General features: G+C 43.4%; 3 protein-coding genes and 1 long non-coding RNA gene across 9 annotated transcripts; 2 read left to right on the top strand and 2 right to left on the bottom strand.

Annotated features, from left to right (window-relative positions):
- Positions 1–4,913: 4,913 nt before the first annotated feature.
- CEP63 (centrosomal protein 63) lies at positions 4,914–31,985 on the bottom strand. 5 transcript variants are annotated; one of them, XM_083443267.1, is made up of 15 exons: positions 31,667–31,985; positions 29,178–29,234; positions 26,970–27,147; positions 25,205–25,300; positions 21,916–22,041; positions 18,638–18,751; positions 16,242–16,475; positions 15,838–15,983; positions 13,201–13,320; positions 12,621–12,735; positions 11,570–11,767; positions 9,940–10,005; positions 7,749–7,954; positions 7,208–7,490; positions 4,914–5,412 (listed from the first exon to the last, which is right to left on the bottom strand). In XM_083443267.1, the coding sequence occupies exons 2-15, from the start codon at positions 29,207–29,209 to the stop codon at positions 5,254–5,256; spliced, it is 2,073 nt and encodes a 690-aa protein (XP_083299393.1). In that variant the 5' UTR covers positions 29,210–29,234; positions 31,667–31,985; the 3' UTR covers positions 4,914–5,253. The 5 variants fall into 5 exon arrangements, with proteins under 5 accessions (XP_083299393.1, XP_083299394.1, XP_083299391.1 ...); XM_083443268.1 differs by having other exon boundaries at positions 26,978–27,147; positions 31,667–31,876; XM_083443265.1 differs by lacking the exon at positions 31,667–31,985 and adding an exon at positions 31,525–31,619.
- A 239-nt stretch (positions 31,986–32,224) lies between these two features.
- Positions 32,225–34,950, top strand: ANAPC13 (anaphase promoting complex subunit 13). Its single transcript, XM_083443434.1, has 2 exons — positions 32,225–32,359; positions 34,204–34,950. Exons 1-2 carry the CDS (start codon positions 32,261–32,263, stop codon positions 34,327–34,329), a joined length of 225 nt encoding a protein of 74 aa, XP_083299560.1. The 5' UTR covers positions 32,225–32,260; the 3' UTR covers positions 34,330–34,950.
- A 20,161-nt stretch (positions 34,951–55,111) lies between these two features.
- LOC310678911 lies at positions 55,112–83,068 on the bottom strand. Its single transcript, XR_014512026.1, has 3 exons — positions 81,961–83,068; positions 57,381–57,461; positions 55,112–56,762 (listed from the first exon to the last, which is right to left on the bottom strand). It is a non-coding gene; the product is annotated as an uncharacterized lncRNA (long non-coding RNA).
- On the top strand, positions 79,628–100,124 carry AMOTL2 (angiomotin like 2). 2 transcript variants are annotated; one of them, XM_083443239.1, is made up of 10 exons: positions 79,628–80,196; positions 83,078–83,917; positions 87,157–87,424; positions 90,893–91,037; positions 92,540–92,632; positions 94,359–94,654; positions 95,169–95,461; positions 96,117–96,316; positions 96,689–96,865; positions 97,894–100,124. In XM_083443239.1, exons 2-10 carry the CDS (start codon positions 83,169–83,171, stop codon positions 97,950–97,952), a joined length of 2,280 nt encoding a protein of 759 aa, XP_083299365.1. In that variant the 5' UTR covers positions 79,628–80,196; positions 83,078–83,168; the 3' UTR covers positions 97,953–100,124. The 2 variants fall into 2 exon arrangements, with proteins under 2 accessions (XP_083299365.1, XP_083299366.1); XM_083443240.1 differs by lacking the exon at positions 79,628–80,196 and adding an exon at positions 80,946–81,279.
- The last annotated feature ends 15,256 nt before the right edge of the window (positions 100,125–115,380 follow it).

The following is a 115,380-nucleotide window of genomic DNA, read 5'->3' as shown; positions in this document are numbered from 1 at the left end:
AAATCCTTGTATCTAATCAAAATTCAGGGAGCTGACTGGATAGCCCTGGAGGTTTTTCAGTGCTGTGACATTAATTTTTTATTACAAATTTCATATATTCATTGAACCATATGGATTCCTTGCCTAGACCAAAAAATAGCAATTCGTTTTTTTCCATGTGCCTTTAAAAGTTTTGTTTTACCAGTTTTTGTAGGAATATATACTTGAAGCAAGCCCCTGTGTCAAATGAGTAATTCTTCCTGCTGTGACTTGGTTCGCACCAATAGACAACAGTTTAAGGACTAATATAGATGGTCAAGTGGCATGTGTCCCAATTGCATCTTCCCCAACAGCAGCTTGAATAAAGGTGCTAATACTACCCAATCCGTTATTCAGCTTTGGGGAAGCAGAAGGGAAGATAGCTACACTCCTGTTCAAACAACCTCCGACCCACCACACTTTAAATTGTAGTACCCACTGGAAGAAGCCAAGGAAAGACTGTGGATGCAATAGTCAATGACACTGTGAAGAGTGATGAAGAACAAGGTGGTGCAAGCATGACAGACCACATATATAATTAAAAGAACATTGCAAGATGAGCTTTGTAGGGTCTCTAAAGGAGGGGAGCACTCATTTAGTAAAAAAAATTATAAAGTAAAAGGGAAAGTTAAAAACATGAGAGGAACATTTTGGCACTCTCATGACTCATAACTTTCCAATAGGCTCCTGTGTCATTTTTGTAATATTGTACAATCACATTACATGCAGCCATTGTGTTAGCTATATTATTTTAGAGGATCCAAAGAATTAAAGTTCCTTTAGAGGTGAGTTGGAGCGTGATTGTGCCAGCCATACAGACAACATCTGCCAACTGATGAGTGACAATTGCTGCTACCCCTGTCTGTTGCTACCCCAAAATTATAATATGGCCTGGGTAAGTAAGTTTGAGAAGGGTTCCTTTTGTCACTCTTGAACCTACTGCCGTATTCAGCTTCATCTACAGATCCTAAAAACGGAGGAAGAAAAGTCTCTTAACCCAGATGTCTGGAAGGCACCATGTTGGCTACCCCCAAAATGCATATAGTAACTGGGATTGTGTGCTGTAAATCAGGAAGCAGTTGATCGAAATCTTGCATCTGCCATAGACTGATTAGGTGACTTTAACAAACCCTTCTCTTTTTCTATATTTGGAAACAATACCAGCCTACCCAACATAACTAGGAGGATTACAAAGACTTTGAACACTCTTATCATTGTTTTATTCTACACTTTCACATCACTAATGGATCATTAGAAATTTCTCGGAAAAGAGAAAGCCTTGCATTGCTTTCTGAAGGCTTACGCTGAAGGGCTCTGTTAAGCCTCCTAGGGAAAACAATTTCACAGGACTCTGATACTAAAAGGCCCTGCTCTGGGCTATAAACTAGATCTTACAGAGCACAAAAAAATGGTATTTGGTGCAGGGCTGCCTCTAAGGAAGTTAAAGGACAAGCAAGCTCAGCTGCTGGATGCAATCTTCTATATCTGATGTGAAGGCAGATAATACTGAACACCAGCCAAAGCATAATCCTTAAACTTTCTCTGAACTCTTTTACTGAGGATTACCAATTAAACCTACTAATATAATACACATTGATTCTCAGTTTTTTAAAAAAAAAATATGTAAAGTAGAAGGCGAACATCTGGCTCAGCCCTGCAAGCAAAAAGGAAACTCTTTGGTGTTATTAAAAGGCTCAGTTCAAAGAAAAAACTCCCCTCCAGCTTCATTAATTATAAAACTGTTAAGGCCAACTGATTATTCCAAAGGGATGTTCAACATTCTCAAGGCATAGATGAATGCATGGAAACCCTGCAGCCACAGATAAAAGTGCCTCAGAAGTCTGCACTAGCTTTGTCATCACCCTCCAGGATAAACAACCTTCCTCCACCTCCAAAACATGCATATTTACAGTCTCAACACATATTAAGCCCACTCAAGAGTTTTTGATGATGTAGCCCACAAACTACGCGTAACTCCTAATATTTTTTTTTCTTTGCCCTTAACTCATCAGTCCTTTCTAGCATTTTCTGTACTCTATATGCACGGGGAAGCAACAAGCAGGAATACCAACCTCCTTGTGCAATTTGCTCGTCTCAGATTGCTGTCCATTTTGGGACTAACAGTTTGCCCTGCCAAAGTACAGCACTGTCTCAGGTTCTTGGCACCTCTGTTATTACAACTCTCTTTCCAAGAATGAACCAGTGTTTCCCCTGAATTAAAAAAACACAGTAACCAACTCTGTTACATGAAGCAACACGAGTGAAGTGGCACAGAACATTTTTGTACCTCTTTCGGATCAGATAGGCCTCCAGGGAAAAAAAGTTTGATACACCCAAATTAGTTTTTGATTTAAAGCAATTTGTGTTGAATCAGAATGGAGGGGTGAGCCACCAAAGATACTCCTCACCAAATACACTACTTTTGCTCTATACAACATAGAGATGCCCCACAGTTTTTTAGAATGGACTGAGCAATGTTAAGATGTTAGATACATTTACAAGAGAATGTAAAGGTCTCTCGTCTTTGCCCAATTATGAATGTCACAAAGGGAATTATATTGAACTCAATGGCGGCATGCACAACATCCTTGAAGATTTAGCAAGGTAGGAAAAAATATGGCTGCAACAAGGCATATTTTATATCCCAAGGTACACCATGCATTTCAAATTTTTAAGAAGCATCTTCTTTTCTTTCCACTGACAATGTTCTCTAAGGAATGTTTGCCTCCACAGTACTGCACAATCTGGAGCACCCATTGCTACACTTTATTTTCTACCCTCTGCATTACTGGAGGTCAACTTAAAGATCATCATACAGTAGGAAATGAATGGCCTTTGGGGAAACATCAACACTGGTTTGACGCCAACTCTGTCAAACATGATACAATAGCCTTATGCACTGCAGAACCTGCAAGCCACTCAGAGTTCTCCCTGGTTCAAAGAGAAAACTGTCAAACAGGAGATCATAGAAAGCCACAGTTGCAGAAGTCTCCTGACCAACACTCACAGTGGGAAAATTTTCATCTTCAAGTCACAGAATTTGAAGAATTTTTGTTCTTCTCATTCAGTAGCAGTCCATTTTAAAGGCTGTCATATTTGTGACTAAGTGATTATTTTTGTACTCTTAAGTTTCACAAAAACAAATCACAACATCTCTGAAAATGCATCTAGAATGGATTCATAACTATTCACGTTTTCAGGGATCCAAAACTTAGTTTGCTGGCCACTCCCACAGAGGTCACCTCTATGTGCAGGGAAAGTCAATCCCAATGTACATGTCAGGTTCCTCATGTATGACAGACGTTCCTTGCTCAGTATGAAGGGCAAAATTACAAGGTCTCCCTGTCTGACTTCTGTCTTCCAAGGAGTAAATCTGTAGCATGTGTTTCTTGACTCGAGCAGCTGTTTCCTGCACTTTCAGTCCCTCTACTCAAAATGTTAACACCAGGGCTCTTACACAAGAAATGACAGAGTATACTCACTTTGCTGGGGCAACCACCCAACCACTTTTTCACACACAAAAAATTGCTCTGTGTGCTTTGACAAGAACTGTTCACCATTCCTACAAAACAACATAAATTTTAAAAAAATGTCTGTCTTCATGCCACATTTGATTTCATATTGTCTATCAGTGTCAAGCTGCTGTGAGAGGTGTTGACGAAGAATGACATGAAGCCATAAAAATCAAACACAGCAAGCAAAACACACGAGTTAGCACACTGGAAAGAGGTTGGTGATGTACAGAGACTATTACATTTATGATGGAGGCAAACATCAAAAAGCTGCTCTTGCAGAGCAGGAATTCTCCTGAATCAAGATCTAGAAGGTTGTTAATTATGGCCAGCCTTCTAGCAGCAGTAACATCCTCAGCTTGGCAACAAACCTTTCTGCATCTGGAAATACAGATGTTCTCCGCTTTCTCAAGATAACATATTCTCAAGATCATCCATTCAGCAAAGGATAATTAGCATTAATACCATCATGTATATGGGAGCAAATTCAAGTTAAAACCTCTAAAAATATATGTTATTGAAAAGGGGAGGTATTGGTCACATACAGGAGCTTCTCTGACATATAGAAGAAACAATAAATGAAAGATATAGCCTACATGCAGATGAACAGAAGCCTTTGAAAAGGAAAAGCAAGAGATTTAGAATTTAAATGAACACATGGATTATTCTAAGGATTCAGGGGGAAGGCTGAATATCTCCACCATTTTCATATTTCACTGAAAATATTTTAAATCTATTAATTCATTTTAGTAATTGGATTATCAAGGGCCAATAAGCAAAAAGGATTAATTGGGGTGGGAATGGAAGCCTAATGCTTGGGATCTTGGTTCCTGCTCAAGGACACATTTTTAAAGATACACATTTCTTGTTTAAGCTAAAACAACTTTTTAATAGCTGTCTGGCAGATTGACCAGCCTTCTAAATTTGCTCTTATGGCTATGAGCAGCTGCTTAGTACTTCATAAGGCAGCTGTTGTTTAAGTAAAATGGATTTCATGTATAGGTGTTTATTACTTACATTGAACTTCACCTTCTGTACCAACTTATCTTCCGCCAAAACACCCTCTCTTTTCATGGAGTATCTATTTCACTGCATTTTGTCCTCTTCAACTATGAAAGAAAAATAGTAATAAAACTGACCCCCAATGGAACCACTACCACATCATTATGTAGTGTTTGGTATGCAAGTGATAGCAACACAAGTTACAGGAAACTCCAACTCTACAGGAAAACTAAACAGGAAGCAAAATCGCAACTCCTTTTCTTGGTTTCTCAAACTGTTTGAATAACATATTTCATGGAATAAACATCAAGCAAAATTGGAAGCAAAAAGTAACCTAATTCCCAAAATGGTCAGCAACGTGGGTTGTAACGATATAAGAAGAAGAAGATGGGTTAGTTGTTATTTTATTTATTCACATGGATATATACATATAAAATAATTTATTTTCTTTTACAAAAAAAAAGCACTACACCATTCCCTCCTGAAAGTCACTGCACACTCTTGCGCTGCAGGACTTAATAAGGCATCTAGAAAGTAGTGCAATTACTGCCCCCAGTCAAAATGCTTTGCTCCAGACAAACTTCATTTCCTTGGTTTCACCACCACAAAAACCAGGAAAAAGAAGAGAAGCCCCTTTCTAACTGCTGAAGGCTCCCTTGGTCCTCTTCTTAATGCATCTTATATTAAGCCAGCTTTCCAATCCTTGGGTCTTGAAGCAATGTCACTTTTGGTGTTTGAACTGCTGTATTGTCATTTCACTCTCCTTTTTCAACTCCTCAATATGTGCATCAAAGCGTTCTAAAATATGTTGAGATCTTTCTTCTTCCTCCTCCAAGAACTTGACAGCAATCGCACCGATGTTTGTCGTAGGCAACGGGCTCTAAAAATAAAACAATATATGCTGAACAGGACTCAACCAGAAGATTATTTCTGGCCTATTGCTACATTTTACTATTTAACTGCATCAATGGATAGAAATCCCCTAAGCAAAGCATCATCTCAGCACTGTTGGTATATATTTAACCCTGAAAAATGTGAAAATGTTGTATTATATAGTATTTGGCTAGTATTTGGCTTACACCATCATCCAAACATGTTAACTTGGAGATTAAATCTCAATTATTTCAATATAGTTTGCTTTTAAGAACACACACACACCTAAGCTTTCATCTATTGAGCTTAGATTGGGTGTGACGAAGTTGTACATTAGAAATCATGACTGAAAACTCTAGTAATCATTATTTGCCTTTAAAACACTAAGTTAATTGAAATATTTTTAGGATTTCAAGTCACAAAAATGTGGCTGACCTCTGATTAAACAAGGTTAGGATTGAACTGTAAGCCTTTCATGCTCCCCTCAAGAGTCTCAATATACCTCAGCAAGCTATGGTCAAGGAGTCACATCTTTCAAAAATAAAATTATAGGATGGAATTCAATGTCACACACTTCTAATCATTCTGTCTACACAAGTATTTCAGCTTGTCAGACAGAATGAACCCCACCTCTCCTCCCTCCGCATGTTCTGGGGTTTCTCATTGGGGCCTCAAGGCAATTTTGGGGTCATTGCCTTGTCCTTAGTTGAGTTAAACCCTAAATGCACAACCAATAGAAACTGTGTAAGTGTAAGAGGACATATGCTGCCTTTTCTGGAGCTACTATACTAAAGACCTACATTGAACATGAGTGTATCAGTAGCTCATATTATAGGAACAACTTAATATCAATGTTTCAGTTTTCTTAATACTAGACATTGCAGGCACCAAATCCTATTCCACCCACTTCAGTGTGTCCACTTCCACATGGTTCTCCATTGCAAGAGCTACCATTATAATGTCTAAGGCCACAATCACACCACACATTCAAAACATTATAAACAGACATGACATCCCCCATAATTCTGGAAGGTGTAGTTTGTTAAGGGTAGTGAGATTTGTTAGGAAACCTCTAGTCCCTTCACAGACCTACAATTTCCAGAGTTCCCTGTGAAAGGGGGTTGACTGTTAAACCACTCTGAAAACCTGTAAAGGAACCATAGCTCCCAGAATTCTTTAGGGGAAGCTGTGCCTGTGGATTTGCAGTACTTTGAATGTATTGGTGTGAATGTTGTTTACAGCTTTCCTAGGAGAGAGGTAGGCATGATAAAGAGCTGCTTATCCGTAGAAGGAATTGCAGCATGCCAGCAACGAACTCACTGCTAGCGCAGCGTTGGCCAATCTCACCATGCCATGTGTGTGCATGCAAACCACTAGCAAAGAAAGCGCAGGGAATTGGGAAGAAATGATGGAGAAGCAGGACCTATGAGCAAGCCCTCCCTGTTCGCCCATGTTTTCATCCAATCTTAAGCCCAGGCTTTCATAAGCAGCAAGTCAACTGAAGAGGGGCAGTGGAATCCGCTTTGGTCTGCATGGAGACAAGGAACAATTCAGTTGTACTTGGGACACCCCTTTCTGTGCCTCTTGTCAACAAGATGCTGCCACCTGCTGTCCTACTACAGAATCCTTGCAGTCTTCATTTGAACAGAGGTTTCATGGCATTTGGAAGACTTTTTCAAATAAGATTTGTCTAGTCTAACACACACATCAAACATTTGTGGTAGTGGTTTTACATTAGGCACCACACTCAACCCTCGCGGATTCTGCATATAACTTGGTGTGACACTTCGTTTCATGCTTACCAAAGACAGGAGTTCTTTCTCATTCTTGCCAAACATATAAGTAAATTCACTGTTTCCATGTGGCAAGGAATCTGATCTCAGAAGGGGATCACAGGACAAGGATTCAACAGAGTTGCTCCTGCTGATCTGGGGTGACTTTCCATCAGCTGTACTAAAAACTCTTCTGGTTGACAAATGCTGCACCTTTTGAATTTCTTCTTCATAGTGCTGAACAGTCTTGTCAAATTTATCCTGAAGTACTCTCATTTCTTCTTCATGCTTACACTGCAGCTCTTGCAGTCTCCTGAACATGGATTATTAAAAAAAAAATTCACTCAATACAGACCAGCTCTTCTCAGCTGCAAATATTATGCAAGAACGTTTAGGAACAAACTGTTTTCAGTTCCAGGGGGGAAACACATGCAGTGCACAGAGACTTCAAGGTGTAACAGCAGAATGACTTTCTGCAGAACTCCATAGTCGTTAAGCTATACTAGGATTTCAGCCATTGTAAACAATTCATCAGAACAAGCGAAAAACTTGTTGAACACATAGATCTTACCTGCTTTCCACATTCTTTATCTCAGTCATCTGCTGCTGCATCTGCTGCATGATATTCTCATATCTGCCCTGAGACTTGCGGGATGAGGCTTCCAGGCTGGCTTTAGTTTCTGCTAGTTCTTTCAATAATCGCTGGTTTTCAGACTCCACCTTATTTAGGGCTTTGGTATAACTTTCCTGGAATTCTGCCAGGGGGGCACTTGTTCCCTTAAGGTGACAGAAGTGCTTTAGTCAGCGCTGCTGTGTTTGTTCACCAGCCCAGCTTTCCCTAGAAAGTTTGATTTTGTATTGCAAATTTAAGAAGTAAATTTTCCAAGTCTTCTACTAGGAAAAAAATCCCTTCAGAGTGTAAATCAATCACCAGCTGTCTGAATGAGTCTACATCTAGAAAGACCGAACTAATCAAACCTACATAGGTACAAGCTTCCCTCATTCATCTCAATTGGGTGTGAACTTCAAGACCAATTTGTGATCACTTAAATGTCAGTCACATTAAATGTGTTCCAGCTGCACAGCTCACCACTAACACCAAAGCCAATGGGGCTGCTTGCTTGTACCTGGATATACAAAAAATCTCCTGACACTCCATTCATTTGAAACCGCTGTGTGATTAGTGTATTTGCCAACTGCAGAGAAAAGCTTAAATAACCAGCTGGGACTGACCCCTCTAGAGTCACGAGTCCAAGATCCTATTACCAAGAAATCCAACCACACATGCACACACAGATCAGAGCATAACTGATGTCAGCTGAGCAACACTGAGCAAACATATACACTTTTGAAATATCAAGTTTTTAGCTCAGTAATTTCCCTTAGTAAGATTATTTAACTCAGCCAGCCTCTACCCCATCTCCTTCACTTCCCTATTCTAATCAGCTTGCAAGAGCTGCAACATATCTGCAAATGCTGAGATGTCATTCAAGATTTTCAAGTGAAATTTCCTTCTGTATTTTCAAGTGGAGATGTAGAACGTTATCAAACCTGCTCCCTACCATTTGTTTCTTGTCACATCAAAACGTTGAAATGCATTTTGTAACATGTGATCTAGATTAATTTCATTTCAAAATATGAATACATTTGTAAACTGAAGAACAAAATCAAACTCAGAAACCGCCACACACACACCCCATGGAGGCTGTAGGGACGATTCCCACCCCTCTATGCAGAGGGCTATTGGACTCATGAGCTGCTGCCCTGCTCACCCTATCTGTTGTAAAAATGAGCACCTGGACAAGGAGATTTTCCAAAGTCTAGGGAGATCCCATGTTCAAACTAACACAGGATCAATTTGGTTCACTTCTCCCCATAATGACAGAAGTGGGGAAAGAGATGGAAGGAAAACCAAGGCTCACACGTTGTCTCACAAGGTACAGAAGAGACTCTGTGTGTGTGTGAGTGTGTGTGTGTGTTCGTTCGTGCAATGTCTGAACAGCCAAATTATCTCACTTGATTATAAACACAAACCAAATTGTATTCTTCTTAATACCTACTAAAATTAAATGCCCTAGACAAATCTTCACTAGTATTCCATTTTCAATGTTTTGTTATAAAATGCTTGTTCTCTCCAGAGAGCTTAAATTATGGGGCGGAGTGGGGAGGGGCACAAGAAGACACCACCCTCTGATATGCCCACTTTAATTACCAATATGAGACAATTCTGTCTGCTGCAGCCATGTGCAGAAAACAAGTTCCACCAGTTCAGCAACATTCATCAGGGGAAATCATGTGCAACAGTGTTCTTATTACTGAGAAGAGACAGCACAATTTTTCTGTGACAATGTGGATGGGCTTTAAATTACTATAACTATGTGTAGGGGTTCAATCAAAACATTGTGTGAGCAGGCTTTGAATGCCAACTTTTATTGCAATGTTTCATTTTATACTCTCCTTCACTAACATTGTACTGACACCTAGTGGACCCAGAAAATAAAATATACATAGTTCAATCTGTCCATCTTTCTATCCTAACGCTTAGGATGTTTAGTCAGAAGTCTCACCAATTTCACTTAAGCCCCACTGTGACTTAACCTGCAAGCTTCAGTATAAAAATATCAAATCACCTTTCAAAGCTTTGTATAAATATATGGAAGATGCACTTGCCTGCGCAACACACACAAAAGCCAAGTGTTTTCTAGAGAGACTACAAGTGCACAACACTTCAAATAGCACATCCCATCACACCAGACACTTACCTTCTGAAGAATTTCTGAGAGCTGGTGATTGTCTTGCTTAAGAGATTCCAACTGCGACAAAACAGCCTGAAGTGACAGGGTGGGGGATGGGGAGAAGTTACCATTTTTTCCTGTTAGTAGATTTCACATGGAGGAACCATATAGCCCATAAACTTGTGCAAATCTGAGAACTGCAACCTTAATCTTAGCAAGTTTCTAGCCCTCATAGCTAACTCTGAAAATGTGGTGCCAATACAGCTAAAGGGTCTGGAACATACATTCAACCAAAGGAGTGTCATCCCACAACATATGGTTTCCTCTAATGCAGGGCTCACCAATCAGGCACCCATGAGTGCCATCATTCCTGCAAAAGCCGCCTTCATCATTAACCCACAGGCAGGGCCCCAAGACTGTGATATTTTGCTTTTTAAAAATAAGTTTCTAGCCATCCTCGAAAGTTATAAATCAAAATGTACAGGCAGCTTTCTATGAAATTTCTGTGAAATTAGCCAGCCTGGCTACTCCCAGCTGGTAGTGGTTTTTGCCAATGAATACATGAGAGCTGTAGTTCATAAATGAGTTGTTTGGACACCAGGCGACAAATATCCCTGGGGTCCCAAAGAGCAGCTGTTTCCTCCTCTCCTTTAGTGGCCTCTCTGCTTCTGTGTTATTTTTGAGACCTCAGACTTTCCATAGTTTGCCTTTTCTTTTTCCCTAGTAACCAAGTGTGGCGTTTGCCCATTCTTTGGGGATACGTTTGTATTGGGGGGGAGAAAGGGTTAATAAGAAAGCCTGGCGGAGCCTACCTGATTTTGAGGCTCAGCCCAGAGGTTTTGACAGTTAGTTCGGCTGGTTCTTTTGGGGGGGGGGGGAGATAGAGGAGTCAGAGTGAGTTAGAAACAGGGACATGACTGTGAGGGAATAGACTGGCAGCTTTTCGAATATATTTTAAAACTTGTTTGTGTTTGAAATAAACTTTAATCTTCATTGTTAACTCTACCTGAGACTCAATACTTCACCGGGGAACCCTGGGTTTTTTCCACAAAATTGGTGGCAGCGGAAGAATAAAGTAGTTTTGCACAGGTCAATAGTCTGTGAAACAACCGGGGGCTCTGTATGAACACCACCAAGCTACATCTTTCCTGCTGTGGGTTCTTCTGGGATTGGGTATGCCCTAGAAATTATTTTTTCTAATATTAAAAAATCTCTACTCCTCTACCAAATGCAAAAGTGAAAACTTTATGAAAGAGGCTTAGGCATATCTCCTACCTGCAGAGAAGCTAAAAACCAGGGACTCATTAAGAATTCACTGCAGAGTTAACTTATAGTAAAATGGTATACATGTGTTTAATGGGGCACTTTAGGCTATGGGTTGGGGTTGGCATTGGGGGAAACCAGACTTTTTGTGCCTTTAACAGCTGTGCGGAAAAGGCTTAGCCTTTTCCAGTATGGAAATACAATTATAGAAACAGCTTCACCATGACTGCACAAATTTTTTGTTATGCCACCCCTCCCACGACAGGCATGTTGTGACTGGTGCCCACAACACTCTTTCACAATGGAAGATGGGCCTACTGCTCCATAAAGGTTTGCAACCCCCTGCTCTAACTGCTATACATCAAAATATTTTGAGGGATAACAGCCTATTTACCCTGTGCTCCACTGCCTTCCGTTCTGCTTTTTCAATCTCCATTTTTAGTTGCTGCTCCAAGTTTAAAGTACAACTGTTTGATGAGGCAATTGTGATGTCGCGCTGGTGAAGCTCCCGTGTTAGCTGAGCAACCTCCTGCTTCATTCCTTCTAACTCACTGTTGTGACTATGTTCTTTGTGCAATAGCTGCTCCTTCAGCTAGACAGAAACATATAGGAAATTTGCAGTTAACATTTCACTGATTATCAGAAATCTCAGCATACGAAGCTCTCTGGAAGCACAACGTCCTCCAGTTGCTTACTACTTAATCCTAGTGAGCAGCACTGTTTCATAATTCATTCAGTACTAATGCACAGTGTAATAGTTCTGCCTGTATACATTGATCTTCTGCATTCTTAGGGCAGTTGTATTTCATTGAATCAGGGGATTAATGATAAACTAGCAAATTACCCACAAGTGGACAGGCAAACTGAATTATTCACATTATAACAATGCCCCCTGACTGCTCCTGAGCTTCTACTGCACACAAAAGGGCAAAAAAGACAAATATTTTTTAAAATATTACCAAAATGCAGAGGTCAGAAGAGTAAAGGACCCACTTTTTGTCATCAAAAAAGCTGATAGGTGCCAATAGTCAAATTGTAAGCACCATTTCAAAAACTAATGCTGAACACAACTGAACACTAAAAAAAATTGCTTTCCATTCTATATGAAATACTCACTGACCTAGCCATTGGACCAGGCTGAGCTATTAAACAAAATTGTGGGAAGGACTTAAGACACAGAAACTGAAGAAGCTGATTGTTGCATAGTTTGTTCCAAGCTATGGACTAAAAAATCCCTAAAATGAACATCAAGCCACATCAGAGAAAATTCTTAACTTAATACACAGATGGCATCTAATACATAGACAAAACTCAGAAGCAACCATTGAAAATAAGGGTGCTTACTAGGTATAATGGGGCTTTCAGTAACAGCATCGATTCCTACAGTGCCCAAACCTAAAATGATATATCACTGCACATCTTTTATTTGCACAAAAGGCCCTCACCTTTTTTATCTCAGCCTTGGCCTGGCAGAGGTGCTCTTCTGTCAGCTGCAGCTCCTGGCATTTCTCAGTTAGCAATTCACTCGGCGGGGCCTGGTTTGCATTTGCAGAACCCAGGCTACATTCCAAAATGGTACAAGCACAACAAAACACAAAAGACTTTGTAAACTATTGCAGCAAGTCGCTACAGAGAGGAGAGTGGCAGCCATTTTGCAATTATCTGAGCCCCCACAAAAAAATCTGATGCACAAATCCCACTGAGCAACATCCAAGCTACAGAAACTTTTCCTTGGTAGCTTGTGGCTCACTCAACAATTCAACAGCTGATGAGAAGTTGTAATTTTAGTCACCTAGCAAGCATATATGATTCTTAGACCTTTGTATGACATAAAAATGTCTTAAATTACAGTCAGGCATCTCCAAGGAATAATGTCCTATTTGTATAACCCTAAATAAATTACTAAAAAGTTTAGACGTTCCTAAGCCACCATTAGAGCCCTCTGCTACAGTAAAGATGCAGAACATATCTTCTAAATTCAAACTCATTTGTAAAGGTGGAGAAATTTCTGCGATGATCATCTACCTGCCCTCAAGATGAATCATTTCAGGATGATCTAGCTGCAAGTGTATGTTGTCCAACTCTGTTCTGCTACAATAGATTCTATTGGCTCCTTCACTGCTCTGCAGGCACTCTTCCAGTGACCTGTACAGGAAGACATGTGAGTTCCTGAAGATTGTAGCCTTCTGACATCCAAATTAAATCAGACACACCAGTTCTAGTAGATGTGCAAACAGACCCACAACACAGATGAATATTGCAATGCTTGTTTCTGAAGTGCTAAATATATGATTAAAATAGAAAGTAGTACCTCAACTCTGCATTAACAGCACTTAACAGTCAATGAAATAATCGTGGAAGAAATAATCATGTTCGCCATCAGCGTTGCAAATGAAAAAGGGAACAGCGCAGCCCTTGCATGTTACTCACCTTAAGCTCTGGCCAGGCAGAGCTATGGCCCAGTTCACACGTAATGCCAAGCCAAACCAAACTAGAAGGGAGATTGTGGCAATTTTGCTTCCCCACTGGTATTGCTACTGCTGTGATATAGGCCATGGTTTGGCTTAGTGTGTCATCCGAATCAAGGTTCATGGTTTGTCTCCTCAAAACAAACCACAAGTTGTAACTCAAGAACAAACCTTGGTTAAAGCTTGTGGTTTACCTGGGTTGGACAGTACACTAACCCAAATCATGGTTCACCTTGCATGAGGACTCAAGAACAAATGAAGCAGCCACACTCTTTTCTGGGAGACCACACATTTGTTTTCAGCAATGGTTTGGCTTAGTGTTACAAGAAAAGCAGGTCAGTTAGTTACTACTGCCTTTTTAAAGCTTGGAGCAGTAATTTAGGGACTCTCAGTAGGTCGTAACTATCAGTCACAAGGATCTTACAGTTTAAAATGCTATTCCAGGTATTAACCGGTAAGGAAAGATGATGGGAAGTATGACTCAATTCTAGTATTATCATTCACCTTACAATTTCTGCCCCAAAAAAGCGCTCAACGTATGAAAGCCAACATCCAACAAGAGGGTTTTTTGGGGGGAAATTGAAACACTTTAAAGTCATACAATAAAGCAAAGGTCCATATATCTGCTTGCCAGAGATGATCTGACAAATATCTGGTGACTGACTCCATCCTAGTGAGTAGGATACGCAACAGGGATAAGCCTTTGCCTCCTTCCATACTATCTGAGAAGGGGAGAAGGCTAATTCTCACATTTGTGCTAGGCTTTGAATGTTCTCCAATTACCTCAAGTTCAGTATGTTGCCAAGAGACAAGACCCCATCCCCCACGTGAGATGGGGTCTATGTCAAACACAAGTGTCCTTGCTTATCAAGGCCAGTCAAAATTTGTGGATCCTTGAAATAAAAGGAACAAATAATAAGACATCCAATAAATGCATTTGGTCTGGCTGAAGTTTCACATATTTCACTGGACGGTAGTACAAAATCCTAAAAGCAGCCAGTGTGTACCCTCACAAAATGTAATTCAAAATGCATGAATCTACTACAGTGGCAATTTTTAATTCAGAGAAGTAGGATTGGTGGTGTAGAGAATAAATAACCAGAAGCATTATTCTACTATTACAAGAACAAACAATTAAATTTAGCAAGTGTATTTGTTAACCTACTGAAGTAGTTCTCAAAAGGGAGAGGTAGATTATGGTAACTTCCACTGGATGTTTTGACCCCTCATTGAAAACCTCTCAAACTGGGAACAGTTACCGTATTTTTCGCCCCATAGGGCACACCTAGTTTTTTTTTGGGGGGGGAGATAAAGGGAAAAAAAATATTTCCCCCCCAGGCGCGGGGCTGGGGCGGGGGAAGCCCGAGCTTCCCCCAACCCCAGAACAGGCTGCTCTGCGCAAGCTGTGGGAGGGCTCCCGCGGCTTGCGCAGAGCTACCCAAAGCCCGGGCGCGACTGCTCAGCGCACCAGGGCTTTGGGATAAGAGGCACCTCTGCGCAAGCTGTGGGAGGGCTCCCGGAGCTTGCACAGAGCTACCCGAAGCCCGGGCGCGACTGCTCAGCGCACCGGGGCTTCGGAATAAGAGGCAGCTCTGTGAAAGCTATGGGAGGGCTCCCGCGGCTTGCGCAGAGCTACCCGAAGCCCGGGCGTGACTGCTCAGCGCACCGGGGCTTTGGGATAAGAGGCAGCTCTGCGCAAGCCGTGGGAGGGCTCCCGCGGCTTGCGCAGAGCTACCCAAAGCCCCGGCGCGACTGCTGAGCGCGTCGGGGCTTCGGGGTGCAGGCAGCTGTCTGCAAGCCGTGGAAGCTTGGCGAGAACTCCCACGGGCTCCCAAGGCTTGCGGATAGCTTCCTGAAGCCTGGAGAGCGAGAGGGGCCGGTGCGCACCGACCCCTCTCGCTCTCCAGGCTTCAGCGAAAGCCTGCATTCGCCCCATAGGTTGCACACACATTTCCCCTTCATTTTTGGAGGGGGGGAAGTGCGTCCTATAGGGCGAAAAATATGGTAATTGACAGTCAGTTAAAAATATAAAATGTATTTTCTCTTTCTCTTTCCAAGAAACATTTAGAAAATCCACCTTAAACCATGTTGTGGACTGATATAATCCTGTCTCTTCTTCCTTTTTTTAAATAACGTTTTTAGCAAATGCTGAATACTAATCACTATCTATCTTCAGTTGGGTTGGAAACCATACCTGACAAAAACTTCTTTGTTTTGCAAGGTTTCAGTTAGTTTGGACACTTCCTTCTGTAATTGTTCTTTATGCATCTGTAAGTTGTTAATGAAGTCCTCCTGAGAGAGCAGAGTGGCCCTAAGTTCCATCTTTTCTTCATGTAGAACCTTCAGAGGAGAAGATGGAAATTAGTGATGCAAAGATACAACAAATGGGATTAAGATTTTAGAATAAGCAAGCTATTGTGCTTGTGCATAGATACCCAAAGAGGAGGACAACTTGGAACAATCCCTTCCCTGTCAGACATTGCTTCTCAATTAGGCTCAGGATAAAGCTGGGAGGAAGCCTATTTAATTAGTGACTTGCCAGCCCACTACCATTACAAGCTGTATATTAACCTGCTTCCAAGCAATTCACTCACAGACCTCCAGTGAGTTCCGGGAAACTTTCAGCTCATCTAGTACTCTTTGATGTTCCTCCAAAATTTTCTGATTGCTAGAAGTTAAATCATCCACTTTCATATTCAGCCTTTCCACTTCCAGTTCATTGGCACAGATAGTGTCATTGGCCCTTTCCAACTTGCTAGTTAAGTGATGGATTTCAGATTGGCTCGCCAGCTCCACAGACTCAAACATTTGCTTCCGGCTGGACAGTTGAGCCTGTAACACAGAGAGCGCTGTTCTGTTAAGTTCCCCATTCCTGGCATAAATGAAATGGGTTAGGTTCTATTTCTGTCCACTTGTAGCAGTGATCACGACACCACTTCTGGAAGAAAAGAGCCGCAAGAGGTTTACATGTCCAACTTCTCCAACTGCAACAAAAGTTTCCCAAGAAATATAGCACTTTTTCACTTATTAGATGGTCACTATAACTGATAAAGGGAATAAAGACAAACATATATGTTTGGAATCTGCAGACATAATGTGTCCCGTAAGACATACATACAAGTTAAGGGATATACATACACAAAACCTTTTGTGCAGGATGGCTTCCCTACTGAATAGGAAAGCTTTCAAACTGAGAGTTTTAAAGCAACCTAGGCATGCACTGTTTTTAAACTGAAGGTATCCAACCAACTTATGTAGGGTGTGAAAGTTTCCAGTATTGTATTTTTGTGCTTTTAGAAATGCATTGTTTCACAATACAAATCAAACTGGTCAACTGGAATGGATATAAAGCTAGTGAAATATAAGATGGAAGTTGTAATTATATTTTAGTCAACAATCCCTTAAAAATATTTATGCACACAGCTTTTCAAGCATGTTAAAACTAACAAAATGCTTTTCAGTGCCTTCATTTTTCCACTTTAAAATCTAAATAATGTAAGGGAAGTGTATGTAATTGAGTTTCACTTCTTAAAATATTTACAAGTATTCTTATCAAAATAATTTCCAAGTAAAGCTCTGAATCTCTATGAATGTAATAAACCACTCTAAGTGAACTTTAATTATTTTCTCTCATCAAGTATTTCAGTTCTCAACTATGCTTGGCTTTCAGAAAAACTTTTCTGATATTCACATAACATGTACAATTAACATGTTATTGAGCTCCTTGGAAGATAAAGGTGGCCTATGAATAAATGAAATTTTTCCCCCCTGGAAAACCCAAATCATCAGCATCCAAGGAGGCAATCCTATTCCCCCTCAAGTGTATGTCACATGGATTTTAATACAACTTATTCCCAAATCAATGTCAACAGGACAACTGCATACCTGCCGTTAAGAATTATTTGGGTTACATTAAATATAGACTAGGGTTCTGTCAGTGCAAGGATTTCCCCTATGCCAATGGAATGGTCTCCCCTTTCCTCCCTCCTGCATCCCCTAGATCTGTTCTAGAAGTTCCCTCAACCCTCAAGAACAGATGTGGGAATGGCACAGGTGGCAAGAGAGAGTGGGAAGTCCCGTTGCACTGGTGGTAATCCTTGCGTGCATCTGCATTTCACCAAATACTGCCCTTTGACTGCTTTGAGAATCAAAATCCTACTACCTGGGTTTTTTTGCTTCTCTGTCACTGATGTGACCTTCTAGCTAAGGCTCCAAACAAATCTGCTTTCAATAGACTAAGCCATCAAAAACACAGGCACAGCTACAGCAAGGTATTTGTCTTCAAAAGGCTTACACTTTGTCCAAGCACATCTGTGAGCATCTTTCACAAAGCCACTATCAGTGTCAGCCTTAATCCTGTCACTGCCAACTTCTGCCATGCAGAACTTCCACTCAGTGGCAACTGTGGAGTCCATTAAGTGCAAAGCTCCCAGCAAGAGCTTCTTATCAGCAACTCCAGTGTTTTGTGTCAGACCAAGTTTATTCACAGCTGGTACCTGGTCAGTTAAACTAAGCCACAGCGGCACTAACTCAATGAACAGATTAATTTTTCAGAAACAGCAGAGGCTCTGCACGCTTGCTTCAAGAGACACAAACAGCACAGCTATGCATTAACAATACCCTGCCACATAGGAAATGCACCATTTTAAAAAATCATTATTTAAACAGGTTGCATACACCTGGTGGCATGTTGTCTGGCATCTATAAAGTTTTGAACAACACCGTATTTTAATTCTTTCACACTGTGCAATTACCCAACCAGAATAATTTTATGGCCTTTTTCCAGCTGGCACTTGACAGCAAAGATAGGCAATTGCCTTCCAGCCACTGTACAGTTTTCAGATTATTTCCTGGCTTTGTCTACATATTGAACAGGACAAGGTTATTCCATCAGGAGTTTCGTTGTCATTTCACTGGTAACCTAAATTGTGCTAAGGCTCTGAAGTCTGCCAGAAAGTCCTTTCCAAGGCAAACTCCTCATCCGTTAACTCTACCTGAATGAGATCAGACTGCTCAGAAAAAGCCTTCCGCTGTGCTTCCAGTGATGCCACTTGCTGCTGGTAGTGCAAGCGCTGCTTCTCCCAATCTAGAGATTTCTGGCGGAACTCCTGTAAAGACAATTGGTAATCGCTATCGATGTGGTTGAAAAATACCCACTATCCCAAATCCAGTATCTTCTATCTTGCCCCTATCCTTATCCAAGTCAAGAACCTTATTAAGTACTGTAAGCCTGCAACGTACATGCATTTAACTTATGCACATTCAGCTTTATGTGCTTGGCAATAAACAAACAAATAAAAAGGGGTTGGGCAACTGGTGGGGGGGAGACTTTAGCAAATCCCACCCGCCACTGAACCCAATGTGTTTTGAGTGCAGTGGCACCTCTGGTTACGAACTCCGCTAATTCGGAAGTAGCAGCTCCTGGTTGCAAACTTTGCCCCAGGATGCAAACTGAAATCGTGTGCCAGATGCACACGCACAGCGGGACACCCCATTAGTGAAAGCACGCCTCAGGATAAGAACGGTTTCAGCTTAAGAACGGACCTGCTTAACGAATTAAGTTCGTAACCAGAGGTACCACTGTATATACAATTTTGGCTTTAGGCACGATCCCCAGAATGTAACCCCCGTGTACGTTGGGGTCTTACTGTAATCTAACACAACCATTCATAAGAAGAATGTTTTATTTTGGTTTCCAGTCCATTATATTTTTATGCCAGTTATTGCTTGTATAGATGTTGGACAAATGCCTTTATAAATCTGAGAGTTCTTAAGAATTTTGTTTTTCAAAGTGTCTGCCATAGAGACCATGCTACAGAGACCATATTGGTTGTAAGCATGGAGTATTCTGTGGCAATAATGATAGGTCCAGAAAAAGATACAGCATCTCTAAAACAATTGTGACAGGAAGATTAAAGTGATCTTGGAAGACCCTACAAAATGCTTCCAGCCAACAGAAGGAAGAAGGCATCCCCAGGTCTTTGAATGATCTGTCATTACACATTCAACTAAGTTTATCAGAACACATCATTATCTCTCATGGGGTTTCTAAATAATGAACATTAAAAAATATATACTGATTTTATCATTTCCTGTTATTATTATGCTACTGCAAATATATAACATTTTCCAAATGTTCCAGGTAAAATATATTTTATCTGGAAAAATGCTACAGAACCCCTGAATGATTTATTTGTTCTTGTGTAAGCACTCTGTGGGATGTGGCTGTGTAGCATGAGTACATTAAATACTGCTTTTGACATAATTAGTAGGGATGGACAAACTTACTCTGCAAGAAATTGCAATTCTCTCATTAAGCAATAAATCCCATGGTACAAGCTCAGATGAAATCTCAATTTTTCTGTGATTTCATAAGTATATTTAATTCCTGCATGTTCAAAACCACAACAGGAAAAGCACTTTCCTTGTCCATTACCAGAGATTACCTAATTGCCCTCAGGGTTCATCCTCACACACTCTTTTCATACAGAACACCAGAGATTTCATATGTATAAAGGCAATGGCATACATCTGTAACTGTGCAAATTTAATATTTTTTAATTAAAATAATTAACTTCCTAAGCAGCATTTATGTTTTCAAGGCTGTATCTAGTGAGAGACATAGGAAGCATTTTGACTCCATCACTGCTCAACTCACAGTGGCATGGGTTTAATTTTGGAATGTGGCTATCTGAAAAAAGCACGTGCATACAGAGAAAGAAAGAGGGAGGTAGACACTCAGAGATTGAATGCATAAGCATTATGTACCAGTATGTGTCATGAATGCAAATTACAAAGACCCCCTGCAAAGTTTCTTGGACCCCAACAATAGAAATATATTGATACATTCCTGTAAATACTGGAAATACGCAAAGTTCAGTTCCAAGACAGAGGATAAAATGCAACCTAAGGTGCCTGTTTCTCTCATATACTCACACGAACACACCTCTGCTAAATATTACAGTAATAAGCTAGCAAATAAAAAAATGTTTCTAAATATTTTTGCAACTTATTACATATTCATTGATCAAAGAACCTGCTGGCTTAAGATCAGAATTAAGACTCTCTCATATTGGCTCAAGATCCACAAAACTGAGAAATCTGAAGCCGCCTTAAAAGCAGACATTGCCCCATGCATTGACCTGTGATCAGCAATGATGCTGTGCAATTTTACAAACTGTGCTTCCTTACACCTTGCCCTCCATGCACTCACACTTTTCCTTGGCCTTTCAGGTCCAAATCTAGAAAGGGAGGTTAGAGTGCCTGAGACCAGCCAAGATGCTCCACACTGTCCTGGTCTGCACAGCTAATCAGGGGGTACAACATCCGCTACCCAAAGTGTGACTGCTAACTGATTGAACAATTAGGCCATATTTCTTTTCGAACAATTAAATATACCTTAAATCAGTGGTTTGCAATTGGGGGTTCACAGACCCACCCAGGGGGTCCATGGACCATTCACATAACAAAAACTACCACAGAGATATTGAAATTTTCAAAAGTAGGGGGCCCATGACTTGGCTTTTGAAAAACAGGTCTGCAGTACTTAGCTAATTGGGACCCACTTCCTTAAATAATTAAGTATCTAATTTAATACCTTAAATATTTAATTTGCAATTAAATATACCTGTGTATAATCAAATGCATTTAGTTATGCAGTCCAGATGCATTTTTTTTTTATTTCTATAGGGGCAAGAGAATAATTGAAAAATTAACATACTTTTGAAGATCCCTGTACATATACAAAGACGCTAAGCAAATAGCTTGCTTCAAGTCTAAAGCTAGAATCCAAAGAATCATGGAACAAATTCCTTGAGTCCAAGGGTCTTCAGCTTTGCTTTAAATCAGATTTTTACTTTAAAATAAATCCAATTTCAATGTTTAAATTATCAGTTTAAAAATAATATGTTCAAAGGAAACCACTGATTTTTATCAAACCTGTCATGGTCTATGCTGGTTTCTTGCTTCTGTATAATGTACAGTTGTGCTCTTTAACCACAGATGGGGAAAGCATACTGAACAAAAATAAAGTACTTATTCTTCCACACATTCTCAGAAATCTGATGAATATTGTGCTCGCCAGTGCTTGTACATCAGATTCCAAAGAGACAATGCAAATGTATATAAAAAACAGCTGAAAGCATATTTGCTCAGAAAGCACTAGAGAAAAGAAACTACAGGCCAATTCATATCTACTCAGAAGTAAGCCCCATTGAGTTCCATAGTTCTGAATTTATGAAACCCGGACCAGGACTGAATTTTATCCACTTACCTCTAACTTCTTAGTCAGGATGCTTACTTCAGATTGGTCCTCCTCTTGGCTCCTGGAGGGTAATTTCCTTGCTTCTTTCAGTTGTTTCTTCAGCAGTTTCTCATAGCTTCTCTTCAGCCTAGCTAGCTGTATGAAAAGCAAGGCAATTCACAGCATTGTGATTGGTGCTGAAGTAGAGGAACACAGGCTTTCTGAAGCAATATTGAAACTTTGTAGTATAGGATACATTTTTATTATGGATTTTCTATTTTTTATTTGGACACTTCATTATTACGACAAATGGAGGAGGGATAAAAATAATACAACCCACAAAAGTAAATATTCCCAATAAATCCCTATTCTAACTCCCTCCAAACCAACAGCTCACAAAATAATAAAAGACCGCAAAGCAGAAAATAAAGAAGGGGGAAAGAGAGAACAGAAAGTAGGCTGAAGTTATGATAGATCAGAAAATATGATGAAACAAGTGTAAAGAAGCGGGGAGGGAACTGGCAGGGAACTATGAGCTATCAGTGTTTTAACTGTTATAGCATCCATGGCATGCATACTTATTCAGAAAAAGTATACATTTCAAAATCTTGATTTAAGGCAATCTAGAACAACTCTGGAAATGCTGTAAAGAGAACAGACAGTTCTCAGTAAAGATTAAACTACTACTACTATTATTATCATTTCCACACCTATTTATATTTTTTAGAAAAAAATCTCAAAGCAGTTTACAACCGACATTAAAACACCAAATCAAACAATCCAGAATAAAACATTACTGAAGAAAGTCAAGTATAATGTATAAACTCAAAACAACATAAGTAACAGGAAACTAAAATATCGTCTTAAAGATTTCAAAATAAAGCATTATGAAGGAGGTAAACTACAGAATGTACATTTAACGCCGCAAGGTTAACAACATTATCTTAAACATTAAAAGAAAACATTACTAAATGAAGTCAAATACAAGGTGCACATTTAAAACAGCATAATTAGCAAGATAATAAATTACTATTATAAGCACAGCGCATATCTGCTGCTGGTGCTGCCAATAATGTCAACAATGGTTCATGGCAGGTGGCAGATGTGGATGCTCAGGTCTGATGACTGCATCAAGAGTCAGTCAAGTTGGTCTCTTAGTAATGCTGCATGTATTGAGAGGGGTATTTTTAGTTGTGGACCAAGTGCTTAAAATTACAGTAATTTTATAATTCAAATGTGGATATTCCAGATAGCAGTACCACTACTCTTAGAAGGGGGCACCACTTAAGAGTAAGAATTGTGACACTACACACTCTAGTGCTAGTATACACATAGACTGCCTTCTGCTATACTTACTCTTCAGCCTTCCTGACTGCCCCATACTGCTGCCAGTCCAGCTTTGCAAATATCTGCCACTGCACCTCAATCTTGCTTGGCAGAATCCTTACTATCCCCATGGGGGAATCTCCTAAACAAGCACCATTACTCATGCTGGAATGAAAAGACTTCTAAAAATGTAGACAGATGTCTTCAGATTGCTAAAGCAACAGCACAAAATTAATTTTATTTATGGCCTACAGTAGGCCGCACTTGAACCAACTCCCCAGAGAAAAAGGTTAATGCATTACAAGTCTCATATGGCATTTAACTTCAAGCAGCTGACAAGCAAGAAGAAAGGAGGACAAAAGCGAAGGCCAAACATGAAAAGCTGTCACAGCACCCAACTCCTTATAGTGAAATAGCTGCAGTACAGCAAGTCCTTTGTTCCTTATTTTCTTACAGAATATTTTTTTTTAAATCAGATTTCGGCTGCAACCATATACACACTTACTTGAAGTAAGCTTCACTGAACACAGCAAAGAAACACATAGGACATGGCCCCAGGAAGAAAACAGACACAAATTCCCCATGAGAATAATACACAGAGAAGCTGCTGTAATATAAGCAGTCCACCCCACACAACTGTGGTTTGAAGGAACCATCAGCACAGGGAAAGCAAGATTTGAACTTAATACTCTGAGCTGAGCTGCCCCCAACCCACCCAAACAAATTGAAGCTACCGACTTTGCAAAGGCAGCTCAACAGCCATTAGAATGATATACAGTCATACCTCGGGGGTTACAGACGCTTCATGTTGCGTGTTTTTGAGTTGCGCACCGTGCCAAACCCGGAAGTACAGGACGGGTTAGTTCTGAGTTTCGGCACTCACACATGTGCTAAATCACGCTTCGCGCATGTGCAGAAATGCTGAATCGCAACCTGCACGTGCACAAACTCAGCGCTGCGGGTTGCAAGCGTGCCTCCCGCATGGATCACGTTCACAACCCGAGCACCCACTGTACTACCACCAGCAAAAAGAAGTGGAGCTTAGGAGGCAAAATGTTTTTATCTATTAGCAAGAAAAGATGCCAAAATGAACCTAGGCTTTGGAGTTAATTAACACAGCTTATTAAACTCAGCTCTTAAAGATATTTAATAAGGTAGTTTTTCTTAAGGGTCAGCTAACCAAAGGGCTAACACAGATTATGAAAAGGAATGGAAGGGTATGAGATTTTTTATATATTTAAGTGAAAAGTCTACATGATATAAATGAACTGGATATTTGAAAATGCTGGGCTTAACGAGTGTTCTATAGATAATAGAGCAGAAGTAAAGCTATTTGAGATCTCCCAATGGAGTAAAACAAGGAACAAATCAAGGTACACCTATGCTGTGGATAGGGAAACAGTGGCCCTCCAGATGTTATTCCAATTCCCATCAGTATTGCCAATGGTCTAGGATGATGGGATTTGGACTCCAGCAACAGCTAGAGAGCTCCAAGTTCCCCAACTCTTGATATACGCCATCGACATTTTCCCAATAATGAGTAGACATACTCAGCTGTATGTGAACTGTTCTCTTATTAATACCGCTTGACTTCGTTGAACTAAAAACAATCAAGTACTTACTTTAATTTAAACTTTCTCTAAATTCCTGGAAATAAAAGTACACCATAGAGGGAAAGATTGCAAACATTTCGTGAAGCAAAATCTTTTTATGTTTACATCCATGTTAAAACCCACAGTGATTATGTAGAAAATAAACTGCACTTTTTATGTCCATTGCAATAACATAACTGCTGAATGTTTGCATCCATTAAATAGGCAAAACAGCAATCACTGCAAATTCCACAAGTTAAAAAGGGGATGTTAAAAGGTTTTAGGAAGAATTGATCTATCTATCTATCTATATATATATATATGATGACAAGATTATAGACATGGCAATATCATACAGTAACCTAAAATATAAAATAAAAGCTGGACTTGAGGAGGCTCACCTCTTCCTGGACTTTTCGTAACTGCTGTTCATATTCCATAGTCATATCACGATTCAGTTGTTCCATCCCTTCTAGTCGCTGACACAGCCTTTCAATCTGAAAGACACCAAATGTCATTTGACCAATAGCAGAAACCCTCTCCTTTTATTTTCCAACTTTTATGGGACAATGGAAAAAGTCACTAAAGTGAAGAAACTGTGAAAATCATCCTGTAAAGCACAATTAAGGAAGGGTTCTCTACATGTTATTTTCCTCAAACTTTGCTACAACGATCTCTCCACCACAAATAAGTGGTTGAGTCTACCCAAGTGTAACAAAGAAAACAGAAGACCACTGATTTGGCTGATCAGTGAAATGGGATAGAGCAAGTGTCTCTTTTGCCCCTGGCATGTTCTAAATTCCCGAGGTGGAGAGAGGAGCAAGAACACCTGCAAAGCAGGAAAAAAACAACTCCATTTCCCTCCCAAAGCAGCAACAATCTACAAAACTGAGGAGGTAGCACATCTGCCCACATTAACATTGATTGGAAAATGGAACACAGGTTATACTTTCTCTCTTGAGCCAAGGTAGACACAGTGTGAGGTTTGGAAATAGTGTCAGAACAAGCTTGTGCTGCTCCTAGAAATTGTTTGTGCTCCCAAAGGGAGGCCTTCATTACATTTTAATAAGCCTATAATTAGCCTATTCAAAAGTGAGATTAATAGCCTGCCACAATAAGGAACTGGAAAAAGAATGCACACTGTCTGTGCCAGCTATACACAGTAACAATGAAATGACTGCGGAATAAACCCAAGATGCCGTGTCACATTCTAAAGAGGAAAGTAAAATTTAAACCAATACCTGGAATATAATATATTATGTTAAACAAAATAAGAAGGCTTGGTTCCTATCCTGGGAGAAGGACAAGGCAAACCTTCCAACTCTCCTGGAATATTCAGCAGCTTTAGATACATCAAGCGTAGTATCCTTCAGGTTCAGGTATCCCAAGCAGGAATTTGGGTTACTGTTCTTCAGTAGTTTCATTCAAGAAAGTGATGCAGTGAAATATTGCTCTGCCCCACAACTGTGTTATTACACTGTGCTACGGGGCTTCATGTGCATCTAATGCATGTAATGTGGCTATAGTTATTCACACTCTGGTAGCCTCTTTTAGACTTGTGTAATGAGTTGTACTTAAGATTGTCATTGAAGGCTGAAGAAATATTAGTTCATACAAAAGTATGTGGAAAAGATATTGACTGAGGCTAATCACTAGTTCAGGAAAAACACTGGCTATCAGTCTGTTTCTGAGCACAATATAAAGTTTTTTAAAGCCCAAAACACCTTGGGACCAGAATGCCTGAAGGATTATCTGCCTCAGCATTAAGCACAAAGATCTTGCTGTGAGGTCTCCCCACGCCTGCCCCAGCCCACAAGTGAGACAGGTAGTGGCCATGGATATAGCCTTTCCTGGGCTGATGATGCCACTATGGAATTCTCTCCCTCAATGAGGCTCTACTGATCCCAAGCCCAACGTCACCTTTGGAGCCAGATGAATACATTTTATTTACTCCAGATATTTTAAGAATTGGAATACTTTACTCCTTTTTTATGCTGAAGTTGTAATGCTAGTCTTTCAGGATTTTTGATTCAGCATTCATAAACTGATAAAAGGATATAGGAAAGATGAGAGGGGGTACAACTTTATGCAGTGCAACAGCCTACAGTGAAATCTCAGAAAGGAAAGCATAGACAAGCAAACATAGCACCAAAGCTAGAAAAGTACCTCTTTACATTTCTCATCCAATGCATTCCGGAGAGAGGACAGTTCCTGCTCTCGGACATCCAAGCAGGATTCTAGTGCCCGGGTTTGAGTTTCCCATTCAGCTTTCTTATGAGCCACCATGATGTCTATCTGCTTCATCAGCTCCTGTAGTTCTGCTTCACATGAAGTCTGGAAACTTCTATTAAAAATAAATAAATTATCCTCATCCCTTATTTGTACGCTGTTTTTCCATGGTAAACCATGCACGGTTGCTTTAATCATGGAGCAAATACCGGAGAAAGATACCAGGTAAGCAAAGCTTTCTTTGCTTCTCTCACTCCCTCATACACACCATAATAACCAGGCAATGGTAATACTTCCAAAGACATCTCTTCTCCTGGATCCTTTTATTGCCATGCTAAGGGATGGGTTCCTTCAGCCAAAAGCACTAACAGAGAGCATGTAAAGGGGCAATGCAATGTAACTTGAATGCAATGATTCCCCACAATACACTCACAGAGATAAAAGCTGGGAAGCCTCCATAACACAAGGGGTCATATTATTTTTAAAAAATGAAAGTGACCAGAAGGGCTTCAGCTAATTTGAATTTATCAGACTTGGACCATGTAACTTTGTGGTCCACCCCAAATCCTAAGCACAACAAGGAAGTGTTAAGTGGAGTTTTAAATGCCTGATTTTCCTAAGGATGTCCAAATATTTTTGCAACTTGGCAGCTTTTCTATAGAGGCAAAAATTCTAAAGACACCAACTTTGTAGTTTTAAAACTTCACTTTGTTGTGCCAGGAGACCAGAGAATAAGCCACAGTGATGCTCAGAATTGGAGATTTTACTTTAGGGTGTAAGAAGTTGCTTTTTCCTTAATGAGACCAATAACAGCTTGGCCAAGAAAGGAAGCTCCACGGTGCTGTAGCATTGGACGGACACACACACACACACACACACACACACACACAAATATGCAAGCCCCTCCTAGCTATCCCCCAAACCCCAAAATATCAAATGTTAAAAACAGGAGCGGCACCAACATTTAGAAATTGGGAACTGTTTTTCACACATTGTTGATACATTATGAAACTGCTGAGTATTTTAAATCATGTTTCACTGTAGGTCTGCTTTTTTTGTTTCAAATATGTCTATGTTTACATCTTTCATTTTACAAACTACATCCTAACTACGAGTAGATTTCCCAGTATATGCTAATTAATTTCAAGGTTTATGTTAAAGGTCTGTAAACTACTCTACAGTATAAATATTAAATGTATTTGTTATGTAATGCAAATCATGGAAATCTGCACATCCATTTGCACAATTTCATCTGTTTTTAAGAACTGGGCTATCAAAGACTTGGGTTACTTTAGTGACAACTGAGGTGGCTGTGGGTAAATGGGAATGATAATTAAGCAAGGTAAAAATAGGACCGATGCTTTATGAGGGATTGCTGGACAACAGCCTGATCTCCTGAAAACATGGGTTACATCTTTGCAGTTTCTGACCCTTCCAAAGACATAACTGACACATAAGGAAAATATGCTTGTTCAATAATAAAAAGCCAAGATTCTTAGGGTGTCAAGTTCTGTGTCAGAAAGCTGAAGAAACACAGATACACTGTCCCTTTAATGAAAACAACAAAATCAGAGAGGAAAATATGTTCTAGAGCAGGGATGTCCAACTCCCAGGAGATGCAATCTACTCCCAGGGGGGAAAACTGGCAGTGATCTAACAGTTTGGGGGGGGGGGGGCAGACCAAAGTTGTTAATAAACGCGACGCAGCGAAAGACCAAGGGGGGCGGAGACATGATTCTAAACAACGCGAGCGGTAAGGATCCTGCGATCAACCACGATCACCCAGGGGTCAACCTGTCGATCGCGGTTGACTGGTTGGGCACCCCTGTTCTACGAGGATTTCAGGAAGAGCAGCTTCATAAGCACATTCTGGAAGCTGTAGCTGCTATTTTTCTGTCAAAATGGTAATACCCACCAGAGATAGTGCACATCTGAGGAACAGCATAATTCTTTTACATAATGCTAGCAAAACATGAGCTGTGAGCGCAATTACTGTGGAAGTAACTATCATATCTGGGACTGAGAAGAAACTGACATGTGAAGCACATGTGCAAACCCATCTTCCAGGTTCAGTGTAATCTATGCATTTGTGTAATGTATGCATCTGAATAAAGCCATTAAGAACTATTACTAGTACACACATACCTGCCCTGTATTCTTTCTAGTAATGCCTCCATCCTGAAATCACATCCTTTAGGGCAGCTAAAAAAGTAAGCAAAATAAAGGTTTGCTACAGTAATTAATCACCATGTCCAATCCGTCTCTAGGTGACTGCAAAATGTGAGATGTGTCTGACAATTGAGAAAAGGAAAGGTGAAGATTTACACAGTTTACTTTAAGTATGCAGGGAATAGTTGTCACTTCAATAAATTTGTAGGCCACATATCAAGCACCTTAAGCACCTTATAAATGAAAGATAAATTGCAAGATAACAAACCACAGTTATTACTCGCTTGCTATCTGGATTTTGCAAGTGCTTTAGTAACATATGTGGATTGTTTCCGATAACAAAGGGATTACATTGTTGCAGATTCCATTGATATAATGCCAAAAGTACCAATTATATGGGCCTTTCTACAGAAAAAGCTTGTTTGCAATTCTTTTGCTATATTTGTGCCCTGCTCTCTTTTAAAGCATCAAACATAGAGCTACGAAATATTAGCCATCCAGGCACTAATGGGTTTATCTTCTGGTGGAACTATTGCAAGTGATGAAAGCCATTTTAGAGGAAAAAAGATCCAGGGTGAAAGATTCTGATGTGTGTATCCTCTGTATGCCTGCCTCAATGGGCTCATTTAATAATGTGGGCTAAAACCCAATTAAAAATATACCAAAAACATACTTATATTATTTTTTTTAAAATAAAACTCACCCATTTAATATTTCCCCCTAGAAAGCTTAAGTTGGAAAGGTCAACTTGTGATTACACATGAGGGTAATGCAAAGATCTCAGAGAAGAAAGTCGAGCCACTTCTAGAGACTGGTAAACACTGGCAAAGGTTCAACACCTGTACTGGAGAGGCAAGGCATACTTCTCCACATCAAATTGTTTGAATTTAATGTGTGGAGAAGGGTGGGAAATAGGATCAGGCTGACAGGCAATGATTATGCCAGGTGACTGACAGATGGGCAGTCCCCCCACCCATCTGGGCCACCAGACAGACTTTATTCTCCACCCCTGCTATAAACATAAAAGGTTTTGTAAAGTTTCTCACAAAGATGTGTATTGTTCCAAGGTTTTCTGAGTGACAGCTACATGTTTAAAAGCAAATTTATAAATGTAAGCAACATATTACTGCTTGGGAAACTCAGCATCTTTTTAAAACAAATGCAAGATAGCTATTGAGCTACATACAGTAGATTTGTGCTACTCAACTTGAGTATCTTGCTGTTCCTTACAAAGTCAACCCCCTCCCTATTCTTTTTTATTCAGTCTGACTTTGTTCATTTGGGCATAATTCTAGGTATGTACACATATGGCTGTTGCTGAAGTCTATATTTTTGAAGCTCTTAAGTAGTACTTTATATTGCAATAATAATTAAGCCTGATAGTAACACAAAAAAGGAAAAATGTCGCCTCAGATGTTATGTTATCCAGGTTTGTTTCAATGAGATGCTTAACACACCCGTGCAATGTGTAAATATTGAAGAATGGGCTGTTGAGTATCCTTTTCCCATGTAGGCCATGTATGCTATATGGCTAATATGCATGCTTTAAATAAAAGTACTGTACTTTTCAGCAAACCTAGCTTTCCTGCAGCTTTTAACTGCTGGTTTCATGGTGGTGGTTGTATTGCAAGACTATCCCAAAAACGTCTGCGAAAGGTGGTATAAAAAGCCTTAGACTAGCATTTCCCCAAACTTGGGTTTGCCAGCTGTTTTTGGACTATAACCCCCCATCACCGCTGACCACTGGTCCCGTTAGCTAGGGATCACGGGAGTTGTAACGCAACACCAGCTGGAGACCCAAGTTTGGGATACACTGCCTTCGACAAGTAACTGGTGTGGGTGCAATACGATAAAAACTTTTAAACTGCAAGGTTTACAGCCGCAAGCAGTTAAAAGGGCTCAGGTGAAAGGGGCGGTGCTAACAAAAGAGTGTTAATTCAAAAACACATCCAGAGTTAAGCACAACAAAGAAATGCTTTGCTAAAGCAAGTATCTGTAAAATTAGAAGCACAAGCTGCTTGGGAGTGAACTGAACGGTGGGGCTTTGCTTCCAAACAAGTATGTGCAACACAGAGCTGGGCTGCAAAAGCTGTAAAACACGGGCTGAACTGCTGCAGGCAGGGCAGGCAAAAAGTCGCCAACGTTTCCCCCTGTTAAAAAAGGGTAGCTTGCAAGAAATGGCCTCTGGCCACCACTGAGCCGGAATTTGCCGCCTCCGACTGACAGTGGCTCCTGTCCCTCGAGGAGGAGAGGGAGCTTTTCACAGCATGGAAGTAAAAAGCCCCTGGCCGCTTTTATAAGGCGCTGCTTTCTAAGGGCCGACCTTGGAGACGAATCTCCACGCCCAAGTCGCCACCGAGGGCCAGAGCTCCGGGCTCCCAGCCGGCGGAGGGCAGAAGCCATGAGGCAGTATCGCGCGTGGGTCGCGTGCACACGTTACGAAGTTACCTCACGCGCGTAATAACCGAGGATAGCGCCGCGAGGGAGAGGCGGTTCTGCTGCCCGCGAAGCGCCAAAGGCCAAGGAGACGTCGCGCGCCCGGGTGAGGAGAGGAGAAAGAAGGGACGCCTCGCCAATCTCCCGTCACCCGGCGAAAGAGAAATGAGCCCGCCCGACCAACGCCGCGCCAGGGATAATGGCCGGCGAAACAGAGTGTCGAGCTTCTCTTCTCCCGCGCTAGCCACTCAGCCACGCCCCCACGCCCCGGTTACCTCAGAACTTGGGAGTCGCTCTCTGGTTCGCGACTCCCGCCCGCGTTGTTTGGGTAAGACTAGCGACGCTCTCTTCGTTTTCTCCCTCATCTCTATGGGTTTCCGGCTTCTGGAGCCGCTTCCTGTGATGTCACTTCCTCTGCCTCCGAGGTTCGGAAAACAGTGGCGCGTCTTAGGTGAGAAGCTGGTGGGTGACAGGATCGGGGCGACGGCGGTTGTCCCAAGCCGCCTGCCTTTTTCCGAATGAAAGCAAAGCGCAGGTACGCTTAGGATCAGGGTCCGAAGCCCGTGTGTGACGTGGACGCCTCCTTTATAACGCAGCCCTGGTTCTCCCCGATCTGCACGAAGATGGACAGCGAAGTGCAGAGAGACGGGCGGATCCTCGATTTGATCGACGACGCGTGGAGGGAAGATAAGTTGCCCTACGAAGATGTGGCAATACCGCTGGTGAGTTGAGTGGGCGCTCAAGAGCCTGGCCCTGAATTGGTTTCCCTGGGTCGGACCTCTAACCACATGGGCAGGGGCAGTATTTGCCTTATGGTGCTAGTCTGGTTCGGGAAAGGGGCCGATCTCTGTGCCCCCTTTCTCCTCAGGTGGGTGACGCCCAGATGCACACAGTCCTACTTTAAATAATAATAATAATAATAATAATAATTAATAATAATAAAATGAACCTTTTGCAACCAGGGGCAAGACTGCACGGTATGAGGCAAGCGCAGTTCCCAAGTCAATATTTGACTCATATTGCTAATGTGGGTAACTTCCCACTGCAGGCATAGTTAAATGTAATTTGTAGCTGGGTTTGCACGCTTTGTGGAGGATCCTGGCTTCCTTCACATCTTTTGTAGCAATATTGAAACAGGTCAGAATTGCCTCATTAAAAGTACTTGGTTCTTTATTTATTTTAAAGTCCCACAGTGGGCTTCAGCATTAAAATGCAATGTATTAAAAACAGTTTAAAACTGTACTTTCCAGAGCCACATTTTGTGCCATCTGTATCTATGCACATTTCTTGGATTAGTATACCACACAGTACAAGAAACTGGCTCTAGTGAGCATGTTTAGCTGAAGTGGAAAATGATACTACAATGTATGTATATTTCACCCATCTAGTAAATTTCACCTCTTGACTCTCTCAAATGCCTGTTTGTAAAAAGTTGAATCATCACCTGCCAACACAAAAGCAGGAGGGACCAAGACAGTGATGGGAGTTTCATGATGTGCTGGGAGCCATCACAGAGAAAACTATCTCAGGACACTGCACAATTAACCATATCTATTGAGTAAACTTATTGAGTTCTAAGCAGTTAAGGTATTTTAATGTCAATAGCTATATTTTTAGTCTGGTAGCAGATAGCCAGCCAGTGCAGTTGCTGCAGAACTGATGTAATGCGAGATCTCTTCATCACACCCCTCACCACTCTTGCAGCTGTATTCTGGACTTGATGCAGCTTCCAGACCTCCTTCAAGATTAGCCTTACACAGAGCATGATACAATAGTTAAACCAGGAGTATAACAATGCATGAATAACTTGGCCAGCCTCTTTTGGAGCAGTAAGAATCAAAGCTGGCATATCAACTGGAGCTGGAAATAGCCACTGAAGCCATTTGAGATTCTATCAACAGATATTATTCCAAATGTACCCACAAGCTACATACCTACGCCTTCAGGGAGAGCACAGTCCTTTGCAGATCACTTTAATGACCCTTATCTAGTCGCTAACTCCCTGTGGGCAATGGTTCAATGCTTGCACAGCTTCACTGTGGTAAGGAGAGATAGGGTTGGTTGTCATCAGCTTTCTGGTGACACCATTCCCCAATCCCTGAGTGACCTCTGCAAGTAGCTTCATATACCAGTAGATGCTAAACAGTATAAAGGATAGTATGGAACAAAAGCCATAGAAGTCCCCCAATGCCACTCTCTGGTAGTGGACATGCAAGTAGGGGAAGACTCACCATAACGGTGCCTCAAATAACCTGTCCCACAAAACTACTCTGGGAGGATGTCATGGTTTATGGTAGCGAAAGCTTCTGAGAGATCAAGGAGAGTCAACAGGAAAGGGGATACACACACACACACACCAGGCAGAAAACACACACACAAAATGTTCTCCCAAAATATAGACATAGCTGGAATTGCAATTTTTTCTGGCATACTTCATAAACAGATATGTGAGATACATTTTTCTTTCAGTCACATTTATTGGTCCCTAATCCATCAGCGTCAAATATTTCTAGATGCTATTGCTTTTTAAAACATTTTAAATAATTTAATATGTTTCTGTTCTCAGAATGAGCTTCCTGAACCAGAACAAGACAATGGCGGCACAACAGAATCTGTAAAAGAACAAGAAATGAAATGGACTGACTTGGCTTTGCAGTACCTGCATGAAAATATTCCTCCAACAGGAAACTAGTGTGCCTGTGATACTTCTTGCAGTAATTAAAGTGTTTCCAGCACTTCATCCACATCTACCTGCTTTAATTTGGAAAGAAAACATTTGTAAAACTTCCAATCCTGAGTCACTGATTATTAGGTCTTTGTAGATATATCGGAGCCTTAGAAGCTGCACACAATAAGTGTGTGTAAATTAATAATTCCTTAAAACATGTCAGGGTTGTTGTTTTTGCATCATGTTTCATTGTTGGGGGTCTGTGATATGAGCCAAGGAACAGTTCCCAGTGGCAGTAAACATTAACCAAACTGTGTATGGATAATGTTAGTCTCTGTTTGATACTTGGTTGCAAGCTGATGGTATGACCTCACCAGACCAGTCTCACTATATCATATTGGATGTTTAGATCAAGCAGAGGAGACAAACAATCTGAACTTTCTTTTACGGTCTTTATGAGTCTGAGTCTGTCCTAAACACTGCTTCTGAGTAATAGGCATTAAAAGAATTTTACACAAACATTTCTGAAGAGGGTAAAAGAAGGTTTGCAGTTTGTATATTTTTATTACAGATCTCCTTCCCAATGTCATAGAAATCCTCTTAACATTTATTCCATGTATTTATATTAAAGAAATGTGTTAGTAACTGTGTGGTTGTTCTTTGAATGAACTTTGTGAGATATGCAGTGGGTCTCTCCTGAGTTCTGCAGCAGCTGGTCAGAGGGTAAAACTGTCATGTAAATTTCACTCTTTTAGCTTTATAATGAAAGGTGTGTAGATTTCACTTCAGCAGAGTCAGTATGAGTCAGTTGCAACAAGAACAAGGCAGAAGGAGAGAGGGATGGATAAAACGACTACAGAGAGAAACTGATACAGGGAGAAAGTCCAGTTAAGACTATAAAACTATAGGTTTGTTTTAGCTTTCTTCTTTCCTTTGAGTGGCACACATACCATGAGTTCTTTTAATTGCCATGATTAAGACCTAATTTTTCAGGTAATATGGACCAATGGTTTTTGCCATATTTCCCCATGGCTGTATGTAAGGGTATGTGGGGAGGTAAAGACAAGGTAGTTTAAGGCCATAGTCCTAGGAATCCCGTTCTGGTAAGCAGCATGTTGTCTCTAATACTTACTCATGGTCTCAACTCCTCCAATCTGCAGCCTAATATTTATTGTAATAGGCTAGCTTTCAGGGATAATTCAACAAGCCAGTTTTCATGAAGACAGAGAGAAACTTCTATTGAAAGCAAATGAGTGAAACAGTAGCACAGCAACAAAATTGCATCTATTCTACCAATTGCTACATAAATATTTTAGGCGGCATGAGAATTTGAGACAGAGTAAATCAAAAACACAATGCGTACTCATCTTAGAAGCTGGATTTACGGCTGAGGTACTTCAACTGAACAGGAAAAGAACAGGGCCATGCCCTCTGCAGCTAAAGTTATTAATTGTTAAGCAACTTTGGGTTTAGGTGGCAGTGGCAGATTTAGGGAAGTGGATGTGGAGCCTCAGGTGCCGCAACTGTAATATAGAATGGAAGGTGGGGTGCCGAATTTTGCCATCGTACAGGGTTTTGCTGAAATTTGAGGCTCTAAGGTATGGCACTGCAGGTGGGCCTATTATCTGGTTCAGATCACAGGTTCCAAATATAAATATTTTTCAGGTTGACAAAGCAGACTCCAAAAATAAGTCCTTTTTAAAGTGCTGATCAACCAGAGCAGTATTTTAAAATTCAGTAGGGAGGTGTAAAATGCAATGCTGCTTATGGTGTTCAAGTGCTAAACTCTTCCTTCTACTATCCAGCAGAGGTCGCGAAAGAGCCTTTGGTCAGCTTATTTGATCACATTGCAGGAACTCTTTATGTGCTTGAAGTGGTAGTTTTCTCTTACAGTGAATTACTATTCATTCTGAACTGGGTTTCATGAAGAATTGGGGCTTCCTAGATCAATACTCTTTCAGTTCATCTTCCATAATGCTCTTTTAGAAGACAGATTGGGGGTGCTACATAATCAGCATGCATCATAATAACATTCTGATGGTTGCTGCTTTGAGAGGAAGAGGTTTTGCAACTGAAAAAGCAAGGAGAATAGGCGCTTAATGGGTTTTGTACTGCATCTCACCCCAAATGTTTCCTCAGAAACTCCATGTACATATTTATAAGGTAAAAATTCATCTGGACTCCCATTGGCGAGAACACACAAGGGGTGGGGAGTTGCAAGGGGGAAATGGGAGGATCAAGAAATCTTTCTGCTTTTTAGTGAAAGTCCACTTGTTTATTAGAAGCTGTCATCAGAGTTTTATTGTGCATGTTTGTACGTGATGTGTAGTTCTGCACTTGGATAACTAGTTTCCACCTACCCTATGGAGACATTAGTAGTTATGTGATGAGCTCCTGTAGAGCCAGCGGCACACAATGTGCTCCAGCAATACAGAGCCTTTCTAATCAGCCACCAAAAATGCGTTTCACTGAAAAGTTCAGAATATGTGGACCCTGGTTTCACAGAGAGCCCGCAAGGCAATGTGCAAAGCCCTGGCACATAAGACCACAATCCATAAAATCTAATTCAGTACCATCTGCAAAACGTTTATATTTTGTTCCCAACAACAGCCTCTCAGCTTAGTTTACAGGCTGTTTTTTCTAGAGCTGAAGAACTTTAAAAATAGTTTGCAATGTTGCCACTGGGGAGGAGCTGTTAAGGAAAATAGTTGAAAGTCCTGCTGGGCACATACAAGCTTTCCACATGCCTAAAGGAGCTCACGGGATTTGTGGCTTCTGGGTTTCCAAGTATGCAGCATACTTTGCCCTTTACATAATACTGGAAATTTTTAATGTGCATTGGTTGGATTAAAGTTGGACTAAATGTGTCAATGCAGGAGGTGGAGCAAGGAAGCAGGTTTCTCTTGAAGCCTTTTCTATTAAGGACAACAGTTTGAAGCCTTTAAGAAAAATAGGCCAGATGTAGGTTTTCCACAGACTTCACTGAAGTGAGTTGAGGGGATTTGGGAGGGAGGGTCTTCCTTGAGAGATCAGACCAATGGGACTTGAATGTCACTGAGGTGTATTCTCAATTGTAAAAAATTACCTGGCATTTCCCATTGGTCTCTGAAAACTTAGGTTTTATGGGTAGATATCAACTTTCACCGAATTCCTGACATTTACTGTGAAACTATATTTCTTCAGTGATGACAGCACAGCAATCCAAACCACCATCTACCTAACACCTATATGTTGCAAGAATTGCAAAATAAAATTCAGCTGCACTAATTAATCAGGTGTTTAATTACAATTAAGAATATTGCTAACGGCAAACAAGCTCTTTCTACACCAGAGAAAGATAATGTCGGGAGTCTGTTGGAATGCAAGACATTGCTTGTAAATTGGCATCTATTAAACTAAAGGACCAATTAGTTATGTCATGCAATTAACATTCTGGATATACAACATTGTTCATATACAAGGATTGCAATCTCAGTGATTTGACACTGAAATTAAAAACCACTGCATTATAAAACTTACCAACTTTTTGGCATGTTGCACCTCAGAATTGCACACTACAGTAATGTTATTAAGGATTTATTTTTCTTATGCAAGAAGTCATACCTTAAAGAATAAAGGTAGAAATATAACAAATTATGAACTGGGAAGCAAGAGCCCATTTATGGCTAAAGCCATCTGATTATATAAACATGAGAATTCTGTGCATAACTAGCAAAGGTCTCTATATAATATGGGGCCTGGTGCAATAAATTAATAAATGAAGGTCTGCTTCTGACATAATATATTTCTCAACTCACCTTTTGATACCATGCTATCCTGGTTTAATGAGACTAGCTTTGGTTCCCCTCAAACATTCTCAGTGTATTTGTATATAATGACTGGAGAGAATATTCCTGCCTTCTCTCTCCATCTTCTTTTTCAAGTACAGTAGGGTCAGGCAATAACTTACAGCTGCAACTGGGCTTGGGGCCAAGGTTGAGAAGGGAAGTATTTCTTTGTGAATTCTCTCCATCTTCTTGTTGATCATCTCCCAACAGCTGAGACAGAACCATTTTACATGTTAATAGATACACAAAATGTTTTACAAGCAGTAAACAAAAGAATGTATAAAATGTGTGAGGGGCAAACAGATGTCGCATGTGTGAGTCATACCTGTACATGTACCAAAGAGCAGGAGTTGCCTGGTACATGCACTTGTGAGGACATACACAGTTGCTGCCATTTTGTTTGTGCAGTAGCCCTAAGATAGATTCTGTCCTTCATTTTCTGGCTCTGGGTCCATAGATTATGACATACCATGAGTGAGAGAGAAAGAGAAGTTGAAAGGAAGCCACTCCAGCTCACTGAGGCTATCAAACTTTGGTGTATCAACAGAGAGCTCCTTTAACCTGTTTATAAAACTTGTTATAGTGATATTCTTCAACAAAGGCATGCAAAAATGGTGCGCTGGAGAACAGAACTTCACACAGGGCACTCCTGGTGGGAGTTGGTAGCCTATTTTTACTAGTTTCTCATTCCCTATGTGGCCTGTTTCTTCTGTATATGTCTATACTCTCTTGCAAATGTGCAGAGGTCTAGGTATCTCTCTGGAATAGTGTAGGAGATGTTGCAGGAAGCAGTTGGAGGGAATTGGCAAAAAGAATCTTCCTCTAACAGGAACCTCCTGTGAATTGCATCCCCTTCTGCAAACAGAAGGGCAACTCTGGTTGTGTCTTGGTGTTAACAGCCTCAGAAATGCAATAATACTAGTCACTTATGTGATTGTGCACATGAGGCCTTAATAAGAATGTAAATACTTTTGGAGTCACGATGGCCTTTTTCACACAAACTGCTAAATGTGTCTATATAAAAACACTGGATGCATTCAGACATAACGCCAAACAATGATTTGGCACTATATTAACTATGTTTCCATGTTCTCTTTCACTTTGCTCTTACAGTAGTTTGTCAAAAATCTGGAGAAGGGAAAGGATAAATCTTCAAGGTGGCAACAACTAGAAGTCATATTGTGACCCTAATTTCTTTGTTCAGGTCAAAGGGGAACATTTGTTTATAATATTTATATACCCTTCATCAAAATTGATTCCAGGGCAATTCTGAATTCCAGTTGTGCTAATATTCCTCTTGTTCACCTCCTGCAAATACAATGGTTGCAAAAAGTTTAGTCGTTTAGTATAATTTCCACAAAAATCGATGGCACTTGGGCATTTTAATTCCTGCCCATTATACAGACAAGGAAACCTCCCATTTCAAGCAACAAAGAGGGAAAGGTTCGGCCTCTTTTTTTCCTCCCTTTCCTCGTTTGTCACTGATTTCCATCAACTCCATGCGTGTGTGTGCACATACTCTCTCTCACACACACACACACACCAAACATTGCTAAATGATTAGATATGGTTTTCATTTTGGGAAATAATTTAAGGAGCAAGCTGTTGTCGGCAAATGAGACAGTACTGGAATTTTAATGTGGACCATCTGGAGTATTTGCTAATGTTGAAATATTAGGGCGATGTGGTAATTTTGGAGCGTATGCCAGGGAATGGAGGAGTGAGCTGTTGGTACTGGTTGCCCTAAAACATAATAACAATCAACATACTCTCTCACTCCCAGCACACAAACTGAAAAAGATGACACAGTGTGTATGCATGCTAGAAGGGAAGGCGAGGATATGTGTTTATTCTCTTCCCTCTTCCCTGTGCTTTCTTTGGAAAGCGGGGGGGGGGGGGGAGTTTCTTTTCCAAGGAGACCTTGAGGTATGGGGTTTTGCTAGGCTCTCCGCCAGCTTGCATGGAATCTGGGTCACCATGGAAACTGGCCACGAGGCGAGCAACAAACAGAGGCAAAGGAATTTCAGCATTGCCAGCCAGGCCTCACTGGAACTAGAAAAGTTCTCTTTTTAAAATGAAGGCAAATAAAAGCAACAGACACATAGGGGGCAGGCACACTATTAAGAAAATCAGTTAATGCTGCGGACCCTAAAGCCACAGAAAAAGGATGGATGGTTCTCACTCTTGCTGTTCCACAAATGCCCAGCTCAGATACTGCTGTACCCTGAGAGGATTTTTCTTCTTCTTGTGATCTAAAGGGTGGATTAAAGTGAGAATCCTGTTTAGAATCAAAATCTTGCCTCTCCTCATGCTCCAAGGAAAACTTTTATCTCATTTTAACTTGAAAATGTGCTTTAAAAACAAGCAAGGCTGTGGCATAAGCTGAGACAAAAGGAAAATAGTTCATAGAAAATTAGGACTTACACTGATGGTGTGAGGTGTTTACATATGGAAATATAGTTGTGATGTTAGCCCAAGTTGTGTAGAAGTGCCTAAGTGACATGGAGAGGAGGGACAAAAAGTTGGTTGGTACAGACATCATACATCTTGTATGCAGAAGGAAACAAATGTTGGACTACAGTTGTCATACAGGAAGCTAGACAAGAACTTTATTGTCTCTTCTAAACAAGCACAGAATAGTAACGTCGAATTCCCAATTCCACCTCCAGAGACAATTCAAGTCCAATACCACTTAGGAAAGATGGAGATCCTTTACAGCAAAGACTGCTCTCTACCTTTGCTAAGCAATCACGGGTGGTTAAATAACTCTTTGTTGTGCCATCGCTCATACAAAAACTGCAGTGGTAAAAGTGTGGTACACACATACTCAAGCCACCAGGAATCCCAGAGAAAAGAGAAAGACTACACATGAATCCATGCGAGGCTGGGAGGCTATTGTAACAGAAGAAGATACTGAAGAGCCATCATTGCCCACAGTCCACATCCCCTCCGCTGCCACATTCCACCTCCGTTTAAACTAGTTTTGCATGTTTTGGTAGAACTTTATGCATGATCAGCAGGGGGAGGGGGGAGGTCAGATCTAACTGTTGCAATAGATGTGTGCATGACTTTCAGAGACACCTATTGCCTAAAACAGTCTTAGGTGGTGAGTCACTCTGTCTATTCCCCTCCTTGTTAAGACTGTATAACCTGTCTCCCTCCTGATGTTGGTGCATTCCAGCTCCCACCAGACCCAGACAGCATGGCCAATGGTCAGGAACGATGGGAGTTACAGTATATTCCAGGAACATCTGGAGAGCCACATATTAGCCACCCCTGCTATACATACTTATCTGGGAGTTGCCATTGAACTCCATTTAGTATACATATAAAAGCTAGTATATTCTACATAGCCACTTATCTGCTTGGGCACACAGATAGTCTTCTAAAAGAGAACAACATTATCCACTTCCCCAATTACCTACTATTTCAGGAACGTATATATCACTTTGGGGGGGGGTGTTTTTGTAAGGGAATAATAATAATAATATCAGCAATAATAATTAAATTTACTTTCTTTTCATCCATTTTCTCTATTATAATTTAATTCCACTTTTCCTCAAGAGAGCTCTGGACAGTGTACAAGTTGTGTCCCCTCATTTTATTCTCACAACAACCCCAAGGGATAGGTTAGTCTAATATCCGCCCTCCCTTCCCCACAGGTGGGCGGGGTTTGCGGCACCAAGCGAGGCTCACCTGGGCGGGTGCCACCCACCTGCCTGAGCTGGCCTTTGACCCGCCCCTGGCCAGGGAGGACAATGGACAGCCGGCCGGGGGTGGGCCTAAGGCCAAAGGAAAAGAGGCTGACTCCTGGGCTCAAGCCTCTTTTGCTGCTCTTCCTTCGGGGTTCACCCACCCACCCTCCCTCAATTAATATTTCTTGCCTTTTAATTTCAGCTTAGGTCAGCGATCTTCAATTTAACGATTTCTTCTTTACAGGCTAATATTTTGCCTTCCAGGTCAGCGGGCGCTGCTGCGGTCGTAAGATGGTTGCTGTATTCAGAACCGGAAAGGAATTTTCCCTGCATTGGCAGGTTTCACCTTCCCCGTAGCAATTTCGTCACAACTTTGGCGGTTTTAGGCCTTGGCAAGGTAGCCTTTAGTCTAACATCAAGTTGGGAGGGATGCATTCATGCTCCCTCCCCATGCGGCGGCGCTTGCAGGGCCCGTTAAAGGGCAAAAACCAGGAGTCCCTGGCCCTAGAGCAGCGGCATGTAGGTCAAACTCCCCGGACGAGGTCAGTGGAAGGGCATGCTGTGTAAGTTTGCGCTTTGCAGTCCCCTCTCACTGGCCCTCAACTGCCTGCATATTCTCAGCCAGGCGGGCTGAGAGGGTTACCTGCCAAGGCCTGTGCCAAGTTTCCCACTTCTAAAATTCAATAAAGTTGTGGCCAATTTGAACCCATACTCTGGTCTCTTGTGTCATCATTTGGGAAAGGGGGGTAGGCACCACAGACAGGGTTTAGCGCATGTGCCCGCAATAGTGAGTTTCCCCAATCCTAGCTGAACACTCAGGTGGTTCTCAACTGCAAGCAGGGTACATTTCTCTTCTCCAAGAAAAGAGCTACTCTAGGAGCATTCTGCTTATACCACAAATGCTGCCGATATTGTCTCACACCGAATGTAACTGATCTGTAGAAAAGACTCTATGACCTGAAAGTAGAGACAATGCACGTACTTTTGTAACCCAAGAAAATCTTTATTAAAAATGCTTCTGATAGAGTTGATGGCATCAATCATTTGGTGGACATGGAAATATAGTTGGGTGGAGAGTTTCAGCTGCTAAATGTTTATATTTTAGGTAGCTGTTAAAGGCACAGGAGTTGTGCAAGAAAAATAGCTGACGATCCTAATGACTAATAAGAAGGTATTAAATGCAAATGATAACCCATATTGTTGGTCTACATTTGCACAGGTCTTGTGAAGAGTTATTTGTGCTAGTGCCTCACCCCAGCCAGGATTTCACCTCCAGAGGGTGACAGCGAATGCAGTTAAGTCGCAAGTGCTCAGCCATCTGTGCAAAGTTGGAATGACCTCCTAATGCAAAAAACATTTATGTTTTCACTGACATCAATAGGCTTTACAAGAGCCGTAGGCTTACACAACAGTGACCACCCATTGAGTCATTAAGGAACTGAGGCAATACAAATTCCCATCAAATTAGCCAGAAAAATGCAGAGACTTAATATGACACTATCAGCAGTTCCTTGGATATCAAAGAGATCAGGTCATTTCCATCCCCCCTCAGGTAACTTTTCACATGCGGTTCATGAATAAGACAGTTAAATTCTTGATTCTTTCCCTCACCCCATAGTGCTTCCATATGCTGGAAATATTTTACTCTGGGCTGTTTGGAGAATGATAATCCCACAGATCCTTTGGTATGTTTGGAATGTTTGCATTTCCTACTGTGTGTGTGTGTTTTACAAAAGCCTGTAAAAACAAGAGCTTCCTACTCACCTAGTAAAAAAAAAAAATATTAATGGGCCATGCCCCCTTTCATAATCAGTAGTAAGGCACTAAGGGAAGATGTGGCAAAACTGTCATTCACATGTCAAGTCCATTAACATACAAAGTTGGTTTGCATATATATATTACTTTAACAGTAAACAGAGTGCTTGGGAAAGGGTACTAAATTGTCCCCTTCTCCTTTTCTTTCTTCCTGGCTCCAGTACCACAGCTAAGTCAGGAAAGAAGAAAAGTGTCTAGAGCAGCAGATTGAAGGGAAATAATGCACAAAACAGGATGCAGCACCTAAACTCTCGTGTGATTCTTTTCATTTTAAGGCAAGACTTACCCATCAGCCATTTTATACAAGAACAGGACAGGCACATTAAAGGGAACCCATGCCTATCATCGTCATATCTAGCCAGGCTCTAAAACTAACATCAGAATCAGGGAATATGGCACCCTGAGTGAGGACAAAATTGCCACCCCACCCCCCCAATCTCATTTTCACAATAATCTCATTTTCACAATAATTGCTTTTGGTATACAGTGGTACCTCGGGTTACATACGCTTCAGGTTACATACGCTTCAGGTTACAGACTCCGCTAACCCAGAAATAGTACCTCGGGTTAAGAACTTTGCTTCAGGATGAGAACAGAAATCGTGCTTCGGTGGTGCAGCAGCAGCAGGAGGCCCCATTAGCTAAAGTGGTGCTTCAGGTTAAGAACAGTTTCAGGTTAAGAACGGACCTCCGGAACAAATTAAGTACTTAACCCGAGGTACCACTGTAGTTGCTTTTCTATGTATCTTCTCAGTAGGTTGTGGTTGTTATTTTGCGCCTGCACCACCCTAAATATGTTGTTGTTGGAATGGAACCAACCTGAGGATTATACAGTATACCTACAACATCTTGAGGAGTGGACCAGAATAGAAAAGGGAAAACATGGGAACAGTCTGAGACAATGCCAATAGCCCAGCAACCAAGACTAAGCGAGTGATACTTTCTACTCATGCCAGGAAGAGTGATTGGAAAAGCTTCATCTGCTTAATTTCTGTTTGCTAGGCTGGTACTTGCTACTTCAGAAAACCAATATCCTAATTTTATCATAGCTGATTTGCTTATGTTTGTCAGTGTGGCTGCAAATTCATCTGTGTTGTTTCTTGAATCCTGCCTTTTCTTAGATTATGACCTACACTTCTCTAATCAAAGAATCATAGAATTGCAGAGTTGGAAGCGACCTTGAGGGTCATCTAGTTCAACGTCCTGTGGTGCAGGAATCTCAAATAAGCATCCATGACAGATTGTCATCCAACCTCTGCTTTTGAAACGATCAATGCCATTGAAACCGTCCCCAAATTATATTTGGGATTTTCACCATTCCCTGTAACTTTTCTCCACTTGCAAATCATGTGATGTAGGGTGCAGTTGTATACTCGAGATCCTCTATCTACAGGGCTTACAGGGTTTGGCAAAAGCTCTCCTATGCCAGCCCTAAAGTTTAGAGTAACTTGTTTTTCTGGGGGAAATGGATTTTGCTAAGCTAAGCAGCTGCCCCCTTCAGAACTTGCTTGCCAGCCTTAAGTTGCTTCTGGCTCTTCTGATCTTCAGGTTCTGTTTTCAGAGAGTGACCATTTTCCCTGGGGCAACTGTGCTAACAGCTGGTTCTTCCTGGGCCCTTGAAAAACTGACTGCATGGAGCCTGGTATTTCATGGATCCTGACAAGTTCAGTCATTTTTTTCCCCAGCCTTGGCTCAAAGACCATCCCTGCACAGCACTGAAACCAAAGATGAGCCAGGGGTGAGTGTTCAGGAAGAGAGACTTTGGGGAACCACATGGAAGTATGGACTGGGTACCATTTATTTCACCCTTTTCCTCCTGGAAAAAATCATACCCAATCCTCGCCTGCTGCTTTAGAGATTATTGGGGCAGATGGCCATGGACTTAAACAAATGGGTCTGCTGCCATCCCACATAGCTGGAGACTAAGTGGAAATAGGGGGTGTATTCCCCACCCCCCACAGGATTTGTTGGCTGTTTGAGGGCACTCCTGAAAGAAGCAGTGAGGTGTAAGTGATTGATCATTGTGAAATAAAGGTAGGGATGCTGGGAGCAGGAAGCAGGAAAGGGAATATCGGAGGGAGGCTCTTTAACTAGCTGGAAGGCTACAATTTGAGAGGGTGTTAAGAGATCAAAGGAAGAACAGAGTGAGAAAGGGGAAATGAGATAGGAACTGAAATGTGGAGGGGGTGGAACTGGTCTGTACAGTGTTGCTGTAGAGCAGTCTTTAAAAAAAAAAAATTCTTGAGCTTGGGGCCCCTGTTCTGAACTTCCTCTGCCTTCTGGGACCCTCAAGCCCACCTCCAGCCATCTACTTCATAGCAGAGCATGCAAAGATCCTTGCACGTGGCCATGCATGTGCAACCTGCTATTGTGTGCAGTGAGATTTTTGCTTAGGGCAGTCATCAAACACTTGTGTTAGAAAGAGGAGCAGAACAAGGTGTCGCTTACTACTCCTGAAAAGACCAACAGGGAAAATATAATTAGAATATAACAGTAGTTCTTCCCAAATCCAGCTGGGATGTTGAAGTAGGTGGGAGAGTTGCTGGCCTTCCGCATAGAATCATAGAAGGGATTTTGAGGGTCATCTGGTCCAACTTTCTGCAATGCATCCATGACAGCTGGCCATCCAACATCTCTGCTTAAAACCCACCAAAGAAGGATATGAATCAATGACCATCCTCTCCTAGAGGGTGTAAAACTGATCTTGGTTGTAAGGGCAGGAAGGCTTCACCTGGTTCAGGATCCTTTGTTCCCTACTTCCAGGTGCTTTTAGGGGCATTCTGCACCACAGTTTGAAAACCATTGCTGTAGGAAGAGAGCCAGTATGTCTCCCTTGAAAATTATGAGCCTTGCTCATGATCCTTCTTTCCTAAGGTAAAGGGAACCCTGATCATTAGGTCCAGTCGTGACCGACTCTGGGGTTGTGGCGCTCATCTCACTTTACTGGCCAAGGGAGCCAGCGTACAGCATCCGGGTCATGTGGCCAGCATGACTGAGCCGCTTCTGGTGAACCAGAGCAGCGCACGGAAACGCCGTTTACCTTCCCGCTGGAGCGGTACCTATTTATCTACTTTGACGTGCTTTCGAACTGCTAGGTTGGCAGGAGCAGGGACTGAGCAACGGGAGCTCACCCTGTCGCGGGGATTCGAACCACTGACCTTCTGATCAGCAAGTCATAGGCTCTGTGGTTTAACCCACAGCGCCACCCGTGTCCCTCCTTTCCTATTGCCCGTCTATTGTTCTTTCTGATAGGCAGTGTGAAAAAAGCTGAGAAGATGCAAAACTGCTGGGATGGGCACAGGAAAATCTCACGGCCGAAATGACACCCCTGATCTAACCAGGTGATCCAAGTTTTTGAGGTGGTAGCTTCTCCCTCATCCAAGCACAGTCTCAATGCAACATCCCCATGGGCTGAACTAGGAAAGATTGCCTGCTTCAGATACATCTCTCTCCTTCCATTTCTGCCTCATCAGTGATGGTTTTGCTCTTCAGAACTGGGTAGCACAGCTATGCTGTCTGTGGATCTAGAATCTGGGAGGTAGGAACGTGAAGGTTTGAATTATTTCTAATAGACATAATTGTGAATCTGGATCAGGAGTCCAGATCCCCCAAGATTGAAAGCAGCAGTGGTTCACATACATGCCATATCCTTGCTACCTTCCACTTCTGATTTGACCTAAGAAAGTACAACGAGCAATTTTTGTTCTATTGGGTTTCTTCGTAAATTGTGACAGAGAGGCAGCTACTGGCCACTACACAAGTCCCAAATGTACTCACTGCCCCCCCTTCTTCTATTCTTCAGCCTTATTTTGAGAAGAACACTTTAAGAAAAATACAGCTCTGCTCTGGTGCCTTAAATTCTCTGCCCCAGCTTGAACCTCCCTCAATGGCTTTGTGTTGGCACATTCCATGTTCTTCCAAGAAGTGCTCATATCTGCCTCTGACCATCACAAAAGGAAGAATGTAAAGACAGGATGGATTAGTACGGGCCATAAACTTAATGGGAGTTTTGAGAAATTCTCTCATCATCTAGAAAAACATAAAAGAGTGATTTTTAACTAGGGATTATGAATGATTCCAACAATGCTGTTCCGTCACGCCAAGTGGGGGAAGAGGGACCCATCTTTATAGGTTGTTGTATCGTCTGGTAGTTTATGAACAATACAGCTGCTTCCAGGCAGTAGTTTGTAGAGGTCATAAATCATTTCTCTTCCACTGTGAGCTACAAGCTGAATTGCAATTGACTTTCCACACTGTTGGGGAAAATCTGTCTTTTCTGTATGTACATCCTACTAAGTTATGTCCATGCCAGTGGGTGTGACGTAGCTGTTTTAAGTGGAAGGAAAGTCTAGCTCACTGAGTGACCATTTGGGAAATCATTTGGGACAGTTATAGAGAATGTGTGCTGTTTGCTGCTAACTGTATCAAAAACACACCTCTTTTTAAAAGATAGCAAAATAGCAGTAAGGCATCTAAACCTGGGGAGATTTTGTACTTCTCCATTCTTCTTAAAAGCTGGAAGTCCTGTGGTAAGGGGGGAAACCAGAAGACACACTGGGAAAACATGGGAGAAGAGTAACTGGATATTGACAAACATGAGTGAACAAAGCATAGTGGTGGCACACTTCATGCTTTGGGTGATATCCAAAGTTAGTGCATTGATTTCAGTGGAGTTTCTCTAAGAATGACTTAGTGAGATACCACCCCTAGCCCAGTGTGGTAGCTATGCGGGGGGCTAGCTGGGGCTTTTACCCCGGGTGAAACCTCATGAGGGGCACCACTGAGGCTCTCAGCCTGTATGTGTGTGTGTATGTGCACAAATGTGCATGGGAGGGTGCCAAACTGGGTCTTTGACCCAGGTGAAATAAAGCCAAGTTTTGCCCCTGCCTAGCCAGAGCTGGTCCGCTCATGCAGCAAGGTGAGGCAACAGCCTCAGGTGGCAGGATCCAGAAGGTTAGCAGATCCAGCCCCCTAGGATACATCACCCACTGCTGCAATACATCATGTGGAGCCCAAACCTGCCAACTCATTGCCCAGAATATGTGGGTGGGAATCACTCTGCCAGTGTAGTGAATATTTTTACCCCTGTTTGAATATCCCTCTCCAAAGCATTTCTGAAACAGAGGTGAAAGGAGACTATCTACTGAAAAGGGCTCAGCCCTAATGCCACCCACTCAGTCTGTATACCTGTAAATTACAAAGGTGCTACAGGTTTCCCATGCTCTTCAAAAAATTGCATTGAAACTTGTTATCTTTGGAAAGGCAACCCGTGATCGTCAGAGAAAGCAAGTTCCACCAATTTCTCAAAAAGGCATCACGCTGGTAGTATGCAGTATAGGCACTCGTCTGAAAGGCAAATGATTAAGCAAGCAAAATTATTGAACTAGTTGCTCCTAGCAGGCATACAAAAATGCTGGATGCTTGCCACACAAAGTTGCCCTTTTCCACAATAAAAAGATGGGTATCTGATTAAAATGACACACACAGAGAGGAGTGGCTGTTCTGTTTTGTTCAGTGTAGTATTCTGGTGTCTTCACAGCTCATTTCTTGTGTGTCAATATTTTCTAAACATGGACTGGCCATGTCCAGAGGGAGTAAACAGCCTCTTTGGGTACATTCCCTGCATCTTTAGCATTCAGGTTACTGCTCCGGAATGTTATGCATACAAAGCAGATCTTATTCTTACCCACAACCAGAGAGAAGGAGCCCTTGTGTTACTGCTTTCGCTCCGTGCTTTTTTGTGTGTGAACCTCAAGCTGCATAGCACGCTAAGCTGAGATCACTCCAAATGTAGGATGGGCTTTCCAAACCAGTATAAACACAAGTTTAATGGTCACAGAATATGATGAAGCAAAAATCCTATCTGCAGCAGAGAGCTAGATGAAGTGAAGTGTGAGGGCTGCCCTGGGACAAAAAGGGCTTATAACTATACAGTGGTACCTCTGGTTATGTACTTAATTCATTCCGGAGGTCCATTCTTGACCTGAAACTGTTCTTAACCTGAAGCACCACTTTAGCTAATGGGGCCTCCTGCTGCTGCCACACCACCGCCGCACGATTTCCGTTCTCATCCTGAAGCAAAGTTCTTAACCTGAGGTACTATTTCTGGGTTAGCGGAGTCTGTAACTTGAAGCGTATGTAACCTGAAGTGTATGTAACCTGAGGTACCACTGTACCACTCAACCAACCTATAGAGAAAGCTCATTAAAGTCAGTGAGGTTCTGGCTTCATTATGCTTTAGGTATCACTCATATGAATTATGGTTATGTGTCCTACTTTACAAGGGACAGTACTTCGTTTAAATGTATCCTCTCTCTGAAGGTTGTACTTGGGAGAGTAGGAGCCTTGATGTTGCCCATCAATAGTTAGCACCTGAGCAGGCAAGCACACAGGTCACTTGGCCACAGTTTGCCCCACTGTAGAATGGTTTATTATATTTCTATTCATATTACAATAATTATTTCTAATCTTGTGGTACAGGAGGAGGGATTTGATGCGACACAAAAGATTGGCTTTTGTGAGCTGGTATAGTGCTCCATTATTACTTTAGTTGCAAAAATATTTGAAACCCATGTGAAATTGTGTCATATAAAACAAGCCATTGGGGGAAAAACTAAACCAGCAACATGCTATAAATACAAACATTAATGATAACAGCCAAAGAAGAGAGGAGATCAATCAGGGCCAATAAGATGCCCTCTGGGAGAATGTGGCCTTGCCTTTTAAGTACAGTGGCGCCTCGCAAGACGAAATTAATTCGTTCTGCGAGCTTTTTCGTCTTGTGAATTTTTCGTCTTGCGAAGCACGGTTTCCCATAAGAAATGCATTGACGGTTTCCCATAGGAATGCATTGACGGTTTTAAGAAAAAGGCGCAAGACGTTTTCGTCTTGCGAAGCAAGCCCATAGGGAAATTTGTCTTGCGAAGCAACTCAAAAAACAAAAAACTCTTTTGTCTTGCAAGTTATTCGTCTTGCGAGGCATTCGTCTTGCAAGGTACCACTGTACCCCATGCATTGTCCTGTTAACTGTGCTGATCAGGGGCCAAGTATAATACTGTATATGATGCAGCTCTTGGGCTGAAGTCTTACAAAGAGTTGTGCACTTACCATTCTGTAAGTTATTCCTTCTGTTGTGTGGCATGCAGAGTCTGCCTTGTAAAAAGCAGGATATGAAACAAATAGATTGGAATGGCAGGTCGTGGAAGGGAGCAGGAAATACCTCCAAGGTAGCATATTTCTTGAGAGGGCATGTCTTCCTGGACTGTGAGGCACCCTCTGGTCCAGTTCATTGTTCCTGCCTCACTTTTAAGAGGACAGAGTTTGAGAGGGAGTGAGGTGGTGAGAACAGCAGCCAAATATCACGACACATGCCTGTTTCTCAAACTCCGTCTTTACTACCACGAACAAATGGGCAGACACTCTAAGAAGGGCAGAGGCCTGTGCGTTATCGGCTATATTTAGGGCCTGCTCTTTATCCCATTTCTCATCCTAATGTGTAACGGGGTGTGGATTAAAAGTTAAAACTGAGCCAAGCACAGGGCAAGAAAACGCCCTAAGGTCAGCTAAGGTGGGGAAGTGGGGGAGCAGCCAAGAGAAATGTCAGTTTGAGCGAGGGGCTAATACAACTCTGTAGCTACAGCTAATTAGCTTTGATTTGCAAATTAGGATTCATTACACTCAGGGTGAATCAGGGGAAGCAGAAGTGTGTGTAACTTGGTTTTCTCCTTCTCCTATTTCTTTCTGACTTTCCTGGGGCGCAAGGTCTTTGCTGCGGGTGAGATACACAATTCCTACTTTCCTTGTTACTGCAGAAATAGGACAGTTGCATGTGGTGTGGGCTCCTTACTTTCCTCTCTGTCTCTTGCCTACAAAGACCTCCACTTCCTCCTATATAAAAAAGGCAACAAAATCATCAGAAGGTTGGAGCATCTTCCACATGTGAAAACGCAGCCTTTTCTTGCAAAACTTTGAATCTGAGCCACCTAGCTGCTCAGCCTACACCCCTGTATTAAGAATCTCTCCTTGATAGTCTCTGATAAATGACTGGTTGTCATTTGTCTCTGATAAATAATTTGATTGATACCTGTAATAATACAAAGTAAGGAGCGGGACTTTCCATGCAAAGCATGATTAGAGGGATGTACCCTCCACAAACAGAACAGGCTTTTTGTTTGTTTGCTTGCTTGCTTGCTTGTTCTGTGCACCAGCAACGACAACAAGCTGAGTTTCCATGGGATCTGCCCCTTGAAGGCCAGAGTTATTTTTGCAACCCTATGGATTTGGCACAGGAACAATTTGTCTTTCAGTGGAGCAAAAGCATTCCGTGAGAAGTGGTGCCTTGAGAAAGGACTTCACAAACAGATTTGGGGAAGCCATCCACTTCCTCTGAGGTACATTGGAAAAAGCACCATGCCCAGATTCCAAGACAGAACATTCTCATTGGATGCATGTGGGGGGGATAGGACTGTAGAGCTACTGCCTCATATCACCCATCACTGTACAGATTCCTGAATAAGGGCATTTCCTGTATGTTGAATGTCCTTGTGTTACAATTTCAGAGAAATAGAGACCCATTATGGGATGAAGGGAAAGAGGAACAGACAATGCTGAAGGCTACATCTTCAATACCCCTTGAGAAATAATCAAGGACACTATTTCCCTCTAGTTTAATTAGCCAAATCCCTTTATCTCAGAAGCATGAACTGTGAAAGCAGAGATTTTTCACACAGCCCAGTTCGTTGCCTGCAGGTGCCTTTGCTCTTATCAGATGACTGGTGCTCAGCTGCAGGATGTGATAAGGCCCAGTACTTTAGCTATATACTGGCTGGATTCCTGGGGAGGAAACTTCCTCCTTTGTGTTTCAGGTCTGGGAGATGTGCCCCACAGGTCACCATTTGCCCCATACCATTTTAGTGGAAAAGGAGGAAGAAAATAAATCTACCAAAAAGGATGAAATATAATCCAAAAGCGAGATAAAGGAGCTACAGATTAACCTTTTGAAGAGTCTTTCCTGGGAGCAAACCTAAAACTAATTTCAAAGATCGTCTCACACCTAAAGTGGTTATTAAGCTGGTGAGCTGAGCAGTTAACTTAAAATTGTGAGCTGCCTGTGTCTCAAATATGAAGCTTGTTAGGTAAAGGTAAAGGGACCCCTGACCATTAGGTCCAGTTGCGGACGACTCTGGGGTTGCGGCGCTCATCTTGTTTTATTGGCCAAGAGAGCTGGCGTACATGGGGCCAGCATGACTGAGCCGCTTCTGGCGAACCAGAGCAGCGCATGGAAACACCATTTAGCTTCCCGCCGGAGTGGTACCTATTTATCTACTTGCACTTTTACGTGCTTTCGAACTGCTAGATTGGCAGAAGCAGGGACTAAGCAACAGGAGCTCACCCTGGCACGGGGATTTGAACTGCTGACCTTCTGATCAGCAAGCCCTAGGCTCTGTGGTTTAACCCACAGCGCCACCTGTGTCAAAGATATGAAGCTTGTTCCCTCTAGGAAATTATTGAGTTGAGCATATAAAGCTGCTTTGTACTCAATCAGACTGTTTCAGAAGCAGAACAATGTAAAGTCCTGGACTTTAAGAAGAGATACCTGGATTCACATCCCTGTTAAGTTATAAACTGTGACCTGTGGCTGTCTCTCAATATCACCTACCACACAGTTCTGGATTCTTGTGAGTCCACGAACTCCTTGGAAAAAAGGTGGAATGATAATCTAGCCCAATATTATCTACTGATAACAGTTTTCCAGGTTCTCAGGCAGACATCAGATTGTTCCAGTGCCCACCCAAATCCTGACATGCTTTGTTCCATTTTAACCAACTGCCTATCCCTTCCTCCCGTTGGTACTTTATAGATGTGTCCTTATTTATTAAACTTTCTGTGTGCCTTCATTGCCTCCCACTATGTTCTTCCTCCTGTTATAAAACCAGTCTTTGCATATTTCCCATTCGCATGCAACTTTCTACTACTGGAATTAAAAAAAAATCATGGTAGAGAGGAAACCTAAAGATAGGCTTGTGATTCAGCTGACCTTTGGGTTAATGGAGCTACTGGGTGTGTTTCTGCTAAAAGAAATCTCCAGACAAATGATCAAGGCATCTAGATGTGTTGTTTCGTTTCTTATTATTGCATTTATTTCAGCCAAAGAGTGGAAGAGATGCTTGCAAGATTTTCTGCCTCAGGAGACAAAATAATTTGTGTGGCCTTCAGTACTCTGTCTCTTTGCTTGGGAGTGGAGATACTTGCAGCTGCACTTCAAGCAAACAAATATTTTTGGTCACCCCTAACAGGAATCACATATTTGACCTAAGTAACTAAAGTTATATGACATGAAATATAATATTTTATGTTGTGAATAAATTACGTGCTGATTTTTGTATCCTGATTCCACCTGGCCCATGACTTTAAACCTTTAATTCTTCGTCCAGTCAATTGGGAAAGTAAGACTGGGCAGGGCCACAGAATCATAGAACTATCGAACTGGAAAGAACCAGAAGGTCAACTGCTTTTCAGTTTCCAGATCCCAGCCACAGTTTCATTTCTGACCTCTGTGATTATGGACCCATCCCCTGAGACATGAATAACACCACTTCATTGTATGAGAGAACCTTAAGGTATCCCACAAAGCCTTCATTCCACTGTGGCTGCATTTTTTGTGAAAAGGGCGGGGGGGGAGCTTAGAGACAGAGTAATTTTACACACGGAACAATTAAGATCTTGTCTCTGTTGGCCTGTGCCTCATCTTACAGCTATGTAAGTGGTTTGGTTTTGCAAAAGTGGCATTCTCCGAGACTAGAGAACATTGCCTAGATTGCTCGTGTTAAAATGGAAATTTGCAGTTGGCTTCCGTGGAAAGATTCAGAGAGTTAAATATTGTTTGATAGTCTCTGATAAAGAAACGACAGAGCTTCAAAAATAATTTGATTGATACCTGTAAATTCTGGGGCTGCATCCATGATGAACTAAAAAAGATGCTCAGGATATCTTTGGGGGGGAAACCTGAGTCATTCTTACTGGGTATAGTAGGAGATGAGATACCACAAGACAGGAAAAAATTGTTCTTTTATGCAACTGCAGCAGCCAGGTTACTCCTTGCAAAGAGCTGGAAAGGAAAATATATGCCCACAAAAGAAGATTGGCTATATAAATTAATAGAATTGGCAAAATTAACTGCAGCAATAAGATATCAAACACATCAGAAATTAAGGTCACAATGGTTATGGTTTGAAGAGTACATGAGAAACACTGATCTAAAGATAACATGCTGATATGTTTAGACTAAGCTCATAAGGTTGTCTTGATAATATAATAGTATACTAAAAGAAATAATGTAGTGACACATGATTTGCAATGTAAATAAGAACTTGAATGAAAATATGATGAGCACTGGTGGAGGGAAGTCACAAAGTATTAACACCCACCTATTTTATGTACTTCTTTCTTACCTTAACTTTTCTCTTTCGTTCTTCTTTTTATCCTTTTTTCTTTTCTTTTTCCTTGTTATTTTTTGTTGTCATTATGTTATTATGGTTGTAAGTGTATGTGTAGTAATGTTTGTATGAATGTCTAATCAAATAAAATAAATATTTTTTTTAAAAAAAGAACTATGTCTGCTTGCATCCATGTGATGTTTCCCCTAATCCAAAACTGACCCTAATCTAAAGCTCCTGCAAGATATGATTAATAGTAGTTACCAGAGTCTTCACTGATAGTCCCATATAATGCAGATGCAGTTCAGTTGTACTTGAAAAAATGGTGCAGCATAGATGTTAGAAAGAAAACAAAACCGGAAGTTTGTTGTTCTGGATAGAAGGTTCAGTTTGGACGAGAAAGTCCAGGATTCAAAATCCTGGCTTGACTGAGCTTTGAAGCTTTTAGCCTAGCATGCCTCACAGGGTTGTCATGAGGATAAAGTGATATTAACTCAGGTATCCTTCCTTGACCTCCTTGGAGGAATGGTCAGAAAGAATTTTTGCTATTAGTTCTACTAGTTCTTCCATCTATGAGTCTACAAATGCTTTCCAGACAAGAGTTAGTGGGATAGGGGATAGCTGATTAGCCCTTAGGCTATTATGGTGGGAGCTAGATTTGTGTCATTACAGCTATGAATAGAGTGCAAATGCTTCCAGATGATGACAAGCAAAGACAGCATCCTGGCAGTAAGACATTTGGCTATGGACTTGTCTTCCCTAGGGAGATTATTCAAGTTCCACCAGTGGAATATATAACAAAACTGCAAAAACCAGCAGAACCACAATGCAAGGAGTCATCTTCCACTCCATCTTACTTTGCACTCCCAGATAGAATACTGGACAGTTAAATCACCTAGTCCTGAGACAGAGACCATCTTGGCTGTGAGTCCTGGAAGACCTACAGGCCTTTTCCCACATGGCCTGGGAGTGTGGGGTCCTGATTGACTCTGATGTAGAAATTATTCATTTTGGTTGTGTAGCTTTTAATGTTTTGTTTATTGCATATTATTTCTTTTGTTATGTTGTAATTATGTGGTTTTTTCATGTTGTAAGACTCCTCGAGCGTGATTTGAACTATGAGAATGTGGCATGCAAATAAAATTATGTACGTACGTATGCATCATCTGCAGACACAAAAGGAGTCAAATAGAGGAGTAATTTCTTTTCCCCTCTTTGTGAGACTTCATGCACACACTTCAAAGGAATGTTGCAGGCACTGTCCGTCTTCTCACTGCCCTTGAATTATCAGCCTTCTAACATGACGCTATTTACTGTGGTCACTGATAAAATAAGCTGCAAGAAATACGTGAACAAAAAGGAAAGCCCTGCCATGTTTTGTCTTCTCTCACACAAACCTTCAGAGAAACATCTGCTTTTGTGAGTTCTGGGTAAAGGCTGCAATCAAGTGTCAGAGAAACTACAGAACCTGATTCAGAGGAGATGCTGAATATGCGTCAAACCTGATTCATTTGGCCTGTTATGGTGCTCCTGGAGGGCACAAGGAGAAGGGGACAGCAGAGGACAATATGGCTGGACAGTGTTCTTGAAGCTACCAGCATGAGTTTGACCAAACTGCGGGAGGCAGTGGAAGACAGGAGTGCCTGGCGTGCTCTGGTCCATGGGGTCACAAAGAGCCGGACACGACTAAAGGACGAAACAACAACAAATTGCCAGTGTTACTGTTCCTGCATTTTCCTGTGATTTATTTTGCATTACTTTTATCAGTCTCTACACAGACTGAACCAGAGTTATAAATCAAAATGTTGAGACTGAAGCTTAGACTTGTGCTTACCACATTTTACTGAGCAAAGTGGTGCATACAGCACTATCCTAACCATGTCTATTCTGAGTAAACAGATATAGACTTAGACTGTGCATCAGCTTAAATCCAAATGCTTTGGCTTAAGTAAGTTCTGAACCAGAATGTAAATTTCCTCCAGATGCAGTCATCAGAGTTCTTATATTTTTCTGCTTTTGACTGTTTTCTAGGACATGCCAAAGCTTCTAGGAAGAAAGTTAAATCATGGCATGAGTCTGCTATAAAAATTCCTTCTGAAAGCCCCTTATGATCTCACCGGCTTGTGGTATTTTTTTACACAGGGTAATATCGTATTGATATTTTGGATACGTTTACTAGCCAAATTGTTGCTAAACCACTAAAGATGTTCATTTCAGAGCAGGAGCAGAACATTCTTTCCACCAAAGAAGTTATTTAAGCTGTCCAACAGGACTACAAATTTTGAATGTCTCCTTTTTGCTTACCCAATACTTTTCACAAAGTGATGATTTCATGTAATAAACAAGCCTTCGGATGTGGGGAGGATAAACTATTTGGGTGAAGACCTGTGAAAAGAAAACAAGGTTCAGAAATCAGGGTGAATTTGGTTCTTGAATGTTTTGCTAACCTACTCATCTCATCTCTGTCCTTATGTCTAGCCAGAGTAATGCTGATACGAAGATGACAGGGAAAACTAGTTCAAATAGTTATACTGTGTGTCACAGAAGATGCTAATAAGAGCCAAGCTTTGCAATCCACTTTGGTTTCTGTCCTAATTGATCCCTTAAATGGTTTGACATCTGGTTACTTTAAAAACTGTGGGAGAAATCATTATTTAAAAAGAAAACCCATAAAGGGCAGCAACTGCTTCTACTTCCTTTTAACATTATTGACGCTTAAAGGTAAAGGTAAAGGTACCCCTGCCCGTATGGGCCAGTCGTGTCTGACTCTAGGGTTGTGCACTCATCTCACTTAAGTGGCCGGGAGCCAGCGCTGTCCGCAGACACTTCGGGGTCACGTGGCCAGCGTGACGAAGCTGCTCTGGCAAGCCAGCACCAGCGCAGCACACGGAAACGCTGTTTACCTTTCCGCCAGTAAGCGGTCCCTATTTATCTACTTGCACTTAGGGGTGCTTTTGAACTGCTAGGTGGGCAGGAGCTGGGACCGAAAGACGGGAGCTCACTCTGCCGCGGGGATTCGAACCGCCGACCATACGATCGGCAAGTCCTAGGCACTGAGGTTTTACCCACAGCGTCACCCGCGTCCCATTGACGCTTAGGACCAGCTTTAATTAAACATTTTCTCATGGATTCCAGTCTACACACGCACACACACACACTATTCTTCTTCTAGCTAGGCAGATGGTCAGACAATCAGATGGTTCTGCTTTGAAGGCAAAGAAGTAAATGATGGAACTGAGCCTGCAATGTGGAAGCCATGTTGGAGCTCTGGGCAAAATATGCTCTGGTATCACCACAGCTAGTTGTAAGTGCTAGGAATTCAAAATTCAACACTAGGGCATGGAATAAAAAGCAGAAACCAACTGAATAGATAGAAAGAGTGTATACAATCTACAGCCTGTCCTGCTACACATTCAAGATATAGATATTGACACCAAGTTTTTAAAGGATACATTTTTGAGGTCAAGAGTAGCAGTCTCAAAAAGAAGATGGCCGCCAAGAGGTCAAAAAATGTTTGCCATTACGATAGGGAACCCATGATAGAGGTCAGTTTAAAAATTGTGAAGGGACCTTGTGGTATCACAATGGGGTACCTATGAGAGCAATTAGTAAATAATAATAATAACAACAATAATAATTTTTAATGGATGAAGTTGAGAGGGGGCAACAACAAAAACACCTTTTGGCATCAGAAGCACAGTGGGGATCCCATGAGTTTATCAAACAAATATTTAAACTATTTATTCTTTTACTTTATTTCTACCAATTTGGAAGGTTTGTTGGGCAGTAAAAACATACTGAGGGCCATACGTAGCCTTCAGGTTATGGGTTAGCCACCTCTGCTGTAGATAATGGATTTTGTGGTGTGTTTTGAATGGAAGCATACAGATATGTAGGTTTTCAATATAAGGTGGTACTTATGCATGCCCATTATACAGCTGCACAGCGGTTCAGGTGCTGAGTCAGTACACATCTGCAGTGAAGATGCTTGTATTTGGTAGGCATTTGTGATGGCCTGGGACTTGGGTTCGGACTCGGAACCGGAGGAGTCTTCGTCCACACCGGATCCTCTGCCTCAGGCAGCAGATGAACCGAGTCTGGGGCCTGATTCTGAACAGCCCCAGTCTGCACAGGTTCCTCTGCAACAAGCACCAGCTGAGCGGAGTCAGGGGCCTGAGCCTGCCCTGGCTCCAGATGCGGGGATTACCTCATTGCCCTCTGCTGGGCAATCACGTGCAGCTGCTCCACTACAAGTTGGGTCAGGAGAGGATGAGGCAGCCTCTGGGTCTAGTAACCCACTGACATCTTCCGAGCTGCAGAGACTCAGGTCTGAAAGAAGGAGAGACCTGAGTAACCACAGGAGGAGTGCTCGCCTTTGGGTGAGACAGGGAGGTGAGTCACCAGGGGATCAGGACCGGCCGTTACCCCGTCAGAGATAAAAGGCTGCCGGACCCCGCCCCAGGTTGCGGGAGCAACATTGCTGCTTGCTGGAACCTGCCTGTTACCCTGTGCCTGACCTAGCCTGGTTTCCTGCCTTGGCCCTGTTGGACTGACTCCTCATAGAATCCTTGGATTCAGGACCAGACATGGATGGCATTGCGCGGGTTAACCCCTGGGCCCAGCACAGTATTCTACACTGAGAAGAGAAATTTCTTGTTGTTCAGTCGTTCAGTCATGTCCGACTCTTCGTGACCCCATGGACCAGAGCACACCAGGCACTCCTGTCTTCCACTGCCTCCCGCAGTTTGGTCAGACTCATGTTGGTAGTTTTGAGAACCCTGTCCAACCAATAAATTTCTTACTTGGGACAAATTTGCTTCCATGATGACATTTTTTAGGATGATGGGGTTGTATGCTTGCTTGCTTAGAAAAGCTGAATTGGTAATCTTTTCATTCTGGTACAGAAGAACGTTAGCCTAGCTGCAGGTAAAAGGAAGGAGATCGACGTGACAGATGGTTAAGAGCGTTCATGAATTAAACAGTACGCCAAGAATAGAACAACTGCATTTATGAAACTCTCATTCAGAAAGAAAATGCAAGGCTGGCTTGCAGAGGTGAAGAAGGCATGGCTAGAAGCTAGGAAACTCTCATTCCCCCACAGGTGGTTGCTTTCAGAACCCAAAACGTTCTTTTTATTCAGAGGGAGAAGCAGCAACCATAGTATTCAAGGTCTCTTGTGACCTCAATTGGCTAATTTTCTCAGCCTCTGCATGCCTGGGTGTTGGGAGTGGGGCGAGGGAGGGGACACAAGTTTCCTGCCTGCTGCTGCTGTTGTTCATTATGCCATAATTTTACAGGTTAATACAGATGGCACCCCAAAGGGCACTGAAGCATTTGGAAAGGACAAAGACTAGAATTCACAAGTCAAACCAAGAGTTTACTCTTTCATAGGAATCCTATATGTCAGGCATGGGGGAACCTCTTTCAGACCAAGAGCCACACTCCAGAGAGAAAGCAGCGAGTGGAGCAATGGATATGGCTTTGTATCAGGGCCGGCCCACCCATGTGGTAGGGGAGGCATTTATTGGTTTGGTATATTCTTGGTTTTATTGTGTATTTTGTGTTTTTAATTTGTATATTTTTTTTGCTGTAAACCGCCCTGAGGTATTTGGATGAAGGGTGATATACAAATTTAATAAATGGTCGGGGGGGGAGGTGTTGTGAGGCAGTTGCCTCAGGTGGCAGATTGGGAGACAACGAGAGAGGTGGCAGATCTGAGGAGCATGCCAGTGTAGTGTAGTGGTTAAGAGCGGTAAACCCGTAATCTGGTGAACCGGGTTCGCGTCTCCGCTCCTCCATATGCAGCTGCTGGGTGACCTTGGGCTAGTCACACTTCTTTGAAGTCTCTCAGCCTCACTCACCTCACAGAGTGTTTGTTGTGGGGGAGGAAGGGAAAGGAGAATGTTAGCCGCTTTGAGACTCCTTCAGGTAGTGATAAAGCGGGATAGCAAATCCAAACTCTTCTTCCAACACCACCACTGCTTGCTCCTCCTCGTCCACTGTTGCCACTGCCTACTCCTCTCCAGCTTTCTTTTTTCTCCCGCGACAACTTTAATGGGGGCAACTTTAGCGGCAGTAAGCCATTTTCTGTTTCACCTCAAGCAGCAAAACGTCCTAAGCCAGCTCTGCTTTGTACATTAGGCTACATAGTTACATTTCATCCACTCAAAATTCACTAGGTTACACACAGTTACACACACACACACACACACACACACACGTGCAAAATTTCACTGCCTTAGGAGATGCTTCCCACAAGCAGGATGCAGGAATCATACTGCTGACTCTATATTGCTATTGTTAATTCTGCATGTTTTTCCTCTGTGTTAATGGCAGAAGCATACAGTCAGAATAACAGGATAAGCAGTGTGGTTTTATTAAGCTCTCAGTTTGAAAAGGAGCTAACAGAGAATAGGGGGGAGAGAATAATCTCATGGATGTATATGATTTTGTTGGAATGGCAAACCAAAGATGAAATGGTTAAATCTGCTTTGATTCACTGGGCTAGAGATGTGGGACATAATATCAAGATGGAATCGTGGGGGCAATTGTGGAAATCAAATCTGAAATTCCCAGCGTGTTATCCTCTGAAAGAAAATTTTATGAAAATGATTCATAAATGGCATCTGACACAAAGCAAATGAGCAAAATTGTATAAATCTGAGTCAGGTATCAGTTAGAAATGTAAAGAAGTAGAAGGTACATGGCCTACAACTCCCATGATCCCTAGCTAACAGGACCAGTGGTCAGGGATGATGGGAATTGTAGTCCAAAACATCTGGAGGGCCAAAGGTTGCCTATGCCTGGTCTATAATGAGGTAAAGAAAATATTTAAATATTTAAATATTTAAATGAACTTATTTTTATATGCAACGGTGTCAGCAAAGGTACTATGTGCGCGAAATGGCAAGAGGAGGTGGTACCTACAAAAGAAGAGATGCAATTAAAATTGACGAAATATGCCAAATTGGCAAATGTAGCTATGAAAATTAGAGATCAAGAAGAAGAAGATTTTAAGGAGGATTGGAAGATATTTGGGGAATATCTAAAGCGCTATTGTAAACATGCAAGATTGGAAGTAGGATTTGAATGAAGAACAGCAGTAAAATATGTATCTGAGAATAAGCAGAAAGGATAAAGCATAGAGTAATTATAATATGCAGCAATATTAGAGAATATGGGGAAACCATGGAGGGGTGGAGGGGAAGTCAAATGGTTAACTAATATTAAATAGAAGGTATATAATGTGTATTAAATTTGTAAACCTTTGAATTTCTAAATGATTTTTTGAAAAAGAAATGTACAGTTAGAATATGCAATAAAATGACTGGGAGAGGATGGAACATGTTTAAAAGAGATAATTGGAATGAGAATTAGTTGTTCCTATGAATTTTGGACTTTGTATTTGAGGACTGCTGCCTTTCAAGACGTTTTGGGGCCAGTCTTTCCTATTCACAAGCTTCTGTCTACCTGAATCCTTTGTCTGCAGCTCAAAATACAGAGTAAATCCAAAAAATTCTTTTCTCAGTTTTAAAAATTATTCCCTGCCCAAGAAAAAAACTCTCCTTTCTTCTTGGGGAGCTACAATCTCTCCCAGAGAATTTGGTTTATCTAAGCTCTGTGGGTAGTTTTATTTTATTTTTTGTTTAAGGTGCTGAATGGAAACTTAATGTTCCATATCTAATTAGCAATTTTGCCTGCACCTGCCCCTTCTTTCTTTCTCTCTGCCTCACACTGTCATCCCTCTGACCATCTGCTGTTCCAGAGTCCTTGCAGATGGTAGCAGCTATATGTCTGGGCAGCTCTGTGCCCATGCGTGTCTCGGGGAAAACAATTTAAAGACAAGAGGAGGCTTATTTCAAATTCAGATGTCAGTGCCCTTGAAAACAGCAGGAGGGTCGAGTGCCAGCTACATTCCTCTGTGCCCAGAGGTTTTTTGTTTTGTTTTTTTAATGCCCTGAGAAGTAATCTGAGCAGTTTCTTGGCATCTTTTGTTAGGCTGTAAGCTATTCACAAAATACAGGAGCTTTTGTTTGTCCTAGGGAGTGCTCCACATGGCGATTTTGCCAGTCCTCAGGCATTCAGAAACCAGGAGGCAGCTTTCCAAAATTCAAACCTTGGTCCTGAAAACGTGGTGAAATAGGAATAATGCAAATGGATGGAGCTAGCTTCCAAGTAATGTGTTTGGGTGTTCTCAAATCATTTGGGGGGGGGGTCTGACATGCAGCTCTGGCGACGGCAGTCCAGTAGCAACTTATTTGTTATGCAGAATAAGCCTTTGGGTTATCTCGGAACCACATTTTCTGTATTTGCTCAGATGCTGTTAATTCCAGTACAGTGGTACCTCAGGTTAAGAATTTAATTCGTTCTGGAGGTCCATTCTTAACCTGAAACTGTTCTTAACCTGAAGCACCACTTTAGCTAATGGGGCCTTCCACTGCCGCTACACTGCCGAAGCACGATTTCTGTTCTTATCCTGAAGCAAAATTCTTAACCCGAGGTAATATTTCTGGGTTAGCGGAGTCTGTAACCTGAAGCGTATGTAACCCAAAGTACCACTGTATCTATTGTTTCCAGAAGTATGCAAGAAATAAGGTACTTCTTTCTGTTAAGAGACACTCTGAAGTGGGCATTTTAGAGCTCTGGTTTGTTTGTTTTTTTAATCCTACAGATCACTAAAGAGGGAGCAGATGATCTTGTGCACATGTGCATTGTTTTTGTGCAAGGGAGCCTTTGACAGGTAATCAGAAATGATGTTCTGTCCTTGTAGTCTGTAATGTGCTGTGCTACTTATGTTTTTCCTCTGAAACAGACTAGACTTCTTAACTCTTCATCCTGTACATTAATATTCAATGCCACCCAAACATAGATGCAGAGTTAGACTATATTGTATGACAGTGCTGGTGAGAGTGCCCCCCCATATATCCATTCTTTTGTTCTGGCAGTTCTCCGGAACAGCAACATGAAATTTGGCCCAGTCTGGGCCCCTCTTCATAGACATCAGTAGGAAAATTAACTACAACCTCTAAACTTGGGGTGCTCTCCAAACCTGTGCCAAAATTTTGCAGTGATTTGCAGCACCCCATGAACCGAGCAACTGATACATCAAACTCGGGGTTTGTACTTAATATTGGTTTGGAGAGAATCCTAGATTTGGGGGTTCATAGTTAATATTAAATACGAGCCCTGTGTTTGATGTATCAATTGCTCAGTTTGTTGGGCAGTGAAAAGTGTGGCGTTTTCGCTGCAAAATGTGGCGTTTTCACTGCAAAATGCTGCAAAAAACCCTCCTGCAAAATCTTGGCACCCATTTGGAGCCCAAAGTTTGGGGTTTGTGGTGGCCCACATCTTCTTCTTCTTCTTCTTCTTCTTCTTCTTCTTATTATTATTATTATTATTATTTATACCCCACCCTTCCCGGTTCAAAAACTGGGCTCAGGGTGGTTAACAACAAATTTAAAACACTTAATTGTAAAAGCAGCATAAAATACAGTATAAAAACATGAATAACAATAAAATTCAAAGTTCAGAAATCAATTTAGGGTAAATCCATCCAATAAACATTAGATAATCCCCAGGGCTAGCTGAATTGGTCCTACTTGGGCCAGTGATGAGGCGAGGGGAGAATTAGCTGTGGGGTCTCAGAGTGGGTAATCTTCATTAAAGGGGATGGGGAGGGAAGAGAAGGGAAATAAAAGATCAGGCTGAATTCAAATGAAAGGCCAGGTGGAATAGCTCTGTCTTACAGGCCCGGTGGAAGGAAGTTAAATCCTGAAGGGCCCTAGTCTCGTGGGACAGAGCATTCCACCAGGTCAGAGCCATCACTGAAAACGCCCTGGCCCTGGTGGAGGATAGTCTGAATTCCTTAGGGCGCAAGACCTCTAAACTATGGATATTCATGGACCTTAAGGTCCTCTGCGGGGCATACCAGGAGAGGCGGTCCCGTAAATACATCAGCATGTAAGCAGAGCCCCTTTACAATCCAGCTGAATGCAGGAATGACTGCAGGAATGACTTCTGTGTGTATTGGTGGCAGCGCACCCACCTCCCCATGCATCTTTCAACACATGGAGGGGCCATATGAACCCTGTAGGTGCTGTCTATAGACAAGACTTTTGTCTTGCAACAGGTTCTGTCTGTCGAGGCAGATAACTGCCTGCTTCTACTTCAAATGCAGAAATGCTTCTGGTTACACTGCTAGAAGAGCCACAGCGGCAGCAAGAGACCTGTGCTTTTGGCCTGTGCCAAAATGTGTCATCCAAAGTATGCGCTTAGGTTGCACTTTCAGGCATACTAGGAAGGAGCATGGGGAAGGTTTGCGGGACAATTGTTTTCAAAGTAACAAGAAAAATCTGTAGGTTGATCACAGTTGTTTTGCTGATTCATGTTTTCCTTGCCAAATATTTTAGATGATTCACTTGGTAGATATTTTTACCAAGTTTGAGCACCTGGGGGAACCATATGTGTGTATAGATGTACATAACTGAGGAGTGTTTAAGAAGGTTTCTGTTCATTCAGGTGGTTTTATGTAAGAAAGGACAACAGTAGGATTGAATTTTATTATTTATCATTACTGTTATTTAAAGCCAGCCATTTAGTAGTTAGTCTTAAAAACATATTCCTTTTACTTAGCTTTTAATTATTGTTCTGACTAGAAGGCAGCAACAGCTGAGGCTGCAAGCAATTTGGAAAGCAAATTGTTCCTCCATTTATAAGCAAAAAAAGGTAAAGGTAAAGGTACCCCTGCCCGTACGGGCCAGTCTTCACAGACTCTAGGGTTGTGCGCCCATCTCACTCAAGAGGCCGGGGGCCAGCGCTGTCCGGAGACACTTCCGGGTCACGTGGCCAGCTTGACATCGCTGCTCTGGCGAGCCAGAGCCGCACACGGAAACGCCGTTTACCTTCCCGCTTGTAAGCGGTCCCTATTTATCTACTTGCACCCGAGAGTGCTTTCGAACTGTTAGGTTGGCAGGCGCTGGGACCGAACAATGGGAGCGCACCCCGCCGCGGGGATTCGAACCGCCGACCTTTCGATTGGCAAGCCCTAGGCGCTGAGGCTTTTACCCACAGCGCCACCCGCGTCCCTAAGCAAAAGCTACTCTTTAATTCCCCCCACCTACCTCAAACTCTAATCAGAAATGCTGATTGTTTTTTCTGAAATGAATCAGTATGAAGAGGTTTTTAAAGTAACAAAATCTCACTCAAAGTGGCTAACAGTAATACTCTTGCCAGAAGGCTGAGTTCAGAAGCCAAGAAAAGGCACAGGAGATAACATGAATGAATTGGTGATCTCAGACTTGTGATTTGTCCCACAATCACTTCTTGACGCTTTGGATGATAATGCGTGGCTTCCTAGTGTGAGACCTTTCTTCACCTCCAGTTCTAAAGTCTTGAGAATTGGTCTGACAGAAACCAGAAGCACCATTAAACAACCCAAGCCATCATTTCCTGGTATTTTATCATACTCGCCTACTTGTTATATGTCTACTACACGATTGTTTCCACTTAAGGTGCAGACTCTTAGCACTTTGTAAGCCCTTGGTCTTCCTGCATTTTACCTCACTTGAATTGTGCTCAGGGATCTCTATAGATTTCTTTTCCCATATTGTTAGCAAGACAGTCTAAGAGCCGCTGTCCATTTTCACTGGGCATTTACAAAGCTTCCTCTTAAATGCATTGTCTTCCCCATTTGTATTTATTATTACATTTATACCCTACATTTCCTCCATGGAGTTCAAGGTGGCTCCCCCCTTCTAAATTTTATCCCCACAACAACCCTGTGAGGTAGGTAAGTCTTTTACCCAGTGAGCTTCATGGCTGAGTAGAGATTTGAACCCTTGTCTTCTGGGTCTTAGTCCAATACTCTAACCACTACACTTCCCTGTGTCTGTTGTTTCTTCTAAGGTTCTTATCTCTCTCATTTTGCACTGCAGAAAATTGAACTTTCTTTAAAAAAAGAATGGAGCACCTTGGATTATCTCCTTGGAGATTTTCTTCATTTCTAAGATGAATTGTTACTATGTGTGCACTGATTTATTTTGTGGGTGAGCCTATGTCTGATCATCAGTTGTTGTTGTTGTTGTTAATTAAATTTGTATACCACCCTTCATCCGAAGATCGCAGGGTGGTTCACAACATAAAAATACAAAATAAGGACATAAAATACAAATAACAGAAACAAATAACCGCTCTCCCACAAACACATGTAAAAGGCCATTGGTTGTTTAATCAGCCAAGATAATTAACTATGAACCCCAACAATTTGGATCCTCTCCAAATCTGTGTGAATGTTTCACGGTTGTTATGCAGCAAAAACCCAAAAATCCAACAGTGTCCAAATCACTTCAAACCAGTGCCAAAATGGCAATGGTTTTGCTGTGTTTCGCAGCGGAAACCACACATTTTACAGCACCCCACAAACTGAGTAGTTGATACTCAAAAGGAGGGTCTTAGCTATCACTCCAAAACCCAACATTCACTCCAAATCTGTTCCAAAGTTTGGCAGCAGTTTTGCAGCAAGGCCTGGTTACATAGAAACAGTTTTGTCTGGCACCTAAAAGATACGGAATGAAGGTACCAGACAAGCCTCCCTGGGCAGAGTATTAGGCACATCGACACAGATTCACATTATTTCCCTGCTCTGCAGTCTGTATGCAGAATGCCCCAGGCTCAATTCCCAGTATTTCCAGGTGGGGCTGGGAATGTCCTCTGCCTAAAAACCTGGAGGGTCACTGCCATTCTGTGAACTAGATGGATCAGTCTGGCTCAGTATATGGCAGCTTCCTGTGCTCCTGTGCTTCTAATAGTGCTTTGGTTGTAAAAAGACTGTAGAAAGACTCACCTGCTTAGCCACACAGGTGGCAAAGAGAACAGAGTGAGACGTACACACACACACACACACACACACACACAGAGGCTCTACACCCTCTGAAGCAAAAAAAGTCAATTGCAATGGTCCATGCAGTTTATAGCTGAAGGATATTGTTAAGTACCCCTAAGGCAGATTTGCCAGCTTGCCAGCTACAGGGAAGCACGCAGAGGGCCTTCTCGGTAGTGGCACCCTCCCTGTGGAATGCCTTCCCATCAGATGTCAAAGAGATAAACAACTACCTGACATTTAGAAAATATCTGAAGGCAACCATGTTTAGGGAATTTTTTAATGTGTGACATTTTAATGTATTTTAAATCTTTGTTGGAAGCTGCCCAGAGTGGCTAGGGAAAGCCAGCCAGATAGGTGGGGTACAAATATTAAATTATTATTATTATTATTATTATTATTATTATTATTATTATTACTCTTTGAAACCTATTGGCTACCTCTGCAAGATATGCCATTCTTCTGCAGATATTCCCTCTGCACACAAATACAGCTCAAGGGTGAGTGTGTGTAACGATTTTCATCGTTACAGTGAAGATATAAGGCATTTTAAAAGAACAAAAACAAAAAAACCCTCCAGACACATTGCAGCCCCAATCCTGATTGGGGGCAGGTACAGCAGCTATTTAAAGGTAAAATAAAAGTGCAAGGCCCAGCCCCGCATTTAATGTAATGTTTATATAGTTCAGCAAAATTAAGATCTAGATAAACCCTGCTCTCAGGCTTATACTTTTAGAAACTAGATACTCAAGGGAAAATGAGTGGAGGGAAATGATTAGAGGAAGATTAGTCTGAGAGATGCGTTTTAGATTCAGTCAGGTTCAGGTTGGTTCTACTAGGAAGAAGAAAGCTACCCTGAAAACATCACATGAAAATCAAATAAAATTCATGGGCTGAGGTAGAATCCAGAAACCACTTGCCATGTGAAGGAAATTGCTGTGGTGTCTTAGTGTGACTGTAGTTTACAACAACTTTTGGTGGGGGCTGCATAATTCAAACAGTCTCCAAAACAACCTAGATGAAAATTCACACATTTAAATACTGTAGGTGGTATGGGATATACTGTATGTGAAACATTTAACCTACATCAAATTTTGGACCATTGGTGTACTACATATTTGAACCAGTCTTTGCGTACATATGAATCTGGAAGGTTTTTCTGTTTGGTTTGTTCCTTCTGTTGCTGTAGTACTTTTTAAAAGAAGTATTTTTATAGCATGCTTCAACCATATTCTCATGCTGGCTTACAAAAAGAATAAAAAACTAAAGGACATATTAATTAGGAAGGACTGGTGGGGGGCTTTTAATATGGATTTTTTTTTTACTAAATCCACCAAGAGAAGGGTCAACTTCAAGGACAAATCTGGGAGAAGGTTTTGTGGGTTCCCAAACTCAGGGACGCTTCCCTAAAATCTCCTGTATGGTCCTCTCATCAGACTGGTAGTCCGAGGGATGTTTTTCCCTGTGGGTTTTGGTGTAATAAACCCCAGGGCCAGCTTTTCAGTTTCCAAAGCTCTCCTTACCTACCAACAACCCACCTCTCTGCAGAGAGGGGTCCGAACAGAAGGGTCTGTTGGAAATTAGGGCATAAGGGGTGCGTGAGAGAAAAGCTTTTTCATACCAAAGGGACTGATGTTAGAGCAGGTCTCCTGATGAGAAGGAATGGCTCTCTCCACCCCCCCTGCTGAGATAATGGGATAGTGAGAAGGAATATACAGCAGGGACTCATGGTGTTCAGGGAAGGGCATGAGAGCTAGTCTTTGACCTGAGGTGAGCAAATTGCTGCCTTTTGTCCCCTTGCATTGTATTGGGAACAGAAGAGGAAATAGCTGCATTCCAGACATTACCATGTCAATGTAAACAGCGGAGGGGAGGGGGAGGGGAGGAAGGCAGTGTGTGTGTGACTTTATACAAAGGGATGCCTGTCTCCCTCCCCAGAGCCCCTCCCACGTTATTAAGAAAAATAATTTTGCTTTGACATGAAACGAAGGCTACACTTAAACATAAAAAATGACCTTGATGTTGACATTAAAACTACAGCATCACACGCATCTAGGGACAAAGTTTACTCCTCACCAACCGGGGTCATGCGAAAAACACATTTTCAAAAGTGTGTGACAAAATGTTGTGCTGCTCACAAAGCAGCAAGCAGAATTGTTCTGGGCTGGGAGCAAATAATTCTGCCCACCTGCGCAGGAGGCACGCTGGGAAATGCTGCAGAGAGCCTACAAAGAACAGTGGCTTTAATGCAGACATCGTTTTCTGAACTCGGGGAAACAGGTTTTGGCCTATTCAGAAACAAAACAATAGCATATGAATATATATTTTCAAAGCATATGTAACTGAAAGATCCTGTTGTGTCCAAATCTAGCCCAAAGTGACAAAAAAGTATTAGTAATAATTTCCCATTTCAACTGAAGCATAAGGCCAATAAATGTCAGAAAAAGTGTGTGATTAGAATGCAGATAGAAGCTTCTTTCTATCATACTCCACATTTTCCCACAATTCAACTTGAAACAGCATATATTAGGCTTTCATCCAGGAAATGGCCAGGTGCTCACCTGCTTAGCACTGTCAGGGTTACTGCATCATATGCCTTTAGACCACTGGTGGGGAATCTCCAGCCTGTGAGCCCAGTTAAGCCAAATAGGGGCCCGATCTCAGACCATGAATCCTCAAACCCACAGACACCACACCTGATGTCATACTATAGGCATAGGTAGGAGCATCAGGGTAGCTAAAATAGTACCCCCCCCCCCCGATCAGCCTTTCTCAACCTTGGGTCCCCAGATGTTATTGGACTTACAACCCTCCATCATCTCTAACCACCGGTCCTGCTAGTTAGGGATGATGGGAGTTGTAGTCCAACAACACCTGGGGACCCATGGCTGAGAAAGTCTGCTCCAGATGATGTGGGCTGCAGCTCCCATCATCCCTGACCATTGCCCATCCTGGTTGGGACTGGTGGAAGTTGTAGTTCACAACACCTGGAGGGTACCAAGTTGCTTATCCCAGGCCTACATGAAATCTGCTCTTTTTCTGCTAAATATGTTTAGCAACAACAAATGAGCAAGAATATGAATTAAGATTGCAGAGGCTTGGATCACTCAGTGGTTGATGCTTATCAGCCTATTCCAAAGCCCTTCAACTAAGACTTTTCTGTTGTGTTCCAGAGATAGCATCTGTTTAGTGGCATCTACTATTTCCATACAGAACAATGAAAAGTTGGAAGGTGAATCGGGCTTCTTACTATTCAAAGATAATTGTGCTGAGGCAGGAGTACATAAGGGAACATGCTGTCTCCTATAAATCAGTATTGCACATTGTCTTTGAAACATCTGCAGCTGCCTCTGGGTCTGGAGGGCCAAGTGGACAGAGAGAATTGGAAACTCAGCATCGCTCAAAGGTCAAAAGATGAGTTTTCCACTTTCCACCATCTGCAGTGCACTCTAGTTTCATTTCTATTGTGTCCTGTGCTTTATTTTCAAGGCGGCTTTGACTTGGCTCTAGCTACAGTGATTATGCAAAAACAAAACTAGAACCTGAAACTACCTAATCAGCAAACCGGAAAGTAACCTACAACCCTTTTGATGTATTGGGCTGTGACTTCTGTAGTTTTAGTGGAGCGTTCAAACTTGCTGTAGCCACCTGAGAATGATTCCATGCCAAACTGGAGATATTTCCCACACTCTGCTCCCAGAATTTTTCATTCATTCTAAGCTGGCCTTGTGCAATGGATTTGCTGGATCCATGCAGTGATGTGTGTTTTAAACTCTGTCACAGTGAACCTCTTCAAAGGCCAAGGCCAAGCAAATCAAAGGAAAATGGAGGAAGTGTGGTGACATGAGACCCAACAGGAAGGAAGGGAGATAGCTATTCCTACAAGATGGTGGCTAAAAGGGGTTAGTTCATGGTTGCCCTGATCACCTGTGCAAGAGATCACCTGGAAGCACACTTGGCGTCAAGAGATGTATCATTTATTTGCCCAGACGTATGCAACTTATTTCAAGGGATGCGGGTGGCGCTGTGGGTTAAAGCCTCAGCACCTAGGACTTGCCGATCGAAAGGTCGGCGGTTCGAATCCCCGCAGCAGGGTGCGCTCCCATCGTTTGGTCCCAGCACCTGCCAACCTAGCAGTTCGAAAGCACCCTCGGGTGCAAGTAGATAAATAGGGACCACTTACCAGTGGGAAGGTAAACGGCGTTCTGTGTGCTGCGCTGGCTCGCCAGATGCAGCTTGTCACGCTGGCCACGTGACCCGGAAGTGTCTGCGGACAGCGCTGGCTCCCGGCCTATAGAGTGAGATAAGCGCACAACCCTAGATTCTGGCAACACTGGCCCGTACGGGAAGGGGTACCTTTACCTTTACCTTTACCTTTACCTATGCAACTTATTATATCATCTTTTGATGGAGGATGTGTAACCCACCCCACAGTTTGGTAGTACTTTCTTTGGTTTTTAAGTGCTATTATCCTTTATGATGAATTGTTGTGTGTGTGATGGTTGTTGTTGCTGCTGCTGCTGCTACTACGTTCATCCCACCTTATACCCAGGGAGTTTAAGGTGCCGTGCACATGTCTCCATCTCCGCATTTTATCCCCACAACAACCTCGAGAGGGAGGTTAGGCTGAGAAATAGTAACTAACCAAGGTCACCCAGTGGGCTTTTTTGGCTGAATGGGGATTTGGATCCTGGTCTCCCAGGTCCTAATAGGACTCTGTAACCACTACACCACACTCACTTTCTTTAACTGAATGTTTGTGTTATGCATTGGACTCTAGGATTGACTATGATTAAGAGCAGCTGAGGAACATCTTTAAACAAACAAATAAGATATGAGGGCACAGAATCTCTGCTCCAGTACACTGATGTGTTGGAACTGATTCCATGTGCAAACAACTATTATTCTTTAGTACATTTTTATCCCACTGTTCATGCAAGGAACTCAGGTTGGCATACCTGAATCCCCCTGCTTTATCCTCACAACAAGTCTGTGAAATACGTGAAGCTGAGAGCTAGTGTCTAGCCCAGGCTTCCTCAACCATGGCCCTCCAGATGTTTTGAGACTACAATTCCCAGCATCCCTGACCACTGGTCCTGCTAGCTAGGGATCATGGGAGTTGTAGGCCAAAAACATCTGGAGGGCTGAGGTTGAGGAAGCCTAGTCTAGCCCAAGGTCATCCTACACCACACTGGCTGTAAACGGGTTGGGAGAAGATGCCCCTCCCCCCAGAAGTAGGTGTTGAGTAGTTCCGCCTTCTCTCTGTCACATAATAGCATTTCTCCTCCCACACAGAGAACCTACCACTTGCTTGTTCTTCCACTTACTTCAGACATAGCCAAAGACACCTTTTTAATTATTTTTAACTTCTCTTGCAAGCCTGAGCTCATTCTGAGCTTTAGCCAGCCTTCACCCTGCAACTGTTGACTACTTGTGTATACGCCTCCTTTGTGAGTTCCCCTTTCTTATAGCTCCATTCCTGTTTTTAAAAAGAAATGTCCATAAACATTCATTTTGTTGCAGGTCCCATTTGTTACTTAGCAGTATTACTGAAAATGTATCACTGGAACTATCTTACTAGGGAATAATCTTTCAGTCTCAAAGTTACTGGTAGGAGCAAGAAAATGCATCATTCTGAATATTCATGATGCAGATGTTTGTGACATCATCACAGCAGTATGTGAAATTTAAATATTGACTTCCATCCGTGGAAACACCCTTGGATTACAGCCCATATATTTACACAGCCATCTCTTCCTTTAGCCCATGTCATTTAACTGAAGCGCATGCCACAATAAAAATGATTCCGTAACTGATTACACAAGTTCACGTCACAACAAACCTGTTCATCCTTTTAAAGAGCTCTCTGGTATGTTGAAAGCATTAACCTAACGTGGTTTATGCATGACGAGCAGGTAGCAATCCTAATTTTAAAATGTGCTGTTGACATAATTTCAAAACTGGGGTGGCTAGTACTTGAGGTCCCAAGAGACTGTCAGTCAAAGTTGTTTTATGTTTAAGTGGAACACCAATCTCTTGATCACCTACAAGAATCACCATTACCAAGCCATAAGTGGTTCATGTCCAGTCAGGATTCCCAGGATCTTGCCAGAAGATAGTGCCAATACTTTACATCCATTAAACATGCACATCCTGCCCCATTTCTCTACTAAAGGTAAAGGGACCCCTGACTGTTAAGTGCAGTCACGAACGACTCTGGGGTTGTGGTGCTCATCTCGCTTTGCAGGCCAAGGGAGCCAGCATTTGCCCACTTCCGCAGACAGTTTTTCCAGGTCCTGTGGCCAGCATGACTAAGCCACTTCTGGCGAACCAGAGCAGTGCACGGAAACGCCGTTTACCTTCCCCCCAGAGTGGAACCTATTGGATGCAGTGGCGTAGCGTGGGTTGTCAGCACCCAGGGCAAGGCAAGCAATTTGCGCCCCTAACCCGTGGATTTGCACCCCCTAACCCATGGATTTGCGTCCCTAACCCCAACCCCCAGATGTTGCGCCCGGTGCGGCCGGCCCCCCTGCACCCCCCACGCTACGCCACTGATTGGATGAGAATATTCTGTGTGAAGCACAGAAAATATGTCCTTTTTTTAGTGCCTTTGTACATTATCATCTCCAGGCAATGACATGATAACCCTAATAAACCTGTCATTTAGGTCAGTAGCCCCATATAATGAATGGACCCATCAGAAAATTGAACAGACACATTGGCATTGCACCATTACTGAAGATGAATGTAAAGGGGTCAGCAAACTTTTCCAACAGGGGGCCGGACTATATTTTTGGGGGGAGGGAATGAACAAATTCCTATGCCCCACAAATAACCCAGAGATGCATTTTAAATAAAAGGACACATTCTACTCATTTAAAAACACACTGATTCCTGGACCGTCCGCAGGCCGGATTTAGAAGGCGATTTGGCCGGATCTGGGGCCCCAGGCCTTAGTTTGCCTACCTGTGGATTAATTCCTTCCTTACATTGTAATCCTAAACACATTTACAAGCAATCAAGTTTTGTTAAAATCAGTTAACTTTACTTCCCGATAGGTGTGTTTTTTACTTGATAGTGATCTCCATGGGTTAAATCGGAATACTGAAAACATAGAAAGGTGTTTTCTGTGCCTCCTTCTCAGTTCTGCAAGCTGAAGTCTGAGCATTTCCCCGAAGTTATGTAACACTAAAAATAAAAAAGTTTCCAGTGACTAGGACTAGGCTGCAGATATACTTATTGTATGTTTATATGTCTTTCTTAATTATTTCTTTTCAAAGGGATATTGCCAGCTTCATGCCTTGGGCTCTTCCGCACAATCAGTTCATTGTACCATAAATGCACTTCTGTTCCTCATTTGTCGCACCTACACCTCATGACTTTCCTCATGGTTGTGCTTCTGTTGCCTGCATTTCTGCTGCCAAACACTCAAAGCCACAGTCTTTTCTATTTATCAAAGCAGAGCACTTCCATAAAAAGCCATTATCATAATGCTCACCACATGAAATGTGGGTCCACGACTGCTGTGAGCAATAATCAGATATTTTTTCCAACGTGGCTAGTGATCAGCCACGCAACTTATCATTTGCACCCACAGGGTGCAAGGAAAAAAACAACCAGTGACATATTAGGAAACTTTACTGCTTTGTTTTCTAGGGTTGATCTAATTCCTTAGAGGCTCTGTTCTGCCGGAGATAACATGTAATAAACAAAAGTATCTTCTCTTTTATGCCTGTCCTCCTGTTTCTTCTAAAGCTTCTGCACCTATATTCTAATCCGGTGTTGTCTTCAGCCTTCAGTCTAATCCTCAGTCACAAAATCAAAATCTATTCCATCTCCTTGGCTGTCTGTCCTCGGAGTAAAGCAGGAAATATTTGGAAACTTGCCATCTTGAGGGAAGAGCAGGAAAGGGGAGAGGAATTCCCAAGCCACCCCCTGGAATGTTCCTGCAAGTCAAAGGATATTGTGCCTTTTTGTTATTTGCAAACAGCCATCACCTGTCAAATGGGGGCAGATGGGGGGGAAGAGAAGCTTCATTGTGGGGTGTGCAGTGAGAGGAGCAGATGGCAAAGGCAGGTTCTTTCTTTTTTAATCAGCCTTCTTTGGCATTAAAGACAACAGATCCTCTCACAGCTTTGATTAAATAAGATTTATTTCCACAGGCAGCTGGCAGGCAGAATGCTTATCCCCAGTCAATAAATACCCCTCCTCTAACAACAAGCTGCCTGCGCTCGCCTCATGCAGACACACAAATACATGAACAGAATTTCCAAGAATGAACTCCCTGAATCCACAACCAAATTGCCCAGAAAACTTAGACTAAGGACTCTTCCCCATATAGTACACATAATAAGCCCTTGTACTTTTTCTTCTTTGTTGGGAGATTAAACAGAAAAGGGGCTAGGTCCCCTTCTGAAAGATGCAGAGACCTCTCCCCTTCTTAGCATGCAATCTTCAGGACAAACACAGAGGACTGTAGTGCTTTTGTTTTTGTATTTATGAAATCACACTTCTTATGGTAGCTGTCTTGAGCATCCCATTACTGGATGGAAAGGCAGAGGGAAAAATATTTCAAAAATAATAATAATAAGCACTTATTATTAAGCAGGCTCAATTCTGGCATGGTTCTGTGACTTGTTGCCTGGAATTTTGGTCCCACGACCCTCAGTGTCCTTGAGGCTGGCAGTAGCTACCCAGCAGAGAGGGCAAAGCATTCTGTGCCCCCTACACTCTCAAGTCAGCCTGAAGGTTTAAGACACCTTGCAACGTTTCACAGCTTTGCAAACTGCTTTGGCTGAAAAGCAACGTACATTTTAAAAATTAAAATAAATGCTTTGGGAGATTTATGCCCTGGTATGAAGAGAGAAAAAACTATTCTGGGACTGTACCCCAGGAATCCAGCAAGAAGCATCCAAAAAAAAAATTCCAAGCAGACCAGTTAGATTTCTTCCTGCACTGTGAGAGCAGTGAACAATGGCTAATATAATGGGGTAGTTTCATGGGAAGACAAAAAAGGAGTGTGCCTTTGGGGGGGGGTAAAGTCAAACTGTTGAAAGGTTGCAGTACCTGCTGAGACCAATACAAGAGAGACATGTTTTATTGCTGATGGGGCACATGAAGGCATCTGGTTGTGCTGCTACAGATGCACCATGGCCAGTAGCCGACTTTGGGCTTTAAAATTTCAGTAGCACCTTGTGCGCTGCCAAACTTCATCACCTTCCCCCCTGCTGCTTCTTGCCTTCCATTGTTCATCATTGTTGCAGTGCCCTTTGTGGTGCCCTCTCAGCTTAGTGTCCAGAATGGCTAAACCAGTCATACTCCCCTAAATCCACCTCTGCCATCGTGTTTCTTCTCTCTGTGTTCCTTCCGGCAGTCATTCCTCCTCTGGTCACTGTTGTGGATACGTGACCAGTCTGATTGTCCCCAGGCACTGTGGTTGTCTACAAGGGATTCCTACACAGCAGGGTTAATGTTGCCAGCATTCATGCTACTTTTGTGGACATCTTTGTAGCACAGACGGGTGGCGCTGTGGATAAAACCTCAGCGCCTAGGGCTTGCCGATCGCATGGTCGGCGGTTCGAATCCCGGCGGTGGGGTGAGCTCCCGTCTTTCGGTCCCAGCTCCTGCCCACCTAGCAGTTCGAAAGCACCCCTAAGTGCAAGTAGATAAATAGGTACCACTTTATAGCGGGAAGGTAAACGGCGTTTCCGTGTGCTGCGCTGGTGCCGGCTCACCAGAGCAGCTTTGTCACGCTGGCCACGTGACCCGGAAGTGTCTCCGGACAGCGCTGGCCCCCGGCCTCTTAAGTGAGATAGGCGCACAACCCTAGAGTCGGACACGACTGGCCCGTATGGGCAGGGGTACCTTTACCTTTTACCTTGTAACACAGACATGGTGCCTGAAGCCAGACCTGTTTGCCAACCTTGAGTCTCCAGCTGTTTTTGGACCACAACTCCCATCCTCCCTAGCTAGCAAGACCAGTGGTCAGGGATAATGGGAAGTGTAGTCTGAAGACAGCTGGAGACCAAAAACAGCAAGATGGTCCCACCATCTTCCATTCTGTGGAAATGACCCAGCCAGCATAGACATATTTGAGACAGGTGTGTGAAAATGCTGGGAATATGAGCTTGGGAGAGCACATCTGTCCTGCCAAGTGATGCTCAAAATCTTCCTGATGCAGTGCATATGGAAGGCATTGAAATGTTGCTCCTGGCAGGTGTAAGTTGCCCATGATTCACTACCATAAACAAGCCTGGTAGACCTTCATCTTGGTATTGGACATTAGCATCATGTTCTCTCTTTTGGAGAAGCAAGCCAATGCCGTAGCTGCCTTGCAAATACACTTGTCCAGCTCAGCGTCAATGGAGAGGCTGCTGGTTATGGAGGAATCCAGGTGGACAAATTAATCTGCCATCTCATGCATGTGGTGGTAGACTCAGCTCTACACGCTTTGTTTTAATTATACCAAAATCAGAGGCAAATATTAATGCAAGGGCAAGTGTGGCAAAGCTGGTTACACACATCCCCCTCTGCTGGCTCCGTTGTTCCTTTACAACCTTCTTTATCCACTTACTAGAGTCGCCCTTAGAGATGCCATTACTGTTGGGGTACATCCAGATAAAGGTATTTTCAAGGGTCAGATATGCTGATTCAGGATGCCTGACAATGTACACAAGCCACAGGGGAAACAGGGCCAATCCTTGCTAGCCTAAGCAGCACACTAGAGATTCAGCACAGTCTAAAAGTTGCAGTCACAAAGCCCTACATTGGTGGGTACTTTTTTGCATGGAGTATCTTCCCTCTCTGCTAAGTCTGGAATTGGATGTTTTCAGCAGCTGGTGGATTGCTGAATGGGGCACAACTGTAGTAAGCCTGAGGCCTTGCCATCAGATCTTGAGGCCTGCCCGGAAAAGTAAGCAGCCTTGCCAAAGGACAGGGAAACATCAGGAACCCCAAAATTTGGGATCCTCTCCAAAACAGCTGGAAGAGGAGTGGTGAGTGTAGAAAGTTGAGGAAGAACTGTAAGTGGAAGGAGTCACATTTGCTATCTTTTTGCGTTTGTGCAACTCCACCTCTTTCAGCCCCCTAAGCTGGAGAACTGGGTGTGTGAAGAGCAGTTTATTGATTGAATAGGACACAGCTGTGGGCAGCCTGACAAATCTCATAAAAGCAAACTCTACCCTCAGCCAGTTCAGGGGACCAGTTCAGCTTTGTACATGCAATAGTTGGTGAGTTTGTGGTCTGGTAAGAGGCTGAGTGGTGTGGTCAGTGAGAAGCGGTTACTATCAGTACTCAATTACAGTACTGATACTTTATTGGCCGTTTGTGTTGAAGGTTTCATTGCATATTTTTGTAATTGGTGCCTTTTTAAAAACTTGCTGCCTATTGCTTAAAATATATTTCCTCTATTAAACTGTACAGTAATGGTCTTAAATAAACTGGCTGCGGGGGAACTCCGCTGTCTGGAAGATGTATTAGAAACGGCCAGGAGCAACTAATTTATTTTTGGAGACTCCTCACAAAACAAGCTCCCCCTGCCCCTCTTTTTTTTGAAGAAAACGTAGCTGAGTTGGGGGTGGGGGCGGAGAGAGGCTTAAGCAATGGGAGGCACTGGGGAAGTTAGGCGAGTTCTACGCTCTGGAGTTCGACCTAATATCTGCGTGCCCCTCAGCCAATTTAGAATAGATAGCAAATGAACATTTCCAGCGCATTCGTGGCCTCCTTCCTTCGCACAGCGAGGCGTCAGGCTATTATTCCGCGGCGCGCGCCGACTGGGCCGCACGGCTAGTGGGGACGCAGCGTCGCGCCCCCTCCCGGGCTCCGGGGTTAATCGCAACCGCGGGAGCGAACAGGCTGCCGAGCCGCCTCGACAAGCCTCTCTTTGCAGCGAGCAGCTTTTGATCGCGGAGTGGGGGGAGGCGGACCTGGCGCTCTCGCATTCCTGGCATAGCAGCAGCAGCCTCTTCGCGCGGCCCAGCCTCCCCGGCTCTCATTACAGCTGGCGGAGGCAGGCTGTGCGCTCAGTTTGCCTTCCTTCCAGCAGGGGCGGACGCAGGCAGGCGCTGCGCGGGGCTTTACATGCACCCCCTCGGCTCACTCAGGCGCTGAAGCCAGGAGGAGCGCGCAAGCCGCGGAGCCGGACATTTGCTGGGGTTGAGCCCTCGCTTCCTGCCCGGCGCTAAGAGCGGGTCCGAACCGAGCCCGCAGTTTAGCACGAAGCCATTGTGGGGCTGCGATGGTCCGGTAAGTTCCGCGCCACGCGGGAGCGACTGCAAGCAAGGGGAGCGCGCGCGCGAGAGAGAGAGACATTGAGAATGGCTGTGTGACATATGTCCTTCGGCATAGCTGGAGACCGCCAAGCAGCGGCCAACTTTCCCTGCATTTGGAGTCGGCTCTCACCGTGGCGACTGTCTGGTGACACACTGGTGGGAGATCAAACCATCCCAAACCCGAACTCTTGCTATAAAACGAGAGGGCGGGGGGAGACCTCCAAAGTGATTGCCCTGTCTGCTTTGCCTTGGACCAATTTTCTGGCTGTCCCTCCTAAATTTTGATCTGGAGGCGCGTCTCCCTTCAGCTCCTTGCCTCCTTCTGTTGTTCTCTCCCCCCACCAAAAAAGAGAGAGAAAAATATCCCCCACTTTTCCTAGGCTGACTTCATTCTCGGTTCGTGTTCTTGCATATAGCATCGCCTTGCCCGAATCTCTATCTCTCTCGTGCGCGGGCAGGTAACTTTTCCAGACGTGGGTAGGTGGGACAAGGGTGCTGCTGCTTAGGGCTGGGGGGCGCGCGTGGGCTGGGCGGGCAGGTGCTGCTAGGGGCATCCCTCTCGCGCGCGGCCGCCTTGGCTTTGTCTGGCCTGCCGCTGGCCGCTGCTTCCCGGAGCCCGGAGCTCTCACTCTCACTTCGCAGGAATGTTAATTGCAATCCAAACCCCGATGATGTCAGGGCAGAACTATTTGGAAAACAAAGAGCGGGCAGCGAGGCAGGGGAAACTCGAAATACTGCGCAGATGGCAATCTGCTGAGTGCGCTTCGGGCGATCGCTCTCCATTACATGCATTTGGGCTGGAAGGACGGCGACGGGTGGGGGCGCGGCGGGATCCTGGCCTTGGCTGCCGCTGCTTAGGGAGACTTTTTGCATTTTTTCCACGGGAGCGGAGCGTAGAATTTGTCGCAGATAGTTAAGATAAGGAAGCACTCAAAGAGGCTGGTGGCACTTAAAGACGAGCAGCCTAGCAAAGCAGTGCCGGGGAAGCGTGCATAGGATTGCAGCCTGAGGCTAAAAGCTGTGCGCCCATTCCTAGGACTAAGCTCCATTGAGCTCGGTGAGTCTTAACTTCCGATGGACATGCCTGGATTGCTCCATCGTTTATTGTTCACCTTTTAAGGTGAACTCTCCTTAAAAAGAAATAAGCTAACATTTGCTGCAAAAAAAGAAAAGTACTTCTGGCATGCTTGACCCTTTCTGGAATTTAGCATCAAGATAATGGTGTATCAGACTTTATACACTGCAAAGTGCAGTAGAAATATTTATTCCCATCGTTAAGCCCCCTTGCCTGGAAAATAGTTATGGAGCTCATAAAATGAGTGCAATTAAAAACCATGAAGCAGCTTGTCCTATTCAATGTGCTATAGAAATACCCAATAATGTCTGGTTGTTAAAATTTTGCAATTCAGTTAATCTGCAAAAATTACTTGTTAATACCCCCCTTTTTTCTCCATTTGGTTATTAACTTGGGATAGGGTTCACCTATGCAATTAATCTCAACTCTTTACAGTACAAGGACTTAATATAGCATTGCAGAATGGCATTACAGGATTGAAGGGTGGGTGAACAGAATTAGCCATCTCCTGTTTTCCCTCTCCCCACTTCCCTTACAGGACCTTGTTTCCCAAATAGCTTACTAAGGTAAACTAGAGCATGCTTTCATTGGAATTGGCTTTGCCCTTTCTGTGACCCTGGTAGTTGAGCCATCGGCACCATGCAGTTTTAAAATATTGCTTACGCTAATGCCTTTGGTCATGTGCAGAGTGCCTTTCCTTGGCCGGAGTCAGTCTCTGTGCATCAGAAGGTAAGTTAGAGGACATGGGTTGGTTTCCAGCTGTGGAGCCGCCCTGTAGCAACTGCAACTACTGGCTGCTCTGCAGCACGGACAATACCTTGTTTGTGAAGTTTCTGTTCTCATTTAAAGGAAACAAATGTTTAACTGGAATTTACCCAGAGACCATTTTCATGCTCTGATTTTCATTCTGGCGTTGAGTAAAATATTTGTGTGTCGGTTGAGTGACTTGTGACTCCTCACCGATGAAAGATTTTCTGCGGCCAATTTAGTAGATGGTCCCTTTTGAGGATATTGCTAATGATAGGATGATTGTTAAACAGGTAACAGACTTGCTTAAATAGGAATGAGCCTTCTGGGAATACCTTATACATGATACTTGACCTTCTTTGCCATTCTGAAATATGACCTTGAGAACTGTTATAGAACCAATGCAGCCTGCAACTTCTAGATTACTATTGTAGCTTGTTGGCTGATGCTTACTGAGTCAATCATGCTTCTTTGGTCACGGCCTGCTTAACAAGGTTGTTGTTAGGAAAAACTAGATTTGAAAAGAGCACATCACTTTGCTCATTCCCCACAGTTTAGCTGTGGTACTCTGCATCCTTACTTGGGAGAAAGTCCCATTGAAACCAGACTTTCTTCTGAATGGAGATGCACAGGATCTTCAATAGATTGCTATCCTACAAAGGAGTTCAGGGCTACAAGCCCAAGAACAGATGGAAGAAAGCCCTATTTGAGACACATTTATTTATGGCATTTACCCCAAGAATTCTGAAAGACACACAACAGATATAAATGAGCAATTAAAACAAACACAACTAGTTAATGTTTATCACGCTGGCATCCCACCTTTTCTCCAAGAAACATGTAAAGATATGTGATTTCATCCTCACAACAACCCTGTTACCTTAGGTGGCCTTCATGAGGGGCATGTGACCTTTTTAAAAACCAGGTCCTAGTCCCTTAAAGCTCAAGATGGAAAACTGGAAGGATTTCTTCCTGCAGACTCAACCGAGCAGTGCTTTCTATCCCTACTGACTCTTGTTCTCTTCATTTTTAGGATCATTTGGCTGGGCCGCCACTGTTAGATTCCGGGGATAGTATCTTCTGTACCTTTGGAAAGCGCTTGTGGGCAGCCAGTTGAGCTGAGAATGAGGACAGCTGAGGATTCCTCTGGGACTGTCCTTCACCGCCTCATCCAGGAGCAGCTGAGGTATGGCAACCTCACAGAGAACCGCACTCTCCTGGCAATACAGCAGCAGGCCCTGCGTGGAGGAGGAAGCGGTGGCAGCCCACGGTCCTCCCTCGAGAGCCTCACCCAGGAGGAGAGCCAGATGGTCCAGCAGTCCACGCGGCAGGAGCCACAGGGCCAGGAGCACCATGGCGACCACTTCTACCTGGAGAACAATATGTACCACCTCTACCAGCCTCAGCACAAGGGAGAGGAGCTACCCACCTACGAGGAGGCGAAAGCGCACTCTCAGTATTACGCCTCGCAACGAGGCCAGCAGGTTGGGGTTGCCGCGCTCGGGGCGCACACTGAAGGCGGGCAACGCAGGGCCTACACCTCGGACGCCAGCAGCCCACACCAGGACGAGTCGCTGAAGGAGCTGAAGCACGGGCATGTGAGGTCGCTCAGTGAACGGCTGCTGCAGATGTCGCTTGAGAGGAACGGAGCCAAAGCTCAGAACCACATGAGCTCCTCTCACAGCTACCCTCAGCTCTCTAGGCACCACCATCTCTCTGTCCCTAGAGGGAAGCCCTCTGAGGCACCAGAATCCCGAGGGCCTCCTCCAGAATACCCCTATGTCATCCCTTCGCAGGAGGCACCAGGGGGTTACCTTCCAGACCCCAGGCATCACTTCAGAGAAGGCCCAGCATTTCAGCATCCTGAAATCAGGTAACCAATCACACTGTTGCTCTTTACACACCCTCGTGTGTTTCAGATGTTGGTGAAAGATGGGATGATTCCACAAAGACTTAGGTGGTGGACTGGGTTAGTCATGCAGTTGACACAAGGGTGGAAATTCATGATTGGCAAGTGTTCGGAAGGTGCTTGAGGAGAACTGATAAGTTGCTTTGCATGGTTGTTCCTTTGGTTGGAAAGTACCTTCCCTTTTTCCAAGAATGGAAGTGATTTTGAAATGTAATGAATGGAAGTGGGATGTGGTAGAAGGGAGATAACACACTCAAAAATTTGTGTACCTGATCAGCTTGAGAGGTATAAACTAGCTTCCATTGCTGTTGTTTTTCCATATTTACCTTTAATTGTGAAAACCACCTTCCTTTGTGGGCTTGAATGTTTGGTTCTGATTTGATTGATTGAATTTGTATACCACCCTATAAACTGAACTTTGGAAGGAGGTACTAGTGAATGTAGAAAGGTAGCAAAGCGAAAAGAGATGGACATTTGCCTAAAGATGCTCATTTTCCCAGGAAAGCAAAGAAGCAGCAGGTTGCATAGAAATATTTGAAGGAACGAAGCACCCTACAAAAGAGAAGAGGGTTGCTTCATTGACTTTTAGCCTCAGCTATGAAGCAACTAAGTGAAAAGGCTCAAAGTTCACATGGCTTTGTTTTGGGATAGGGCGGGTCAGGGCTTCACCATTAGCCAATCAAGTCATGCACAAAATGATGGGGAGGAGTCAAAGAGTTGCTTTTCTTCCTGTACCATGTACAGCTTCATATTTAGGAAGATGGCATATGCAAGATTAAATCTAGGACACATGTAAGCAAGGTGGGAAAGGAAAGCAACAAGGTTCTGCTTAGCAGAAACTGCATGTGGTTCTTTGCAAAACCTTTTCTGGTTAGAGGGTGGTAAGTGATGAGTGTTTTCAGAGGTGGATCCAAGGTGACCAAAGTCTGCCCTGCCTTGAAAATGGGGGACTTGTTTTGGAAAACCATTAAAATGATATACACTGAAATTCAACCAGGGGGATACGAGGAAGTCACTTGACAATGTTACTAAGTTTGGTTTAAGTATGGTTGAGATTTATGTTTGTTTAAAAAATATTTTGGAAAATCAATTTTAAAAAATTGAAAAAGAAAAAAAATGAAAATGGGGCACTTATCCTATCTCATTAACATGCCATTGCCCTTCCAAGATTGTGAGTTGCACTGCCATACTATATGAGTATGCTGAAGGTTGATCTTCGGCATTGTACATCATTCTGAAGTTGTCATATGAAAGACTTACTTGCTCAGGAATATTCTATTTCTACTGATGTCTTAGGACATTTATAGCTGGCTTCACAGCTGCCTGCCACAATTTGTGACTTGCTGGCTAAAGCAGCCCCTTTATAGAAGCATGGGGTGGAGACTGGGAACAGAACCGTGGCTTACTTTCTGTGAGGCAATTGGTAGTGAATGCTGACAGGAAGAGATAATGTTGGAGACAGGAAATAAGCCTCTTTCCAGGGGAACAAAAGGAGAGGGTGGTGGCTACATGCTGAGAGGAAGGTGCGTTTATTCTTGCTTGCTCCAAGATCACTTCACAAGAATGTCTGAATAAGCCTCGGTCAGATGAAATCATATATTCTTGGACAACACCTTCCCATTCAGGCACCAGGAAAGTGGTCATTTGAATTCTAAGAATTTCAAGCTGTCCTTCTGCAGATGTTTGAGTTGTGAGCAACCTCTTTTTTTAAAAAAAAAAAAAAGTCAGGCTTGTACATATCATGGATTCTTCTAGATTTACTAAATTGCCCATTTCATATTCTCAGGCCATACTTGATTATTGCACGTAGATAACGAGCATTTAAACAAGTTCACAAAATTAGTTTTTATTGGACATTTGAACATACCCAGATTAAGCTGCAGTCCTCTGTCTACACACTTCAAAATAATTATGGAGAGGACTCAATGGGGCTTGCTTTTGAGTAACCATAGGTATATGCCATCACAATTGATGCTCACCCATTGACATAAATTGGCTTACTTCTCTGACAACAGGATATTATGCATATTTACTCTGGTCAGTGGGCTTTCCTCTAACGTGTTTAGGATTGTAGCCTAAGTAAATGCATTTTGCATCCAGGTACAAGTAACTTCAGTAGTAATCTTAGCTGCCACAGAATTACCAATCAAATCTGCAGAATAATAAATTAATCTTAATGTATACAAATTTTTCAAACTGGCACATTCTCCTTTATGGATTGTGCAATATATATTCCATTGTGAATCAAAATACTGGTTTCTTTAATGCCAGGAGCTGTAAAAGTTTGTGGTGAGTGGCTGCTTCTTTCAACACAATTCTGTACTCCTCTGTGTTTTAAACATGTGCCAAATGATGAGTGAGGTAATATTTGCTCTACAAACACAGGGAGTCTGGGAAGGAGTAGCTTGTAAGGATGCAATGCTTGCGAAAATATTATGGCTTTAAACGTAGACTCCTCTTTACCCCGGTTCTTATCCTCCTCTTAACTATTCTGATTGACCCTCACTTTCCTTCGCAGTCAAACTTGGCCAGTGAAAAGTTACATTTTTTAAATCAGTGGTTGGCACTGACTGATGCCATAGAGTCCATGTCTTATGAAATAGGGGCTGTGTCTTTCTCAAAAAATAAATTGGGAGGTATTCAAGAATCTTTTCTGCCTATAATAATTCGCTGATGTGCCTCCTATAACCCTGGGTGGGGGAGTGGGAAGAGTAATTTATGAAGGAATACAATAGGAGTCTAAAACAATCTGGCTTGCTTCCCCAGACCCTTGGAGTGGTATTCAGTGTAGCGGTATTGTGATATTTCTCCTTGTGAATTGGAAAGTTCTCCTCCAGGGTGCAGACAGGATGATGGTTCAGGGTGCACACAGGAAGGCGGGTGGAAATCCCATTGTGTTAGCAAGAATTTAGTTGAATTGCTGAGCTTGGGAGTAAGCCTCATGGATTTTTCGCTGACTGAACATGTATAGGATTATACTGTTAGCGAAAAGTCAATGTGAAAAGTCCCTGTACCATTAGGTTTTAAAGCAATAAGTTCAAGTTGCCGTATCCTTGAGGCCTAGTATTTTGGGCTGTTCATTTGAGTGCATCAGGTACCTGCTTGGAACCAGGGTTTGCACTGTACTGCTGCAAAAATCAGTGCTCAGGCCTTCTTGCCTAAAGTGCTTGCCTTTAATTCCTTCACCTCTGCTTTCTTTATAGAGTGATGCAGGCCCAGATGCCCCAAGCTTACCTGCCCCACCAACAGGCTGCCCTGTGCCATAGTCCTCTGGGGTCTCTCACTCCTGCCGGGATGGAGGCTCTTATGTCAGCCCAGGCTGCTTCTGCCAGTAGCCACTTGTCCCAAATGAAAGCCGTGTTGATGGACAACGAGACGTTGCTGAGAGAGAACGAGAAGCTCCGCAGGGAAAACGAGATGCTGCGGAGGGAAGTGGAAAACTACGGCGAAAAAGCCAGCTGCATACAGAAGGTAAAAGAGCAGGCATAGTAGCTGTTGTTTTCTGAGGAGCTCACTCGACCCAAAGCACTTGCAAGAGATGCAGACCCCCTTACGGGTTGCAGCTATTCCAGGCAAGATACTCCATGCCTGACAATTGCTCCTCAAAGTGCAAGAGCTGGGGTGACGAACGTCCAGCCCAAGGGGCACGGTCTGATGCGGCCATCTTGGTCTTCCAAGTGTTGTCTGGCTGTACCGTTCACCGGGTCTGTGGTGCTCTCTCATCTGGTGTATTTGCTTAGCTGGAATGTAGCCTTGAGTGGTGATGCTGCTGCTTGCTTGTCTGGATGGAGGGTGGAGAGGAGGATGGGGGTGTTTGTGGAAGCCTCTGGTCATGTATGAGTGGAATGTAGCCCACTGTACAAAGGTAAGAATTGCATTCTTTGCTCCACCCACTATTGTCTCTGGCCCTACTCACCACTGACCTGTAGCCCCTGGGAGGTTGCCCATGAGGGAATGTGACTGAGAAAGAGTCACAGCCGCTGTTCTAGAGGTTAAATCCATTGTTTGACGTAAGAACCACTTCTTGACTACCTCTCTTCTAAGTTGACATAGCTGGTAGCAAGACTGCAAACATGCCTTCCCCACCATGGCTCCTCCCAGAGGTGCGGCATCTATTACCATCAGCCATGCTGGCTGAGGATGCTGGGAACTGTAGCAAACCAGAAAAAAGAGAGAAGCAGCATCTCAGGATGCTGGATATTTTATTTATTAAAAAAATCCAAGCAGGAGCTATAAAAACTGGTGCCCTCCAGACCTTCTTTGCTTCAATTTTGCATACTGAGTATGTATGTTGAGGATATATCACATAAAATTACAGAGCATAAGCATAGGTTTTTGTACACAATTTAAACAGATGAATGTAATTTCTTTGAAGCCTAAAACCAATGGAATAATTTTATATCCTCAACATACATACTCAGTATGCAAAATTGAAGCAAAGAAGGTCTGGAGGGCACCAGTTTTTATAGGGGAGCTATGGTAGGAGAGTTGCTTTTAAACTGTAGGAAAGGTTCACAGCTAAAGTTGCTTTCTTTGGATACTGTGTTGAAAGAACCAGGAATGTTAAAGTTGGAATTTTTTCTTAGTGTTTCTCCTCTCCAATAGGGCTAGAGAGCCTAGCTTGTATCTCCCAGTAAGATTTTAGGACTAGGCTCAGTTTTTAAGGAAGGTGGTCATGTCAACAAGCTCTGGCCCATAAGTGCAGGCCATCAGGCCGGGGGGGGGGCACATGTGGCCCTTGGAACTCTCCCAGTTTATACTCTTTACTAGTCCTGCTCTACATACACACACACACACACACACACACACACACACACACACACACACACAGGTGTTTTTGCTTGGTTGGAATGTTCCTTGCAACTCTGATCATGCATCCTGCTTACTTGCTTGCTTGCATGGATGCATGATAGAACCATTGGTGTGTTTCTAGCCTACTGTACAAAGCTAAAATTTACATTTGTTGCTTAGCCCAGTTTTGACTCTGGTCCTGCCATCAAAGGCATGTGGCTCTCAAAGGTTTCCCAAAAGCAAGTGTGGCCCTCAAACTGGTCCCCTTGATGTAGCAGACCCTCCAAGTGTCCCTGTTTTCCAGGGATGTCCCTGATTTAGAGAAGCTGTTCCAGTTTCTGATTTGATCCAAGAATGTCCTGCTTTTCCTTAGGACGTCCCTATTTTCTCTGGAGAAATGTTGGAGGGTATGGTAGGATGTCCTTATTTTCATTGCTGTCTGAAGGCAATCCTGCATAGGGAAGGTTGTTTTTTTTAATGTTTTATTGTTTTTATATATGTTGAAAGCCACCCAGAGTGGCTGGGCAACCCAGTAAGAGTGTCTGGGGTATAAATAGTAAAATTATTATGGAATGGGACATCCCTATTTTCATCAGAGAAATGTTGGAGGGTATGCTGTAGTGAAAGTGTATATCCGGGGCATTATGAACCAGCCATTGTGGCTGGGAGCAGTCCTGATGCTCCCTAGAAAATGCCTCACAACCCCAGCCTTGTCTTCAGGAGCATTTCCTGAAATCCTTTGACTCTTGTCTTTTGTCCCCCAGAACAGCTGTCATGAAAATACATCTCCCTTAATTTTGTTTAATCGCCCCCCCCCTCCCCATTAAGCAGCTGTGGAGCACAAGCACCACAGCACACAACAGGTCTTAAGCTGCAGCAGTTGTTGAGTGCATAGAAAAGAGTCCATTCACCACCTCTATTAGCAGTTGTGCCCTCTCCCTATCAAGCCCTCCCTGTTGGGGTCTGCACTAAGGCGAGTCACAGAAAGCCTTTTGTGCAAAGGCGCACAAGGAGAGGCCTGTTGTGTCCCAGCTTCAGCCAAGGGTGAGACTGCTCCCTTTTGAACTAGCGAGTTATTTGGGGACTGTAAGGGGCACGTGCCAGGGCTGCAGAGGTGGGGATGCAGAGGGAATGTGCCAAGCCTGCAAAGGAAAGGGGTAAAAATGGAACACATAATTGGGTGTCAGGACCCTGCCAGCTGGTACTGGGGTGGGGGTGAGGGAAGAGAAAAGGAAAGAGTGCAGAATATACAAGCACCATTTGGATTTGTCTAGCACTGATAGCCTCTCTGGGAGAAAAAGAGGGAGGGTGATGGGGTCAATTTTATTGCTTGTTTTCAAAATAAGCGCCAAGCCCTGTTAACTGCTGAGAGCTCAAGCCCCAGCTTATGCTAGATAGCCTAGCAAAGCAGCAGAGCATGGGCCACAGGCATTTTAGGAAATCCGAATTGCACACTGGCTTGTTTGATTTATCTTGGAATGGAATCCAGAAACATTGAGAGCTTTTTGGGCTGGTATTTTAGTTGTGTATCTGGGTGAGAAGGCGTGTGTGTGTGTGTGTGTGTATCATACATGAAATTAAGTGTCCCATACAAACTTTAAACTGCTTTGAAACCATTTTAATGGCCTTGAGTTGCCTCATTAAATCCTGGAATTTGTATTTAGCGAGGGTGTCCATTTACTCCAAATTCAAAAGTCTCAACTTTTTAAAAGTAAATATTTTTCCATTAATTGCTTGTATACATACACATGCAAAATACTGCTGTAATGGAGCAGTATTATTAACAACCAATCTGGCAACAAAAGGACAAGGTTTTGCTCAGAAACAGCATCTTGGGACACGTACATATTAAGCAACATCTTCCTGTATATTGCATTTTACATTTTATTCATGCCTTGCCATTTTTTCATGCTTTTCCTGTGCTTTGCCTTCCTGAGCAGTACTGCCTATTTGTTTCATGAATCAAAGCAGCCTACAAAATTCAAATCCATATTCCGAACCCAAGTTCCAGATATTAAGAGATGGTTGTCTATATACCCATTCAGTGTGCAAAGTACATATCTTGAGCAGTTATCTCTTAGGAGCATTCATATATCTTCTCATACAGACTATTCATTTTAACTAAAGTCTCTTTGCTGTCTTCTTTAGCTGGAAACAGAGATTCAGCGAATTTCAGAAGACTATGAAAACCTAATGAAGGCATCTTCTAAGAGAGAGGCGTTGGAGAAGGCAATGAGGAACAAGAAGGATGGAGAGATGCGGCGGTTGCAGGACTTCAACCGAGATCTGAAAGGTAAGATGACAGAGATGGCCTAGTATACTTGGCCCAATATCTGCGTAGAGGAGATTTTTGTTATAAGAAAGATGCATGCATGACTGAAGCTTCCAATCCTGTATAACTTTAAAATAGAGATGGGGGAATCTGTGGACCTTCAGGTATTGTACTACAGCCAGTGGCATAGCGTGGGTTGTCAGCACCCGGGGCAAGGCAAGTAATTTGCGCCCCCTAACCCGGGGCAAGGCAAGTAATTTGCCCCCCCCCCACTGCACTGTCCCTTCCCCAGATAGTCCCTCGCTCTCTCTCCGCACCGCACGCCTGGCACCCCCCCTCCGCAGTGGGCGGCGACCCGGCGGCTTGGATCAGATTCGCACAGCCAGCACTGCAGTGAGAGAGAGTGAGTGAGCCAGGTAGGGGCAGAGAGCTGCGAGCGCGCCCCCCCAGATGTTGCGCCCGGTGCGGCCAGCCCCCCCTGCACCCCCCACGCTACGCCACTGACTACAGCTCCCATCATGCCTGTCCATTGCCCATGCTGACTGAGACTGATAAAACTTCAGAGTCTGGCAATATCTGGAGTGTCGCAGTTTAGCCACTCCTGCTTTAAAACAAACTCCTTAGGTTGAATTGCATGTCTGCTCACCAGAGGCCCTGACTCAATTGCTATAATTGTGAATGAGCTACAGACTTGTGCATTTCCTCCTCCTCTTGCATGTGACTTCTCTATCTTGTCTGTTAAATTGTGGGCTTCCAGTTGTGATTTTGCAGTGTGTATGCTTATGGGAATCTGTTTAGCTATGAGCTGACAATAAAGAGGGAAGCTGTGCACATGAGAGCAGAGGAGCGTGCAAGCCCATGGCTTATCCAGTCCTCCAAACCATTGTCTGGAAAACTTTCCAACCTGCATTGTTTAGCTTGGCAGATCCTGGAAGCCACATGATAAAAACATTAAATACCTTGGGTAATATCAGACATTATTCATGCTTGGGAGTAGACCTCCTGAGATAAATGGACTTGCATTACTTATCAATATATTTCTGTGGGCATGCTCTTAGTATAATTAATGTTGGATATCTCCCCCTCAGTTTCTATACACTGGCACTAGAAGAAAAATATAATAAAGAAACCCAACAAAGCAAAAAATGTGGTAGGAGTGTCCCAAGGCTTTGAACTCAAAGTGTTGCTGGTTCTACTTTAAATATATATAACAAAGATTTTCTGATCCATCAAAGCGTCACTGCTAGTAGCCACGCAACCCTGTCATTACTGTCTGTAACAGAAATGGGAAACTTGTGGCCTTTCAGATTGCTGTTGGACTACAATTCCCATATTTCCTGACCATTGGCTATGTTTCCTGGGACTAATAGGAGTTGGAGTCCAACAACATCTGGAGGACCACATATTGGTAGCAGACTGCCATCACTTGACAGGCTATATACCACTCCTTTCTATTACTCCACGAACCTCTGTATGAAATAAATTAAATCCTGATTTATTTATTTTCTTTCAATTTGCCACAGAGAGGTTGGAATCTGCAAACAGGCAGCTGGCCAGCCGGGCACAGGAAAACCAAGAAGGGAACCAAGGGACTATGGCAAAACTTATTGCCCAAAGTAAGTCTCTTCAGAAGGCTTCTGGTGTTGTGATTGTAGCTCTAACTTAGTTGGGCTGGGTTTGTTTGTTTTTTAACACTGTGGTCCTTATTCCTGATGCTTTCCTGTGAATGGGTTGGGAAGGGAGGAAAAGTAAAGGTTCCTTTAAGATTGAAGAGGAGGCGTATCCTCTCTTGGAAGCTTTTTGCCATTCCCCAGAGAGCGCTAAGCTGTTCTTGGCACTTAAACTAGAGGCATTAATCACCACAGCCATCAGTGTGACCTGGATTCTTTGCATTCCAGTGGCTGTTACGGCTGTTCCAGCACACAAGTTACACTCCCTCTGTTGAGAGTCCTGGGCCCAACTTGTTCATTCTCTCTCTCTCCTTCTCTCCTGCTATTGTTCTGAATTTTTTGAAAAAGGAGAGATAGTTGCCAAGGGATGGGGATAGTACTTGTTCTTAAGTTTTCAATATCCAACTTAAGGAAATGCCTTCAGTCCTTGAAGATTTCTCCTGCTCCCTCTCAGAAGCAGATCTTTCTTCCTGGCCTTGTAAACGCAAAACTGATATTCTTAAGCAAGATCCCCTGTGCACAATGACTCAGAAATAACTTACTCCCTCATAAGTTTGTTAGGGCTGCAGTAAAAAGGGATATGCCCCAATGGCTACTTTGTTAGTGGCTCTTCATTGTTGAAACTAAATTATGGACCAAGCCCCAGTCCTTTGCTTGTATTGATTCAGCTTTATAACGACCCCACTTCTTGTGGTCTGGGAAGAAGCTCCCTTGCTCAGAGTTATGCGAGTGAGGGGAAGGGATCTCCAGAACTGATGTAGGAACTGTTCCTCCTGGTTCCTGGTAAGGAATGAGGGAGGCAGTTCTGTAGCCAGTCCAGACATGCACGGTATAAAACTGCAAACACTTAAGTAGTATTTATTTTAGGCATGTATATACATAGGTTTTCGTGCAATTCGCTTTTGTGAGGAAAGCGACTACAAATACAGTTAATTATAACAATAACTGAAGCTTTTCAGATGACTGTGCCAAGTTCCCCCAAGTTTTTTTCTTTTTGTTCATTGTGGGAAATGTGCATGGTGCCCCCATCATGATCATATCATGGAAAACGAACAGTGTGGGAACACCTAAAGCAGGGCATTGATACCTGAGAGCCAGTGTGGTGTAGTGGTTAAGAGCGGTAGACTTGTAATCTGGAGAACCGGGTTTGCGTCCCCGCTCCTCCACATGCAGCTGCTGGGTGACCTTGGGTTCGTCACACTTCTCTGAAGTCTCTCAGCCCCACTCACCTCACAGAGTGTTGTGGGGGAGGAAGGGAAAGGAGAATGTTAGCCGCTTTGAGACTCCTTCAGGTAGTGATAAAGCGGGATATCAAATCCAAACTCCTCTTCTTCTAGGATCCATAGTATAAAAGAGAGCATCTTGGCACAAATTGGTACACTCCCCTGCCCCCTGTGTATCAGTCAGCTTCCAATGTAACCTCTCCCTGCCCCCAACCCCATGGAATAATTAAACAAATTAAAGGTCAATGGCTACTAAAAATGGAGGCAACACCCATTTCTCTCCCCATGACTTGTTGAATGGCTGGTTTAGTTTGTGGTGACTAAAAGTTATTGGTTGATACTGTGTGGTTGGCTTTTGGCTGTGTTGCCTCCCACCCCCCACCCCCCAAAAAAAAGATGTCCATGGATTGGTAGTAACGACCTTGCCTTTTCCTCATGTTTCCTCCCAGATTATGAGCACCAGCAGGAAAGGGAGAAGCTAGAGCAGGAGGTTTCACGGCTGCACAGCGCAAACGACGATCAACGCCGGAGGGCAGAGCTGCTGGAACAGGCTCTGAGCAGTGCCCAGGCTCGGGCCGCTAAAACAGAGGACGAGCTGAGGAAGAAACGGGCGTATGTGGAGAAAGTGGAGAGGCTGCAGCAGGCACTGGGCCAGCTCCAAGCTGCCTGCGAAAAACGCGAGCAGCTGGAACTGCGTCTCCGCACCCGGTTGGAGCAGGAGCTGAAGATGCTGCGGGCTCAGCAGGTGAGAAGGAAGGCCGAGCAACCCTCTGCTTCCAAATTGGGGCTATTTAGTCATTTCTGAAGAGTTGCAATCCTATTTCTTCCCCTTGAAAGATGCCCATCAATTTCACTTTTCCGTAACTTGAAAGAAAATGCTTATAAAATATTAGAACAGTGGCATCTCCAACCCAATAACATTGGGGGTCTTGAAGCCTCAGGTGGCAAATTTGGAGCCACATCCTGAAGAGATTAGTATTACAAATAATACGATTAATAGAAGTGGATTGTTTTCAAACTAAAAGCGCCCAAATTCTCAAAAGTTATTTGGGTTACGGTTGTATACACAATAACCTAGAAATAAATCCCAGTGGTGTCAATGGAACTTAACTTCCGTGTGGACACATTTGGGTTTGCACTGTTAATTCTGGGTCATTCCCAACACCAAGCACATTATTGTAGGTGTGTTAATAGGCTGTTTCCACCAGTAGCCCAGAATGCAGACTCACTTGGGCCTCTCTTCCTCACTGATGATCTAGAGACAGATGGGAGCCCCTAGTGGAGCGTCACCCGAGCTGAACCCCCACGTGCTCTCTGAGCAGCTGAGAGAAAGAGAAGAGAAGATCTTGGCCCTGGAGGCTGACATGACCAAGTGGGAGCAAAAGTACCTGGAAGAGTGCACCATGAGGCAGTTTGCCATGGATGCCGCTGCCACGGCGGCCGCACAGCGGGACACCACCATCATCAACCACTCCCCGCGCCACTCGCCCAACAGCAGCTTTGATGAGGACCTGCTGCTCGCGAACCACAAACATCAGGAGATGGAGAACAGGTTAGTCCTGCGTGAGATGGCGTACAGTGTTCCTGGTCCACTGCTCTGGTCCCAACGCAAAGGGAATGAGTGGTCCCCTTGGCGCACTGCATGCCTTGAAAAAATGGCTTCTTTGCTTACATTCTGCAAAAACATGCCAGAGGGAAGCTTGTGCTCCTGGTGCCTCTGAGAAGTCCCTTAACTAGTTAACAGCAGGAAAAACAGAGACAGGGCTTGGAGGGAAATCTCCATTGAGCTGCAGGAGAACTAGAGTCCGAAGGCCTAGGAAGGTTTCTGGTCTGATCCAGGAGAGATCTTTTTATGTTCTTCTCCATTGTTAGGAGTGCTAATGGCTGCATGCTTCAGATTCTGCATTCCTCAGAATGTCAGTTGCTGGGGAAACAATTATCATATATATTTATACCCTGTCTTTCAAGGCAGCTTGCAGATTAAAAACAAGAACCACAAAATACAACAGCAGAGTTTAGAGCACTTGTCCTGCTTCTGGATTTTCCATAGGCCTCTGGATGGACCAGGATGCTGAAATAGATTGGCTTCCTTTGGTCTGATCCCACAGGGTTCATCTTCAGATGCTTCAAAAAGAATGCTTCCTGCATATTCTGAAGTCACCCCGCCTTTTTCCTCACATTGTGTTTCCTCCCCTCTCACTTCCCAGGTTAAAAGTACTTCATGCACAAATTCTCGAGAAGGATGCTGTCATCAAAGTCTTACAGCAGCGCTCTCGCAAGGACCCTAGCAAGGCTAACCAGGGCTCCCTGCGGCCTGCCAAATCTGTGCCTGCCATCTTTGCCGCTTCTGGTACCCAGTATTGGCCAGGTGCCTCTGTCAGCGAAAGTGGTTCCCGAGGGAGTCCAGGTAATAGAGGCTTTGCTTGGTGCTAGACAAAGGGAGGGAGGGAGTCTATATCTAGAATGTATACAAGGGTGCTTTTTCTACTAGCTCCTGTTAAGCTTCCCATGAAACACTTGATGGTAGCTATATTTTATATGGAATCTGCATTCTTTAGCACCCACTTGTTATTGTGCTGCTTAGGAGTCCGTTTCAGGAAGCACTTGTGGATGCTCATGTTCTAGATAAAATGCAGAAGAGGGTATTAGCATACAGTTCTAGGAACCCCAAAACACACACAAGGGCTTATTCTTGGAAAGCTCCTCAAATTTTGCAAACCTCTTCTCACTTCTGTTGTATTTGCTCATCTAAATGGGGCTCCTTTTCTCCTTCCTCCAGCACCCAAAGCCTCAGCAGAAGCAGCCGCCACATCAGCTTGTGTCCCTCATGCCTTCCATGCCAAACACGGCAGCAAAGATGGGAGTACGCAGACAGAAGGCTTACCCGAGGGGGCTCAGTGTGATGAACCCCAGCCTGAAAGCAGCGCCAGCAGTGGCAGTGCAGCAAATTCCCTAGGTGAGTGCCAGCGGTTGCTCTAACCTACAGAGTGCGGCTGTGAGGCTACCCCAGTGCCTGCCAATCTCCTAATGGGCTCTGCTAATAGCTGTGCTTGCAGTAAACCCTGTGAACTGCCTCCCCACCCCCCACCAGGGATGCCAGGCAAGGTTCACATAACTAAGAGGTGAACACAGAGCTGCTTTCAGCAGGCTAAATGCCAGGATCCAGATTCCTGCCATAGTGACTAATCATGAGTTTCGTGCAATGCGGTACAGGATTATCCTCTAGGAGCAGGTGGAGCAGAAAGTGGGGGGGGGGGCAGTGTGTTTGGAGGGGGGGAGAGAGGGGAGATTAAACAAAGGCTTATGCGGAAAGGCTGCGTTGATTAAAGCTCCCTAAATTCCTTAGTAGTCTCTTAGAGACCCTTTTCCACAATAAAGCCCAGATGTCCCCAACTTCCCATTGTTGAAATAGCTTGGCGCAGAGAGGAAAAGTTCTGAAGGAGGATTCAAGACAGGAAGGCAAAATCTTGTGTGTCTTTCTTCTCCTACTCTCTACCCATCCCACCCTCCAGAGATGATGGTACTTACCTCTACCTGTTTTGGGGGGGCTCTTTCCACACTCAGAGCTGTAAACCCAAGATATTTATCCCCTACAAAGAGAAGGTGCCTAGGCATGCCTAAGCTTCATACTGGGAGCTGGATTTGATCAGCCTCCACCAACATGTGGGTTGAATGAATGACAGATGCCCATGGTTAGGTCAATGTGACATGTGTTTCATTAGCATGAGGCAAGAGCTGCAGGTTTTAGTGCCTTGGCCCATCAAGTTTTTTCCCCCAGCGGGCTGCCTGTTTGCCAAGTTATTTTTCAATAGATGGCTCTTGAGCCTCCCTCACCCCCTTAGTTTCTGTCATTAGGATAAAAGGTTCGACTACAGAAGACACACTGAGGTCATTGATGGTTTGCACTGCTGCCTTGCAAAGCTTTGCACTCCTCCGCAAAGCACTTTGCATTATAACATGGGCTGTATTTCTTTTTCCTCGCAGAGATTTTGCCAGCTGCTAAAGCCGTGGACTTGTCGGACATGGTGGAGATTCTCATCTGAGGAACTGGGGAGTGGGAATCCTCCAAGCACATGACCAGATCTTGCCACTCCGTAGCAGATTGCTGCCTTATCAGGGGACGGTAACAAACCAAGAGAGCAAGGACCGAAGGAAGCCTTCAGAGAATTAGGATGGCGTGTGGCGTGCAGGGCAAAGACTTTTCAAGAAGGACTTGAAGGAAAACCCCACGCCGATCCTTTGATTTTTTTCAGGCACAAAGCTGTGGCGGCAGCATCCCTCTCTGTTTGGGTTGTGAGCATTCACGGTTGCCCAGGCAGGTCTCTCCCTTCCACCAGTGGACTGAGCAGCAGCAGCTGCAGCACCATCGATGGAGGCCAGTCCTTGCACAGAAGCAACTGCTCCATGACTTTCTTAGCCACTGGCGTTCCCAAGAGATGGGAAGGCAAACGGCGAAGCCAGGTTGGACTCTCGTGCTGCCTGGATATGGCCCAACACAGTGCAGGGCAGCAGCGGGGGGGACGGACCATGCTGGGGTTTGGCACCAAACGGGTTGATACTCCTGAATCACTGGGCTCCTGGCAGGTACCTGGACCTGAAGTGTAAGCTGTTGTAAGCAAAGAGTGTTTGTCTGGTGCTTGGTGTGGCTAGAACTAATTCCTTGCACCTTCTCCCCTCCCCACTCCCCCCCCCCCCCGTCCACTTTTCAGCTCCCAGGCAGAAAGACTGCTGCCGATACTGGGGATTGCTAGCAGTGTGTTCCCATTGCCTGGGGGATAGCACATGGCCTGTCACAGGTACTGGGGAAAGAGGAATAGAGGAGATGGGTCCCATCTCTGTCTTTATTTTTGTAAATAACTTATATAAGAACAAGCCCAAATAGTAATCAACATTTCAGCCACCGCCCCTCTGTTTGGATCTTCCTGTCCCTTTTATGATATCTGCAGTGGATCTGCTTGATCTCTCTTTGCTCCACATCACTTAAACAAGTTCCCCCCCCCCCCCACTCCTTGTTTTGTTTTCAGAATTTCTTCAGTGTTTGCTTTTTCTTTTCCTCCATTTCATATCCTGTTTGTCTGGAGTTAAATATCCGCCTTCAGAGTCCTTCAGATTCCATTTCCTTTGAAGCAATTTCCCATGATGCTTCAGACTGGAATTTCCCTGCTCTTTGTTTGAACAGCAGCCACAAGCCAAGTGCTTCTGTTCCTGGATTGCTGTTTCCAAGCTGTTGTCTTCTTTTTTTTAAGGCAGAGGCATCCCATGTGGTATAGATCAGCACAGCTGTATTGGGATGAATGGCCCTGATCCCCAGTTTGTATAAAACTGGTGCCATTCCCATCAGCAGAGAATGCCATGTGGTTGAAAGCAGGATCATGGTTTGGGCCTCTCACTGATCTGAGCGATGCTGATTTGCAGGCGAAAATCATTTAGAAATGAATTGGAACTATTTCAAGAGAGCGAGGGAAGTATGGTGCGGTATGTGTGTGGGGGTTTGTGCTTGGAGCCTTGTGTGTTTATGAAGTGGAGAATGTGGCCAGCAGCTAGTAGTAGTTTTCTAAAAGAGAAAAAGGGCATTTGTGGGAATGATGCGAGTGAATATGCAGATTCTTTGTGTCACGAATGTGCCTTTAAGAAAAAGTTCTGGGCAAGGACTGATTACTGGTATATCATTTCTCTAGAACCACTCCAGAATCTGCAGTACAACGCAGGAGCCTTTTACACTCCCCTGCCTACTGACAGCTGGCTTCTGGCAGTAGTCCGTTGCAATATTCACCAAACCTTGGTGCTTTCTTGATTCTGCCTTCACACACCTTTGTCTCTGCTAAATGTGTGCATTTGCTGGACAACTGCATTTTTTTAAATAAAAAAAATCCCCCTTCATATAAGTGTGTAAAAAGGTGTTCAGTTATTGTGCATTGTTTACAAAGTAAAAAAAAAAAAAACAAAGCAAAAAAGTTATGAGAGAAAGATACACAGCTTAATATATTTTGCATTAATATTGGTATTCCTGTTTTAAGTATTTTTGTGCTGTGAACTTTTTTCTGCCAAAGACAGTGAGGGGTGTTTTTTTCCCTTTATTTTGGGTGCATTTTAAGTTATCTTAAGTATTTAAACGTAAACCTGACCGTTTTATTATGCCGCCCTATACCGAGATTGCTGTAGCATTCCACTTGGTATAACAATATTTTAATAATAAATAAATATTGTCTAATAAACTGCGAGACTGTTTCTTTTCTATGCCATTGTGATGGGGAAGGGCAATAAATCCACACATTGTAACACTTGTCGTGCTTCCCTGTTGTCTTCTGGGCGCAATCCACAACTTCCTTCATAAAAGCTCTATAAACAGCTTGGGGGTGGAATTTACCTGAGAAGCTACTTCCTCTTTCTCTCTCTGTGGTTCATAATGCAGTCCTAATCATACACATTTCTATTCTGAAGCAAGTCTGTGCTGTGTTCAATGGAATTCAGTTCCAGGTAAGTGAATGGACTTGTAGCCTATACACTTTCCTGGAATTAAACTCCATTGAACTTAATGGGACTTCTGAATAGACATGTATAGGATTTGGTTTACTCCATAACCTACTTCCTTGGCCCAAGGACCTCAGTGGCATCTATGCATACATCTCCTCCACATTTCCCCCCCTCACAACATCCCTGTGAAGTAGGCTTCGCTGAGAGAAGGTGACTGGCCCAAGGTCACCAAGGATTTATGTCTCCAGGTCCAACACGCTAATCAGCTTGCTACATTTGCTCTTTGGAATGCACTGTGAGCATGTTGGTAACATTACTCAGGCAACATATTCAGACTGCAGGCATGCATAAAAAGTTATTCTTGTTGGCAGCTCCACAATTATAGAATTGCCTGTGCTCACCCCAATCTGCTTGTGGGTCTTTTGGAACCGTGGTCTTGTTTTCACTACCTTTTTTAGGGTAGGCTTTAGTGGGCCAGAATTAATACATTCAATTAAATGTTTGGGGAGAAGGGAATCCCTTGGCTCATTAACCATGAAATTCTGGATTAAGACTTCAAATTTATATATCACACCACTGTACCTGGCTTGGGTAGTGGGAAAGTTTAAATGATGATTTCCTTGTTGCCTGCTGTTGCGCTAAACCTGCACTAGATGAGGTGGAGCTAATGAAGAACTGAGCCTTCACTCTGTCAAGGGTCCCTCAACTCTGATTTGACCATAGCCTTTGGTTTTTGCAGGTTCTCTGTCCTTCCCATAACACCACTTAGGAAATGTAACAAAAATCACAGAACAATGAGCTGAAGTGCAGGGAAGATGGATTCGACTTGGGCATGAGAAGAAGCTTCCTGTCTGAGAAATTGGTGGAACAACCTGGTTGGGCAGTCTTACTCACTGGAAGTTTTTAGAGACAGCACTGGAAAATTCCTTGGCACTCATTAGTTTAGCACTTCCTGCTGAAAGGCAGATGAGCAGCCAGACAAGATCTGCACAGGACTAGGTGATGGGAGAGCACAGCTAAAATGCGAAGAAGACTTGCAAAATAATGAGCAGCCTTTGTGAGATGGATTCCTGTAACTCAGCAACACTTCCCAGTAGCTCTTGCTCCTATAGAGTAGTTGCCAGGACTGGAGGTCCCTGCCTTCCACTCCTTCTAAGGCTCCTCCTCTCCCAAGCAGTCTCAAACTGTGTCTGCACACCTCTGGCTTCTGTTCTGCTCTCCTCGTGATCCTGCATGTTCTTGGAGACTACAGGGTCGCAACAGGAGAGGGAGACCCCAGGGATTATTCAATATCTTGACCGTCCTCCTCTGCTTCAGCCTTGGAGTCTGAACTGCTCCCTCTCACAGATTCCTCCTGTTCACTAAACCTGTTGTCCCGTCGGTATCCAGCACCTCCTCCCAAACTGCTCCCCCGACCTCTCCTCAGTGTCCCACCACCAATCCCCGAGCTCTGAGCCTTCCTCCTCCGGGATCTCCCTTGGGCATTCCCTGGCTGGTGCCTCCCACCACTCCTTGTCATCCAGCCAGTCCCTCACAATGCCCGCACTGGTTTTTGTTCCTGTCTCTTTTTCTGCTCTTTTAGAAGCAGCAGCCATCTTTGATTATGCCACACCCTCGCAGCTGCCATTTTATGCTACGAAACGTGCATAACAAACAGATAGTGACTGGCGCCCATGTCAAATGTGTCCACAGGCCCGAAAAGGTTGCCGGCCCTTGCTATAATTCAGCTAAGACACTGGCTGCCTTTTCGTTTCATGTCCCGAGGGCCTAGTTTCTGGTTGGGCTCCTAAGTGTTAACACAATAAATATAACAAGGGGACAATCTGTGTGGCTGTGGAAACACTATATGTGTGTTAGGCAGATTCCACCAAGTTGGTGGAGATAGTAACTGCTGTGCTCTCAGCGATATGCGCAAACAGACATAGAGTTTACAGTTGCATTCCAGTGCAGGGAAGGGCACACGTCCAAAATGTCCTGTTAAGGTCCACTGACATTTTCTGCTCTGCCATAGCAGTTTGTATCCTGCAGACACTGACCTTGGTGGTTAATCTGTAACTATTAACAATGCATTTGGCCCTGGTATGTGCTGTGATTAACCTGAAGAATTCAAGTAAGGAGCCAACAGGGTTATTGAAGAGAGGAAAACAATGCTTAAACAATCTTTCTGCCCTTTCCTTCTCTGAAATAAACAGTGATAAGCTGGACAACCTTATTTATTGTAGTAGTAATAATAAAAAAAAGATTAGCTATTTTAAGACCCAAGCAAAGCGATATTGATGCATTCACCTTTCACCAAGGTGAACACTGATCGACACCGATTGTGACTGTTAGTGATCTCTCTCCAAACAAAGCTGATTGTGCTCCACATATAGATGGAATGTAAGCATATGTGTGTAGAAGTATCTACGGTATTTCTTTTTTAAAAAATAAATAAAAGATTTGTCACATGATGTTCAAGCAAATGAGCAATGTGCCATCAGCCAAGCAGAACATTAAGTGATGAGGTATTCAGATTAAGGTAAGAGGTTGAGACTCATTTGCAAATGAAGCCGCTGAAAGACCTGGGCTTCTGACACCTTTGCACCTCTTCTGCTGTTAAACGTGAGATACCCTTTGTGTTCACATCCACATCATACCCTTAAAGCACAGTTAACACACATGGCCCCTGGAAAATCCCATTTCCCAGGACTCTGGGGGCAAACCATGAAAGCTTATACGGTAACAACATTTATTGGTTGACACATCTGTCTGTCTTGGGAGCCAATGGAAGGGAGTGCCTTATAAAAACATTTTTGCTTAGGGAAGGCTACCCAGGCATGTAGAAAGTTGAGATATGTTTTAATCTGTCTTTGATTGGATTTTAATTTTTTGGAATGCTTTATATAGTTGTTTTAAATTGTTTAATGGTTGTTTTCAATGTTTGACCCACTTTGAGGGTTTTTTGTTTACAATCAACCGGTGCATAAATTTCATGAAATAAACAAACAATGCCTTCCTCCACTGTTTCTGTAACAGCAGGAACAGCTATTGAGCAGCTCTACAAGTTTTAATCCCTGTATAGTAAGCACAGACTCATTCATATTTGAGCCTCTCACTACTGAGTCTCATATGAAATGGTCTGAAGAAGCCATGAGTCACCCTATGGTTTCCTTTACATGTATTGTATTGCTAAGCTGTGCATCTTCTGGGAACAATGCTATCACATAGTCCTCCCGAGAGTACAGCTCTCCACTTGTGGGATGACTGCCAACCGGAAAAGGAAGTTGTTATTAAGAATCTCCTGCACAAGAAGCATCATGCATGGGAAGAGGAAAGGAGGATAGAATGGGCAACTGGATCATTCCCACCAGTTATAAAGCCCTATTCTTCCCCATGCCCATGTTTTAATCCTAGGTCCTAAAAGCCAGTTTCTCTGAATGTATATAATCACTAAAGATGCTCAGGTCTAGGTTTCACTAGACTATCTATGTCTACTCAGAAGTTAGTCTTCTAGAGTTCAATGGGATTTATTTTCAGATAAGTATCTACATCAGAGATGAGGAACCTATGCTCCCACTATTATTGATGGACTACAACTCCCATCACCCCTTACCATTGGCCATGCTGGCTGAGGCTGATGGCAGCTGGGGTCCAACAACATCCAGAGGGTCACAGGTTCCCCCTCCCTGGTGTAAAAGATTGGCCCTTTGGATATAAAAATAAGGGATGGAGGCCCTCACCTATTTCTTAAAGGCAATGGGGACATTGTTTATCTGTTTGTTGCATTGGTATCCTGTCCTTTCCCCCTTAAACTACCTGGGTGTCTCAGGTGGCTTATTCTCTAGATATTGGCTAGGGCACAGCCTGCTTACCTCAGAGATGGACCTTTGGAATCTTTAGATTACTTGGTAGCTCTGGGAATGCCCAATGAATGATTGTAAGTGGTCCAACACCAAGGGTGATCATATATAATAGAGGAACGGCCTCTAATGGTTAGGGAGATGAAATTGGTCAGGTAGTGCAATATGATATGGCCACCTGACTCTTCTATGTAGCTGATAAAGATACAAGAGTCTTGAGCTCTGTTGCAACAGATCCTCCTATCCTGAAATCTGGGTCACCCATAAAAAACAGAGAGAAAGAGAACAACAAATGGTCATAAGTCTAAATGCATAAATCACGTTTATGGATAATAGCAGTTCACATTTCCTTCCTTGTTTCCATGTACATGTGAAAGTTTGGGTGCATGTAGTCTGTGACAATATACTCCTGTTTTTCCAAAGTAACTGGTCATGGGCAGCCAAAGACATTTAGCTGCTGGGGCATAGGCCAAAATGGCACTGTCTAGTCTACATGCAGAAACTGATGAGAGAGGCAGCTGACTATTACTTCAACACTGATCATAACACAGCCTCCTCCATCACATCTGAGGATAGCCAGCTAACTTGGTGCATGAGAGGATCTGTAGGATACCCAGCTCTCTTCTCCAGCATCTCACTGCCACCACTGAAGCACCTGTCACCTGGAGCAGTTGTCTAACTCTACCTAATGGTAGGGCCAACCCCGTAACTGGTCTCTTCGACAAACATAGGCTAGTAAGGGAGGTCCAGTTTAATTTTTAGTAGTTCCCCTTAATAAAATTGGCAGGAATTGTCAAGCAAAGAGGTAACTGTAATAAATCATATTCTTCAGAACATTCGCACAGTTGAAAAAGACAAGTGCCTTGATCTGGTAAGGAAGGCTTGCTTGTGGAAGTGTCACTCACTGGTGAGGAATTATGCAGTGTGAATAAGCATCTGAGTGCAGGTTCTGTCCAGCTACACCGCATTGCTCTTAATGAGATAGAAAATCCCATCCACATTCTCAACACAGTTAATCACATGTGCATACCTTTTTCCGTGTGCAGTCCGTGCTGGGTCAGGGCCAACAAGTACACAGCACAACACTACCCTGTAGTCTAAAGAGTGGTATGGGAAGGAGGTTTGAGTGTGCAGCACATATTTTGTTGGTGCTTCACTGCGCTTTGCATCACTGACCACGAATGATCTCCACGCCGCCCTAGTCTTCAATGAATGATGAAGCAGTCATATCACGGTGACTCAAGAGACTCTATTGGAAAGTTAACCAGACATTTGCAAGATCTTGAAGTCTTCTTTCTTTCTCTCCCTTTCTCTCTCCCACCCTCCCTCCCATTCACACCCACCCACCATAGAAGCCAACTGCTAGGGGCCAAGGTTCTTTTGCCCACCCATAAAAAATCTGAGGGGCTGGGGGAGCCCAAAGTTGATGGGCATTGCCATTCAAATGATGTGTGTTGCGTCTTGTGATCAATTATGTAGGATGGTTTTATATTCTGATTTTGTTCTGTGAACTGCCCTGAAACTTCCAGGTATAGGGAGGCATATTAAATAAGTAGGTAGGTAGGTAAGTATGTAAGTAAGGTCTCGCCAGTCCAACTTCATTAGTTCTTCTGAATCACTCAAAGATTTCCTAACTGTGTGAATCAGAATTCACACCCATGCCTTCCTAAGTTCCTTATCTCTCCGAATGCAAGCTCTTATCAGCACCATCTCACTGATGGCTGATTCCAAGCTTAGTTTGGAATGTAAGGTTCCAACCTCCAGAAGTTCAAAGCAGGAGCAGAAGAGCTGGCAGGATCCACAATGATGATGGCAGAGAGACTCTCCTCGAAGGGAGGGGAAGCTTTCTATTCTCAACTTGCAAACCAGGGTGTGTTGCAAGCAACCGCCTAGTGCGAAGAGGAAAACGTACGAGAAGCAACCGGCTCCCATAGCTATGACTTATTGTTATATAACATTTGTAACTTGCAGAGGCATCGACAGCCCTTATTATGTTGTTATGCGCAACACCCCTGTGAAGTGGGTCAAAAAAGGTGTTGCCGCTTCCCCCACCTCTCTGGCAGGGCTCGTCTCGTGCATTTCGCCACCACATGACGAATAGGAATTCAGTGGGCAAAGCTTTTGTTGCCACGCACTGATGAAACAGTTTCACTTGCTGAATTTCTGGCAATTCAAAGTGCAGGAGCCACGCAAGAAGAAGAAGAAAAAGTGGGGGTAACCTAATTGGTTAAAATATACAGTGGTACCTTGGGTTACATACGCTTCAGGTTACATATGCTTCAGGTTACACACTCTGCTAACCCAGAAATAGTGCTTCAGGTTAAGAACTTTGCTTCAGGATAAGAACAGAAATTGTGCTCTGGCGGCGCGGCGGCAGCAGGAGGCCCCATTAGCTAAAGTGGTGCTTCAGGTTAAGAACAGTTTCAGGTTAAGAACAGACCTCCGGAATGAATTAAGTACTTAACCCGAGGTACCACTGTATATATATCCTACTCATCCTCAAAAAAGAGTCCAAAAGGACTTACATGCAACAACAACAAAAGACCCATAAAAACCATCCATTTGTGATCGCACAAATGGAAAAACTAAAAGCAGAAGGCAAAATCTAAAGCAGCACTGAGCACTTCTTTTTAAAAAAACACCACCCATTTAAACAATTTCCTGCAGAATTAAAGCCCCTTGACCCTGAAAGCTGCCTGAAAAGGAAGCTTTTTACTGTGAGACCAGAAGTCATTAAACAAAGGAGTCCAAGTGAGCTTCCCTTTGGTGGAAATTCCAGAACCTCACCCTGATTCCTAATGTTCCCATTCTATGGATGAGCAACTGAGGCTGTGAGAGCAGGAGCCTTACTAGTTTCCCTGAGCCATATGTATGCACTGGACCAGGAGTAAATTGTCAGCTGCCACTAATTCTTATGGGGAAAGTCAAGTGTTGCGCAACACTTTATTAGGAGCAAATCACTAGGTGGTCAAAATGCACAATAGTGACTTAGAATTAAGTAACAGGGCATTTAACACAGGAAGTTGTTTATAGTAGCAGAACTTAGCTCACAGTCCTTTTACACACAAATGGTTTTCCCATTTATCTCTATTTTAGCAGCCTTTTTGTTATTGCTAGTGTTATCGAGAGCCAGAAAACTTTCTTGATCTGCTGCAAATCACCCAGAGAGATACTAATAGATCATTTTCTAACATCTGCCCACCTCCGGCCTCAGGCTGCCTAAGAAATTCACAGCTAAGGTAAGACTTGAACTGAGGACATGCTGGCTCACAGCTGACACCCTTGGCCAGGGGTCAGAAAACTTTTTCAGCAGGGGGCCGGTCCACTGTCCCTCAGACCTTGTGGGGGGATGGACTATATTTTGAAAAAATAATAATGAATGAATTCCTATGCCCCACAAATAACCCAGAGATGCATTTTAAATAAAAGGACACATTCTACTCATGTAAAAACACGCTGATTCCTGGACCGTCCGTGGGCCAAATTTAGAAGGCTCTTGGGCTGGGTTTGGCCCCCCAGGCCTTAGTTTGCCTACCCATGCCCTTGGCTGCTGTACACTGCAGGTGGGGGGTTAGACTAATGAAACCACTGGATCTCTTTCAGATCTATGATTCATTACCAACATCTGTGAGAATAAAGATTCAAAGTGGGGCAAGCAAGAAAACCAGGTCAATTTATCTGCCAACAAATCTTTCCGTGTGATACCCACCCATTCCTTTTCTCTCTGGGCTTCCCCATCAGTAAGGTACGTGCCATTACATGTCCCTACAAGGAGGGGCTGTAAACATGTCCCCGAGTCAAGGAGTGGAGATGATCTTGTAGAAAATAGAAAGTCGTCTGTGTGTACATGATCTTGAAGCCGCTTATAGCAACTAGACATGTATTTCAAGCGATGGCCATCACCCTTCAGAGAGCCGAGGAATCTGACCCTGTTTCCAAGAATGAGGCAGATGTGCCTTGGGACACAGGGATGCTTTCTCTAAAGAGCATGCCTGGTTTCCCTGCATAAACCTGCGTTAAAAATAACCACCCAGACATTAAGAAATGTGCCAGCCTAGGAAGACCATCTCCCATGGCAGAAACATTATTGCACAAGCTCAGAAAGGAAGAGGAATCCCAGTCAGCCCTAGGGCTCCAGGACAGACCCCAAAGCAGCATATTAGTTACTCATTAGTTGTGTACAGTGATACCTTGGTTCTCAAACTTAATCCGTTCTGGAAGTCTGTTCCAAAACCAAAGCATTCCAAAACCAAGGCGCGCTTTCCCACAGAAAGTAATGCAAAATGGATTAATCTGTTCCAGACTTTTAAAAACAACCCCTAAAACAGGAATTTAACATGAATTTTACTATATAACGAAACCATTGATCCATAAAAAGAAAGCAACAAGCAATGTACTGCAGTCACACAATCAATCAGTCAGTAGCTGAACTGGATGCCACACAATCACAAAAGCAAAACAAAAAAGCTGCAAAAACAAAAACGCAAAATAAATAGCAAAAACAGTCCTCAGCGTAACACTCAAAACAGAAGTGTGGCACTCAAAATGGAAGTGTGGTACTCAAATCGGAAGCGTAACACTCAAAATGGAAGCATAATACTCAAAATGGAAGTGTGGCACTCAAAACGGAAGTGTAACACTCAAAATGGAGCACATTCGTTTTCCAAAAACAGTTTGCAAACCGGAACACTTACTTCCAGGTTTGCAATGTTTGGGCTCCAAGTTGTTTGAGTACCAAGGTGTTTGAGAACCAAGGTGCCACTGTATATGTTTCATAGTGATAGCTGTAATTTTATTAGTTAATATTCATTCCCATAACATGCTAAAGTGCAGTACAATATTATTGTTATTATTGTTATTATTGTTATTATTGTTATTATTATTATTTAAATATTAATTTTGAAAATATGTCTGATTTCATTACATCGTCATAGCCCTCATAGACATAACACAAAAGGAAACAGGAGTGGGGAGGAAAGAGAAGGCAAGCATGAGAGCAGCGGCATCTTTATTGGCTGATGGAAGGAGCCATGGTGGTGTCTTCCTTGCCATAAGTGGTGGTGTCTTCCTTGCCATGGTGGTGTCTTCCTTGCCATAATCTTCTCCCTGGGAGGCAAAGGGGGCGCAACTTCCCAGGGTCCCTTGGTGTCCTGGCCAGTGGTCAGAGTGTGTCTCCCTTCAGCTGCTCATTCCCAGGGCAACAGGCAGCTGGAGTAGTTCTCATTGCCATCACCACCTATGTACAAAGCACCTAAATTTTCTAAACACTGCACAGTAATTAAAGGATAAAACAGTCTTTTCCCTTAGGCTCATAATCCAATGGCACAATACTTTAAAAAAGCAGTTGTTAGCTGCTTTTCAGCCATGGCTCCCAGAGCGGCTTACAGACAAAATGTTTAAATTCAATAAAGCAAGTGCATATACAATAAATTGCAACAGGCAATAATTATTCGGCTAAAAATCTGCAAGCAAAATCCTAAAAGTCCTGAGCAAATTGAATGTAATCAAGAAATGTAAAGATGGCTCCAGGTGAACCACTCTGGGAAGGAAATCTCAAAGATACGGAGCGATCACATGAAGGCATCACATGAACTGCACCACAAAATTCAGAGAAGTGTGAATTTTGAAGGATAGCTGTGTCTTGCTTGGCATATTACTTCAGGGAGTACAGATTGGGAACGTGCACCAAACCAAATTTCTTTCCCATTCCTAACAAAAAGTCTCTTTGGGATTAATCTTTTTATGGGAGGCGGATAAAACGATGGTGATGTATATGAGTCCAGACAATAGATAATTTCTAAAGAACAGAAAAAGCTGCTTTCTTCCAGCTCAAACACTTTGCCCATCTCATCCATTATTGACTGATGGTCAATGGCTCTCCAAGGTCCCAGGCAGAGCCTTTTCCTGTCACCCACAACCTCCTCTTTGTCACTTCGGAAATTCCATTGTTATTTACATATTCCAGGGGGATACTAGCCCTGACCGTGAGACGGACAATGCCACCAGTCCATACTACTCGATACCCCAAGGTATTGAGGCACTTTCCTTACTCCCACTGGAGTCTAGAGGGGATGTACACACCATCATCTCAAAATGCAGCTAGGTTGTTCCTTTCCTCATTTTGGATTGAAGCCGGTTTGCAGGGAAACACTTCAAAATGCAATATTCCACAAGAAACATCAGGATAGAGATAGGATAGATACGGATTGTGGCTAACAATGTGCACGCGCCACTTCCCAAACTAGCAGTGGGAGTGCACTGAATGCAAAGGAAACAGGAGTGCGTACACAGCCAAGGCAAAGAGGAGACCGTTGCACCAGGGGACTCAGCCCATGACAATGATGAAGACCACACCAAATGTTGTGAGGACACAGCAGCAGTGTCCCATGAGCAGCCCTGCTATGCGCTCAAAGACACGCGCCTTCCTGGAAAAATTGTACACTCCTTGCTGTAAATTTCAAGGCAGTCGCCAGCAAAGTGCTTTATTGCATTCCAGACATAGCTTGCATCTCGTGGAGTGGCAGCTTATTTACTTTCGTCCCACCAGCTCCTCTCTTGTTGTAGCCCCCACCCAAAACAGGCTCTGTTATGCTTTGCACCACCAGTCCACCTCCTACTGGAAAGCCAATGTCTACAACTCAGGTAGGTTAAATGAAAATGAAAATATTGATTTTTTTGCTTTCGAACTGCGGAAAAGACTGGTCCAAACACTGAGATTAAGACAAGTGGTTGCATTTCATTTATATGTTTTAATTCCCCCACCCCTGAAGTGCCTGTGAGGGATTGGGCAGGGCTGGAGGCTTGGCCCCCGTGTTGTTCCACAAGACTATGCTATTGCTGTTCCAGAAACGGCTGTGGGCAAGATGCCAGGCATGAGTCGTGTACCCAAGCCCTGGTGGCTGCTATAAAAACAATACGGAGGAGGTAGGAAGGGGAGAAAGAGGCCACAAAGAGGAAGAGCTGGATGCTTGTGTGTAATGAAGACCAAGGCAAAGCTTTGCTTTCTGAGGATGGCAGGGGAGGTTATGAAGCTAAGGGGCAGCTTTATTAAGTGGGGGCACAGGCGTAGTGAAAGCTTGGACTTCTGGGATGAGTTAGCCTTCCCAAAGGCAAACTCTAAGCTGGAATATACAGCATTTAACTCTCTCTGGGAGATGGTAAATAGGCTATGAGTGATCTTATCAGAAATGGAGTTTTTCACATCACTCTTCAGCCCAGTAGGTTGCAGGGTGGGATACAACCGCAACAGTCACAAAGCACAATAAAAACAAAACAATATTTATTTTAAAAAAACTAAAAGAGAGTGGCGACTAGCCCAAATGTAAACCAGAGACAAATGTAACCCACTTAAAATGTTTGGGTAAATAAGGAAGTTTTAACCTGTTGCTGAGAAGATTAGGAGGCCAATACTAATCTAGTCTCTCAAGGGACCTATTCCAAAGCCAATGGGACATCAGAGAAGGGGCCCCCTCCTTCATGCAAGCACAATGCACTTTAGCATTGATGGCACTCAAAGAACTGTCTCCATTGACGTTATTGCATAGGCCTACCTGAAAGAGCACTCCTCCCTGTATTTCTTGAAGAACTGTAATTCTTGAAGATTTGGTGTAATATGGCTTGACCTACCCACATCAGACAGAATTCATGTAGCTGAACTCAGAACTAATTGACACTTCTGAGTACACTTACATTTAACACATCATAAAGGCAGGCGCACTTATAACACATTACGGTACTCCAGCTGCAAAGTTACCAGAGCAATGATCACCTTAGCTAAGCTATCACAATGCAGGAATGGCCAAAGCTGGTGAATCAGGTTATGTCAGGTGGTCAGTTGACCACCAAGGCCAACTGAGCTTCCAGCAACAGAACAAGATCAAGTACCCTACAGACTGTGTACCTGCTTTTTTGTGAGGAGGGCGACCTCATCCAGAACAGGAAGAGCAGAATTTGTAGGGGAAGGCTTAAAAAATGCAAGGAAACTATGTTGGAATAGTCAGATGAATCCAGTTGGTGAGAACTATGGAGGCATGGATAGTATTCCTGCAGGAGAGGAGGTGAGCAAGGACTATAAGCGCTACAGCTGAAGTGAGGAAGCTGGTGCCCTCCCGGTGTTGCTGAACTTCAACTCGCATCAGCCCCTTCCAGCATAGCCATTAGTCAGGGACGATGGGAGTTACAGTCCAAAAATCTTGGAGCTCCACTGGTTTTCTACCACCATTCTACCATGCTGTCTTCAACCATACTGTCTATCCCAGCAAATCCATATTAAATCACCACAAAATGTCGGCCCAAGATATTTTACCGTCAGAGGTGAAAGACAATATCTTGCCTGTTCCTTGTTCCACTTTCAGAAGCCAGCTGGTTGAATCTAACTTCAGCACTGGTGATGGGATAATGTCCTGCACCATATCTGAGGTGGCAGGCCATATTAGAGGGCCTGGGATAGGCCATGTGGGCACAGTAGTTTCAGAGGACCAGCTGGGAGAGACTTCTGCTACTTCCTAGAATCTGCCACCTGAGGCAGTCACCTCACTTTGCCCAATGGTAGGGCTGCCCCAGATAACCCTAAGATGCATTGTAGGAGTGCCGCTATCAGCCTGGGCCCTGGTGTGAAATCATAAGGTTGAATGAGGCAATCATGGACTGGAGATCTGTGATATATTCTAGATCCATAGCCTCAGGCTGCATACACAGCAGGCATTTCAAGCACATTTGAAGTGTATTACTTCTCCCTAAAGAATCCTGGGGACTGCAGTATGCTAAGGTTAAGGCTGGGAATTGTAGCTCTGTGTGTAAAGTGCAACTCCCAAGATACCTTGGTGGACATCATGTGCTTTAAATGAATGTATGGTATGTATGTAGCCTTAGCCTCGTCACATTTAAATTTCCTGTCCTTATTTCCCAGTAGATATTGCCTGTTACTTTCACTCCTCCCACATACCAATCCCAATATTCTAGATCAACTGCCCACAGCCTCAGCCTTGCCACACTGGTGGCATATTAATCAAGTCATGTGTGCCGTGCTATCTTAAGGAGAGTGTGCTTGTTATTCCCAATAGTTGCCTTTGCCCTGTGCTCCATCGGCTTTTCCAACTGGAGTGCAATACCACATGTACCAACACGTTGCCGAGGCTGGCAGGAATGAGTCTTTCTTGCCATGCCCCATGCACATAGCTATGAGCTGTTTATTTCACAGACTGGACTCATATGCTTATTCAGTTCACCCATTTCCCCTTCTGCATGAAAACAGAAGAGGGTCTGGAGAGCTTCCTTTCTGGCCCAGGGCAGGGAGTTCAGTGGGGATTTTGTCAAACTGGTCTACGATGAAAATAAAGGTGATTCAGAAACTTTCCTACCGTCTCACAGACAAATGACACACCCACAAATCCCTGCACCCACATGCAAACACATACACAGAGAGACAGACACACAGGCAGTTGTGCCAAGTTATTTGGAAATCTGCTTTCTTGGGCAAGAGGCTGTGACTTTCTTTCCACAAGAAAGATGCCTTTGATACATACAGAAGCATTTTTCTCCCATTAGTTAACACCCTGAGATCTTGGCCTTTGTTGAGATCCTGCCCTAGTATCTCTATTTATTTCGCCCTATCAGATGGTTTTGAAATTCTTGTAAACGCACTCATCCCAATTGCTTCATTGACTGACTGAATTCCAAGCATAATTTCAAGGCCTCAGATTATGGCTTTCCAAGGCCAGCAGAGTATCAAAGGGTGGAGTGCTGAAGCTCCATTTCTAAGTAGACATGCAAGGAAGAAGCCATTAATCTTACAGCGTAAAGAGGGACTCAACCCATTATATACGTGTAAGATATTCCAGCTGCAAAGGAAGCTTAGGGACATCATCCCTCTGCTGCTGCTGCCCAGGAAAGGCTTGGAAGGAAGTCTTTCGGAGTTCAAATGCCAGGCGTAGCCAAAATTCCCCACCCCCGTTTCCCATAAGCAGTGTTATCTGTCTAGAAAAAGAGGTGATGGAACTCTCTTAGAATGGCAATGGCACCCACCTGAGAGGGGCCAGAACATACCTAATAGGTGCCAGAACTGAGTTCCACCGAGTTCCGGCTTTAAAAAGCCCTGCCCATTTATTCTCCCCCTGGTTGTTGTTTTTTTTTGGGGGGGGGGGGTACAATTTTCTGCTGTTTTCTTGAATGAGGGGATATATTTTCAAAAATATTGTGAGAGGGGGGAGGTTGTTGCTAACTTACCATTGAGCTCATCCATTGAACATGGATAGTAAACGTCCTGTGCCTCTATGACTTCTCCGTGGCCCATATGATGTTCTCCAAATTATTACCTTCCTATACTTTCCCCTCCCTCAGTCCAGGTTTTCTCATAAAGGGGATACTCTGAAAGGGAGAGGGCATAAGAAAATCCAGACTGAAGGAGGGTAGAGTGTGGGAAAGCAGTGATTTAGAGGGGAATATCATATGGACAGAAGATAATTAATGTAGGTACAGGATGGATGAGCCCTTCGTGGGTCTCACCAGGAAGTGTGGCCTGTGGAAAGCTGTGGAGAGAGAGCTTTGTGCCCTTTCCACCAACCACACTTCCCAGAATGCCTTGAAAGTGATGCAATATAATGCTGCATTACACTCTTAAGAAAGATTGACTGGTGGGAAACTTGAGGTTCACCTTGCACCACTGTGAGTGGCATGGGGCTTTTCTTCAAAGTCAAGGAAGAAATAATAATCAAAAGAAACTCATTGGCCACTTCCTAAGGTTAAGTAACACAAGTAGCAACCCTCTCCTGACAATTCTAGGTAAATTCCTCTTTCCCACCCCATGGTTTCCAGGAAAGTGTCGTTTTGCTCCCACCCACCCAATGATTGGTGGGGAAAAACACATTTTATTGCACAGTTGTAGAACAGGAATTGCTCTTTAATCAGGCATGCAACCCCAATAATGCATTTTAGCGGCATGTGAGAGTGTGACTCCTTATTGTCCTATAAACACATCTGTAGCTGTTTCAGGCTTCAGTGAAGACCCACCGGTTTTCATCTTAGTCTACGGCATTTTCCCTGGGTGGAGAATCTAGGCTTAGGGCAGGGAGAACCGGCCTTGAAGATCTCTGTTTCTTTCAGCCCTCTGATTCTATCATCCATTGATGTATATCAGAGGACATGCAGGACCAGGGAAGAA

The sequence above is a fragment of the Podarcis tiliguerta genome (assembly GCF_965153285.1).
Source record: "Podarcis tiliguerta genome assembly, chromosome: 5".
NCBI classification, from domain to species: domain Eukaryota; kingdom Metazoa; phylum Chordata; class Lepidosauria; order Squamata; family Lacertidae; genus Podarcis; species Podarcis tiliguerta.
The sequence above is the reverse complement of the archived record's forward strand: the minus strand, read 5'-3'. Positions and strand labels throughout refer to the sequence as shown.

Bases quoted from the DNA above. Each gene is read 5' to 3' on its own strand.
- CEP63 (XM_083443265.1), bottom strand. From the start codon at position 31,604: ATGGCTTCTGCCCTCCGCCGGCTGGGAGCCCGGAGCTCTGGCCCTCGG. The intron at 22,042-25,204 runs GTGAGCCTCCTC...CTTTTCATACAG, and splicing joins TACGAAAAGTCCAGGAAGAG to CTAGCTAGGCTGAAGAGAAG. The intron at 7,491-7,748 runs GTAAGATCTATG...ATCCATGTTCAG, and splicing joins ATAAAGAATGTGGAAAGCAG to GAGACTGCAAGAGCTGCAGT.
- ANAPC13 (XM_083443434.1), top strand. From the start codon at position 32,261: ATGGACAGCGAAGTGCAGAGAGACGGGCGGATCCTCGATTTGATCGAC. The intron at 32,360-34,203 runs GTGAGTTGAGTG...TTCTGTTCTCAG, and splicing joins AAGATGTGGCAATACCGCTG to AATGAGCTTCCTGAACCAGA.
- AMOTL2 (XM_083443239.1), top strand. From the start codon at position 83,169: ATGAGGACAGCTGAGGATTCCTCTGGGACTGTCCTTCACCGCCTCATC. The intron at 87,425-90,892 runs GTAAAAGAGCAG...TGTCTTCTTTAG, and splicing joins AAGCCAGCTGCATACAGAAG to CTGGAAACAGAGATTCAGCG. The intron at 94,655-95,168 runs GTGAGAAGGAAG...CTGATGATCTAG, and splicing joins AGATGCTGCGGGCTCAGCAG to AGACAGATGGGAGCCCCTAG.